Source organism: Myotis myotis, unplaced genomic scaffold (genome assembly GCF_014108235.1).
Source record: "Myotis myotis isolate mMyoMyo1 unplaced genomic scaffold, mMyoMyo1.p scaffold_m19_p_5, whole genome shotgun sequence".
Taxonomy (NCBI): domain Eukaryota; kingdom Metazoa; phylum Chordata; class Mammalia; order Chiroptera; family Vespertilionidae; genus Myotis; species Myotis myotis.
The window spans coordinates 39,655,853-39,800,031 of record NW_023416357.1 but is presented as its reverse complement, the minus strand read 5'-3'; the positions used below and the strand labels follow the sequence as shown (position 1 = coordinate 39,800,031).

The window sequence follows — 144,179 nt, the reverse complement described above, 5'->3', positions numbered from 1 at the left end:
AATTGACACCAGGTAAAGCTTTACACGGGAAGGAAAAACAGACACAAATACAATGGGAAAGTAATGATAAGATCTTTTAGATACGGAGGAGGCCAAAGCAGAAAAGACAATGAATGGTGAGTGTTCACACGAAAATCTAAAGGCTCACGTTATCAGCCCGACTGAATGCACGGGGATCTGACAAGAGAAAAGTAACCATATTTGCCAGGACCTGCTCCCTCAGGAACAGGAAGGCGTGTGACTTCCCTCTTCCCGGACATGCACAAAGGAGCACACAATGGGTTATCTCCCCGCCCCTCAGCCTTTCCTTAGGAAGCTTTGCAGGCAAGGACAGAATCTCTCTGTAAAAAATCCACTCAGGACACTGACAGCTCTGGGAGTCAGGAAGTGGCCTTTTTTGCTTTGTACCTGGTGCTAAGATTGAGGATTGCACTATATTCTTCCAGTTAACCTGTCGTTTGGCCAGGAGCCTTTCCTCCTGGGTAGCTGAATAGCTTTTCGATGATCCAGCTGGCACGTTGCAGAAACGTGCTGCTGAGTCAGGAATGATCTTCTAAGGCTCCCCCATGCCTGACATGCTCAAGGAGAGAGAATTTCCAGGGAAGCCAATGAAAGAATTATGAGACTAATCCCGGAAATATTTTCTCCCCCATCTATTGTTCTCAGCAGGGGTGCCAGAGGCAGTGGGTTTGGGGTGTGAGGGCTGGAGAAGGCAAATTAGAAGGGGACAAAGGCTAGCTAGTCCTGCCTTCACGTGAGAGCTGGAGAAAAGAGTGAGTTCAGAAAGCAGCTAATGAGGATTCTCCTGACAATGAAATATTCAAGATCCTTTTTGGAATGTGCCTGCCTGCAGGCCCCACAGAGCCTCATGGGTGAATCTGAAGAGGAAAGGAGGTGCACTGGAGGGGAAAACTCGCCCCAATCCTGTGCTGGAAGGGGTCTGATAAATTAGCTCCTCTGTCTTCACACAGATGCTGATGAGTAGGAGGAGGGAAAGGAGGAGGAGTAGGCAGAGGAGGAAGGGGTGAGGGGGCGAGGAGGAGGGGCAGGCCGCAGTGCTTTAGCTGGAGGTGTTTTCTGTCACCCACTAAAATCCCCTTTCCCCTCCCTGCTGCTCCCCATCCTGCTGCCTCTTCTTGGAGTGAGATGACCTCTCTATTACACGGGGGGGCTGGCGAGCTCTCCGGTCTTGCTTAGAGCCCAAGGCTCCTTCATGGAACACCCAGGGGATATGAGTTGAGCCACTGGGAGAATACCTACAAGAGGGTGCTGCTCTTGGGCCAAAAAATGTTCCTACATCCATTCAAAATATGAATCTTTGAAAAATATTAAATGGCAAAATAGAATAACAAGATCCAATTAGTTTGGCTCTGTTTCATCATGCAAAGGCAAAGGGAACAGATATGTCAGGCACGATTTAGATCAACGTATTATCCTAAAGGCCTTGAATCTGGCTTGACTTTAAGATTCCTTCTACAAAAATCTTTTAGTTGTAAAGATTGGGAAGCCAGGCTACTAGAATTTCACCTGTTGTCTCCCTCCAACCATAAGTAGCCTAAGAGCACCCTAACATTGGGAGAGGTGCCAGGCACCCGCGGAACCCACGGGTGAGTAATCAAGAGATGGATACGCCTTAGGGAAGGTTCTTCTCCTGATGAACAAGGACTTCCTTCAGCCCTGCCTTTCCTCCTTGTTTCACATAACCACCTGTCCAAGGCGGAGAGCCTTCTAGAAGCCCGGAGAGTGGCTGGGGAAACTTCAGTTTGGTTCCCCTCGTTGGCTATGGCCACAGAGGTCGCCTTTCCATCTACTTCTCCCTCCACCCAAAGCTTTCCAAACACGGATGTATTATTTGCAATGGACACTTTTATAATACAATTTGCTGTAACTCCTGACAGTATTGGTAGCAAAAAAGGGTGCTCACACTGTTACCCTTCCAGAAATTTCTCTGTGGTCTCCAAAGGATTCAGAAGTAAGACTCTCATTTTTGCTAATAAAAGGAGTTTGCCTGGATGAGTCCACCACTGCGTTAATGTTTAAATTTTGAGTGTGTCTTTTTCTAAATTATAAGTGGACTAGATTTGAAAGCATTCAAATACCAACTGTCTCTAAAATTTTATAGTGGCTTAAATTTTTTATATTTAAGTTTTATAAAATATGTTTGTTCTTCCCAGTAATGTGAAATTTTGGAATGGCGTGTGTGTGTGTGTGTGTGTGTGTGTGTGTGTGTTGGGGCAGGGGAACATGAATAAAGGGTTCGGGTGTAGCTAAGAAAGCTGTAAGTTAACTGCAGGCTTCGGGTCCTGGCTTCAGATTTCTGGGGCTGTTCCAATTCTGAAAATCCAGGTCTGTAGTCCTGGTATTTTATTATTTTAAAAATATATATTTTATTGGGAGAACCAAGATGGCGGCATAGGTTAACGCTGGAGTTTGCTGCTTTGAACAACTACTTCAAAAGTGAAGCCAAAAAACGGAAGGGACATCACCCAGAACCACAGGAACGCTGGCTGAGTGGAAGTCCTACAACTAGGAGGAAAGAGAAACGCATACGGACACTCAGAGGAGGCACAGTGCTGAATTCAAATTTTGAGGTGCGGAGTGCACGGAGCGGGCTGGCGGCGGAAGGCGCGGTTGGCGTTTTCAATCAGGAGGGAGTCGCAGACTCTGAGCTCCAGATACAGGCGAGTCTTTAGGGACCCAGACTCAAACGGGAGAAGCGGGACTGTCTGGCTTCGGTCAGAGCGAGCGCAGCTTTCTCTCTGAGCTTTGCAGCGGGTGCTGGGACTCAGAGAGGCAGAGCCCCTGGGGACAGGACTGAGAGCCGCCATAACTGCTCTCTCCGGCCCACCCTGTTGATCCTGTGCGACCCGCCCCGCCCAAACCCTGCATAGAGGCATTTGCCGGATAGCCTCAGGCAAAGGCTACATTAGCACCTCCCTAGAGGACAGAAGTTCTCTCACTGCTGACACAGCTGATTCTCATAGCCACTTGGCCTGGAGGTCAAACCCTCCCTGGAATTAGCTACAACAATCAAGATTTAACTATAAGACTGCGAACAAAGACCACTAGGGGGTGCACCAAGGAAGCATAACAAAATGCGGAGACAAAGAAACAGGACAAAATTGTCAATGGAAGATATAGAGTTCAGAACCACACTTTTAAGGTCTCTCAAGAACTGTTTAGAAGCCGCCGATAAACTTAATGAGATCTACAAGAAAAGTAATAAGACCCTCGATCTTATATTGGGGAACCAACTAGAAATTAAGCATACACGGACTGAAATAACGAATATTGTACAGACTCCCGACAGCAGACCAGAGGAGCGCAAGAATCAAGTCAATGATTTGAAATGCGAGGAAGCAAAAAACACCCTACCGGAAAAGCAAAATGAAAAAAGAATCCAAAAATGTGAGGATAGTGTAAGGAGCCTCTGGGACAGCTTCAAGCGTACCAACATCAGAATTATAGGGGTGCCAGAAGATGAGAGAGAGCAAGATATTGAAAACCTATTTGAAGAAATAATGACAGAAAACTTCCCCCACCTGGTGAAAGAAATGGACTTACAGGTCCAAGAAGCGCGGAGAACCCCAAACAAAAGGAATCCAAAGAGGACCACACCAAGACACATCATAATTAAAATGCCAAGAGCAAAAGATAAAGAGAGGATCTTAAAAACAGCAAGAGAAAGAAAGTCAGTTACCTACAAGGGAATACCCATACGACTGTCAGCTGATTTCTCAACAGAAACTTTGCAGGCCAGAAGGGAGTGGCAAGAAATATTCAAAGTGATGAATACCAACAACCTACAACCAAGATTACTTTATCCAGCAAAGCTATCATTCAGAATTGAAGGTCAGATAAAGAGCTTCACAGATAAGGAAAAGCTAAAGGAGTTCATCACCACCAAACCAGGATTATATGAAATGCTGAAAGGTATCCTTTAAGAAGAGGAAGAGGAAGAAAAAGGTAAAGATACAAATTATGAACAACAAATATGCATCTATCAACAAGTGAATCTAAGAATCAAGTGAATAAATAATCTGATGAACAGAATGAACTGTTGATTATAATAGAATCAGGGACATAGAAAGGGAATGGACTGACTATTCCTGGGGGGGAAAGGGGTGTGGGAGATGCGGGAAGAGACTGGACAAAAATCGTGCACCTATGGATGAGGACAGTGGGTGGGGAGTGAGGGCGGAGGGTGGGGCGGGAACTGGGAGGAGGGGAGTTATGGGGGGAAAAAAAAGAGGAACAAATGTAATAATCTGAACAATAAAGATTTAATTAAAAAAAAATCTGTTTTTTTATTGAACATGCATTGCTTTTGTTTGTTAATAAGAAAAAATAAAACTTTTTTAAATGCTATAAAAGTAGTGAAAAATTGAAGCATAATGCAGTATTGAAAATAAAAAAAAAAAAAAAATATATATATATTTTATTGATTTTTTTACAGAGAGGAAGGTAGAGGGATAGAGAGTTAGAAACATCGATGAGAGAGAAACATCGATCAGCTGCCTCCTGCACACCCCCTACTGGGGATGTGCCCGCAACCAAGGTACATGCCCTTGACTGGAATCGAACCTGGGACCCTTGATTCCACAGGCCGACGCTCTATCCACTGAGTCCAACCAGTTAGGGCATGTAGTCCTGGTATTTTAGTTTAGAAAACATAAAGTCTGCTCAGGGACATAAGCAGGTGGTTCGTCAAAGCCCTAATTTGCATTTTATAGTTTCCATATATGTAGAGCAGCTTTGGGCAGCCTTCCAAAACAACAGGATACGAATTATCTGTTTAAAATGATAAAAACAATACCAAGTCACCCAGAGTCAGATCCAGTTCCAGTTGCTTGTCATTGGATTCAACCTGAGCCTAAACCTAATCTATTTAATAAGCCACCTCTGTTTATTTAGCTAGCCCTAGAGATGGACAATTTTGATTAATTCAGAAAAAATGTAATATAACATGTGTGCATTGACTGCCAGGTATGTCCCGGATCCCATGTTAGGGGCTGGGCAGACAGGTATGCCTCAGACAGTCTCTGAAGCAAATTACATTTCCTTTCAAATCAGAAATAATAGTCCGTAATCTTCTCATAATGCTTCCTCCCACACACCGTCAACTTCTCTTTTAAAGGAAGATCGAAACGAGTTACTATATGAGAAGTGGAGCCAGAGGGCACAGGTTCAAGATTTGATTGTGAGAACAAAACTTTTAATTAGGACTTCAGATTTTTTTCTCAGGAGATGAGCAGGATTCCAAGCCTTATCAACACTTGGGAGAACCCAGCGGAATCGTGTTTAAATAACCCCATGTTCTTTGTTAACAGGAAACAGAAAAAGATTGACTTAAAAAACAAAATTTGGAACCGGGTCTGCTGTGAATTAGAATGACAGCACCAATGCATTTCACATGGGCTACTAAACAGCCTCAGATCGAAATTACTTGCAGTGCTTCCCTCCCACCGCCCGGCCTGAACAGAAGCTCATGTTTCCTGCTGATTAAAGAAAGAAAGCCACTGCATTTCCCAACATCTCTGATCCATCCCGCCCCTCTGGCCTCTGTGTTCTGGACTAACGCGGGGTTTGTTTGAGCCTGAGGTAGGCTTGGAGGCAGAGGTTGAGACCACCCACTTTTTGGATCCATAAGGCGTTGCTAGGGTTAGGGTGGATGAGGCACTTCATGCAAGCTTGTGGGTTTGAACAGAGGCAATTTTGACTCTGTCAGAAAGTATTTTTCGAGTATCTTCTTGCTAGTGGCCTCCAGCAGAAGGGGCTAGGCCAGGGCCTCTGATTGCCCACACTGTTTGAATCGGTCTGCCTGTGTGTGAGGAGAAACTTCTAGTTCCCTGGCTTTTTAGCAAGCACAAAATGTATTTAAGCATTTTTGACTCTTAAAAAATGGGACCAAAACACCCAATGTTTTTCCGTCAATTTGCCTATTATATGTCTCTTTTAGGAAAACTCTGTTTAAATCAGAGATGCTCAGCATTTTCTGGTGAGGAGCTAGGTTTGAGTGTGCCAAGTCATAGAATTATAGATAATCATGGGTCCTTGCATAGAATTCTTCCATTTTATTGGTGCGGCAACCACAGTCTACAGAGGAAGGAGGACTACTGGTCATTTGTTTACTCACTCATTCACGTGTTAAATAATTTGTGCACATCTCCTGTGTTGGGCACTTTGCTAAGCACTGGGTACACCATCATCCTTGAGGAGCTTGCAGTCTGGTTGGGAAGATAGATAATAAGAAAATAAACATTACAAAGAGTGGTGTATTTAATGAGTTAAAGGGTTCAGGGGAGAGGGGGAAGCTCTCTTGGGTAGGGTCTTCAGGGAATGCCTCTGGGAGATGTTTTAGGCACTGGGGAGAGGGAATTGGGGTGTGTCTGGGATGCATTGCTGAAAGAGGGCAGAAGGAGAGTTATGGTAAATAAGTGAAGACAGCTGTAGTTCATTTAAAAAATTATTCATTGATTATAGAGAGAGAAAGGGAGAGAGAGAGAGAAACATTGATTTGTTGTTCCATTTATTTATGCATTCATTGATTCTTGTATATTCCCTGACTGGGGATTGAACCCACAACCTTGGTGCATTGGGATGATGCTCTCACCAACTGAGCTATCCAACAGAGCCACCGTTGCATCATTCCGCTGAGATGTGAAGCAATGTCTGAGCACTCAGTTCCCAGTCTCTGCTCCCGGATGGACCCTGCATCCTGTCTCCTGACCCTCGCTCCGCAGGCTCCCAGCCAGTCCCACCGGAGGAATGTTTTTCAGATTTTCTGTGGGTACCATGGGGTTTATTATTGGATATCATTCTAAATGATTTTAGAGCTTTCCCTCCTCCCCCTCTCTTTTTCATCTATCATAGTGGGAAGCAACATAAAGACTAGACCAGGTGAGATTTTTATGTAAAATACACAGCCTACTATATCCGGGCATGGGGATGGGATAGAGTTGACTTATAATAGCAGAGTTGAATTACTCACCCCTGAGTGTAACACACAAGGATAACTCAACACAGCCCAATCCCGACTGCCCTCCCTCAGCGAGAACTTGCCTCTGCTTCCACCAGCTCCAGTCCCTGTGATGGTATTTAGGGCGGTCTGGTTTTTATGTGCACGCCTGGCCTCTATAATGTCTTGCACATCCCTTGAGGGTAGGATGGTGTCAAATTCATCATTGAGCAGCAAATCTAACACCCAGCATACTGCCGTGCCCATAAAACTGCTCAGTGAATATTTGTTGACTGAATCATAGACAAGGACTTAAAAATAATCTTTAGGGAGATGAGTTGTTAGAAAGGTGGTGCCACTTTCCCCCCCTCTTTCTGGCTTTTGCTCAGTGATCGGTTTAAGGAGCCTATAATTATTACTGTTTACTACCAGTAACAAAATACGGTTTTAGGTAAGGATCCTTGCTTCATTCCTCTGATGAAGCCGTTGGCCTGGTGACAAGAATATCACTGAGGACCGAGAACCAAACACTGAGCTGTTTACCAGAACCCGCCGCAGAGCCACCGTTGCATCATTCCGCTGAGATGTGAAGTAATGTCTGAGGCCTCGGTTCCCAGCGCGGGGCCGGCCCAGTCTCTGCTCCCACATGGACCCTGCATCCTGTCTCCTGACCCTCGCTCCGCAGGCTCCCAGCCAGTCCCACCGGAGGCAGCTCGGCCGCCAGACCCATCAGGAAGTACACACGGTCCCAGGAGGGTCTTACAAGAACAGGCCAACACTGTCTGCTGGAGCGTTTGGGGGAAGCACCATCGCCATCACCAGTCCTTTCCTCTGACTCTGCTCTGGCCCAGCTCGCAAGCAAAGGACAGGAACTGCACTTTCTAGAAACTTCGTTGTTCCAGGGCCATCTACTCAACTGAAAATTAATAAAAAGCCCAGGTTGTTTCTGTTCGTGCTACAGCAAAGGCCTTACATAGAAGTAGTGGCAATGGGTGGTGGAACGGAGGGGAGGGGAGGGTGGGAGCGGGACCGAGAGGCAGCCATCCCTGCTGGTGGTGCTGCGAGGGCCTCCTACCCTTTGGTGGCCCCACAGCCACACGGCTTCATTTTTAGTGGCTCAGGGAGGGCTCACACGGCCCAGATTCTGAGCTGACACGGAGAAGTAGTTGCAGGTCAGAGGATGGAGATGAAAATGAAGATGATACAAAGGATTAATGTCAGCAAGTTGATGATTGGATCTGCGCCTCAGGTAAACAGCCAACAGCCAGGGAAACTGGCCCAAGTGCAATGAACTGGGCACCTGGGCCAGAGGCACTGAGAGGTGCTTATTATTTAGCGGCAGGATTCCTGAGCTCTTGATGAAGACTTCAGGAATGACACACTTCCCTCCTAATTCGGTTCTTCCAGAGGACATTGTGCAGCCCGGTTTACTTTGGGTTTAACACCCTATAATTACTGTCAGATGAAGAGAACAAGACCCATTATATTTCTCACTATGTTCATTTCCCTTTTTCCTTACCTAAAACATGAGCTGAAAGGAAGGAAAAGAAAAAAGAAACCCAGGTAAGAGGCCCAGCACTTTGGACCAGCAGTGAGGGCAGAACCTCTACAGTTGTAAAGAAACACTAAAAAGCGTTATTGTGCATGAAGTCGGAATCACCCAGAGACCAATTAACACCTTGTTTTGGGGATTAGCCGTTCTGGTGTTTGCAGGTAGTTCCTTAGACAGTGGTGTTTGGAGCCCACACGGCAGGAGCAGCTGACGTGTTGATAAAAGGGCTTCCAGCAGGAACAAGATTTCTATGGGGGACGCTGGAGGAGGTGCGGAGGGCTCCAATCTTTGGGTTAACAGCTTGGCACTACATTTATTGCTGGAAGAATCCAAGACTCACAAAAGACAGCTTTTAAAGGAAAAACTCTTTTTCTTAGAACTAGTTAACAGTCTGTTTGTCCTCCAAAGGTTGTTTTGTTAGGGCCCCTGTCGCCACCATCCATACAGTTCTTCCAGGGGCCTGCATCTCCCAGGATGGGTGGCTTGTCTGTGCCAATTGGCTTTGGGCTGAATCTGAGAGATTTAGGCTTGGGAATCAAATCGTTGTTGTTGTTCTTGGTTGCCACCATTTTTACTTGAAATTGCTTTGCATAGTTGCCAAGGTAATTTCCAATTAGAGGAGCGCTGCTGCATTTTCTCACTCGCCCTTTGCTGTATTCGTTTGGTAAGTTCCTTACTAGGGAATAACTTTAGCAACGGGGAGGGTGGAGCTCTGGTTCTGAGGGGCAGTCTGGTGCAGCGTCCAGCGCCTGTTTCTTTGCAGCCCTAGTGCTAATGAACTAGCCCAGAGCAGAAACTGCCCTGGGTGTTTTCCGCACTTTCCCACTGCCTTACACAGGGTGATAATGGGAGCTCTTCTTTCATAGAATGCCTGAAGATGAAATTAGTTGCAGGTCCACACTCCCATTCCTTGAACTCAAAGATCAGGGATTAATCCAATCTTATTTTATAGATGAGAAAACCGAGGCCTAGAAAGAAAAAATAATTCCCCGCCACACACACACTCCTCACCTCCATGGTCTTAAAATTAGTTACCAGTAGAATTGGGACAGAAACCACACCTTTTGATTCCTGGACTAGTAGTTAACTCATTAATTAGAATCGTCATAGCTTCATCCTAGATCTCTCCCAGAATGGGTGGCTCCATTTTTATGGTTTTTTTTTTCTAAAGCTTACTTAAACAACAAAAGAAAAAAATCAATAGGTGGGACTATATCAAACTTAAAAGCTTCTGCACAGAAACAAAACAAACAACCCCAAAACAAAAAGAAAACCAATCAACAAAACGAAAAGGCAACCTAAAATAGGCATTTTCCCAAAGAAGACATCCAAGTAGTCAATAGGCCTAAGAAAAAAATGCTCAACATCACTAATCATGAGGGAAATGCACATCAAAACCACGATGAGCTATCACCGCACATGGGTTAGAATGGCTATCATCAAGAAGACAAGAGGTGACAAGTGTTGGTGAAGATGTGGAGAAAAGAGAACCCTTGTGCACTGTTGGTAAGATTTTAAAATGGCTCAGTCATTATGGAGAATAGTCTTGAGGTTCCTCAAAAAATAAGAAAATATAACTGCCATATGATCTAGCTATCCACTCTGGGTATATATACACAGGAAATGAAAACAGGTTATTGAAGAGATCTATGCACTCCCATGTTTACTACGGGATTATTCACAGTAGCCAAGAAATGGAAACATCAATAGATGGATAAAGAAGATGTGGTACATATATACAATGGAATATTATTCAACTACTAGTGGCCTTGTGCACAAATTTGTGCACATTGAAAGGAAATTAATTAGAAGGAATATTTTAATATTGCTATTCATTCTTTCTCTATAATAGAAGTGTCAACCAAATTCATGATTGACAATGACAGATCAAAACACACGCATGTGATTGGTGCCAGCGAGAGCTTTATATGAATCATGCACGTGCGAGTCAACTTAGCCATATATGTGTGTGTATATATATATATATATATAACTTGCTTAATTAGATCTGCTTTCTGATCTAGCTAAACTTTTTGCAGCCCAGTGAAGCACCCCAGCTTCTCTTTCAGGTAATTGTCAGCAACACAGCAGTAAATATCAATATGAAGCAAATTATTATTGTAGATCATGCAGGGAGAACAAAGGCTAAAATATTTAACTGCAGCAGTGTTTGATTATATTCTGTGCAGTAAGAAAACCTGAAGTCATTTTCAAGATCCACCATTTCTTCTTTTCAGTTGGGTCAAGTTGCTAAGCTTTCTAAATCTCCATTTTCCAGCTAATGAAAAGAAAATTGGATTCCATCGAGTCTCCTATCTACCTACTCCAGGACTTCTGTGAGGATCAAATGAGATGAGGCACAGGAAAATGCTTCACAGACATTTGGTTAAAGTGTGAAATGTTTGCACCTGGCTATAAAGCAAGTCATGTTCCTGGGCTGAAGAAACTGCAAGGAGGCTAGTCACTAGGGGGAGAAAGCTGGGCCTTGCTATGTGACATCATTACCTGGATGGACACTTAGCATATTAGCCAGATATAAATTAAGAAGTCCCACCAAGATTTATATATATATATATATATATATATATATATATATATATATATATATAAAGGAAATTTGCCATTGGTAACTGCATGATTGGATCTTAAGTGAGATAAATCAGACTGCATGGTATCTCTTATATATGAAATTATAAAACACCTCACAAAAGCAGGAAACAAAATGGTGGTTGCCCAGAGTTGGAGGGTGGGGGAATAGGAGAGATGCTGTTTAATAAGGCTACACACTTGTAACTAGTAGATGAATAACCCTTTGTAATCAAATACACAGTGTGATGATTTTAGACAACAAAACTGTATTATAAACATTAAACTTGCTGAGAGACTAGATCTTAATTGTTTCCAATACTGCAAGAAATAATAATTCTGTGACCACAGCTAATGCTATGATGGCAACCATACTGCAATTTAAATCTCTCCAATCAATATATGTATACTTTAAATTTACACAATGTGTGTAAAACATATCTCAATAAAAATATAAATAAATGCTTGCTTAGTGTTTCTGAAATCAGGTGTGGCCTCTTATAATCAATGATTAATATAGGCAAAATGGTTTTTAAATGAATGTTGTTTTATAATCAATAACAATGCTGAGTTGAGGCTATACTAAGTTCCTATTTCAAATCCTTTAGTTACGGAAGAAGCAGTTTCATTCTTGCAGTGCTTATGTTTCTCTTTAGTAACAAAGAAGAAATGTGGAAACTTTTCTTTTCTTAGGCCACGGGCAGCCTTCAGTGAGCTGCTATCTTTGCAACCCACGTCTTTCCCTACAGATTTCTTTAGGCCACTTATTATTGTCTAAAGTGGAGGGAGTGACTTCAAAGCTTGAGCTCACAATGTCATCTTGATCCTCAGACTCTGGCTCTGGGGATGACAACAGCAACTGTTCCCATGATACTGACTTTGAGTCAGCTACCGTGACTGCTGCTGCTCGATGGACACTGTCCTTTGTTTTCCATAAAACATGTGCTACTCACCTACTATGGCTCAGTGCCTGACGAAGCCCCCTCAAAGTAGTTGAATACTCGCTTACATGACTTTATTAAACCCACCAATGGTTCATCTAGCAAGCACTTTTGCTTGCAAAATGGATCTGGAGGAGAGCCAGACTAATTTAGGAGGGAACGTGGCTTAAAAATGAATGACCCATTCTTAAAACCACACAAGATGGCTATAGAAATATAGGAACATGTTTTTATCTTTCTAGAGATTACACTAAGATCTTTGAAGATAATTAAATAAACAAAACATTCCTACAAATTAAGAAGTCCCACCAAGATTTTAGTGAGCGTATTTGCTTTAGCTTGGAGAGAATAGGCATGCTATAGCTCTGAATTTCATCAGTGAGGAACCAGGGGTGAGACTAGATTTGGTTCTGGAGTCCCCTCAGAGGTACAGCATGGAAATCATGCAGCAGCACAGATTCCCAGAGAAGCCTCCATTTCCTTCCTTAAAAATGGGTTAGTAAAGCAGTCCAAAAAAATCATTTTTGGCAGGTCAGTATTTTTAAGTAAGTTGTTTGAAACTCATCGATATTCTTCAGTAAGGTGTGGGAAGTTGGACCTCCTGCCAGTGTAAATAGGGTTTTCCACATCCCTCTCCTTTACCCTCTGGGGGACCTTGGACTTGGTAACTGTCTTATTACCTTTCCCTTACCCACAACTGTTGTCACCCAAGGGTTTTATCTCTCAGTGACTCACTCCAAGAGGGTCCTGTGATGGTGGAGAGGACAGTTTCGGTGTAGAATTGGACAGGGGCCCATGCACAAAGGTTTGTCTTCCTTGGTGACAGAAGTTGGGCTAGGAAGTAGAGCTGAGAAGTAACATCCTGTTAGTAATAGATCGATTAGTGCCAAGTTGGTCTAAGAAATCAGACTGCGTGCCCATAGTTTTCCGGCTTTTATAAAGCTCACACCCTGAGATTTCTTTACACTCTGGCAAAGTAGTTTCTGTATCACAGATTTCTGAATTTTGCAGAAGAAAGCATTCTGGAAGCAAAGGAAAGACCACAGTTGCATGAGCTCAGACTATTGGATGGGTGGGGGAGGGGGAGAAAAAAAAACCTCTCCTTTTCATCTTTCTCATTTTACCATGAAATGCTTTGATCCCAGAAAAGTTTTTCATGTCAACGTTGGCCTGGGTGCAGGAGGAACACAGGGTAGTTGTAGATAGGAAAGGGCAGGCCCCAGAAATAACTTTAAATGAGGCGAATCTGGTCTTCAATAGGTGATGTGTTTTTCCCAACCTTATTCCTCTTCTGGCTCCCCCTCGCACAGTTAACAACATGCTTATCACTTTGAATAATGTTTGTTTATCATTTATATCTTTCCCTAGAGAAGAGCTGCTTGAAGATATGACCTCAACTCTCTCCATTTTCAGTTTTCTAGAGCCTAGTCCAGAGCCCAGCGTTTTTCAGAAACTTCCCTATTCTCCATGTTCCTTCCCCACCCTTCCCTTTCAGACTGAATGACAGAAGAAGGGAGGGAGAGCATATTCAGGGATCTCATAGGTCTAATACCTTTGCATTCCTTACCTACCTCTGATCCTTCCCCCAGAGAAAGAATCTTATTCAGGAAAGCCTCTAAAACTCACTAACGTTAAGGACTCAATAACTGATCACAGCGCGCTTGCTTATTGAAATAAATTTTTGTTGTTGATAGTATAGGGCTCTAACATGATTTTTCTTTTCCTTCTCTTGTTCTCCCTGAATTCTCTCTAATCTCCCTTGCATCTCTTCCTAGTCATCTAGTCACCAAGAGATTGAATGAGTCCCAGCCCCCTTTGGTTATTAGTAAACTCTCCTTTAGCAGTTCTGTTAAGGGAGAAGCAGTGGTCTGTATCTATAAGAAAAAATCCAAGCAGATGGGATGTTCTGGAAAAGAATTCCATGTTTTAGTAGAAGAAAGAAGTGAATCTTCCAAGGGACAAAAGAGAGGAGCTGCGAGGGAAGGAATGGGCCCACACACCTGCAAGCAGGCCCAGCCAATGTGCAGCTCTACTGTCTTGGTCTTAGCATCCGTGAAGTGCACTGCACTTTGATGTTCCTTTTTTTTTTTGTATGTGCTTTATTTCCCTCTCTAATTTCTCCCTAGATTCTTAGTGAAATTCTTTTGAAACGTGCAGCATGTGTCGGCTGAACTAAAAGAGGAAGAAGAAAGGGAGTTTTGTGTACATTTAGATTTGAAAACAAGACTTAAAGTAAGAGTTTGCTATACCTCAGGGCAGGGATTCCTGATTTTGGGAAGGTGCCAGACTCCCTTGAGAATCTTATGAAAACTATGGACTCCTTTCTTAGAAGAACGTACCTATACACAAGATTTTGCATTAGTTTCAGGGAGTTTGAAGGCTACATAGATCCCAAGATCAGAATGCCTGCCTTGGCAGGAGGGGCAAACTGAGGGTGATGTCCTTATGCTGTCCAACCTGAATCAATTCCTTTGTGAGCTCATTTTTTTTATCGCTTGGATTATTTTGTTTCATCAAGATTATTATGATTAATAGTTTAGATGTATTGAAAATTTGTTAGCACACGATTGCACTTAATCCTGCCAACAACCTTAGGAGGTAACTGTATTATTTTCATTTTGTAGATGGGGAAGCTAAGACTTAGCAAGGTTTAAGCATTTGCCCAGCCTGTGTTCTTAATTCCTCTGCTCAGTACCTCCACGTGCTTTGTATTCTGTTGTGTTTGAGGGTGAGATTTCCGTATACATCTCAATTATCCAGGCAGCTTAAGGTGGCCCCCAGTTTACCTGTACAGCATGCATTTCTGTGAGCCTCATGTTCTTTTTGGATATATATATATATATATATATATATATACACACTTTCGCATGGATTTTGTTCAATTGCTTATTCTGTCTAAGTCTATTGGGAGTGCTCTTGCTAAACCTAAGAAAGATGGTCAACTGACATAACTTCAAAGATTTAAACATTTTTTTTTAAATAAGACTTTATTTCTTAAGGGAAGTTTTAAGTTCACAACAAAATTGAGAGGAATGTACAGAGATATCCCATACACCTCCTGCCCTTACACATGCATAGCCACCCTGATCAACAACATCCCCCACCAGAGTGGTACATTTGTTACAACTGATGAACCTACATTGACATACCTTTATCACCAAAGTCATAATTAACGTTAGGGTTCATTCTTGGTGTTGAACAGTCTATGGGTCTGGACACATGTATATGACATGTATTGATCATTATAGTATCATATAGAGTGTTTTCACTGTGGCAAAAACCCTCTGTTCTCCACCTATTCACCCCCCACCAGCACCCGGAAGCTGCTCTTTTCATGGTCTCCATAGTTTTGCCTTTTCCAGAATGTCATATAGTTGGAATCATGTAGCACATAGCCTTTTCAGATTGGCTCCTTTCACTTAGATGCATGCATTTAAGGTTACCTCTTGTCCTTTCATGGCTTGGTATCTCATTTCTTTCTATTGCTGAATAATATTCCATTGTCTGGCTATAGCACAGTTTATCCATTCCTTACCTACTTAAGGGCATCTTGCTTCCAAGTTGTGGAAATTATAAATAAAGGTGTTATAAGCACCACATGCAGGTTTTTGCGTAGCATAACCTTTGGGTAAATACCAAGGAACACTATTGCTGAACCATATGGCAAGAGTGTATTTAATTGTGTAATTGCCAAACTATCTTCTAAAGTGGCTGCACCATTTGCATCACCATGAGCAATGAATGAGAGTTCCTGTAGCTCCGCATCCTTGCTAGTATCTGGGGTTGTTAGTGTTCTGGATTTTAGCTATTCTACTATTTGTGTAGTGGTATCTTATTGTCATTTAAAAATACGTTTTTATTGATTTTTAGAGAGAGAGGAAGGGAAAGGAGAGAGTGATAGAAACATCAAGTAAAGAGAAACATCATCCATCGATTGCCTCCTGCATGCCCTCTACCCTGGATCAAGCCAGCAACCCAGCAGGCGTGTGCCCTGATTAGGAATCGAACCGGTGACCTCTTGGTTCCTGGGTCAATACTCCACCCCTGAGCCACACCAGCCGGGCTCACCATCATTTTAATTTGTACTTCCCTGATGACATTTGATGTGTTCATTCACTTTTTCAGGCCAAGAAGGTGCTCACCAGGTAGGATCCCTCCCCCAACCCTCCTCCCCATCCATTTCCAAATCATAAAAGTGGGATTAGGAGTCCTATACAGCGTGTCCTCTTTCAGAACATACAGCACATCCCTCGCACGGTGGAGAACAGGCCTGCCCACATCGTTCTTTTGAAACAAGTAATCTTATGAGACTTTGTGTCATGCGAAATGTAAACATGAGGATTGCCCCAGTGTGTTGAGCCCTCAAAGCACATCTGAGGAAGCGGCTTCAGTAAGTTGTTTCAGTTCCACAAGTTAATCCACATTTCCCAGGGAGAGCACAGCTACGCCAAACGGGACGTTTTCTTTTTCTTTTCATTCATACATGGTCCCCAAACTCAGCAAAATTCTCGGTTTGGGTGATGTTTGTGCTGTGACAAAAAAACGCAGGAGAGGCAGGAAACTCCCCCCTCCCCCCACTGGCCTTTGTTGTTTCAGGACGGCGCTGCCACTTTACCTGTGGACATCCTCCCCTGCGGCCTGGGCTGGGGAGCTTGTGCTATTTGCTAGTCAATATGCGTCCTGTGGGTAGTGTGTCCGCCCGCAGACTGAAGGGTCCTGGGTTCGATTCCGGTCAAGGCCATGTACCTTGGTTGCGGGCTCGATCCCCAGTGGGGGTGTGCAGGAGGCAGCTGATGGATGTTTCTAACTCTCTATCCCTCTCCCTTCCTCTCTGTAAAAATCAATAAAATATATTAAAACAAAAAAGGCAAAAACCTCCCTGGGAACCTCCCATCAGCCTCCTAAACAAACAAACAAACAAACAAATAAATAAAAAGAGAGCTGGGGCTGGCAGGTGTCTTTGGGTGCAGCCATTTCCTACCCAGCCCCACAAAAGCCAGCGCAAACCTTTTCATAAGGGCTGAGTGGAGCTTTTGGAGATGCAAATGTGTCTATGGGCCTGGAACAGAGGAGGGCTTATAATTAATGATCTTTTGTGTATTGCTCATTAAGGGGGTCGACTCAATAAAAAGCACATCGCCTCCTCTTTGTCAGTGACAGATACTCTTATCAGAAACAAGGCTCCCATTGTGGGGGTGATGCTGATGGGGAAGGAGGGAGCGGGAGGGGTGGCGAACGGGGAGGCTCCCCCTCAGCACCGTTGAAAAGCATTAGCACATTTGTTGGATAATAATTACTAAATGTCACTTAATACTGTGGTTTGAGGTCCAGTGTGAAAATGTGACTTTCTCTCCGTGGTCTGTGGTTTTTAAGAGGTAAATTTACCAATTTACCAACCTTTTAGAAGAGACTACAGACCTATCACCTTTTTTTGTAGATGGTAGGTGTTTGTTTTTTGTTTTTTTTTTAGAACTGAAGGTATAGGAATATTGAAGCTCCCTGAAATGGGTTTAAATAAGTAATTGCTGATGTGCTGAGCAGTTCACCAATTTCTCATTTGTAATGAAACCTACCTAGTTGTCTGACTTGGCCAAGCAACCTATACTTCTTCCTACCCCCCTTATTTGTAAAATGGAGGTACTAATAGTGTCTGCTTCCCGGAGCTGTGAGGGCTCAATGAGTTAGTGGCTCTGAAGTGTATGGCACATAGAAGATACACAGCAAACACAGTGCTAGCCTTTCTCCTCCGTTCCCTCGTTCTTCCTCCCCTTTCTCTTTCTCCTCCTCCCACTGCCCTCACCCCCTCCTTCCCCTCTCTTCCTCCTTCTCCCTATTTATCTGCTCTCCCCTCTCCCCACTCTAGGCAATTCTTGTTGCCAGACCTTTGAAAACACCAGTGACCTGCCAGCCTCAATATTCTCATACTTTCCCAAAGAAGTAAAATTCCCTTGAAAACCGATCACCAAAAGAAGACAGAAAAACTTGACATGTAACATTGGTCTTTAGGCTTGTTGCCTGCTTTTCTCAGCCCTTGGTGCAATCCAGTGAGCCTAAGGGGTACCGCTAGCTTTCCTTGCTTCTGCAAATGAGGTTACGCTGGCCCTGGGAGCAGGAGCACTGGGCTGGGGCTCTGCCCTAACTGCAGTCCTGGGCAAGTCATCCCTCCTCCCTGGGACTTGTTTTTTTTTCCCTGTAAATGAGAGGTTTGCACTAATTGAACCTTAGGCCTCCTGGCAGCCCAGGTGGCCTCTGGGTTCAAACTGCCTGAGAACCTGGGAATTGCTTGTATAATTAAATAACTTCTGCCTGGAAACTTCCTCCTGGCTCGGGGTGGGCAGGGCAGGGAGCCACCCTCTCAGTGCCCGCCTAGAGATCTGGCTGTCAGCAGCATTAATGCCTGTGTGTAGGGTGGGCGCTTGTCTGCCCCAGGGCTGTGGCCCTCACTCACCACTGGGGATTTGCAGGGACGGTGGACGACTCCACTCTCTCCCCTCCCCACCCCGGCTTCTTAGGACTTTTCCCGTATGAGCAAAGTAAGAAACGTGCAGAGAAAGGAGCTGTGAGCAGGGCTGCGAAGCCCCACATGGTTGTGTGTGGCTGCCTCTGCTTGGTGGATATGGGGCTGAAAAAAAAAAGAAGAATATTTTCTCTTCCACCTTTTAAGTTCTTCTTACTGGGCTAATGATCAAATCAACGAAGAGAATTAACAGGAGAAAATAAAAATTTCAATATACGAGCATGAGAAGTTCATGTAAGCAGGTGAGGCAACATTGGGTATATATAACACTTTTGGACAATGAAGTAAGGGGAGGATGGGGTCTTAGATTTCAGAAGTGAGAATGGGTGACTTACAGGTAGTTGAGGAAGAGGGGAAGACACGGGGCAGGAAAATCCTTGCTAGGCAACTCAGAAACGGGGGACCCACAGGGTTCCCGGCTAACAGGCTCATGTCCGAAGTGCTCTGATTTACCACACTTAATTGAAATTAGGCTAAAGTGAACATTCCTTCCTGAAGCAGGTTTTTCTATTGAATCTCTAGGACAGGAAAGGGGAAAGGTCAAAGGTTCTTTCTGAGTCTAGTTTCTAAATAAACAGCTTAAAATCAATATCCCAGGAGGCAGCTTCCTGGTGGCAAAATTTGGGTTCCGTCCCAGGCCTCCCAGGGATGGCTGTGGGAGGGGTTGCTGAGGGAGGTGGTCATTAGCTCTCTTTTCAGCAGGCTCATGATTTTATCATGCTGGGGGCGGGCAGGCCTTTAGGAGGAGTCCTCACTGGCCTTACCCCTTGTGATTGACTCCAAAAACCACAAACAGGCCCCCTGTGGCTCAGGGCTAGCTCCTGGAGCAGTGCCCGAGACCATGGGTCAGACCTGGGCTGTTTTCAGTTAGTCCCACCGTGGAGTGACAGGGTCCACTGAGCTCAGTCGTTCTCTAGTGTCCTCAGGGTGCTCAAGGAGTGGATTCAAGGGCAAGCGAGGTGGGCATTTTATTAAGGCGCCGGTTTTCACGTTGGAGTAATAGGTGCCAGTCTTGTCCTTAGAGAGCAGGTGGCCTGGAGTGGGTTCGCTCATGTGACTGTTCTTGCTCGTTCACACTCTGCCTTCCTGACCCAGCTCCTGGCTCTCGGTACGTGCTCCCTCCCCCCAACAATCAGGTCAGAGTGTTAGATTCTAAGTTGTTTTTAGAAACAGTTTGATTTCATCTCTTCTTATGGGCAAGGAACCTGAGGTTCAGAGATATGAAGAGATGGCCAAGGTCACACAGCAGGGTAAAGACTAGAAACCACATCTTTGACCTCTGGCTCAGTGGCAAAGGGAGGGAAGGGTGAAGGGAATTCAAATTTGTTTAGAACTTCTCTGTTCTCAACATGGTGCTCTAATTCCAGGTACACCAGCTATTTTATTAGATTTTATTCTTTGAGGTAGGTATTACCTCACTTTACAGATGAGGGAGTTGAGATGTTGGAGAAGTTAATTAATTTGTGCTGATCATTGTGAGCTTTTTTCAGTCAGATTCCAAGCCAGGTCCCCTGGACCTTCACACTCATGTTTGTTCCTCTCTACCTTGCAATACAGCTGTCAAACATGACCATTCCTCATGCCACGGGCGAATCAAACCAACCTCCAGTCTCTCCCTGGCTCCTTCCATCAGAGCGTTGCTGATCTATGCCCCATTCTTGGGAGGCCATGGGTTTTAACCAAATGTGGTTTACACAGGATCAGAGCTAAAATCTTGCCTTGTCCCTCCCAGGTATTCTAAGCAGGGGTGTCCTGCATTCCCAGGGGGATATTTGTCAATATTTTTGGCTGTTCAATGACTATGTGGTAGACTTGGCAATTCATGTCCTGGGACTAAGGATGCTGAACATCTTTGAATAGTCTGATAGTCCTGAACAATGAAGAAATGTCCTATCAGAATATCAGTGGCATCCTCTTTGAAAAAATTGTGCTTACTTAAAACACACGTACCTTCCTGAAGACTGATTTTTGTGTTAGAAATTTTGAATAAAAGTCCTCAGGAGAATGACTTTTGGCCTGGCGGTGACTGAATAATCCACATAGAAGTCTTGCCCTGCATAAATATACTCTGTTACTACTTTTTCTAAGCTTCATTTTCTCTATGTGTGAAATGAAGATAATTGTAGCACCTACCATATAGGGATGTAGTTTTGTTTTCGTAAGTCAGTATAGGGGAGGGCAAACGTAGGTTTACAGTTGTTCGGATGGAAAAGAATACAATAATAATAAATAATAATACAAGAATAAACTGTTCATGTGCTCACTACTGTAAACCTACTTTTGCTCCCAACAGTGTCTGGCACAGTTAATTCAACAGGTGTTAGCTTTAATTCTGAGTATAATGTGATGCATTATGTGGAAGCATTAGGATATTTTTGTAAAATGCTCAATGATGTGGACTAAAACTTTGAAACATCCCATGGTCCTATTGTTCACCTAAATTTAAAGTAAACACAAATCAGAACAAAGTATTTTGATAGCCTTAAAATATACACCTGTTACTGGAGAATAAGAATTCCAGTAGAAGTTAAAGAGTTACAACCAAGTAAAATAAAAAGCAGATATAAGGCTTTCTCCAGATTTTAGTGGTGCCTCTGGTCTGGGCTGTCTGTTCCCCTCTTGTCATCTGGAGCCTGGGATGGACACTGGTGTTTCTGGGGTAACCCACCTGCATCACTTCACATCCCATGGCCAGGAGTAGCCGGGAAACTCTGCAGTGAGAATTCCCATGAGTTTGTTCACTCCTTTAGGGCGTTGGGGAATGGTACTTACAATCCCTCAGCTGGAGAGCTAGGTTTGGGGCTGGGCCACTGTGCTTTAAAGAGCCAGGTCATCCTAAAGGAATGTGAGAAGTGCATTTTTGGGGACAGAGATTAAACAATGGGAAAGTAGGTACGTGATCTGCGATCTCTCAACTAATGGCTTGCTAAAAGTTAACGTGTCACTAACTCCAGCAGAGAAGCTAATGACCAGGCTACACACACAGTTTTTCTTAGGTGAAGAGTCACCGGCAACTGGGGAAAGATGCATTTATCATCACCGCACATGTAACTCCTCCATACACACCAGTAGTTTTTTTTTGTTTTTGTTTTTGTTTTTTAAACAGCTTCTTGTTTGTCAGTCTTACAACAGGCACAAGAATATTGGAGGGTCAATGCAACATACTCTATGTGATATGAAGTACTAAACCTCGATGTAATGACAGTTTTCAGTGTTGTTCAGTCTATCGAGGGCCCATTGTATGATGGAAACAGTACTAAAGCCTATGGGAGAGGCAAAGAAGAACCAGGAGTGATCCTTGGCCTCAAGAGAGTTACAATGTAGTAAAACAACCTAAGACACATGTAGGAGTGTTTCTCAAAGAGCCCTTCTCAGAATCACAGGTCTGTTACAAACGAAGATTCCTAGAATCCAAAGCACATGGGACCCAGGAATCTACATTCAAGAAAAGTCCCCCAGATGATTCTGATGTACACGGAGGTGTGAGTAGCATTGGTCTGGAGTAAATGTAGACTCTAAGCCTGGGGGATAAAGACGTCATATCTGTGTCTACACACCAGTGCAGCCATATGTCGTAGGGTTGTCAAGGGCATTGAAACAAGTGTGCAGCCTATAGGCCTGGAGACGAGAAGTACATGGCAGGTGTGTTTGAAAAGTGGAGGAATAAGCATTGCGGGGTAAGGGGTATCATGACCTTAGTGGTAACCAGAGGAATAATGAACATAATCCCAGTGTTTATGGAATGCCCTGTTGAGTTACTGATCTATCCATCATCAGGGCTTAGTCTTAATGCTTTTTAGCATGCTGTCAGGTCAGGGGGGGAAATCCAGAGCTTTGCTTCTCCACCGATATTTATCAATGGATATTTTTGGAATTTAAACATACTACAAGGAAATAGGCTTACGTTACACATGTCTGTCTTTGTGTGGGTGGGTTGGTAGATTGGATATTTACTGGATAGAATAGATAGTGACTCTGGGTTGCTTTGAAGTGCTCCTGTTGGGGATGTTGAATGCTTATTCCCAGGGGAAGAAACTGAGAAAGTCAGAAAGTTGGAAAGGGTAACTTACAGAGGGATGGAAGGAAGGATGCATGGTTGGGAGGAGGTGGGAGTTCAGGGAGGCTCAGCAGTTGCTCTGTTCCCAGCACTCTCTCTGGGGGAGTTCCTGGGGCAGAGCCGGGCCTTGCTGTCCAGTCTGGGCTCAGAGGCTGAGCAGGAGCTGCAGGAGGAAAAACCTAGGAGTGGGCCTGTGCCTTGCTTCCTGTAACATGGAAACCACAGAGAGTTCAGCTCAGGCCTCGAGTAGAACTTGCTGGAAAGGAGTGCCATCCTCTGGGTGGAGGTAGAAAAGGGAACAAGTGGAAGGAAACTGGTGTGTGTTGGATGCCGGGGTCCAGTTAACTGAATGGTGGAAGACAGTGTGATTAGCTTAGCCTTGAGCTGCTTTCCCGCTGCACCCAAAAGGGATACATTTTACATGACATATGGGATGGGGGAGACAGAGTCCTTAAATGGGGGAGTGATAGACTGGGGTGGACGTCTTTGGAAGAAACCCTTTTCTGATTCTCCAGGTAGTGATGGGTGAGGAGCGGAGGCCTCAGCAGTGAGGACCTGGTGGGGGAAGACTTTGGTGCAGGCTTGGTCTTTGGGATTCTGCCTTTAGGATTCCTTTACCCTGAGATGAAGAACAGTTTTGTGTGGAGGCAGGGTTTGTGCTGTGAACGGAGCCTGCTTATCCAGCCTTTGGGACAGTTGTAAATTAAGTGCTACCGGGGCTTGGAAACAATAGAAACGAATTTTGCCACTTTCCTGACCCCTGATGTGACACTTTGGCTCAAGCTTAAACAAGTTGTTCCTATTCAGTAGCTCCTCTAGGTGTTTTTTTTTGTTGCCGTAATGGGAGGTTGAGAAACATGGTCTCCAGCCTATGAAAACTCCATCTGCCGGGCACTGGGCACTGGGCACTGGGTCACCTCATTCTTTCATTGGACCTGGGTTCCCTTTGGGCCCCCAGCATGTGGAGAGGGGATACTGGGCTCCATTATGCGGGGGCTCTATGCATAATGAGTAAACAGGCAGAAAAATCCTGGGACTTTGCAGGGAACACCCCACAGACTCTACTGAAGCAGGTGCAGGCCCCAGGAAGCTGCATCTTAGCTCCACAGAGGCAGGGTCTCTGGCAGGAAGCCCTCTGCTCCCAGTAGTTCTGTGGTCCCACCCTCCTGAGAAAGGGACCGTAGATGACTCCACTCTGCGGGGAGAGGGCCCACATTCTCGGCATGGAGATGAGGGACCTCATTTACTGGCCAACACGCCCAGCACACTGGACATAGTCCTCTTTTCAAAGTAGCTGCGAAGCATAGCGTACGTCCTCTTGCCACGCTGGCATTTTCTCTGTGTATACTCAGTGGTGGTGAATGTCTGTACTTAGACGGTAAAATGATTCTTGCAAAATCCTTAGCAATCAGACTCAGTGAATAAAGTAGGTGATTAAACAAGACTCCATTATAATATCCTGATGTTCTTTTCTTGGTGTAAAGTGGCCCTAAAAGCAATTATGACAGGAATTCCAATATAGTACCAAGCAATGGCAGACCCATTAGGACCATTGTCCAAGGGAAGCACTTTCATGACAATGCTGTACTCTATGCATGAGATCCATTGGTTTACAAAATAGATAAGTCTCACCACTATTTTTCACATATATAAAATTCGTGTTCACTATCATTAACCAATTAGTACTAAATTTAGTTCCAGTGAGAGTTGTTGTTTGTCTAAAACAAGTCTCTCTCCCTCTGTAATGTTCTTTACACACACATATGGTGATTGAAAGAGTGGCTTTGAGCAAACAAAATTGCATTATGATTTTACCAGAATTAATGATTCAGCACTAGTTAGATGGACTCACCTCTCTTCCTCACTACATGCAGACATAGTGAGAAGATTTAAAGCAAACAATCTACATTAGCCGGGGCACTAACTTTCTGTTTGAACTGGCCCAAACTTAACTGGAAAAATTATTCTTGTGTTTAAATGGTACTTTGAGTTGCCTAAGCATATGAGTAGTTTACAAAGATAGCCCTTACTCATATCAAGAACATTCTCAATTTTTTGCCGTGGCATTTGAAAATTTCAAGCTCAAGATGTCTGTCCTTGCTCAAGTTGCACACTTTTCAACTTGCGCCGTTCAGCAAAATCCAAAAGATAAGATTTGAACGGTTCTATCTATTCATGTCATCACACAGAGAAGCGAAATTGTGGAGCCTTCTGCTGAGAGGAGAGCTCAGCTCTCACCAGCCTGCAAGGGGCTGGGCGGGTCCTGAGCTGGAAACCAAGGCGGTGCATTTCTGAGCATTGCGTCTTGAAGACCAGTTAACTGTTTCTTCCACTTACAATGCAGATATTTTTTTTTTTTTAAGTTCTAAGAGTTGGGAAGTTCCAAGTCCCACTTTAAAGCTCTGTCTCTTTTGCAAAACTGATTCATAGTATAAATAGAAATGTGAGAGATTAAAGGGGATCATTGCTGAGAGTTATTGGCATTCTGGAAAACTGTTCAGTACGTAATAAATACACACACACACACACACACACACACACACACACACTGCCAAAGTATTAGTTCTTGGCTTAGTAGGTTGTATAAATAGAAAAATTCTACTAAAGACACACACAAGTTATTTCAATTTTTAAATATTATCTTGAGATTTCAAATGAGATTTTATAAGTAGGAAGAAAATTAATGCATTACTAACCAGGTGATATTCAGTAGCTACTTTCAAGTAAGTGCAAACAACATAGCGAAATGTATTGCTTAAAAATTGTGTTATAAAATATGTAAATTACCTGTGGTTAAAGCCTTTTCTTAGGGAAATAAATGAGGTAGGGACCATACATTTGTCTAAGTGTTCAGTTCACTTCACAGATTCCTTAAACCTAGGTAGGTTTTGCAGCTAGATACTTATTATCTGAATTCTTAGTAAAAAAAGAAGTACTTTATAATATATATGGAATGTTTGCCTATTTAAAAATGATGCTATTGAAAATATGTAAACATATTAAAGTTTTAAAACAAAAATTACTCATGATATCACTATCCTAGCCTGTTTTTTTTTCATTTTTACATATTATTTCCAATTGCTATCCATGTAAATTCATATTCTTATCTACTTACAATCATTTTATGTATACCATTTTATAATCTACATTTATATTTAGGATATCCATAATGGATGTTGATGAAGTTATTTGAGAATATTCAAATAATACAGGAAAGACAAATGGAATGTTTGAAACTTATATGTTAAACATACATTACTATGCAAGCAAGCTAGTAGCTTATGAGATACAGGCAACACCCACATATGTGTTAGGCATGAGGACAGTGAGGAAACAAGCAACATAGGCAGAATTCAAAAGCTATGTTAAATATGGGCAGAAAGTAAATTACTTACCTGCTATAAACAAGTTAAAAATGCAACAGAATACATAATGGAGTAAGAGTGTCACTTTTATTTTTTAATATATTTTAAAATTGGTTTTAGAGAGGAAGGGAGAGGGAGAGAGAGAGAAACATCAATGCTGTTGATGTTTGAATCATTGATTGGCTGCCTCCTGCATGCCCCACACTGGGGCTTGAGCCCACAACCCAGGCATGTACCCTGACCCGGAATTGAACCATGACCTCCTGGTTCATAGGTCGACGCTCAACCACTGACCTACACTGGCCAGGCAAGAGTGTTACTTTTAGATTAAAGAAGGAAAAAAAAGATTAAGTCATAGGTATGAAAGGGGTCTTAGAACTGTAGTGTACAGGGAATGAACACAAGCGGGTGGAGTAGGTGGGAGAAGGAGGTTGCCAAGAAACTAACAAGCAAGACACAACCCTTGTCTAATCTTATGAATTCTCACGTCCCCAGCAAAGGTGCCGACGGAACTATCAGTGCTGCAAAAGATAGCAGCCCTTCTGGTAAGCCGGGTGTTGCTGCATGTTCGTATTGTTTGAGGCTTGCTGCAGATATCTGCCTCCTTGAGGACTGGGTCCTTGGAAGACACAAACTGGGCATTCATTGAAGCTATCAGTTTCTAGATATTCAATACCTGGCCTGATAGGAGCAGGTGGGAGAGGAACATTCCATCAGAACAGGACTGAGATGAAAGCCTAGAGACTGGTAGAGTAACAGATCAGTGTTAACACACCCAGTCAAGGGGAAACAAAGGGCTTCTCTACCTGCCCCATTAACCCGAAATCCCGGGGCCAACCCAGGGGCAAACAGCAGGAGGGACGGCTCCCTGGAACACCACTCAGCAGCTGCAAATGGAACCATTAATCTCCTGATAGTCTTAGCGGCAAAGCAGTTCTCCAGCTGATGGAAATGCTGATAGGCTCCCTGCTGGGGAAGCTTTTCCTCTTGGAAGGGTGGCGCTCCCTTGGGGGAGGTCCAGGGACTGGTGTGGAGGAGGGCAAATCCCCCAGCAGCACCCGAACATTTTATTATGATCACATAGGGGAGTGGATGGTTCCCTGGGATTTGTAAATTTCAGCCTCAGCGACTTGATAGTTTTTTCTTAGAAGCAGCAGATGAGAAGGGACCCACTTGCACCAGGAGAGTGTTCTTAGTGCTGAACCCCAGGGAAGGGACGGGGTCCTGTCACGGGAAATGTTGGATGGCACACAGTCTTCAAGCTGCTGCTCATGGATCCCGGTCTGCCTGGGTTGTAAAGCAGATGTTACCCCCTCCCCGCACCTCAGAACGAAGACCACTGAATAGTCTGCGGGAGGGGCTGCTGAATATGGGGCTGTTGTTATACTTGGAGGGGGGACTCCAAGGCCTCCCCAGAAGTCTCTGCCTCTTTGGAGTTAAGAGACCTTTCTGGGGTCTCAGATCTGCTACAGAAAATACTTGATGCCTGATGTCTAACCATTTTCTCCCACTCCCTATGTCCTAGGTATTGTTCCAAGTGCTTGTCAAAAATTAAATAATTTCAACCCTTGAAAGCTCTTAGTTTGGTATTGGACACTGAAGCAGAGAGTTTAAGTCATTTGGTCAAGGCCAACCAGTCAATGAAGAGTAGAATTAGCCTTTGAACTGAGCACACAGTGGTCTTGTCACCTGGGGATGCACCACTTCTCATGGTTCACAATCCATAGTGTCTTCTTCGAAGAGATGGCGCCGCTGCCTCTGGCCTGACTACGTGGATTTCTGCCAGTGCCTGCTCCAGGCCTCCAGCCTGGGCCCTGCTTGCCAGTGAGGACACCCTGTTGCTCTGTCTAGCTGCTTTCCTGGAATGTTCTGAATGCCACAGCCTCCAGTCCTGTATTCCGTTTTGGGGGCTGGACTCCTCCCAGGGGGCGGAGAAGACAAGTTATGAGCTCCCGTGCTCCACATCAGCCCTTCCCTTACAGTTAGCTGTGTCGGCTGCTCAGCTTCTGAGCCTGCTTCTGGCTCATGAAGCGTCAGAACCCCACTGTGATGGAGTGGAAAGAGGAGGCTCTGGGGCCTGCCGAGGTGGTAGTGAACCCCGTCTCTACCGCAGGTCAGCTGTGTGACCTGTGGGAAGCCAGTCATCTTTAAGCTGGGACTTACTTTGGGAAGACAAGATGAACCAACCCTTGTGAAAGCACTTCGCATAGAACTGAGCACACAGTAGGCTGTCAACCAATCTGTTCTCTCTCCCTCCTGTTTCCACATAAAATGCTCAGAATAAAGAAGTGCCTCTTTCAGCCAGAGCCCTAGGGATTTCATGTGTTTGCTTAGTTCCCCAAGGAGGAACCGTGGGTGAATGTGGGTTAGATGTGTGAGTGGGTAGGACCCTGCAGTGTGCACACCAGACCATTCATAGCCATGTGGCTCAAATGTTTGAAAGCCAAAGGTATGTTCATACAGGGCCCCGGTATGTTTTTATAGCTCCTCAAACCATTTACCCACCTCAGCAGGACGTTTTTAGTGCCAGCGTTAGAATTTCTCTTTTCTCCTAAAAGAGTGACTTACATTGCAAAGTAGTTTCTGGGCTCAGTAAGCTGCAGGGTTGGTGCCTGGACATTTTTAAAGATAGTTTATTAAAGATGGAGGATCCAGCTTGGTGAAATCCTGAATCCTACAAATTTTATTTAAAAGCTCAGCTCCAACTACATTTTGAGCAAAAAAAAAAAAGAAAATAGTTGGTTTTAAAATATGTACATACATTTATTTGTTGGGATCTCTGCCGAGACCTGGAAGTAATTGCGGGAATACAGGAGCCTGGAGAATTCCCAGGAAGGCTGGCAAGAGGAGGTCCTGAAACTCTTCAGGGAGGACTGGTCCAGCTGGGAGCTTGGGCCCTGGTTGGCTCAAGAGTTCCAGGAAGTGAAGGCTCTTATTTCTGTGTTTGGCTGCCCAGAAAAAGATAAATTTCATAACTAACTTCTATCTGAACATGAATACACCAGGAGAGAAAATTATGGCTCTATGGTATTTTTTTGTTTGTTTTTCAAAGCTATTTGAATTCCATCCAGTTCTGTTATAATGAAGACTATTCTCTTTAATTTGATGGGGGGTATATTTAACATGCTCTCCACTTCTAGAATCAGGAGCTGCCAAATTCAAGTCAGATCACTGTGCTGTTGGTCACTATTAAAACCCCAAATGAACAAATAGGAAAAATATTTTGAACCATGCCTTGAGCTATCTGCAAATAAGAGGCTGACCTGGGATGTAGAGCTTTTGACTTCTTGATAGTTTGCTTGTGAGTTTATTTATTTCATTACTTTCCTCTCTCTGGCCCATTTGCTGCTTATTTGGACACAGAGGCCAGTGACTTTACCACCGATAGCTGGCAGGACCAGCTAGGGCACTGCCTCTAGAAGGGCCCCATGCTTGGCTTATGCGCTGCTGTGACTGTCTTGAAATTTTTCATACTTTTGGGAAAAGGGACCTATATTTTCATTTTGTATTGGGCTCTGCAAATTATGTAGCCAGTCCTACAGGCCAGACGTAATCCTGTTCATATGCCTGGCTGGGTAACAGGCCTTTCTTCCTTTCCTCCCTCCTTTTCCATACACGTCAATCTGGCGCCGCTCTGATGACCTGGATGGCAGCTCCACCCCTCACAGCCTGACCCTGAAGGTTTGGCCAACGTGGGAAGATTGAGAGCTGTGCCTGTACAATCCAGATCCGACCAGGCGCCACATGCTCTGGTGCTCAGGCTCAGGACCCAGGAAACCCCTGAGGAGGACCCATGTGCCGAGCACTAACAGTGCCAGCGTCACCTACAGCCATGAGCTTCTGTATGGCCACTCAGGAGGTGTCAGTGCTGACCTGGGGTGAGTTGGTGAGAGGCATTGTGTCAAAAATAAAAAGAAATACAACTGGATGCTGAGGTGATGAAGACCCAAAGCTGCAGCGAGTAAAGAGTAAAGATCTGTCTTTACTAAGTGACACGTGCAGAAAGAGGACATGGAAACAGGTGTTTTCTGCTATTTGTCCGCATTGGCATGCCCTCTGTTCACTTGGTGAAGCCCCTCCTGGTATTCCTTTATGCTGAAATGTAAAGGGAATTGCTCTGCTTCTTAAGACCTAGCTGCCTGGGTGCCTTCTTTAGACAGGATTTTGGAGTGAAATGTCAGGGTCAGGAACCACATTCCTGGTCAGTGTGTGAAGACTGAGCACCCTGGTCACAGGGGCCAACGGACACAAGCAAAACGTGATGTACTAGGAATCTGGATCACAGAATCAGCAAGCAGGACCGAGTGCAGGATTGCCCAGTGTGTGGTGCTTGTCGCCGAGGGTGAGGTGGGCGGCATCCGTGGGGCCCGTGTCTGCCCTGTTGCCTGTTTCTAATTCACCCAACGGCAGGGAATGGGCCAGCTCAGAGTCTTCAGGTCATTCTTCACCTTAGAGCAGTGGTTCTCAACCTTCCTAATGCCACGACCCTTTACAGTTCCTCATGTTGTGGTGACCCCCAATTTCATTGTTACAAATTGAACATAATTAAAGCATAGTGATTAGTCACAAAAACAATATGTAATTATATATGTGTTTTCCGATGGTCTTAGGCGACCCCTGTGAAAGGGTCATTCGACCCCCAAAGGGGTCGCGACCCACAGGTTGAGAACCACTGCCTTAGAGTCTACCACAGGCTTTCTTAAATTTAGAAAATCATTTTTTTTTTTTCTAATTTTAAAGGTAAAAACCGGGCTTTGTGTAAAAACTTGGAAAACATGAAAAAGAATAAAGAAAAAGTATTCACAATCCTATAGCTCACTGTCCTCTTTATTAAAAGGATTTTTTTTCCTTATAAAGGAGTAAGTCCTCTGTTGCATTTAAAGGATGAGTTTATATACAAATTACATGTGTCCATTAGTCTCCTTTAAGAGATGAGCGCCTTCCTGAGGGGCACCTTTTAAAATCTACTTGGTGTCTCTTCCCACTAGATTATTATGAGTACTCATGGATTTTCTTTTTCATTTTCTTCATTGTGGTGGAAGAAGATGCTTATGCATTAGGTTTGGTCTAATTGAAACGGAGAACTGACTTAACTAAACATCCACTATTCTCTTTTTAGGATTGAAATTATTTATTATTCAAATGTATCAGGTTTGAATTGTGTAATCGGAACCTCTCAAGCTAGTACCCTTCCTGTGTTTGTCAAACTTAAATTTGTCTGGGCTGCTGAGAGTTTCCTGTGCTCCTCTTGTGAATGGGCCTGTGGCTCCAGGTCCCGCAGGCCCATCTTGGAGTGGCCAGGGTAGCGGTGTCAGCCGGAGAAGCAATTGTCACATGGCTTGTTTCTTCTCGCTTTCGTTAAAAGATCATTAAAGCCCTTTGTGTTTGTGGGACTTGAAAGACAAGGGGACCTATAGTTAACTTGAGAGTTAAATTATAACTTGGTACCCCTCTGCAAAGACTTCTTTTTAAAAAAAGAGAGAAAATCAATGTCTACATTGGGTGGCGGAGCCCCTTTCTCATACATCTGCTCTTTCTACTGTCATCCGATATCCCTTTCAACCTTTAAAGAAAATGATTTGTTGTGTGAACTTGGGTACAATCACTATTTGCTTTTTTTGTTTTTGTGTTGAAGCTTTAAAAGTTCCACCGAATGTATTCCATTTAATTCAACCAGCGTTTCAGCATGATAGGCACCTTCCAAATAGGGGTGGGAGAGGAGTAAAAAGAAAAGCAGAGGGCCTTGGGGTGTACCTCGGAGTGTACCCCAACTAGCTGTGTAAGAGGACTCACATTCCTAGACACACACGGAGCACTCATTACTGTAATCACAAAACCCTTTTAATCTCCACGACAGGGATGCTGGTAATATTGGGGCAGCTGACTTCACTGGCAGTTTTCTCCAAAGCCGAGACAGAGGCCCCTGTTCATTGGCTTCGGTGTATGACAGCATCACCCCCGGCTCGTCAGGGCAGCACCATTAAGTCCTCTTTGTCCTCCTGAGGTTTCAGAAGCCATCCCAAGGGCCTTGGTCAGGATGGGGCCCAGGAGCCTTGGTTTCCTTCCTTCCCCGGGAATTTCTCTGGGCTGTCAGGAACTTGCAGGCCGTGGTTGTGGGGACCCTCTGGGACTGATGGGTCTCTAGTTCTATCCTGTGGATGCAGGTAGAGTGGACAGAGTGGACTAGGGCCAAGTCTCCTGCTGGGCTCCCGAGACGTCCGCGAGGAAGGGCCCGGAGGCCCTGGCCAGGGTCTAGGTTTCTGGGGGTTTGGACCCTGTAGGCTTCTGTGTCTGATGAATGACCACTAACTTGTCGTAATGCAGAAGCTAGACCTCCTTTGGAAGTGCTACTTTATGTTGCTGAACATCCCTTTGGCGTAATAGCGTTCAATTCCAGGCCGGAGTGAAATACAGATTAGATAACCTGCCCCCAGGTAGCTGTGTAAAGTTCATATGGCTTAGTTGCCTCGGCCTTTCTTGCTAGAGACCTTTATCCTTAGGCCATGGAGCTTAGTAGCTGTCTTAGCTCCTAAGTCTTCCTTAACACAATCGATGCATTTCAGAAATGTTGCAGGGGAGACCATATTTGTCCAAAGCAGTTTTAATTTTATAGGCAGCAGAGTTGCTTTTTAAAGAATCAAGTCAGGCATTATTTTCTAAAGAAAGCTGTCAATCTCCACTCCGTTTATCTTCCAGATCAGATCTTTTAGAGAACTTATATATTCATTAAACATTAAGCTAACAATTATCCATTAAAATGATCCTGTGCATCTGCTAATTACACGTCCTTCTACCACCGAACCGGAAGAGTACTTTTAACTGCCACATTTGCATTTTGAAAAGAAGCTATTATTTATATGCATTTTTGGGAGACTATTTTACTATGATGGGTAGCATTTTCCTCTCTCTCTTGTTCCATTTTCAGATGTTAATCATTAGTCATTCCTTCTGACCTCTCCATGCAGTAGCCCAGAACAGAGTTCTTAAGGGCTGCCCACTGGAACAATGGTGGGGAGGGGCGTTGAGGGTTACAAATGACCTGGGGTCAGGTCTTGGGTCAAAAAAGAGGAAAGGTTAGTCTAATGGTCAGCCTCCAGGTCCTGGAAAGGCAGGCCCCTCCAGGCTATGGACTTGGAGGAGGAAGACTGTCCCCAAGCCATCCTGGCTGTGCTCGGGAAGACAGGCCGTGCAGGTTCCCAGAAACCCCTTTGATTCGCTGCCACTTCCACATGATGTTTAGTAATAAACAGAGTTCAATGACCAGTCTAGACAAACAAATCATGGTCCTGGCAAACCCTGCCTTCTGATGACATGTTGTGTCTTCGCCATGGGGAGAGGAGGAAGCCAGCTTTGAAACTGTAACGCAGTGCCTTTGTGAACGGCGCAGCAAACAGAGGCGGAGCTGGGATGCAGACAATAGACCCCCTCCACATCAGATTAGAAGGTATCCCCCCTCTTTGTGGCTTGTGATTTTCCTGTTCTGTCTTCCTCCAGGCGTTAGGAAGTGGCCCTGACCTTGAGTGAAATGTGAAAGGTTTAAATATTAATATTTCTGAAACCCTCAGGGTAGACTCAAGCACCTGCTTCCCCTGTAGCAGCTGTCCTAAACGGTTTTCACCAGAGGGACACCATTTTTCTCTTGAAACAAAATATTTCATCAAAGTCGGATTTTAATTGAGCCAGGAAGCCTTCCAAGTTATTTCATGTTCACTGGGTAGCTTTCTCTGTCCTTTGGAGGCGAAGAGGAACCTCAGAATGTCCTCATTTCCTGGCTCTTTCCTCCTCCACCCTGTCAATGCAAGTACAGTATCAAACCTTGGCAAGTGGTGTGTTATCAGCACACAGGACAAAGGTAAAATCCCATGTCTCTTGGGACTGAAACAGGAAAAATGCTAAGAAAGGGCTGAACTCACTGAATTCCCTGTAAAATAATCCCTGAGTGAAAACAGCAGCTTTTTTTTTTCTTTTATTTTTTTGGAACATGTGCTTCTTATAAATACAGTCCAGAATGATAAACTGTGTATACAACAAAGAAAGCTTAGAAAATGTGGTTGGTAGTATTCTTCGGTGAATGTATTTAGGCTCTTTTCATTTCAAAATAATTCCTTTTCAGCATTTATCAAAGAAGATTCTTTCACAATTATTTAAATGCATTTTTCTTTGCAGGCATTGAATTGTTTACTCAATGTTAATGGTTCCTCACAAATATTTACTGAATCGCTCTGTAAACTGTCCTCTAAATTGGACCAGAAGGTTCAAAACTCTAACTCCCCTTTGGTATCTAGCCTTTTAAGGTAATCTCTCTGCTGGTATCTGTGCAATTAACCGAGAGCATTTTAATAACAGGGAATAATAATTGCTGTTTGCTTATCATTGAGAGGAATTTCCCCCTGTGCATTTATTTTTAGGAATACTAGGTTGTTATGTAGTTCATGGTGATACTGATAAAGACTTTAAAATTACCACATGGGAGATTTTGGCAGGCGAGGAAGCAGAATTTGCAGTATTTTTGCTCATATTTTGTAGAGAATTGAGAATCTTAAATTCCTCCAATTGCTGATAATGTGAGAACTGCTGGAGTAAAAGGTGTTTACATAGATAGTCATAAATCTATCAAAATGTTTCTGTGCAACAAAATATATGGAGATGACCAAATGGTCAGGCGATAAAAACCCAAAGCATATGCTTTTGCTACTCTTTTCAGGGAAAAGGTTTTGTCATGGACATAAATTAATTCCTCTGCAGATCAATCTGGGGGGGAAAAAAAAGGAAGTGTGTTCATTTGCATTCAACTATTTTAGTGGGATGTTCTTTCCATATGTATTTTTCCTTAGGAACAAAACACAGCCAGTTCTATAAATTTTAATTGCAACATGAAGGAATTATACCTGTTCCTACTCTAGCATTTACCTCAGTTCTAAGTTCAAACTTTCAAGCCTATTAATTAGATTCCAGAGATCAAGAACTGTATTAAATAACCTCGGTATATATATATATATATATATATTTGTGAGAGTATAACTGCAATTAATAGAACAGAAACATTAAATCATTTCTTAGTTACTGCAAAGATTCATCAGTTTAAACACTGAAACTCAAGGGGTTCTTTGTCATCCTTCATCTGGGAAAGTAAATGTGACTCCTTTGGTTACAGAGGTTCAAAGCCAGAATGAGAGAGTTAGTTCACCAATGTCATTGTTGCTGGAGGATTGGGCGGGTGGAATTCCTCTGCCATTAGTGGGAGTGGGGTTCTTGCAATATCTTCAGACAAGGAATTTTCTAAGGCTCACATGGGAGACTAAGTTTGTGTGTATGTGTGTGTGTGTGTGTGTTTGTGTGTAAACTTACACCCCTTGTTTGCAAAGCCCCATTGTCTTTAAACCAGTACAGTGGGGCCTTGACTTACGAGTTTAATTCGTTCCATGACGGAGCTTGTAACTCAAATTACTCGTATGTCAAATCAAAAAGTGAACGAGTGAGACACGTGATGCTGGGCTGATGTTGTGGCGTTCACTGTGATGTTCGCTGGTTCGCTGCGCCAACTAGCAGTGGGGTATCTGAAGCTGGCTCGTAACCCGAATTTTAGCTCGCAACTCAAAGCAGAAAATCGGCCGAGAGATGGCTCGTATCTCAAAAAACTCGTTAGTCGGGACACTCGTAAGTCAAGGCCCCACTGTACTAGAAAATGGGCAGCTGGGGGTTCAGTAGAGCCAAAAGCAAAGCCAGTGTCCAGAGCATGTGTTCTATGGTGGAGCTGGGTCCAATCTAGCATCACGCTAATCACCGTCCATGTATGGGTCCCACATGGCTGTGAGCTACATGGGAAAACCCAGGGGAGCACGCCCCCTGCAACAGGAATCCCAAGAGAGCAAGAGGGCCAGGAGCACAAGAGAGAGCAAGACAGGGAATTCTCTTTGCTCAGGAGTTAAGTATCTCAGATTTCATGTCCTTGCAGTGGCCACACCTATTCTGGCCAAATAAACCACTCCCAGGTGTGACTGACAGGTCAGCATCTTCTCACATCACCCGGACCTTACTGGGCATGTGTCTATTGTCCAGTCCATTCTACCAGTGATCTGCAGGGAACAGACTTGGAGAATGTGAACTGCAGCTTCCTGGCAAAGTTGTACAAATGGCAGGCCTATGTCATCTAGTCTCCCCTTTACTCCTTTCCTGTTAGGCAATAACCAGGTTATTATAATAGTATCATCATCACATCAATTCATTTACTTTCATTTTCATTCAACAAAAGAGGGGTGAGCCAGCTTCCCTGATGGGTGCTGGGATTACTCTGGTGAGCAAAAGCAGGTCAGCTCCCTCTCTCATGAGTTGCATGTTGGAGAGAATTGACACAATCAGATTTGCATTTTGAAATGCTTCACCTCATTTATTTTGAAGATTTAAAGATAATTCTAATATTCAAGTCAGCTCTTGGAATAGAACCTTTTAATACCAGCAAAATGAAAAAAATGACATGTATTCAGAGACGGGATTATTGCTTAAATTTCCAAGTGTTCTAATGCTACTACAGTTTATATTATTTTGTGTTGTAGAAATTAAAAAGCAGTGATATCACAGATTTCCCCCTTCACTCCTTTTCTGGATTTATTTACTGTTCTGGTGAAAGCTAACATTTTTGCTGGCTTAATTAATAATAGTTCTTTATGATGGATACTAGAGGCCCAGTGCATGAAATTTGTGCACTCGGAGTGGGTGGGGGTCCCTCCGCCCGGCCTGCACCCTCTCGCAATCCATGAGCCCTCGGACATCCTTAACAATGCCGCAGAGGTGGGAGAGGCTCCCACCACCACTGTTGCACTTGCCAGCTGTAAGCCTGGCTCAGGGCTTCTGGCTGAGCGGTGCTCCCCCTGTGTGAGCGCACTGACCACCAGGGGGGAGCTCCTGCATTGAGCTTCTGCCCCCTGGTGGTCAGTGCGTGTCATAGTGACCGGTTGTTTTGCTGTTCGGTCGATTTGCATTTTAGCCTTTTATTACATAGGATAATGGGTAAGGATTCACAAGCAGTTGGAACTTACTCTCCTTGGTCATTGAAAATTTATTCTTGTTGATTCAAGGGAAACAGTCTAGTTAGCAAGGACCCAGTCATTTCCTGCCAAATCCAGTCATCGACAGAGTTCTGCCCCCTCCTCATCCTGCAGGTGACATCTAAGTTCACCGACAGGAAAGGTCTGGCAGCATTTACAGGATGGGTTGGGGGAATCCTCTGGCTGGGGTGGGTGAGCACTTAATGAGATGTCCTTGGCACTCTGGTCTTTAAAGGCTATTGGCTTCAATCCTTCCTAAATTCTGCTGCTGTGTTCACATGGCCTCTCTCCACCAGCTCTCCACCCCTAGTCTCACTCCACATACTGTGTCCTTCTTGCTCCAACCAAGAGACGCCTTCAGGTCAGTTGGCCCTCTCTTTGCCCTTCTACACCAGGCTGTGGGGGTGGGACTGTCACAGGCTCTTTCACGTTAACTCCTAGAGCATTGGCCGGTGAACGGTCTCTAGGAACACTTGCTGCATGGGCTTTCAAGCACAGGCCCCTCTGCTCAGGGATCGCTTCATAGAATGTAACTGAGGCAGGGTGTGGGGCGGAGGGTTGGGAGAGAGCATGCATATAAGGCATGGGGTGAGGCGGTGGGGGCAGAGTCAGGGGCAGCTGGGGCTGTTGTAGGGCAGGGCTGAGGAGTCTGATAATAAACACTATTGCTCTCCTCTCTCATTTCTCAGCACTCCACTCCCATCCAGAAAGATTTTTAATCTCCTCTCTTCCCAGCGGAGAAAATTTTTCCCCCCAGACCATTATTTATGAATACATTTATATGTTGATTACTTAGGACTTTGGCACTTGAACCTCAGCAAAATCTTTTATCTGCTAAAGAGCCTGCCCGGTTCCCATCTGGCTCCTCTCTTTCCCTCCCTTCTCCCTCTTTTCTCTTTCCCCTCGCCCCTCCCTTTCTCCCATTTCACTGCTCTAAAAAAAAAAAAAAAAAAAAAAGAAAAGAAAAGAAAAAAAGAGCCTGCCCTTTGCAAATCAGAAGAGTCTTGGTTGTCAAGACTATTGTCTCCATTAGGAGTTTTAAAAATTGTGATTTAGAAATGCAGGTGCTTTACTTGTTCTGACTGTATTTTGCCCACTCTTTAGCCAGTGGGTTGTGACCCCTTTGGCGGTCAAGCGACCCTTCCACAGGGGTCGCCTAAGACCATCCTGCATATCAGATATTTACATTATGATTCATAACAGTAGCAACATTACAGTTATGAAGTAGCAAAAAAAATAATTTTATGGTTGGGTCACAACATGAGGAACTGTATTTAAAGGGCCAGAAGGTTGAGAACCACTGCTGAGTTTAGGTTTAGGCCATAAATCTCAGCCTCAAATTCAGTTTTAAAAGAGGAAAAATGGGGTTGGGTAGGGAAGGTGGAAAGAGAAGGAAAGTGAAAGGGGGTAATGATTAGAAGAATTTTTTAAGAACAAAACCTGTCGGGGAATGTTTCAAAAATGTCCTCCTGCCCCAGTTGGGACTGCTGCTACCTGATGGAGCCTCGGGCTGTCGTCATTCCGGGCTCGGCATACTCTGGGGGACCTCTGTGATGTGCACTTTCTTTTGTTTCCAACGTCCGTAGCAAGGGCTCTCTGAGGCCAGTTCCACATCTGAACAAAATTCATGACCTAATTTGCCCTGAAAACTATTTTTGTTTCTGCTTTCTATGCCTCCACGGTGGTGTTTAAATTTGCCAAGTGTGAAATCTCACCCCAAAGCTTTTTCTTGAAAGCGATTCTGAACATCGAGGAGTGGATGATGTAAGCCGCTCTTCAAAAATCATTGCACAAAATGGAGTGTGAAACGAGACGTTGAATTGCAAGTCACGAAGGGGAGCACACGGTGCCAGGATATATTTGTAAAAATGAGATTTTATTGATTCAGTGGAATTGCCATTACCAGATGGGACTCAGATAACCTGTTAATTACCACTCTATTTCAACAAGCTCCACTCAGCTCTCTGATGACCTCACTGTAATGAGAAACTAGCAACATTGTCTGGAGTAGGCCTGCCATGTAGGGGCTGCTCAAAAGTACAGCAGGTCTTCGGATAACCTCGCTGCCTTCAATCTTGTTTTGTAATAACATTGATGAGAAAAAAACATGCATTGCGGGCCACCGTCTGTGTGGAGTTTGCAGGTTTTCCCAGGTCTGCGTGGGTTTTCTCCGGGGACTCTGGTTTCCTCCCACATCCCAAAGACGTGCTTGTGAGGTGAGCTGGCGTGTCTACATTGTCCCAGTCTGAGTGAGCGTGGGTGTGAGTGGCGCTAGTGGGACAGCACCCTGTCTGGGGTGGGTGCCTGCCTTTGTGCCCTGAGCTGCCGGGAGAGGCTAGGCCACCCAGGACCCTGAACTGGAATAAGCAGGTTAGAAAAGAATGATCTTACTTGTTTTTTTAAAAATATATTTTATTGATTTTTTTACAGAGAGGAAGGGAGAGAGATAGAGAGTTAGAAACATCAATGAGAGAGAAACATTGATCAGCTGCCTCCTGCACATCTCCTACTGGGGATGTGCCCATAACCCAGGTACATGCCCTTGACCGGAATCGAACCTGGGACCTTTCAGTCCGCAAGCCGACGCTCTATCCACTGAGCCAAACCGGTTTCGGCAATCTTACTTGTTTTTATTAACACATTTATTTCAATGTTTAATGTTAAAAGTGTTTTGGGTCTCTAGGAGTTTGGGGATGTTTTATGACCAGAAATGTGCCATAGGAACTTAACTCTTGTTTATATCAATTAGGTATAAATTGGTTTCGTTATGTCATTTCGCTTAAAGTCACAGTTTCCAAAAACGGAGAGGACATTAGGTGAGGACCGACTGCATAGACTGTCCAGCTTCTCAGAGGCCAGTGAGCAGAGCCGAGAGACCAGGAGAGCTGCCAGGGCACCCAACCGCTTTGTTTTCTGGGCAGGAGCCAGGAGGCATGTAGGCTCTTCAGCATAAGGAAGGAGGTGGGTGTTGGGATTTGTTCTGTGAGACTGGGTGTTAGTCGCACCCTAGCCCCTAGAGAATTTATTATTATTTTTTTACTATTAGAGAAAGAGTCTTTCTCACCCCATTTTATGAGACAAAAAAAGTTTTTTTTCTGAAATTGCAAGGTCCTTCCCCATTGAGATCAAGGAGGGAGGGAGAATGACGGAGTGCAAATCCCGGAAGGCTGGGCCTGCCACACGGCTGCCTCTTTCTTTGCGAAGCAGTGTGGTGGAATGAAGAGCAGCCCTGAGTTCAAGTCTTCCCTGCTGTGTCCTAGCTGTTTGGCCCTGGGGAAGTAACTTAACTTCTTTGAACTTTAGTAGCCGTATCTGAAATCAAAGGGTGTCGTGAAGGTAAGAAAAGATCCACACTATAGGAAGTATCCATGAATGGAAGTATAGTTTGTTTTAAATAAGTTAATTTTGTTTGACATTTTCCAAATGTATAACATTATATGATTATATTGACTATGTTCTTTCAAACTACTAGCCCTGCCACCTCCTATACATTTGTTGGCTGCCTTCTCCTATTGAGACTCACCGAATTATACATTTTAAATTGAACTTTGTGCTCATCTGGATTTGGAGCATATACTGCAGAATAACATAATCAGTCTGAATGTCATTACCATTCATTATCCTTAAAAACATTTATGAGACAGCTATATGCTTGGGGCAATGTGTAGATGGAACCATAGCCTTTGATTTTTAGCACTTTGCAAGCCAAGATGGTTTTGCAGTAGTCAGGCATGAAGCCTTAAAAATGGAAAGACTTAAGCCAGGCTTGCATGACTCAGTGGTTGAGTGTTGACCTATGAACCAGAAGGTCACCGTTCGATTCCCGGTCAGAGGACATGCCTGGATTGCAGGCTCGAACTCCACTGTAGGGCGTGCAAGAGGCAGCCAATCAATGATTCTCTGTCATCATCGGTGTTTCTATATCTCTCTTCCTCCCTCTTTGAAATCAATAAAAATATAAACGAACAAACATAAAGAAAACCCTGAAAGACTGGCAAGATCAGGCCTCACGTCAGGCATTTTTAACACACATGAGCAATAGAAGGAGTACTTAGGATCATATGGAACATAGTAACACAGAGGAATGGGAATTGGATGTGGAGATGGGTAGAAGTTAGTCCAGAAAATCTCAAAGGTGGAGACTGGGTTTGGGGAGCTGCTCCAGAGAAGAGAAGGATACAGAAGGGGTTGGTCCAGCCAGGCAAGGATAAATCTGGGTAGAATGATAATATAAATCACGTGACTTCAAAGATTAATGGAGATCTTCTAATCCTACCAGTGAATGGAATATTCTGTACCCATTGTGTCCTACACAAAGAAATAGAGAATCCTTATTCTCCAAGAGCTACCACTCTAGTATCTGGTCAGGGTAAGTGCCATACAGCATGTTGTGAGTATTTGGGAGGAAGTGACTAGTTTGATGAAGAAGGAGAAGGTAGTTGGGGAAAGTTTCATAGAGGAAGTGACATTCTACAGATGAGGTGAAATAAATTGTTCAAGACACACAACAGAAGAGTAAGGGAGCTGAGATTATAACCAAGCTCTCTGCCCCTGAGCTCTGACTCCTTCTAGACCATTTTGCTCAGACCTCTTTGTCTGTTGGGGGAAAATGAGGAATCCCTTAGTTTATTATGCAAATGACCTGTATCTTGCGGATCCCGAAGATGAAGGTAAGAATGAAACCCACACAATGGAGAGTTGAAATGCTGATGACATCATTTGACCTCTGAACTCACTTCTACCCATGGATTTTTGCTTCATCCAGTTTGAGTTATGACATGCTACCCAAGAATCTTCCCTCGTGCAATTAAGGAGATATGGCTGCTTTGACAGTGGCTCTTCCTAGTCTTTTTTGTGTGCTTATTGAAAGGACATTGTGGTAAATCAGCAGGATCCCTATTAAAACTGTAGATGTAGAAATGGGCAAGGATGGTTGGCAAGATGTTGAGGAGTACAAGAAGTGGGGAAATTTGATGGATAGATTGAAGGATGAATCTTCTGTCACTGTAAGGCTCTCTTGTATAGTTGCTGGATACAGAGCTAATGTCTAGTGTGATGGGATGTCAGGGAGCCAGCATTTTGGGGAGACTACAGAAACCCTATAATTTCCTGTCAAGTTTTCTCTTCTCAACCATGTTTAATTTGAGTGGCTCTATCTGGAGCCATTGAAGATGAAAATCTTGGAATGCTCAAAGTAGGCAGGACAACAGTAGTCATTTGAATGCGGTTTTTGAAGACTTTCTGGCTACCCGGGGTTAGCCTTAAAGCAGTCTGCTGGCAGAACATGGTTTAGGGAAAAGAATATATCACCAGAGCAGTGGAAAATACCCACCCTGTGGTTTTAGGGTTTGATGTTCAAATTGTATGATAGCTAAAGATTCAGAGAGTGAATTAGCTGGAGTTAGGCTGCCCATAAATGCTATTCATATAATTAGATGATGAGAAGGGAATTTTAAAAGCTTCCAGTTCAATTTCCTTCATTTAGAATATTCTCATTTAATTAGCCATGACCGTAACGGAGCAGTCTGAGACAGTGTTGAAAATATGGGGGAACAAAAGAAAACAAGAAAATCTGAGACTGACGGTAGTTAACCTAATGCATGTACTTTGGGATTCTCGTCAAAAGATTCACAGCTCATTGGGTTCCCTCACATTTCCTTGGTACACTAATACAATCTACTTTCCTAGTTTCAGAATGGCAAACCCAGTGAAGTATCAGAAACACATACTGTGTGTTTGGAGAAGAGGGAATGTGTCAGAGTATAAGCTGGCTGCCCAGCTGACAGCTGGGACGATGAACTGATGTGAGTGTTGAGCCACGGGTTTGCTATGAAAGAGTTGGAAGAGCCAGATTGAAGAACATGGTTTCGGAAGGCAGCCTCACTAGATGTTATGGGAGAAAACAAATTGCTCTGCTGCTTCTTTCTGAAAGACCCAAGCAGCTTTAATTGTTTTGTAAAACAGATTAATTTCAGTAGTTTAATGATCTCATATCCTGGGTGACCAAACTGAACAGCGGAGTGTGAGTAAGCAGAACAGGATGCCATTTCTGCGAAAAGCATTATTCATGTCATCGGAGAGGTGAGCTTTAGGGAAAGGAACACCTGGAACCACAGTCCTGAGACCATAATCTTTATCAGTTGGAGAAAGAAGTCATCAAGTCTCCCCGGGGATTTCTCCTTTCGTCTGAGAGGTAGCTAATTTCCTGTTTTGCCGCTTGCTATCACATTGGGTGGGAAGAGGGAGTGATTCCAGCACCAGTGAGTTTCTTCTTTGAACCCGAGTTGGAAATTCCATTCTACTGACGAGTTTGGGAGCACACAACTCCTGAATAATTATTAACTTGGCACTCTCCTCTTCTAATAAATTGAGCTATATGAAAGTAAAGATAGTCAACCTTTTTTATAAATTACAAGAATGGCAACTTCACATGGTTCAATCTAATATTTCAGCAAAACACAGCAATTGAGGTGTATGAGTGCTTTATTCTCAGTGAGACTTTATATTGCCTATTAATTTTACTTCCCGTGGCGCTCTCTGAACGAAGCCAGTAGTGAAGCTGACCATGCTCACTCCCTCTTGATTTCACTCAGATAGCACTGCCCGCCTCCCTGTCTGCCACGGCCCAGGCTTCCTCGCTTGATTTTCTGCTCCTCTGTGTAGGTAGACGACCTCAGGTTCAGAAATCATGGACTTGTTAACATGTCCACTGTTGTTGACATGGAAAACTGTCCACTGTTGTTGACATGGAAAACTGTCCAGACACTAGGCGCTGTTTTTGAAGTAATCACTCTGGTTTTATCTCTTTTTTTGGGGGGTGGGGAGGGCAAGAAATTTCTTTTACAAAGCTTTTGCTCATATTTTATCAAAAAGTTACATTTAAGAAACGAATGTGGCTGAAGATTTTGCTTCCCAGCAGATATTTTCTGGCCCTTTAGAACGTATTTTGGGTATCCTATCGCAGCAACTCATTATTTACTCACTACCCTGTAGTCCATTAACTTTGTTTCCACATCTTTGCCTCTAGGATAAAAAAGAAAAAAAGATGTATATCTTTCACTAGTATAAAAATAAAGCCCAAGTGGATTAAAGAGCTCAATATGAAAGTCAAAACTTAGAAAATTTAGGGGAAAAGAAAGGGAGATTAAACTTTTAACACATTGGAATAGAAAGGGATTTCTTAAAATATATAAAGTAAAAGATCTATACATTTGACTACATTAAAATTACTAAACTTGAGTGTGACAAAACACTATAATTGAGCTAAAAAATAAATGTCAGATTGTTTTTTTTCCAATTTCTAAAATTCAACAAAGAATATGTATCCAGAATTTATAAAATGACACCACATCAATAATGTTGAAAATGGGCGAAGGTATGAAGAGGCATTTCAGAGGAGGGAAAAGGCAAATGGTCAACTGAAGAGATGTCAACCTCAGGAATGATCAGGGGAATGCAAATTAAAACAGCAGGTACCATTTCACATCCAGCAGATGGGCAAACATCAAAAGGCCTGCTAATACCAAGTGTTCCCAAGGACCTACGAAAACAGCAATTCACATTCATTGGTGGAAGACAGCTTTTGTACCATTACTTTGTAGAGCAAGTCTCAGTAAATTTGGAGATGTACAGTATCTCTTCTATGATTTAGTTATTTTACTTCTAACATTTACTCTAAGACTCTCCATCAGATGTTCCGGGAGTGCTGCTTGTAATTGCAAAAAGTAGATTCACCCTCAATTGACTAGGGGAGGGGCTTGACCAATTGTAGTCCCAGGTCAAACCAGCTGTCTGTTTCTGAGTAGCTTGTAAATAGTTGTTACTTTTTTAAATGCTTAAAAATAATAAAGACAAATAATGTTTATATCATGTAAAAATTATATGGAATTCAAATGTTGATGTCATAGTAAGGTTTTATTGGAATACAGCCATGCTCATTTATTTAAGTACTAGATGCCTGGTGCACGAATTTGTGCACAGGTGGGGTCCAGCTGGCCTGCCCTGATGGGGGCCGATCAGGGGCAGGGCTGTCCAGGAGGAGGGCCCGCGGGTGGTTGGCCAGCTGGCCCTGCCCCCGATTGGGGTGGGGGTGGGTGATCGGGGGCAGGGCTGACCGGGGGGAGGGACCATGGATGGTTTGGGGGTGCCAATCAGGGTTTGGATTGGGCCAGTTGACCACTGCAGTGAGCGTCATAGCGACCTGTCATTCTGGTCATTCCGCTGTTTGGTCACTGGGCTTTTATATATAATAGGTCCTCAGGTTACGTCGGAGATCCTTCCCTACAGTGCGATGTAATGCGATTTTCACTGTAAGTCAGAACCCACCTACATAAGCACCTAAGTCACTCACATGGAGCACATACACAGCAGTAATGAAATGAAACAGTAAAGAAAATTTAAAAGAAAAATAACAATTCCTGAACTTTACTTGTGGTAAATAAATAATAAAAAACATAAAGCACATATGTACATATGTCGAAATGATGGAACTTTTTTTTTTAATAAATAAATGGGGGATGGCGATGTAACTACAAAATGACGTACATTGAGTCCGATGTAGCCCGAGGACGTCTGTATATAGATTATACAGTGGGGCCCTCCAGGTGATTCTGATGCATGCTGAAGTTTGAGGAACAGTGGAACAGAGTAATGGGTAGAGTACCAGATATTCAGACAATAGAATAGTATATAGCAGTGAAAATCTATGAATTAGATCTACACATATTAACATCTTAAAGTGAAAAAAATGACAAAAGAATATGTATAGTATATTACTCTGCATATTAAAAATAAGATATGTGGTTTATAAAACATGTAAGTAGCATAAATTCTAAAACATGCATATACATAATAATAGTAATTACAGAATAAGAGTTAACTCTAAAAAAGGGGAGGAGACGGAAGGAGGGGTAGGATTTTAACTGTACTTAGGTTTTATTCCTTAAAAATAGAGAAACCTGAGTTAAATTTGACACATGTAAATCCTATTAAATATGAGTGGTGAGTAGTTTTTATGTTCTTGCAAAGTTAAAGCCATATTTTCTCATAAAAAGTTAAGAGTATAAGGAATAATATTCAATAATTCAAATTTTAATATTAACAGTGATCCATAATTCCACCACATGAAGATAATTACTTGATAATATTATTGTATTTTTTTTTCTCTTGTAGTCTTCTTTTCTATGAATGGGAAAAATACTTTTAATTATATGATATTTACAATTTTATATTCTTTTACTTTTAATTTAATATTGGTTCTTAGGAAATTTTCATGTAGTTATTCTAATTTTTATAATAACTCATTCATATTTACTCCATATATGAATAACACTTTTTCTGATTTTTAACATAATATATGTTTGCTATTAAACTTTGGAGAAGTATAAAGATGATGGAAATTGTCATTGCAGCACTTTGATGCAATGTTTTATGTGTATCTCTCCAGTCATGCCTGTTCTGAATCTTTGTTTTATTTACTAATGTATCATGAGAATTTCCCCACAATACTCTTATTCTAAGACATGATTTTAAATGGCTCCATATTATCCTATCATATATGGATTAAGAAATGCAAATGCTCATTTAACTCATCTTTCTCTCGTACTTCCTGTCCACACTTGTTAACATGAGATAGAAAACTGAATAGTCTGTTATTAATCTCAGTGGGACAGGGATGGTGGAACAGGTAATGGGGGATGTTGAGCTCTGAGGAGTGGGGTGGAGGGGGGGGTTCCCCCTGAATATAAAATCATCAAATCACAAAGCCTTATGTACAAAAGGTGCCTTAGAGATCATTTTATTCTAACTTCTCTGTTTTATGTAATCGAGGAGCCCAATATCATGTCTCACTTTTCTTCACCTTATATGGCAAATTCTCTCTCTTTTTAAACAATTCTGAAATGTACATTTGTTCATATTTTAACATCCCTGAAACTAGGATGGGACTTACAATCTCTGACTTCATATTATTTTTAACTGTTGTTCCCATTTTAATGTCTCTGAAATCAGGTTGTGACTTGCAATCAATGACTTCTTAGATTCAAAAAAAATATAGTATTTTAAAGCTGTGGTTTTCAGTCCTAGCTACACATTTCAACTATGTGGTGTACTTTAAAACTATATATAGGATGCCCGTTCTCACCCCAGAGGGTGGGAGCCTATGCATCTGTGTTAAAAAAGCTCCCCTACCCTGGCCGGGTAGCTCAGTTTGTTAGAGCAGTCTTCCCAATCCGCTAAGGTTGTGGGCTCGATCCCTGGTCAGGGCACATACAAGAATCAACCAATGAATGCATAAATAAGAAGAACAACAAATCTCTCTCTCTCTTAAATCAATTTAAAAAAAGCTTCTCAGAGTTGGAACCATTGACATAGACTTTTGTGGAAGAAAAAATAATGTATCATCATGGCAATCAAAGATAAGTAAGGGTGACTCTTTGAAAAATATATATATATTTATTGATTTCAGAGAGGAAGGGAGAGGGAGAGAGAGAGAGAAACATCTATGAGAGAGAATCATTGATTGGCTGCCTCCTGCACACCCGCTACTGAGGACCAAGCCCACAACCTGGGTATGTGCCCTTGACCAGAATTGAATCTGGGACCCTTCAGTCCACAGGCCAACACTCTATCCACTGAGCCAAACTGGCTAGGGCAATAACGGTGACTCTTAATCAAGTTTACTGGAAAACTTGGCTTCTGACTTTTGGATAAGTTCAATTAGATGTCCTGGTGGAAGAATGAGCACTGGAATTGAAATCAAAAGATCTATCCTGGCTCAATCAATTCTAGTTTTATGCCCTTAGGCAAGTAACTTACTAGCTCTCCTAGCCTTGGTTTCTTTCATTGTAAAATAGCAACGTATGTACTTCACGGTATTGTTGTGAGGATTTAACAAGAAAATGTAATAAAATGCTTACCACATTTTAGGACACGTTGTAGATTCCTATAAACAGAGGTTTTTCTTGCAAATACTGTTAATTTAAATCGAAAGATTAAAAAAAATGGAGCTAAGTGTGATTTATTTAAACCTTTTAAATGAATTCTTCAACTCATTTAACATGATAAAAATAAGGGCAGCAGAAGTGTGAGGGTCAGAGTCAGCTTATTTTCTCATTTTTGGTAAAATAATTAAAGAAGTTGAGTAGGAAGGAATTACATTAACAAACTTAAGTTTACATATCCAAAAAAATGTCTAAATTCACCCAGCTACACTTGTAGAAAAGGGAGCAGTTTTCACTATAGCCAGTAATCACAAATGACAATGCGAATTGTGGGTAAATTCATGCCATAGCTCCAACATGGATGTTTTTCCTGTTTGGGGTTTGGTGAATTGTGTGCTTTACATTGCATTACAATCGATTTCTATACGTATCATCATGGTTTCCTGTGGTTACTGAAGAGATAGTAACAGTGTAGGTTTTTCCCCCGGAGGAGAAATATTTTCCAGCTGCCTTGCATTTCTGGAAATGGAATCAACTGTAACCACTGGCACCAAATATTTAGCAGTCTGGATGCTGGTGGAGAGGAGGGAGGAGTGTGCACGACTCTCAAAACGCCTTTGCCACAGGGCAGATGTTATAATGTGATATTTCTGTGCTCTGGATAGTTGAGCTTGTGGGCATGAGCATTGCCAGTGCTCAGTGTCAAACCACAACCTGGAATTATTGTGTCCACCAGGGCCTTTATCTTGGATGGGTGGGGGAAGCTCTTTTCCATGGATAGTCAGTATTTGATCATATGGATAACCCACTTTATGGATTATTCACAGCAGTTTTTAGACCAGACTTGGATCCTGTTCTCTCAACTGTCTTGCCACCCACTACGATCCTCTAATCGGTCTCCGCCATTCACTTGGTGTGTGCTGAGGGAATCAGCTGCAATGCCACCGTGCTAGTTGGCGTTTATTCAATGCCAATCATGTGCCAAACTTTTTATTAGATCATAAGTGGTGTCATCTTATTTTCCAGAGGAGGGAACAAAAATGTAGAGTTTAAGATGGTTTTCAAAGGTCACACACATTTCAAAGCTGTGTATAATGACTTCTAGGTTCACTACTACTTTTGATTACTTGAGCCAGGGAAACTTCTCCATGAATGTGAAGAATCTAAAATGATTTTTACCAATTTAGCATGGCAAATTTTAAACCGATCTCTTTTTATATGAGATAAGCTAAAGGCTTTAACACTTGAGAGGGCAAGTAAATAAAATTCAAGCTGTATAACATGATTGCTATTCAGGTTTAAAAAATAAGATCAGTTCAACAAAGATGGTGAAAGTATCTTTATTGCTAGGTAATTATTTGTTTAGGGCAGATTATAAATGTTGGTAATTTTTCTCAATATATTTTGCCTGATGGAAAGCAATTTTCATGTTCTCTCCAGATGATTCCTTCGTTAATATTTTTGTTTAAAGCTTTGTTGCCTTTGCTCCTTGTCCTACATGGTTTCCATAGCAACAAGGATGCGGAGGTGGTACCAACAGTCTCTTGAGAGAATGGAAATGCAATGGAAAGTTCCACCTGAAATAACAATATGCAAATCACTTGAGCATATGATAAACAACCAAGAAAGTGATGCTTTTTTGGGAGACAGCTTATTTGGTTTTTGGAATGTGCTCATTTTTCTGACAGCTTCCCTTTCTTGTGTTCGTTCTTGCCTTAATTTTTTGGGGGGACCAAAATAAAATCATTAAAAAACAAAAATTCAACCTGACATTGCATGTGATTCAATGACAGATGTAGTGATTTGTGCTTCCAGAGATAGCTCTTGAGCAGAACATTTTTAAAGGCTTTTAATTGGGAAATGAATTTAACTCTGATTAAGCCACCTTTAGTTGCCAGGATACAGCTGAAGAGTGAGCTGCTCCTCTGCAGGGAGGCTTCCCCCACGGCTTGCTATCAAGGACCTCTGTATCTTTTAAAAAGATTGTTAACATACTCAAGTAACTGCAAGTATTCAATATTGGTCCATATAGTCTTAACTCAGAGAAAAGTACGATTTCCTTTTTTGAATACTAGAAATGTCTTTTTGGAATATTGAAAAATAGCTTTCAAAACAGAGTTCCCAGAAAAGAAATCCATGCTAAAGCACTCTGTTTTGAGATGGTCAACAGAATAGAGTAGGCAACATAGATATTTACTATATTTTATTAAAAAAATTGTAGGGCTGCTTTAAGTGTCCCTTCCTTGTATAACACAAAGCACAGTGTCAACTCTGCTTACTAGTATATCTATGGGACTAAATAAAAATACAGAAATGGTGTTTCTGCAAGGGTGGAAATGCCTATATCAACTCACTTTGAGGCAAGATAAAGTCATTCTTTACAGCTGTTCATTGCTATTACTTATGGGCATTGGTCTTAGACAATTTTTTTGTCCTAAGTCCAAATTTTTAAGTAGGCAGGGATCAAAGAATACATCTTTAAGACCTTCTGAAAATAATGGTTGAGCATCGTAGCATCTCCTTTTATGCAGACACGAAGTGTAGCTATCACGTCAGCTGATTTTCTCAAGTCACACCCTTCTCTTTGAGCATCTTCACACACACCTTCCCCTGGGATCATGCCGGCATGAGAGTCCCATTCTTAAAGCCCAGCATCTTCACTTCCAAGCCACTCACTGCAGGTTTTGCTCAATGTCCTGAAGTCAATGGCCAGAAAATCGTAAGGTGAGCTTCTCTGGTCACCTGCTTCAGAAAAACCTGTGGTACCCGTTAAAAATGCAAAGTCCCAAATCCAGACCTATTGATCCATTCCTCGGGACTGGAGATATAAAATTCTAAAATTTTAATATGCTTCCAGCCACTTTATTTTTTTAATGCTCAGTAAAGCCCTCAGCTGGGTTAAGAAGTACAAAATAATGGTTATAAAATAGTCACAAGATGTAAAGTATAGCACAGGGAATATGAGCAATAACATTGCACTAACTACGTATGGTGCCAGATGGGTACTCAACTTCCTGTGGTGATCACTTGGTAAGGTATATAAATGTCTAATCACTATGTATACCTGAAAATAATAGGATATTGTATGTCAACTATTATTTAAAAATAAGCAAAAAACAAAAACAAAACCCCTTGGCTAAGGAAGATTGAGGGTAGGGAGCTGTGTCTGCTGCTAAAAAAGCCTTCAGGTCCTTATATGCAAGAGGAGCCCTAACGCCTCCTCTTCTCTTCTTGACCCCTGCACCACCCCTCCCCAGCCCTGAACCTGAACCTGCCCTTGGCTTCCTCACCAGGCTTTAAACCATTATTTGGGTTGCTCCTTGTGATTTTTTTCCCTTAATGTCTTCTGAGAAATGATCTCATTTGTGAAACCTGGATTAGCAGTGGGTATATGTTTGGGGTGGGTAGGGCTGAGGTGAGGGAGTTGGAGAGTTTTTTACTTTTGTCCCAAGAGCTTTGCCCCCATAGGATGACCTTGAGTGCATTGTTCTTTCTGGGGGCAAAGGAGGGGGTGGGAAGTGCAGCAGCTGGGGCATTCCATGCAGGGCCTTATATAAAAACATTTCCGTTCAGTGAGATAGACACTTACCTTAATATGATTTGGGGGCAGCATGAGTGCTTCTCTAAAAGTTTGGTTCAGGACCATATTAATTCTCGTTTGAATTTCCTGAGAATAAGCCAAATTGTGGCTGAAGAAAAGTGCCTCAAAAGCATTGAGGGATATGTGAAGAAATCTCTTTGTTGTTTTTTTTTTTTTGAATTATATTTATCAAGAAGCCACAAGGGGATAATTTTGAGCTAGCTTAAAAGAGTCTTTGGTTCCAATTTAACCGATCGATGTATCTGCAGTAATATGAGAGGAGTAAAGGGAATAGCAATCCACTTGGCAATGGTAGAAAGTTCCAAGTTGAGGCCAATCTCTTATGATCACAGGTGAGACATATCGTCTACAGAGTTTCCTGTGGTTTGGGGATGTAGACAACTCACAGGAGTTTGGGATATGGATGTATGGAAGTCATCTTTATTTCTCCCAGGACTGGGCTGGCCCTGGATTTCTAGGCCTGGGCCCAGAGTGGTATGAAGTCATCAGGCCCACTTCTGGTTTTGAAAATTGCCAAAGGTTGTCCCTTCATTTCTGTGAGTTCCTAGTCCTTCTGTGCCAATACTGAAGTTGCTTTGGAAAATGTAGGGTCTCCAATAAGTGCTTGGCACGGCAGCGCTTGCTCTGAAGCACAGGGGGAGCAGGTTCTCAGCTTGACACCTAGCATCTTGTGGGAAGGGGAACTCAACAGGGAAATATCACTGGGATGCAGCAGGCAGGAAAGGCCCGTGGTGTACGATTAATAACAGCCTGGACTTGGGTAAGAGCAGAGGTAATCAGAGGACACTGGGTCTCTGTAAATGGGGAGACACATATGGAAAATGTAGAATGTAGAACGGAGGGCCCCCCAAAAATAGTGGTTGTCATTTACAAATGATTTATAGCTTTCATAGCCATGAGAGCCCTTTTGATCCTTCTAAGAACCCTCAAGATGTAAGGGTGGTTTTTAGCCCCATTTTACAGATGATGATCCTGAGCCGCAGAGACTTAGTGACTTGCTTAAGGCTAACTGGGATGAGGACCCAGGTCTTTTGTCTCTTGCTCCATTCCTCGGTCTGTTTCCGTTCTACACCATTGACTAATAGACTGAGAGTAACCCCATACTAACTGCCTACTTTATAATTCTGCCCAGGGTCATCCAGAGCAGGGAATAAGTGATCAGAGAAGGAGGCATGTCTCGGAAACTGGACTTTTCCCTAAGGTTGGCTTATACTAATGGATGCCCATGACCAATGGTGCTTTGTGAGGCAAAACTGCATAATGGGTCTTTAATGTGGGTAAGACAAGGCCACCCAACTCAGTTTTAACTGATGAAGCTGAAACCAGATCTGTAGAGATGAAAGGTTTGTGCATTAGTCCAGTGATAATAGATTTCCAGATGGCTGGAACCTGACCTCTGTCTCTGCCTTTGGCCACTGATATTGACCAATAAACTGCTTTATGTCAATAGATCATAAGATATAGTGCAAATGAATGTCACATGTAGATAATAGTATTTATTCAGTGTTTTTTATAAAACCATTGAGTGTACAATCTTTTTTAAAATTATATTTTTATTGATTTCAGAGAGGAAGGGAGAGGGAGAGAGAGATAGAAATATCAATGATGAGAGAAAATTACTGATAGGCTGCCTCCTGCATGCCCCCTACTGGGAATCAAGCCCACAACCTGGGCATGTGCTCTTGACGGGAATCAAACCTGGGACCCTTCAGTCTGCAGGCCGATGCTCCATCCACTGAGCCAAACCAGCTAGGGCTAAATGTTCAATCTTTACTTAAGACTTTCAGAGGGGAAATGTTCTGAGGAAACCTTTTAAGATGAAAGTTTTGCCACATGATACTTTTTTTCTTTTTGGGGGGCAACATATACCAAACTTAAGCAAGGTGTACTTGTAAGAAGGGAAAAGGTGAAAGCCCTTGTGAATGGCTCAAACAGCGCTGGCAATAAACAGCGTTGCCTTTCCAGGCATCCTCTCCACAGATGTAAGCAGGGTTATGAGTGACCCATAAAAAGGTAGAAGACGCCTTGATGCAATTGTCATTTTTCTCTCAGAGAAGCACGATTATTTTCCACTCCACCTTATATAAATGTAAATGTGTCTCTGAGAAGGTTATGCTCCCCGGCGAATTGATATAGTTCATCCGAAAGGGGCGATGAGTGGGCTACATGTAAATGACTTCCCAGGACGTTTCTTTGACATTCAATTTAAGGAGATTGATCTGGCAGAGGCTGGTAATTGCGCCTCTTTCCAGGGGATCTGTACGCGTATCTGCACAGGAGGGAAATGAATGCGAGGCCTCTGCAAGAGTGCCCTCCGCACCTGGCGCTGACAGCTGACCTCCTTTAGATTGTTGTTTTTTAAAATTGCTTTTTAAAGTGATCTGAGGAGTAAATTATTTAAAAATTATGGGTGGGGTTTAGACACTGACTTTATTGTCTCCTTCATATTTAGAGTATGGTTCTATTGTGAGACTAAAACCTCAAGGTGAGCAGGGTTGAAGGTGAAGGTAGTGCACTCAGGAAGAAGCCACCTGGGTTGAATGGTTGTGCGAATGGCCTGAGAGGCGGGACAAGGCACTATCCCAGATATCTGCGTGTCTGTCACATCGGTGCTGGTGAGGTTGCAGAGATGTAAGAGATTTTGTGCCAGCTACGTTTGCAGTAAGAGTCAGAACTGAGGCAATGTGAGAAATCAGACAGCCCTTAGGTTTCCTGAAAGACGTCTATACTAATAAAAGAGTAATATGCAAATTAGACCAGGAGACCTTCCGGAGACCTTCCAGACATCCTTCCGGACAAAGCCATGGTGGCGGGGCCGAGGCACAGGTGTTTAGGGGCGATCAGGCAGGCAGGCAGGTGAGTGGTTAGGAGCCAGCGGTCCCGGATTGCGAGAGGGATGTTCGACTGCTGGCAGTCAGACATCCCCCAAGGGGTCCCAGATTGGAGAGGGTGCAGGCCAGACTGAGGGACACCCCTCTGCCCCCTGCACGAATTTCATGTACTGAGCCACTAGTAGGGTGATAAAATCGCTTGTCTCTCTTATCTCAATATGTGTCACACTGATCTGAAGGAATAACATAATTGATATAAAATAAGGACAAAATAAAAGATTTCACTATGTATAGTCTTTGATTTCATAGTTTTTCCTCTTGCACAGTTGGCAGTTAGAAGCACACACAATAGGATTTTTCTTGTTATAAGAAGAAATGGCATTAAATACCTAAGTTTGCTTTCTTTTGAATTTTGTTTTCAATATAATTTAGAAAAATAAGTTTATGCAGTTATGGATGTTCTCCTAACTTCTCTTCTTTTATATTTTTATTTACAAAATGGACAAAGCATCATCCAACTCAACAAATGCGCATGGACTTGCTTACTGCGTGCCATGCTCTATTCTGCGGGCTTCCCAAGGCTCACCTCCTTGAATCCCCACAAGCCTTAGTCGGGTTCTCCAGGAGTCCGACTCTGGGAAGGAGCTGTGTGTGCAGGAGGTTTATGGGGGAATGCTTTTGAGGTCAACACCTGGGGTCAAGGGCGGTGTGGGCAGCAGGACTGGGAGGGCAGAGGCAGAGGGAGGGTGGTGCTGCCATGTGGCTGCAGCAGCAGTCTCTGCAGTGAGCTGGGGGCTGGGAAGGCCCTTCAGAGGTGTCCCATCTTGATTCAGGGGGGCTTTTACATCTTCCTATGCCCCTCAGTGGTCAGTGGGTGTCCGATGCCCCCAGGAAGGGTGTGACCCTGGGCAAAGCCATCAGCTGTCCATTCTCCTGGCAGCTAGGGACAGATTCATTAGTGCTGCAGTGGGGCTGCCTGGACAGCCCACAATAACAGGCAATGCAGGTGTTATGCCCATCTTTACACGAGGAAACAGAGGCTCTGAGAGTTTAGCAGTGAAGTGGAGGGCCAGGATGAGCACTGTGCAGCCCAGTGCCCACACACCGGGGACCACCACTCTGACGCCTCATAACTGCTGTGTGTCCTTGGTCAACATACTCTTTTTTCCCAATTCCCTTTGTCAAGTGTGTACCTGTCACTAGGGGCTGTTGGAAAGACCACATGAGCTAATGCCTGTGACATTTAGTACAGTGACTAAGTAAGTGCTGAGAGGTAGTGCTAATAAATATTATTATTAATGAGCAGTGCTGCATAATAGAGATTTTCAGATAAGTGAAGATTATTTTTTAAGCATTGTTACAAAAAGCATCATTATAAAGAGTTTTGATAGATATGTTTCTTACTAGTAATTATCTTTTTAATAAATACAGTGAATATTGAGAGGACAATACAATCAGTTGTTAAGTGTTGTCAATCAAGTGTGGGGGGCGGATAGCTATAACTCAGCTCTTTGAATTATCCTGGACACAGTCTCAAGTGGTTTCAGAGATGTTACCATGGGCTCTGGGACCTGAATATTCTGTGTGCAGCGAAGTTCTAGAAATATTGGCCTATTCGTCTGCTCAGGCTGCCATAAGAGAATACACAGACTGGGTGATGCAAATGACAGAAATTTATCTTCCCACCGTTCTGGAGGATGGCAGTTCAAGATCAAAGTGCTGGCAGCGATGGTTTCTGGTGAGGCCTCAATCCTCCTGGTTTGTAGAGGTGTTTCTTGTATGTCCTCACATGATGTTTCCTCTGTGAGGGTCCTCTTAGTATCACTTCTTCTGATAAGGACACCAATCCTATTGGATTAGGACCTCACCCTTATGACCTCATTTAACCTTAACTACCTCCTTAAAGTCTCTGTTTCCAAATACAGTCAAGCCGGGGGTTAGGGACACAATTCAGTCCATAAGAATTGAGTATAAAACAAAGTTAACTATTTTTCTTTGGTATCAGACTTTATTATCTCAAGGAGACCCTATAAGAGGACATATATTAGTGTTTCCAATACATATTTCTCTGTGATATTCTATTTTAATTTTTTAGAGATCACTTACTAAGAACTTGGGAAGAGCTACTCAAAATCAGCTATTGTGCCAATCTTGTATGTTCATTGGTGTATACTCAGAGAAAAGCTGAGGTGGGCAGGGCTGTTGGCTTTTCTATGAAATATTCTAGTTTGTTCTCACCGTCTCTTACTGGTTTCGATGCTGGTTTTATAAACTCCTTCAACCGGGCCAGTGAGCTGGCCCCTTTCTTTGCCACAGTGAGCTTGTTGTTGACAGTGTACCTTCTGACATATCAGCTATGTTGGTTGCTGCTCGTGCTCAGATACCCTGTCGTACTTTCCCTGTAAAGCCGAGGCTGTACAGCATCTGAATCTTAATAAGTGGCATGTATTTAGAGAGCAGTTCTCTCTCTCCCTGAAAAGCATGGAAATACTAAAATACTCTGCTCTTGGGTTGACATTGCTGTGATGTGACGAGCTCATTTGTATTCATGGAGAGCTTCAAAATAAGCGTCCTCGTCTGCAGATTTTTCTAATTAAATAGCCAGGCAAACCATCTACCATCATCCCCTTTGAACTTTCTGTAATTGCTTATTTCTTCTTCTTCTCTTCAATGTATAAATAAAGCCTTCAGATTTTCATTTCCCCACGACTTTTCTTTATTCATAAACACTACCTTTCTTGACATTTTTAATCAGTTCGCTTAAAATAAAACTTTATTACATTGTTTTTTAATGCCATGTTAAAAGGCAAATTGCTGTGATTTCCCATTCGTAAGGAATTATTATTAATAAAGTTTGTGATTCACTGCTAGATAATATTAAGCATATAATTTTCTCTGTGTCAAGCTCATTATTTAACAAATGAGAAGCTTCATTATCATTTGGTGGTTGTTTCAGGAGCCACATTCTTGGGAGGCAGGGTTGTGAGTGGAAACATGGCCTCTGGAATCATAGACACTGCTTATTAGCTGTCTGACCCTGGAGGGGTCTCACTTTTAAAATCTGTAAAATGAGGCTGTGTTTTGGGGGGAGGCAATTCATGTGGTTACAAGGATAATAAACCCACTCCAGGGAGCTGAAAAAAGGGGGAGTTTTCTTTAAGAATGTAGTATTAATGGACCGTTAATTGACATATTGATTGAATCAAAAATCGTGAGCACCCAAACCTAAGCAGGCATGCATGCAAACACACACACACAGACACACACAGACACACACACACACACACACACACACACACACACACACCTTACTGCTATTCTGAACTTCATTTAGCTATTCCTTTCTTTTGGGTGTTTAAATTGTTTCCAGTTTTTGCAATTATACATAATGTTACAATAAACTTTTTTGTATATAAATCTTCCCAAACCTGATCTTTTAATTTGAGAAGATTACCAGAAATAGAATTACTGGGTCAAAGTGTATGTACTTAAATATTTTATACATATATTTCAAAGTTGCTTTTCTGAAAGATAACCCAATGTACCTTCCTAACTAGGCGTTTATGAGAGCAGCCATCTCTCCACACTCTTACCAGTACTTAATAGTGGTATCTCATTGCAATCTGAATTTGCATATTTGTGGTTATTACTAGTTAATAAGGATAAACATTTTCTAATGTGTTTTTAATGGTTCCAATTTCCTGAGAATTTGTCTAATTGCACGAGTATCTTTATTTAAAAGATATTTTTATTGATTTCAGAGTGGAAGGAAGAGGGAGAAAGAGGTAGAAACATCAATGATGAGAGAGAATCATTGATAGGCTGCCTCCTGCATGTCCCCCACTGAGGATTAAGCCCATAACCCGGGCATGTGCCCTGACTGGGTATCAAACTGTGACCTCCTGGTTCATGGGTCAATGTTCAACCACTGAGCCATGCCGGCCAGGCTACATGTGTATCTTTATGTTAGATGTTACTATTTTGCTTAGTAATTTATAGCAACTCTTCACATATTGAAATTATTAAACCTTTATTATATTGCTTGCAAATAGATCTTTCTATTTATCACTTGCTTTTAATTTTGTTTATACCATTTTATGGTGGAAAGATATTTAAATTATTGTATGTGGACAAACAGACTATAAAATATGAGTGGTAGATGCGTGGGTGTTTATTATATAATTTTTTTCTAGTTTAAAATGATTCATAGATAAAACAAATTTAAAGCCATATCTGCTCATTAGGGATTTTTCCATTTTATGTATACCTAGAAAACCCTCCCACTTTTCCTAGCACTATTGCAGGCAGGATTCACATCTTCCCCCTGGGGTGGTTTACGCAGAGTGCTGCAACTGTTGACTTGTCTATCTTCCTTCTAGACTGTGAACTAAAACCTTGAATCTCTGAGTCCACAATATCTGTTAGGACTCATTAAATGTTTATTGAATAGAGGGCCCTGAGAGGGATACTAGTATGTGAGGTTGCAACCTGAAGGGTGGCTGCCTCCTCAGCCTGAGGCTGTGGGAAGGATGCCTTCACAATCGGAAGCTCTCAGTAGACATGACCTGCCACAGATTTCATGGAATAGACTTAGACTCAGTCAGAGCCACTGTGGATACATGTCAATCCTCCCTGCCCCGCCCCTACCCCCCATCAGCACAGCTCTTTCTCAAGGTTTAAATAGAAGGTACACCTTCCTCAGCGATGTTGCACAGCCAGGCCAATACTAAGGAAGGGGCGTACTGTGGCAGACACTCCCATCACCAAGCTCCTACAGCACTGAAGGACAGGAGCTAAACTGTATGGCGTGGCATAGTATCTTGCATCAGTAAAGGCTGTGGGATTAGTCTGCTTTTCTACAAAGAAAGCAGACTTCTTATGGGACCTGGTCATTTACCTACACCTATTTCCCACAGCACTGAGAAATTGCTGATCGTATAGTAGGTGCTCAGTGAGTACCGAGGGGCTATAATTTCCTTTTCTACACTTGATCTTAGCCAAAAGGCCGAGAAGCGATTATAATTTCCTTTTCTTTGCAGATTGCTCGTCTGAGCAATTTTAGGTCCAACAGGAGGACCTTATTTATTTATCATTTTAGTCTTCCAGGTTTTTTAATTTTTAACAAAATGCTCTTCCATATTTAGGGCTGAGAATAAATATTCTAAATACAATGTTAAATCTCAATAGGATACACAGGCTATTTTTCAAAGCCTCCGTTGGGGTTCTTGTTCCAGCTCCCGGTGACCTTGTTACTTTGTGCCACTTTCAGGCAGGAGTTATCCAGAAGATCCTCCGCTCATCAAAACGCAGCCCTGTTTCTCCCTCCAATCTGTAACGCAACTCGCTGGGAAGTATGCGTCTCCTTATCTTTCTGCTCAAGGCTGGGGGCAGATGGTAGAACATCTACAGCAGACTAGAAAAAACTGGACATCCCAGAGTGAGGAAGGCAATTTGGTAAAGAGAAGTAACTTTCAAAGGGAAGTTCTGGGGTCTGACGGTGGTCACCCTCAGTACAAGGTCTGAGTTACCTGGGTCAGAAGTTCCGGTCAGCACAAGGTAATTGTTTGAAAAGCAGCTTTTACTGGGAAGTCAACCACTGCCTATGTGGGCTGCTTATGTGAATAAAGAAAGGCAGAAAGTAATAGGCTAGAACCCTAGGTCCCGTGGGGACCTCTGCGATAGTACTGTTTCACGCCCTAGGCAGCAATTTACTTCTCACCTCTGTTGCTTTTTTATTTAAAAATTAAATGTACTGGGGTGACATTGGTTAATGAGATTATATAGGTGTCAAGCGTACAACTCTAGGATACATCACCTGTACATTGCACTGCGTGCCCAGCACCAAGAGTGAAATCCTTCTCGTCACCCCTTTACCTTTTATCCTTCCCGCCCCCCCCTGTTGTTGATCTTTTCTTTTTTCAGCCTCAGTTTTGCTGGAATGGTTTTCCCTTTTTTTTTTTTATTGTGGTAAAATACACCTCACATGAAATTTACCACCCTTACCATTTTTTAAAAAATATATTTTTATTGATTTCAGAGAGGAAGGGAGAGGGAGAGAGAGATAGAAACATCATTGATGGGAGAGAATCATTGATCGGCTGCCTCCTGCACGCCCCACCCTGGGGATAGAACCTGCAACGCAGGCATGTGCCCTGACAGGGAATCGAACCATGACCTTCTGATTTATAGGACAATGCTTAACCACTGAGCTGCACAGGTTGGCAATCCTTAGCATTTTTAAGTGTGTATTAAGTGCATTCACTCATGGTTTCCCTGGATTTGTTTAAAATTTAATTTTCTTTTATTCTTACCTGAGGATATTTTTTCCATTGTTTTTAAGGAGTGGGAGGGAGGGAAGGAGAGGGGGAGAGAGAGAGAGAGAGAGAAACATTGATGTGAGAGAGACACATCAACTGGTTGCCTCCTACACATGCCCAGACAGAGGGGAAGGGGATGGAGTGAACCGCAACCCAGGCCTGGGCCCTTGACGAGAAATTGAACCCGTGATCCTTTGGTGAGTGAGCTGATTCTCTAACCACTTGGCACACTGGCCAGCACGTTTCTCTGCATTTTTGATGCTAAAGTTTTCTCCTCAAGATTTCCTGCCTCAGGCCTATGAGGCAACTGGAAGGCAAATACATGGGCACTTGGCATTGTATGAATTAGCCTGAAATTTTTATTTGTGCTTTAAAAATTCAGACTGACTTAATATGGGTTTTATTTTTAACGGGTACTATTTTTGTTGTTAGTGGTGGTGGTTAAATGTGAAACCATAATAAAACCTGGCTTTGTTGTCAAATTGACATTACGGGAACTTCACTGGTGTGATAATTCAGATAGAAATTTCTTTGGAACCTCAGGAATCAAATATCCATCACACACCAGAGCTGGTTTCCCAGACTGGCATTCGTTCCTGTGCAAGGTTCAAATTGCAGCTCATGTGAAGTGTCTCCTAGAGGCAATGACTAAAACACATTGTTTCTGAGCACCTTCCAGGTGGTCCTAGGGACCAGCCATGGGATGTTAGGGAAGTCGCTTCAGTGTTCTGTGCGTGGTTCATTCTGCAGGTAATGGCAGTCTTCTGCACATCATTCCTCTCAGCTCTGCATTCCATTGCAGAGCAGAGAGGAGAGATGAGGTCCGTGTGAGGGGCACAATGGAATCATGCTGTCTTCAGTGGTACTGTCCTATGAGCGAACCCTGCTTTGTTCTTATAAATACTATGTGTACCAGGAGTTGTCAGTACTTTGTGGATGGTGTGTGTGTGTGTGTGTGTGTGTGTGTGTGTGTGTGTGTCTGTGTCATTGTGAATCTATGCTGTTGCTTTAATTAGCCATTTCCCCCCCTATTTACTCAACTCATAATACCAACACAGGTAGTAAGACAAATGCCACTCACATTCTTCACTGCTCTCTGGGCGAGAATTCTGCCTGCCCCCTGTGAATGATCATTTGCAAATCGAGAAATAAAGCAAAGAGCCAGCTAAAGGCCTGGACAGAGTTGTATATTGTTTCAATGAAATATTTTAGCAGCAGTAGATTTCTTTTTTTCTGAAATATATTTTTATTGATTCCTGAGAGGAAGGTAGAGGGAGAGAGAGACAGAAACATCAACAATGAGATAGAGTCATTGATTGGCTGCTTCCTGAATACCCCCCACTGGGGATCGAGCCAACAACCCAGGCATATGCCCTTGGCCAGTATTGAACCCAGGACCCCTCAGTACATATGCTGACACTATCCACTGAGCCAAACCAGCTAGGGCTGGGAGCAGATTTCCAGTTTCATCTTCCTATTCCTGTTACATTCCCTCTTCCTTCTTCCCTCCTTTCTTTCTCTTGCTTAGAACATGCTACCTAGTCAGCTTTGTCTTTCTTTGGTAAATGCCTTACTTTGGGTCACACCAGTCACACACATAACTGTTTCTCTGCTGGCCCATTTATTGATAAGATCTGCTGAGAGCTCCTCTGCTGTTGCTCTGTTGATTATATCTAATGCACTGTAGCTAGGACAGGGAATTCTAACAATTTTTATTTTTAAAAAATACTGCAGTTTGTTCTTTATAATATCCTTCATTTAAAGAACATGATTACTGCTAATTATCATTTAGAAAATTGTTTTTTTTTTTTTGCTTGATTAGAGAGTTTAGCTCTGTGTACTCATGTCTAGTGGGTCTTCATTATGTGCATTACTTTCTATTCTATACTGGCTTAAATATTAATATATGGAAATTTAGCTTCATCTGCCATATCTTTTGATGTCAGAAGCATAATCAGGGTAATTGGCTTAGATGGTTTTTTCTGCTGTTTGTGTTTCATATTATCTAATGCCATTAGTGAGCTGACTACTGAGTGGGTAATCTGCATTTCAGAACTGCTCCTGGAGCACGCTATTACCAGTGGTTTTGATTATTTTAATTCCCATTCACCCCAGGCGGGCCCCGAAGCTGTGCCACATTGTTCAAAGACTGGCTTTCTTCCTTTTGGTGAGCACGTCTCTCTGTTTCTGAAGACCCAGCAGTATTCTGATAAATGCTGATGTTTTACTGGGTCTGGGGGGCAACTTGATATTTGTAGCATGGGGTGAGGGTGGCAGCTCCAGACTGGAATGGCAGGGAGCCTCCGGTGCCCCGAGGGAAGCTGGGCGCCGGGTCCGGGCCACTCTCAGGGACTGTGCTGGGAAATGGACTGGCCCCTCGGAGCCTGTGGCCAGGGCCCGGGACAGGGACTCCTGTGCAGTTGACTGCAGGCACGCAGCAGCCGCGCCCTTCCCTGCTCTCTCCAGGCTGCAGGTTTTGTCTTTTGCCCTTGGAAAACGATTGCTGGACTGACTTAGGGATTGGAATCCAATTTCCTTTTGGTTTTTGAGTGCGTTCCAAAACTCACTGTAAAAAGAACCTCACATTAAAGTCTAAGTTTGGCTACGGTCAGCCACAGATTCTGCTAACCCTCTGGCTGGGTGCGTGTTCCCTGTTTAGCTGCCGGTGGTTATTAAGTCATTTGTAGCAGCCCAGAACCTTGAACGGCAAGGCGGCGAGGGAAGTGACCAGCGCCAGTCTCCCGCTTCCGTCTTTTTATAGACGAGAAAACAGAGGCCTGGAGAGGTAAATGACTGGCTTGAGGTCACCCAGCTCCTGAGTGGCAGTGCTGAGTGGCAGGGCCCCCGTTTCCAGGCAGTGCTCTTTGCTTCTTAATGGCACCTTGTCACTGGGTGATCTCGTGTAGCAACGTGTTGCACACGCCTGCTGACCACCAGAGTCCGTGCGGGTGACTGACAGCTATGCATGTGTCATGCAGCTCAGTGTGTATTTCGGGGGCAGAGGCTTTTCTAAGGGAAATGAGGGTACAAAAATCATGTAATGAAAAGCACGTATTCGTGTGTCTACACACACGTGTGTGTGTGTGTGTGTGTAGAGGGCTAGCAGGTGATTCTGCCTGAATGTGACTCGGTCAGCTTGGGTTCAAGGATTATTTTTGTCCTTTTGCCCATGAGGGCACGCTCTTTGCTCCTGCAGTGCCGGGAGAATACAGTAGTTTGGTGCTAAGAGGTCTAAACTCCTTGGAAGGCACTACCTGAGTGAGGCCCCAACCGCTGCTTAGCGCTTTCTTCATCGTCTGGTTTGAACTGAGGATCTGGAAGTTGGGAGCGGGGAGAGGGTGGAGAACTTGAGTAGGACTTTCCTGTTTGAAGTTTCTATAATAATTAGTTTAGGACCGACCAAGGTGTGATTCCAAATGAATTCAATTGTTGGAGGAATTCTTAATTATCAAAGGGGCTCTTAAATGTTTTCACCAAGAAGCCTTCAGGGTGGACATTTTAGACCAGTATCCACAACTGGCAGTTCTTCTAACAATTGGTTTAAGTTAATTTGGCTTCCTCAAAGGAGCCAAATAAAATTGATCCAAGCAATATTTTACCGCACATGTCTAGGAACAAGAACCTTAATCCTAACTAATCAGTTCCTGCTGTGTCCTCTGCGGGCCAGGCCTCTCCTTATTGTAATTTGTTGGTGTCTGACACAGGGATGTGAGTTAACGTCCTCCCTTCTCAACTTTGTGTGAGAACTCGGTCTTCTGATATTCCCAGAATACGCCTGCATCATGCCACCTTCCTTTTCCAGTCAGTTAAAATATCAGGCAAGTGGGCCGCATGGCACTGAGCAAGCCCCGGACCAGCCACAGCATATTGAGGCTGAATTTTTGTCTGAGTTGTCAGGGAACTTCCAAATGCAATGGACCTGGATGCTGAGACCCACTTACTTAGTGAAAAGGACAAAAGGATGGGCTAGGCCAGTGACTTCTAGACTTTCGGATTTTACTGACCAATACAATTTCTAAAATGATTTTGAAGACGGGCAGAATTACTAACAATTCTTTTTGGTAAGTAAGGGCCCTGAAAAAGTATCAGCGCATCACCCACTCTGACCACCACATAAATGAGAGGAAGAGAGAGAGAGAGGAAGAGAGAGTTCACAATAAAGGATAGCCTTTGCATTCTATTAAAAAAAAACACTATATATAGTATCCTTATTTTATTTTTCATTGCACCAAAGATTGATGCAAGGGGCCTTTCAGAGTCCCTTCTAGGTATATAACATTGATTTGTTTTCAACTTATACCTCACTATGACCCAAAGATCCTTTTCATCCTACTCATTTTTTTCTTCCTCAGTAACTCTCCTTGCTGGCATTATCCTCCCTTTACCCAACCCTGCCCCCCCCCTCCCCCCCGAACCTCCCGACCCCAACACTCCCACATCCTCTTCCTCCTGCTCCTCTCCTATAATCCAGTGTCCAGGTAATCTCTCAAGGGCAGAAGGGCTGTGTGTGTCATCACTCCGGGGACCCCTGTCCAAGGGACGGGTTTTTCTATTGAATGGAGTGGCGTTCTCAAACCTAGTGAGAGCGCTATCACACAAAATACTCATGCCACAGATTACAATGTAAAAGCTCTTTGTTTTGCTGAGTTGCCTATTCATAGCTACTTCTTGGCTCTAATACACCAATCCTCCAGCTAGCTATATAGGTAAAAAACCTACCAAGTAGTTTTGTGTTCTGAATATTTTTCTAATTAGTTAATCTCTGCTGTATGAGACTAAATAAAAAAGCCTTTCTTAAATTAAGACATAGTATGCTGTTTGCTTCTCTTCAGTTTACTGGATCTATTACTCTGTCATAAAAATAAATTAGTGGGCTGAAAATTTCTCCTGAGTTTGTTTTCGCTTGAGTTTTGCTGATCTGACTGCTTTTATTTGGGCCAGGATTTACAGTAACTATAGGTCTGGTTGTTTTTCAATATTTGGCTTTCTAGTTTCAATAAGCTATTTCCAAAGTATGCAAGAGTGATGGGCAATTAAAATACTTTTATAAATTATACAAATAAACCTGTTTTTGATACCCACTAAATCAGCTGGTTTGGCTTTTTGACAAAGATTAGGTTAGAGTGTTCCACATTCAAATGACTTGTAGGGAACTATTTTATCAGTTAATATGAAACAAAAAACTTTGCTTTAATGAGTTATAGTCTTGGATTCTAATGATCATGAAATATGAGATGCAGTGGATGAATAGGGGCATCTCAATGTAATTTATTGGCCCAGGTTTGAATTCAAGGATGAGATAATATCTTCTTACTAGTGAAAGAGAATACTATATGAATTCTCTAAAACTTCATATAGTTACTTCTTTTTGCTCATCTTTAAAAAGAACACAAAAAAGTGTCAGTTAATCGGGTAACATGATTCTTTAAAACATCTCGGCAGATATTTTGTCAGAGATGGCTTTGATATCTATGGGGGTATTTGGGATCTTCTACAGTGGAAAATAGACTTAAATGTTCAGAATATTCTGTTTTTCACATAAAAACACTGAGGTCCATATAGTTTAAGAATTAAAACACTAAAGAAGTCATGATGGTGGGGAGATGCTGGCTTAGCTGTTTGAATCTGAGCAGCAGAGCTCAGGAGAGCATGAGGTCTTCCAAAGCTGATGTAAGTTCTGTGTGTAAGGCATTGGGCATGCGTGAGGGTGACCTAGCAGCTCTGGGTTTTTCTGAATGGCTCCGCTCTGCCTCAGCGGCGGATGGTGGACAGGGCACTAACCGTGCGCCGGGAATCCCTGGACTCAAGTCCTGAGCGCCTCACTACCCACTGACCTGAGCAGGTTTTTTCTCTGAGTTACTGGTATGGCCTCATCTGAGAGTGGCCATACTTCATGTGAGGGTTATTGTGAAGATTTGAAGACATAATGTGGAGACAAATCTTTTATAACTTGTGGAGCTCTCTACAAATATCGAGTATCTGCAGTTGTGCTGACCCTGTGAGAAGCGAGTGGGGTTAAGGGTCGGTAGGGCCAACTACACGCGTGCCTGTCCTCTACATGTTCGCCTGACGCTGTGCGTGGCAGGTCTGCAGCCCCCGTCCTTGTCTGCCCTGGCCTGTTGATTGGATAGCAGTGCTGGGGCTTCGGTCTTATCACATCATTATATTCAGTTTTGTCACTGAAGGGACTCCAGGTCAGGATAGGTACAAGCCTAAAGTTCTAGGCTTGATGAGTCATTTCAATCTCAAAGGGGCGGGGGGTGGGGTTGAAATGCCCTTCAAGAACTAGTGGTAAGAAGATAAGGATTAAAAGCAAGTGAGACTTCTGCTTGAACATGTCCCCTGGTTGGAGGTGGAGGAGATAAAATTCTGCCCTGGTAGCATCTGAACACGGGGCCCTGACAGAATGGGAGGCATGTGGAGACCCATGCTTTGTTCTTGGCACTAAGGGGCCAGCCCACCGGGCCCCTTGGCAGGAATGAACTGTAGCATCGGGTGAGAGCAGAGAGTTTATTTAAATGGACTGAGTTTCAATTTCTCAGTTTCTTGTCACCAGGGATGAGCATGCCTAGTAGTGCTCTATGTTTTCAGAGAATCTGACTTATTTTTCAAGCGTTTTGTGTTTGGCTAAGCTCTGCATGTGTTTTGCCATCTTTTCTTTTTTAATTATTAGTATTAAATCCATGTGTATGCATTTGAATGGAAATTTAATAGCCATTTTAATATTTATTTACACTTAATTCATCCAAATGTTGTGTTGAGTAAGGGCTGTTATATCTTGTAAGGAGTCTTTGAAGATAGTTTATAAACATTTCTTGTTATAAGATGTAACAGCGAATTTCATCTCTTCTCACCCACAAAGAAATTTGGATTCGAGTATGGTTAGGATAGGATCCCAATTCCAAAGTTGTGATGCTTATGATAGGGTTTGAACAACACAAAGTGAGTTCTCACTGTTTTTTTTTAAATAAAAAAAATTGTTGACAGTATTACAGATGTCTCCCATTTCCCCCACTTTGCCCCCTCCACCCAGCCCCATCCCACAGGCCTTCACCAAGTTCTCACTGTCTTCATTGCAGTTGACTTGGAGGCAGTTGTTCTGCTAAAATCCCCAAGTGCATTTTTTGAGAAAGCCCATGCCCTTTTAGAAAACACAATTTTCCACCTCTAAGGTCTTGCGTACAGTTGCCAGAGCCATGGAAAAACAATTTCCGTGGCCCATCATTTTTTTTTTTTCTTCCAAGAACGACACACAGATTGGTTCTGGGCAGTAGGAAATGAGTAAAAAGAGGAATGGTAATTTCCAAACAATTCTGACCTTCTCATTGCCCAGTAACCCATCTGTGTTACTCAGGCTTTGTGCAGCACTAACCACCTCAGTAATATTGATTTAAAGGGACAGACATTACCTGCTAATGACAAAATAATGGTGTTATTTTTCTCTGGTCACAAGGTACTATTCTATTAATAACAGTTTGTTCTAAGATGACTGTGGGAGTGGGATCTGGAGTTATAAATGTTAGAGCTGAGGGTGGGAGGAGGGGAGAGTTAGTGATTGTCCAGTCAAACTGTCTTGTTATTAAAGAGTTGAAATATTAAATGAAGCAAATATAAACCTAGGCAAATGGTAGGACATATAATAAATGCTTTTGAATTAATGCATTACTTAATAAATCTTTTTGTGCCTAAGGAATTATAAGTATTATTGGGTGCCCAGAAAAGAAGTGCAGTTCATTATTCTTAGGTCTCCTTCTGTCCTTTGTCTGCAAAACAGAGCTGTGTTTCCTTGGATGGAGAATGAATTTTGTACTCAATTGTCAGTAAAGCAATTTCATATCAGTGGGTATTGTACTTTAATGAGTATTAGATTGGAGGGTGGGAAATGAATCCTAAATCACTAGATATTTGATCATAATTAATGAAATTGTCTATCTTAGAAGCTGTGCTGTTTCTGCTTTTAAAAATTAACCTTTTTTCTTTTCAGATAATTATACATTTATATGCAGTTGTAAGAAATAACATAGAGATATCCCATGTACTCCTTACCCAGTTTCCCCTAATGGTTACAGCTTGCAACACCAAGGTACAACATCAAAACTAGGAAATTGGCATTAATACCATCAACCTATACAACATTTTTAAAAAATTGAGGTATAATTGGCATGTAACATTATATTAGTTTCAGGTGTACATTATTTGTATACATTGTGAAATGATCACCACAATAATTCTAATTAACATTTGTAGCTATACATAGTTACAAAATTTTTCCCTTCTGACGAGAACATCTAAGATTTACTCTCTTAGGAACTTTCAAATATGCAATATGATATTATTAAATATAGTCGCCATGCTGTACATGACATCCCCATGACGTATTTACTTTATTGCACCCACCCCTGACACTCCACTTCTGGCAACCACCAGTCTGTTCTCTGTATCTATGAGCTTGATTTTTTGTTTATATATATATTTTTTTAGATTCCATATATAAGTGAGATCATATGATATTTGTCTGACTTATTTTACTTAGCAAATACCCTCAAAGTTCATGATATGGTTGCAAATGGCAAGATTTCATTCTTTTTAATGATTGGATAGTATTACCAGGTATGTATTTTTTTGTGTGTATGTGTATATATATATATACACATGTGTATATATAATACCTTCTTGATTCATTTATTGATGGACACGTAAGTTGTTTTCATATCTTAACTATTGTAAACATGCTGCAATGAATATGGGGGTGGATATATCTTTTTGAATTAGTAATTTAATTTTCTTTGCATAAATATCCAGAAGTGGAATTGCTGAATCATATGGCAGTATTATTTCTAATTTTTTGGAGGAACCTCCATATTGTTTTCCATAGTGGCTACACCAATTTACATTTTTACTAACAGTATACAAGCATTCCGTTTTCTCCACATCTTCACCAGCACTTATTATTTCTTGTTTTTGATAATTACCATTCTAACATATTTGGGTGGTATGTCATTGTGGTTTTGATTTGAATTTCCCTGATGATTAGTGATGTTGAACATCTTTTCACATACCTGTTGGCCATCTGTATATCTTCTTTGGAAAAATGTCTATTCAGATCCTCTGACCATTTTAAAATTAGATTTTTTTTTTTGCTGTTGAGCTGTATTAGTTCATTATATATTTTGGATATTAACCCCTTATAAGATATATCATTTACAAATATTTTCTTTCATTCAGTCGGTTGCCTTTTTATTTTGTTGATTGTTTCCTTTACTGTGCAGAAGCTTTTTAGTTTGGTGTAGTCCTGCTTGTTTATTTTCGCCTTTGCTTCTATTTTTTTAATTTTTTTAAATCTTTATTGTTGAAAGTATTGCACATGTCCTTGTTTTCCCCTCAATGACCTATTCTGATCCACCCCCACTTCCCACCCCAGGCCTTCACCACCCTATTGTCTGTGTCCATTATATGCATACATGTAGACAAGCTCCCCAGTTGCTCTCTTCCCACCCACCCACCCTTCCCCGTCTTCCCTCTGAGATTCAATAGTCTGTTCCATGTTTTTATGCCTCTGGATCTATTTTCTTCATCAGTTTATTTTGTTCATTAGATCCCATATATGAGTGAGATCAAGTGATACTTACCTTTCTCTGACTGGCTTATTTTGCTTATAGTCAGATCCAAAAAACCATTGCCAAGACTGATGTCAAAGAACTTATCACCCATGTTTTCTTCTATGAGTTTTATGTTCTCAGGTCTTAATTTATTTGGAATTAATTTTTGCATATAGTATAAGATAGTAGTCTAGTTTAAAGATATGGAACATTTGTATCCCCGCAAGGATCCCTCAACTTGCCCTTTTATAGCCACATCCACGTCCCTCTCATTCTCACCCCGTCCTTAACTCTTGGCAACTACTGATCTGTCTGCATTCTCATTTCCAGAATGTTATATACATGGAATTCTAGTGTATGTAACTTTTTGGGATTGTCTTTTTTCATTCAGCATTATTCTCTGGATATTCATCCAGGTTGCTGCATGTATCAAAAACATACTCCTTTTTATTGCTAAGTAATATTCCACATTGTGGATATAACAAAATTTGAAGGACATCCAGGACTCTAAAATTTTCATTTGGTTTTTCTTAATTTTTTAAAAAATTTCTTTAATGAGTCTTTCTATTTCTTTGCTGAGACTTTCTACTCTTCTTTTTTCAGGCATGTTCATAATTGCTTGCCGAAGTACTTTATGATAGCTGCCCAAATCTTGTCAGATAGTTCAAACACCTTTGTCACTTAGTACTGGTCTCTGTTGATTGTCTTTTTTCATTCAGTTTGAGATCTTCCTGGTTCTTGGTATTTTGAATATTTTTGATTAAAACGTGGACATTTTGGGTATTGTGTTGTAATGTTCTAAATCTTATTTAAACCTTCTGTTTCAGCCAGCTTCCTCTGTCACCCCTCTATCAAGGAGAGGTGAGGAAGCACCTCATTATCAGCAGGTAGAATCCCATGTCTCCACATGCCTCTGTTGGCACTCCAGCACGTTCCCTGTACTGTGTGGGGGCGCTGACACCCCACCAGGCCTTTGCTGATACCTCCCTGGCTGGGAGGGCTAGCAGGAATGCCTTGTTACTGCTCCCCACATGGTCCCCATGGACAGCACTGCTAGTGCCAAGGGTAACGATGAACATCCTGGCTGTCTACTAGTCTCCCCTGCCACAACTCCAGCAGGGGAGGGAGAGACGCCTCACTACTTACTGCTGGGTCGGGGTGGAAGTCCAGGCTTTCCACATGGTCTCTCTGTCTGGGAGTGAGGGTTTGGCGCCACATTACACCCTCCAGAGGGTGAAAGTCCAGGCTCCCATTAGCACAGGTTTGAGGTTGAGCCATACTACTTTCCATGGTGTTGATTGGTTTAAGGCAATTAAACTTTCATTGTCTAAAAGTTTTGTCTTGCTTTCCTGGTCCTTTGGCCAAAGAGAGCAGGCCTTTGTTGTTACTGTTGTCGGCCTACATTCGCTGGCGTTTTCAGCAGCTCTTTCAGCTCCCAGTCTGAGACACATGAGGTAAAAAGACAACCCAGGAAATTCCCACCATTTTATTCCTGGGGTCTTGAGCTCCCTGACAGTTTTGTTTTATCTCCACCTTTCAGAGTCTCCCACATTTGTTCTATAAAATGTCTAGGCTCTGTTGTTGTTTGTAGTTAGTGGGAGGAATAGGGAAAAGTAAGTCTCCACTTTCCCATGTTTACATTTTAAACAGGAAGGGAAGAGATAAAATTGGTGTCAGAGAGTGAAAGTGTATTGTATGATCTTGTTGATTGGGAAAAGCAAGTTTTGTGTGTGTGTGTGTGTGTGTGTGTTTTAAACTGTCGAGCTTATCTTGAGTCAAACATTTAATATAACCATTATTGCTTTCTAACCCCCCTCCTCAGCTCCAAAGCTTGCCATGTTTCACTTTTCATTAAGTCAGTCATTTGCGTCTTGGCACGTTTCCGCCAGCCCTTCCTGAGGAAAACACTGGGAGATGATGTCACATCTTTGGGAAGGTTCCTATTTTCTGACAATTCCAATCTCTTCTGCTGTCCGTGGCTTCACTCTTCTCAGACATGGTGGTGGTTTATCAGCAATTCTATTTTATCACTCAACTCAGGAAAGGATTTTGTGTGACAACACATTTTATCACGAATATAACATTTTGGGCCCATTAGAAATGATCATTATCACTGAAGCTTTATTTGGAAGACCAGTTTTTGACTCTGTCTTGAAAAACATTATGCATACATTCATACAAACACATACACATTTGTGAAGGCTCCAACCTAAAAATTTGCTGTTCACATTTTATTCAACCAATAAAATGTGAGTTGAACATTTTAGTTAAATCAAATGCCAAGTGTTTCATTTCAGGCCCTAGTGTCCATATTGACAGCACTTTAAATCCACTACTTGTGCATCTGGATCTTGTTAGATGTTTATAGTTTGAAGGGAGCCAAATGTCAATGGCACCCTTAGTCTACGGAAAGCAAGCAGTTCCTCTGCCTCTGTGAGGAAAGAGCGGGCACAAGAGGGCCAGGTCCCCACCGATCTGCACTGGGCAAGAAAGGCCTTGGCTGGGGAAATTGGTTGGGCGTATAGCTACATGTTTTCTCATGGACTGTGTTCACAGAGACATGCATAAGAAGTTCTGTGATGGGAGGACTAGCACAGCTCTCTGGAGTAGCACTGGCCAACAGAACTTTCTGTGATGATGGAATTCTACTACGCTGTTCATCATGTAGCCACTCACTGCATGTAGCTACTGAGCATTCAGAATGTGGCTAGTACAATGGGAAAGTGATATTTTTTGAGACTGAATTTAATTTAATTTAATTTAATTTTAATGAACAAGGCATTTTAATAGGCATATGTGACTGATAGTTACTATTTGAACAGCCTTGTTAATCTTACAAAAGGATGATGTCTGAAGGCATCTCCTCATGGCCTGAGTGTGCTTGTGCAACTGAGTAGTCCGGCCAGCCTTCACCTGGGTCATTAAAATGACTCAGATGACCTCTTCTGCCAAGAATCTCCCCGTTCTCACGGCCACTCCCCCTTTTGTCTCACCATCCTCCTTCAACTTCTCTCCCATTCCCCACCAGCCCTCCCTCTGTGCCTCCTTGGCTTCCCCGGCTCTTCTGAGGACATTTACACGCTTGTGGGCACAGGTCTGTGTCCCATCTGTGCCTGCCTGCCTCCTTCCTACCAACTTTTGACAAAAAATTTTTATGTTTATTGAATCTAATGATAAAAAATTTGGACTTTTATTATGTAGGCCTTTATTGTATCATTTTTTCCCCTAGAAATTAATTTTATTTATTTTGCAATAGTATCAGTCTGTGAAGGATTGTTTCCCATTTTAACAATTAAGGTAAAATCTATACACAATAAAAGTCACCCCTTTTAGTGTGAGTTTTGGCACTTATGTTCAGTTTTGTAGCCAAACCACAGTGAAGTTATAGAAAGTTCTATCACCCCTAACATTTCCTCCTGCCCCTTTGTAGTCAATCAATCTCTCCCACCATTTCCAGCCCCTGGCAACCATTGGTTTGTTATTTTCTTCGTATAGTTTGCCTTTGCAAAAATAGCACATAGATGGAGTTATCCATTATGCAGCCTTTAAAAATTATTTTATTAAAATTTATTTATTTTTAAAAAGTTGAGCCACAATTGATAATGTAACGTTATATTATTTTCTGGTGTACAATATAATGATTCAATATTTGTATACCTTATGTAGCCGTTGAGTCTGGCTTCTCTTACTTGGCATAATGCATTTGAGATTCATCCATGTTGTGCATATTACCAGTTTGTTTCTTTTTATTGCGGAGTAGTATTCCATGGATATCCCACAATTTATCTGTTCTCCAGTTAAGATATATTCAGGTTGTTTCTAGTTTTTGGCAATTTCAAATAAGGCCACTATAAACATTTGTGCATAGATTTTTGCATGTACACAGGTTTTTATTCCACTTGAGTAAATACCTAGGAGGGGATTGCTGGGTCATATGAAAAGTTCATGTTTAAGTTTATAAAAAACTGCAAACCTGTTTGTCAAGGGGGCTGTGCCATCTTACAGCCCAATCAGCAAGGTGTCAGAGTTCCAGTGGCCCCATATCCCTGCAAGCACTAGGTATTGTCAGTTTTTCAAATTCCAGCCTTTGTCTTAGGATCTCATGGTTTTAATTTGTATTGACTAATGATGTTGAATATCTTTTTATTTGCCATGTTTATATCTTCGTTGGTAAAGTGTCTGTTCAAATCCTCTGCCAAATTAAAAAAAAATAGATTTGTTTTCCTCTTAGTGAGTTATGAAAGTTCTTTATGTATTCTGGATACAAGTCCTTTATCAGATATGTGCTTTGCAAACATTTTCTCTCAGACGGTTTTGCCTTTTTATTCTCTTGATAGTTCAGTGTCTTTTGAAGAGCAGAGAAGTTCTTAATTTTGATATGTTTCAATTTGTCAATTTTTTCTTTATGCGTCATGCTTTTGGTGTCATAGTGAATCTTCTAGAAATTGTTTAGTTGTAGATTTTGCATTTAGGTCTATAATTCATTTTGAGTTAATTTTTGTGAAGGGTGGGAAGTGTGGAACTCTCTCTCTCTCTCTTTCTCTCTCTCTCTCTCTTTCTCTCTCTCTCTCTCTCTCTCTCTCTCTCTCTCTCTCTCTCTCTCTCTCTCTCTCTCTCTCTTTTTGCCTATGGGGATCCAATTGAGCACTACTTGTTGAAAAGATTCTGTGAAAGATTTTAAATTAGCAAACAAACAAAAAGAATGGCCCTTCAGCAAGGATAGTTGGAGGAGCTTTGGCTGACAAAGCAGCTTCATTTAGCAGCTGCCCTGAGACCTGTTCTCATATCATTGTTAAACTGTCCCAACGCCCTGCCCTTTGTGTTAGCCATCGCTGCTCACCTTTCACTAAAATTACTTCCAGGCTGAATTAGGAAGGCAGCATGAGCTCATACCTGATTAATCAAAGAATAGCTTTTTAGCCCTCTCTGTTTGGTAAATAAAAGGCATTCTCAGAAATTTAATACAAAGCTTTCTTTCTTCTCCTTTTGAAAAATCTTTGAACAACTGAGCTTGCAATTTTTCTTCCCAATGTGTTCCAAATCTCTCTGACTGCTGGAGAAATTGGATAAAGGTTTCCTCTATCTTCATTTTATCACATATTGCTCTGTTCCAAAGAGTTGGAAACAGCTGGATTTTTCATTAATCTGTGGGAAACTTGGAAATTGCCAAAGGCTGGCGAACAATTCAAATGTACGTGTAAAACGCTACATCCAAATTCAGAGGAGAAAGCCCTGCAGCTCGGCGCAGGTGGCACTGGTTAGCAGCCTCCTGCGGAGGGTGTTTGGCAGCAGGAGCTATCGTGTTCATCAGGGTGGTCATGCTCTCACTCCTGGAAGAGAAACTGAGGACTGAGCTCTCATGTTGGCACTTGAGTAACGAGGCCAATCCTCATGTTGGCACGAGAATAACCCAGTCATGTTGACATCGTAACCCAGTACTGGTGGGAAGGGCTCACTATTGCTGGAAAGTGCATTTCATCACAGGGAGAACAATCCGTTATTCTTGGCACTACTGAGTTTCTTCTGAAATTGATCCCGACTTAGAAGGGATATGAGCCTATTTCTCCACGCCTTCTCTCATCTGCAATGTTTTATGAGACGGTATGAATTTATCAATTCATAATTCAGTAACAGTTACTAGATATGATAATTTGAAAGTCTAGATGACCCTGTTGAATTCTCTGGAAAATCAGGAATTCTATTATCTAATTCAAAAATATTTCCCAGAATGACAAGGGGCTACATTATCTATTTTAAATGTAGATGCACTTTGTCCTGATCAACACAGAAAGGAGAATAGTATAATGCTGAGAAGTCAGAAATCACTGGTTAATTGAATAGTCCCCTGTCTCTGTGGTGGTATTTAAACAAACTAAAACCAAGGTCCCATACCTTCCTGTTCCTATCTTAGACAGGGATTCCCCCCCAACTTCCTTTCTGGAATTCAATCTATTCAAATTCACTTAAACAAAGAGGGGAATTTGTTAGAAAAATCTGGAATATGTCATGGAACCCAAGGTCAGGTATTTTAGCCAGGCATCTGGAGGTACCGGTATAGCTGGCTAATTGCTTTGTCTTATTGGGGCTGCGTACTTGCCCGTCGCTTTCTCTCTCTGCATGACTGTTGCCCATCTCTCTCACTAGCATGTTCCCTTTCATTTTCTTTTGAACTAGCATGGTTGCCCCCGCCTCAGCTTTATATCATTTCTTAGTTCAAGTACCCAACAGAGATTGGCTAGACCCATGGTCGTCAAACTGCGGCTCGCGAGCCACATGCGACTCTTTGGCCCCTTGAGTGTGGCTCTTCCTAAGCCTTAGGAGTACCCTAATTAAGTTAATAACAATGTACCTACCTATATAGTTTAAGTTTAAAAAATTTGGCTCTCAAAAGAAATTTCAGTTGTACTGTTGATATTTGGCTCTGTTGACTAATGAGTTTGCCGACCACTGGACTAGACTCCTGAGACCCCCTGAATCCCCCGGTATTTCCAAGTCCTGTTTCCTGGTCTAAGCCTGTCTTGATTTGGGTGCTCACTTCTGATTTAATCAACACAGCCTCGAGCCAGAGTCCTGGGACCTGCTATCTAGTCAGAGGTGTGTGTGTGTGTAATGGGGGGTAGAGGGGGTCATACTCTCTAAAAATTGACATGGCAGGGATGGGAAATTGACCAAAAGGCCAACTGGCTGCACTTCCCTGTAAATATTACCATTAGAAATATAAAGTGAAGGAAGTTCTAAATGATGAACATTGAACACTGTTCAGAAAGAAACATAGATTCCAACACCACTTGGCTTTCTAACTTTGGAACCAAAACAGACTGAGAGGATTAGGAAAGATCTGCATGACTGTATCAGGTGACCCCAGAAAGAATGGATCCTCTAGCCTGTTTCTATTCTTGTTGACTTTGCAGTGACCTACAAAGCTGAATTAATCAAGTAACCTTTTAAGCCAGTGTAGTGGGGCCACCATCTTTCTGGAGATCAGGACTTATACCGATTAGGTGAAATTATTATTATCCAAGTTCAGGTGACTAAAAGGCAGCCATGGTGTTGCCTTCACCATAGCATGGACTCAATAGGAGAGGTTCCTTGTAGAGAAAGAGGATGGGGGCAGACAAAGAAAGTCATTTTGTAATTTAGAATCTGTCTGAGTGGAGATGCTTCTCTCAGTAAGAGTTGAAATGGCCTCATTACACATTCTCCTTCTATAACATTAGCCTCTCCATTTGTACCTTTTCTTTCCTATTTTTACCTTTCCCCTGTTTAGAATCTGCCTCTCCTTAACAGGTGCCCTATTTGTCTGATGTCTGCTCATGTGGGCAGGTGTGCCATCCACGAGGTACAGTGGATTCTCCCATGTTGCTCTAGAGACAGAATCGGGTAAATGCTCAGCCCATCTGAGTGGCTGGGTCCATCAAATGAGCCACAGAGGTTTGATGGTGGCAGGAAAGAATATTACGGGCAGCAGGAGAAGTCAAAGTTCAAGGGTGGCGATATGTATGTAGGAAGCAGCAAGTGGTGGGTTTAGGGGGGAATGAGTAGAAATGGAAACTGGGTGGGTCTTGGGAGATCTGGTAGAGAGCGGTTAGCAGGACTGGTGTTCACTGATGAGGGAAAGGGGAAGAGGGAGCTGGGGAATGGGACAGCGTGTGCATGGGGCGCCTAACTTGAATCCATCCTTCTATCCTAACTTGCTTCGCCCCATGAGTTACTGATTTATTAAGGGAGTGTTCCCAGGAGAACCTGGTGTGGGAGTGAGAGAAGCATAATGGAGAAGAGGCAGACAGGAAGGGTGTGATTTCCAGAAAGTCCCTCAGACAATAGCTTTAGCCTGATCCAGCAAGGAGCTCTGGAGGTAAGTTCTGTCCTCAGAGTGTGTCTCCACTCAAGGCAGGAAATTTGAACCTCCCCACTCCTAAGCCCCTCTGTCATTGCCTAAGGCCTCTGAGCCCCATGGGATTCTAGCTGGTTTTTAATTTAGTCCTGGAATTACAGAGTCCTTTTAGCCTGTGTATGAAAAGACCACCCTGTACAAGTAAGTGTTTAGGCCTCCAAAAATGTTGACCCACGTTACATGGTTATTTCCCAGGATACAGCAATCCAAACGATCATCGAATGCCTACCATGCAGGAGAATTGGGCCAGGCACTGGGGATGCAAAACAACCCAACATAGTCCTGTTTTCTAAGCAGTTGAGGAGACAGAGAATTCATCAATTGTTATAATAACGGACTGTCAGAGGACGATGCCCATCTTATTATAGCAGTAATGGCTGTTGGTGCCCCTTGGTCAAATTACCACACAGAACTGTCAGAGAATGTCTCTTTCTTACACCCTTTTCACAACCTATTGTATCTTTATAGCTTTTGTAATATTCTTACTAGTGAATTAGCCCCAGACTTGAAGTTCTCCAGAAAATCAACCTGTGGGGGAAGAAGAAGACATTAACTCTATTCATTCAGTGCACCAGTTCTCCTAAAGGAATGTTCTCTTTTCAATTTTTTTTTTTTTTTACAAATGGCATTTTTTCTGCTGGATGCCTCTTAATTGTCCTGGTGTGTTATTTAAACATACACATAGGTAGATAAAGACATAGATACTTAATGAGCCCTTATTATGTCAGGTACTATGCTAGATACTAGGAATGTAATTAAGCCCCCAGGAGACCACCTGGAGGGTTTTTATTAAAGTTAGATTTGGACAAAGCTTGTGAAAACTTCTCAGGCTGAATGAAAGAAATGAAGTGTGTGTGTGTGTGTGTGTGTGTGTGTGTGTGTGTGTGTAAACCTATCAGTAAAGCTGCTTTTGATGCACGGGAGTGCTTCTCCTGCAGAGGGCTGTGGGCGGTGAGAACGATGTACTGGCAAGAGTCTGTATCTTATCAGCACCAAGGCACAGGGAATACCAGTGTTCCTCCCAGCAGGACTTCAAATCCTCACGAAGCAGAGAGGATTCATGGAGTTAGCAAATGGTGACTGCTGAGAGGGCACTCTACCCCCCGCTGCTGGGGCTCTAGAGGAATATTTGGGTAATAGTGTATGAAGCACTAGGGTGGTGAAGGGAGATGATTGCTGAAAATACTGACAGGTTCTTTCCATACCCAATGTCAAAAATAAAAAAAAAAAAACGAAAGAAAAAGGAAAAGAAAAAGCAAGAGCAAAAACTTAAGACAGCGGGCAGAAAGTAGGTCACTAAAAGCTAGTCTGCACCCCGTCCCCCATGGTGTTCTGGAGGACAAGAGAGATGGTGAAAAACTGGCACTAAGTGATTTTAATCTTTATGACTGTGATCAGCCCTTTAATCTTTAAACAAATTTTAATGGTCACAGAAATGCCAAGAACAACCATAAAAAAAAAAAAAAGCTGATCAATAGGTACATATCTTTGGGTTCCTTTCAAACCAAGTCTTGAGGGAATTGGATAGGGTCGAGGAAGGGGCACTTGTAACTGTTATCCTGGACTTGTGCACTCAGACAAATCAAGATGAGTACAGCGAGGGAATAAACAATCGGATTAGTCATGCAGCCTAAATAAGGTCTTTGCCTCTATCTATGAGACACGGGAGCCTCCACGTATTGTGGGTGAAATAAATCAGAGTCTGGTGGCATTGTCCAGTGGAGTCAGCTCTGTGTCCACACATTGACTGCATGTCTAGAATCTGTGTCTTAATGTAAATTGGCTTATGGTTATGTCTTCCCTGGGGCATCAGCTTCCATCGTCCAGATGGCAGGGTGACCCTGGTGGAAATAAACATATGGTAGGTTAGGTCTGCTGTGCACAGAAGAAGAGTAAGGACACCGTTATAAGAGCCAATTGAACAAAAGGGCCGATGCCACAACAGTGGGCATCTCTGACAACAGATTGCCAGGAAAGTAAATCTTTTGGGTAAGGGCTATTGAGAACTAGGGAAGAAGAAACCTATCACTGACATGCTGCACGCTGGTAGAAGGCAGGGGAAAGGGGAGTGATTTAAGAGGAAGTGGAGAAACATTAAGGTCTGGATACGAATTGTGCTTTGAAGTTCTACTGTGGGGGAATTGTCAGCAACAGAGACAGCAGGACAGCTGTTGTCCAGTGGCTTTTGATCAACGTCCATATTCTTTGGTGAGTGACTGCCTTGGTTTGGGTTTCCCCAGGAGTAGATGCCAAGGCACGGATGAAAGTGCACTAGTTAATTGAGGGAACACCATGGGGATGGGGAAGTGAGAAGACCACCAAAAAAGGGTGTGTTATCAAGCCAGATACCACTATGAGTGATTGGAATTCAGTCCCTCTGGGGAAGCTCTGGCATCATATGGAAAACACTTTCTCAAAGTCCTCCTACCTGAGGACTCATTGTACTTTGCTCCAACTTGTTTCAGTCATGGGTTGAGGACTCTTCCTGGGGACATTCATTTCACAAAACTTTACCTGTCTCCAAGCAGCACAGTGGCTTCAGGCAATAAGAATACACCTTTAGTCAGAGAAAGGCTAATGTTGCAGTTGGAAGCTGGGCAGGTGTGCACTGAGTGATAATGATGAAGGTATGTGGGTGGTGCACTGATACCATTGCAACTGTGGTTTTGCAATGGGGATAAGATAGAGGAGGGACACATACACTCACACTCACATATAGATTTTATTCGTTGAGTAAACTGTGCCTGTTGATGTTTGGAAATAGGCACAGAGAAGTACAGGAAAAGATTACAGTTCTATTTCATAAAAGGAAATAGCACCTATGATGGAATGAAAGCTTTCCTCCTTCCTGTGTTATCCCTGGTGCTTGCACCCCTCTAGAAATGGGCACAGCAAATGGAATATCTTGTTCCAATAACTAAACATTATTTGAAGATAAAAACACAATTTGGCAACACGGAACTTTCTCTAAGCCTACCTGAAACTTGTGATACATTCCTGTGATAATATCATAGGCGACAAGAATTGTCAAGCCATTCACATGAAATAGAACTCATTGTGTCATGCCTATTATAGTTTTATGAAGTAACTTGCTATGCTGAATTATAAAGAAAGGTATTTATTTATTGGATTTACTTTTTAACCATTTGCTATAAAGAGGAGTCTAATGGAGAAGCATCCTTAGTGTTGACAGAGCTCCCTCCCCAAGAAGAACATAAATGGACAGAAGACCTATTTTCATGGGAGGGAGAAAGTAAGGCGGAGGAGGCTATATAAGGCAGAGTATCTTCAATTTTTTTTTTTTTTGGTAAGGACTATAGATACATCCATTCCATTAGGAGGCACATTTGATTCAATGCCTAAAGGGCAATATGACAGTGAGGTGTCATAATGTAAGACCTTGACCAGTGGCTCATGGGACTTTCTTTGTCGTATGGAAAACTAGCTGTACCATGATATGCCAAGGATATATCTACTCCCGGTTAAAATCCTAGTGCCAATAGAAGAACGGGAAGTGCATAGCAGGTAAAAATCTAAAAAATTGGAGCCACATAAACAGTGGTTGGTATAATTAAGAACCAAAGATTTTCTTGAGTGATTAAGACTTATGTGAAGACCAAAGCTGGTGGACAAGACATGCCTGCAAAGCTCTGGAATGAGTTTCTCTTGGGCTGATTCTATACATTATAAAATAAAGGCTATGGCATTATTTTGTAAATTTAGAATATACAAAAAAATACACTTGGAGAGTTGAGAATGGAATATTTTGAATGGCAAAGATCTTAAATTTTCTGCTGGTGGGATCTTAACGAGGCATCATCAAAATGTGTCTAAGAGCATGGACTTTTGAGCCCCACTGCTTGGGCTCAACGCATAGTTCTACTGTTCATGGGCTGTGTGCCTTTGCGCAGGCCATGTAACTTCTCTGTCCTTCAGTTCTTTTCTCTGTAAAATGTGGATATTCTTAGTACTATTTTATAGGGCTATTTGTAAATTATTTACAATAATGTCTGGCACATAATAAACCCTGTCAGTGTTTTAAAAGTAAATACATAAGCCTGAATGGAAACGCTTTTATTGTGTTCCTTCTGTATCTCAGAGAGTTTTCAAACATTTAAATTCAGCAAATATTTACTGAGCACTCACTTAGACTGGGCATATGCCAGGTGCTGGGTAAGAATAAATTTCTGTGGTCTCTGCCCTTTCAGGTGCTTAGGAGTGAGCACTTTTAAAAATTAAATTTTAAAAGTACTTTGAAACAATGATAAACTTACAAAAAAGTTGGAAGTGCAATATAAATAATCTTTACCTCTGACTTATGTGAGAATGAGTTGTCACATAATGCCCATCACCCTGATCACTTTACAGGTCTTTCCTACAAATTAAGACATTCTCCTCCTTAACCACAACACAACCACCCACACCAGGGAAGTAACAGTGACTCATTACTACCATCTAATCCTCAGACCACCACTTGTTCTAGTCATATTCTCTATAACAAAAGGTTCCACGTAGGTTGAAATGACATATTGAATTATGTTGTCACATTTCTTTGGGCTCCTTTAGTCTCAAACGTGTCCTCAGTCTTTCCTTATCTTTAATAACCTTGACACCTCTGAACATTATTGACCAGTAACAATGTAGAATTTCCTTAACTTTGGATTTGTCTGATGTTACTTTATGATTAGATTTAGGCTGTGCCTTCTGAGAGCAATGATATAGAAACGATTCTGTGTTCTTTCCATTGGGTCTTCCCAGGTAGTACAGAATTTTAAATTATTCCATACTGATAATGTCCATTGTGATCACTTGATTATGATGGAGTCTGCTAGGCTTCCCCAGTGTAAACTTATCCTTTGCTCCTCTGTAATTCTTAAGCTTTTTGTGGGAAGGTACTTTGAAACAATATAAATATTTTGTCCCTCATCAAGTTTTCAACTTATTTGTTTATTTCAGAATGGACTTCTAGTTTCCCATTTTATTCAGTGGGTTATAATCTGTTGCTATTATAATTTTTTGATGCTCAGATTGTCCCTGATTTGGCCAATGGGAGCCTATTCAAGTTGGCTTCTCTGTCCTTTTGATAGTTCTACCTTGCTCATTGAACTCTTCCTTGCTTTCTGGCATGGCAAGATATCCCACTTACCTTGTACTTTCCTTGTTCCAGCTTTGGAATCAGCTGTTTCTACAAAGATCCCTGGTTTCTTTTAGTGGAAGATGGTATTTAGAAGTGAATATCTAGGCACTAGATATGCTCATTGTCATTGCTCCCAGGCCCTTGCTGTGGACAGAGCTATATTTATTTTTGGTTATTTCTATGTATATTGAAAACCACTTATTCACATCAATATATTCAATTCCAATTCAGCAACACCCAGGGTTCCTTCTAGTTTCTCCCTTTCTGCTAGGCTAAAATGCCTCCAGTATGTAACCAATCTCCCATCTCTGTGCTGTCCTGTCCTCTTGGCAGGCTCCCTCCTCTAGATTCACAGGCTCTGTCCCCCATTCTGGGGTCACTTCTACTCACCACATGAAGCCCCTCCCCAGACTACTTGGGCTCTGACACCCCAAACATCCAGAAGAGGATGCCTTTCTAGCCTTATGTGGGTTCTTACTTCCCAATGCCTGGCTGTCCCTTCCATGCTCCGTGTGGACATCAACCTTACCTGGTCTGGGGTCCAACATCCCTTGCCAGGCTTCCCCTCCCATGTGAGTATCTTCCTCACCTGCCCAGGCTGTGAGTCTTTTCACTGTAACTCAGAGCAAATTTAAAAGGTTCCTCTTCAGTATATACAAAATTGAGCTTAAGAAGCCAAACCCAGAAAAACAAACAAATCTAATTTACTAACACATATTACATTTTAAAATATGTAGCTTAGAGTACTAAGATGAAATTTGTCAAGTCTCCTGATCGCTTCCATTTTTAGCTTTAAATTAAAGCAAATGATGGGACTTGGCTGTGAGCTGAGATGGAAATGAAGGCCTGTCTAGGTTTGTACGGTGTAAATCATATGCAGGCCTAGGGGGTAAGGAGGCAACGTAGACAAGGGCGAAAGGGAAGACTCTTTTCTGCCTTCTTTTTATGATTTCCCATCCTGACTCCAGAGCCAGATGTCCTGATTAAGGAATAAATGAAGATTGGGAAATAGCCAAGGGTTCAGAAAGAGAGAAGATGCTTCTGGTAGACCAGGAGGCTTCAGAGAAAAAAATATTAATCCAATTTTATGTAAGTGAATTTCCTCTCAGTACAGCAGAAAATGTAATCTCCCAGGAAAGAGAGTTGAAGATTTCATTTTCTAGTTATCACTTTTCCTTTGTTAGAGAAACAATTCTACTTCAAAGACATAAGTCTGGGGGTGTTTCCTGTGAGAATGAAAATTGAAGGACTGGCTGGTGCTCTGGCCTCTTCGGGAGGCACCCCCTCAGGGGCAGCCCTTCCAGGGAGGGAAGTGGTCCCTGGGCCCATGCCTGGCTGGAAGGCCTTGTGATGGGGGAGGGAGAGAGCACTTCATGCTAACCTACCTGAATGAGAGCACAGAACTGGGTTGTCCCAAGCTTCCTTTAATGACATGTCAATGGAGGAAAAAGAAGATTCCTGGAAGAAGCAAAACAGTCAAATTGTTCTTGCTATGTCCTCCCCCTAAGTGTGTGTGCCCCTGGGCAGGAAGATAAAGGAAGTAAAGCACCCCTCCCCCCACCATCCCACCATTCGGCACTCCTTCTAAGGTATTCCCTCTGACCATGTCATATCCCAAGTATGTGAGTCCTAATTAAGGAGGCAACAGATCCCTCAGCCCTTGTCAGCCCAACCGGCTCTTCACATTCCACATGGAACCAGGGAAATGCTGTTCTGAGGAGAAGAAGGCTAATTTTTAATGGGCATGACTTAACTCAACCTGCATCCCTCTTTTTCCTTTTAAGAATAATCACTTCAAAATGATTAATGATGCCTGAAGCCACCAGTCTTGCTTCCTGTGGTGAGATGCGGAACTCTGTGCATGTCTGGGTTTGTAGGAGGGTGTGCTCCACACTCCAGCGAGAGGTGGTTTCCCATACCGGACACAGTTGGGTCTTTGTTCAGAGAAGCCGTCTCTCTGGGGGAAAGGTGCTACAGAACGCGACCATCTCCCCTGCAGGGAGGGAAGGCTTCGCTCCTCTTGCTTCGCTCCTCTTACGGAAGGGAAGGGAAACCCTTTACTTACTAAGGTGCCAGAACAAGAGAGTTGCTGGGTTAGTGGGAGCCTAATCCTTTCTTTTTTGTGGGACTTGAGAACAATGAGGATGGTGTTTTTGAAAGCAGGTGGGATTACTGAAGGATTACAAAGGGAATCGGTAAAACCAAGGGTCAGCGCCCTGCTGGGAGGAAGCCGTGGTGCTGGACCTCTGGGGACCTGATCCCCAGGGGAGCATCCTGTTCCTCCAGCCCATTCCAAGGAGCTGCTTTAGCTGTCTCTGAACCTGTCTTCACTGAGAATCCAGAAGGGGAAACACAGGGCAGGTTTGCAGGAGCCACATTGGATATTTTTGTGAATCCTATTTGGAAAAGAGTATGGATTACCCTTGTCTAGAAATGCTATCCATAAAGATAGAATACTATGGAGGTTCACTGTAAAGGCTCTAATGCAGGAACAGCCAGAGGGCAGAGATGCACAGGCCAGGCATGGGGAAGGGCGCGGACCTTCCAAGCCCTCTCTGAGCGCCCGCTCTCCCAGGACCTCCATGTGCTCACCAACCCGGAAGCTCCACTGGTAGGTTCTTCCACAAGAATGTGAGATGTCTAGTGTTTTGTCATGTAAATGTCCCCCCCGCCCCCAATATTATCCTTTATATTATTGCTCTGAGGAGGGTGATTTGGTGAAATAGAAAAACAGACCATGAGTTTCCCTTTTCTGGAGCTCTGAGCAAACTTTCCCATGGCCCCTTTTCTCAGTAAAGTGATTTCTAGAGAAGCTGAACTTGGTATTCAGAAGGGCAGGCTGTATGGGCTTAAAGACCAGCTTAGGAGATACAGGAAAGGAGAGGGGAAGGAATCATAGTGAGGCTCTGAATGCTAAGGAAGGTGCCAAGGAATGAGGAGTATGTGCACATGTGAATCTATACCACCTATACACTCGTGTGCAAACCTTCTCCCTTCTGAGCCAATTAATTCCTGTAGGTCTCTGTTTCCTCAGGCTCCTTAACAGTACTCACTTACAGAGGGAATATGAAGAACAATGGATGACTGTGACATGGAAATTTGAAAGCATGAAGTGTTACTGCATGATTATCTTCTACTAGAAAAGTCAGATGTAAGAAAACAAACAAACAAAAAATAATACCCCTCCCCGCAGAGAGCTCCTTCTGGCTCCTCCTGAGCTGACTGTTCTTAGGTTTCCTCGTGTAAACCAGGCTCCCATTTTGCAAAACTATCTTAGAATCAACCGTGTTAGAGATGGGAAGTGTTTGTGGGCAGTGTGCCCAAGAGGTTGGAGCCAGGGCTGATCTTTATATTAACAGGCAGAGCACCTGCTTGAGAAATCTGGGAACACAGGTTTTCTTCCCACGACGCCTTCTCCATGCGAACTAATCTATTAGCTGGGATGTGTGTCAGTTTATTTAAGAGCATGTGTGCTCACAATTGTCTTCTGACGGTAAAATATGGTTTTGGGGGAGAAAATGATTATTTTCCTGCTTTAAAAAGGGTCTCTGTGTTCAGCGACAGTCGCTATTTGTGTATCTACAAAACTAAAGGCAAACCATCACTAAGAAATTGGTGGTGTGCATAAACAAAAAGGGCCCTAGAATCATCTAGACATGTGTGCCCTCTTCATAGACATGAGAATCAAAGGTATCTCCTTTCCAGCTGAATGCATTATTCCCAAATATAAAACAGGAGACAATTCATGACAGAGCATATATCTAACATGAGTATTTAATATTAGGGTGGAACATACCTTCTTAAAGAGAAACTGAAGGCTGTCAAAATCTTAACTAGGTCTTTACTATAACAAAAATAAATTTTTTTTGGTCTCTGCCTATATTTTACTTTTAAAAAGCTATAAGTGGTAGTAAAGTCTTCATCCAATGTGATAAGAATGTAGAGGCTACTTGGTAGAAATCCAAAATAACAGGCTAAATAATATAATTTCCAATATCCTTAACCCTCACCCTAACCTTAACCCCAACTCTAATCCTAACATTCATTAAGCGTCTAAAGCCTTGTGCTAAGAGCAGACACACATCTCCTCATTTAGATACTGTCTTGTTTCTAGGGTCTGGTGTTGAGGAGGCTTGTTTCAATTCACAAATGCTCACAGGCCATGTACTCTGAGGTTCTGGAGAGACCCAGGAGGCTAGAGCCTTTATGAAATCGGCAGTGGGAGAGTTGGGGTAGGAGGATGTGGCTGAGACAAAGAGAGTGAATGGGAAGCTGGGAAGGCAGAGAAGCCAACTAAAGACTTCAGCTAGAAGAAGGCAGTGACCCAAAATATAGGAATGTAAAAGTCATCAGACGCCCCGCAGAGGGACAAGAACAATGGGAATGAGAAACAGCCCTAGAGGAGGTGAGTAGGACATAATCCAGCATCAGTAAAGCAGACCCAAGGGCGAGTTGGCAACAGAAATCAGCTTGCAAAGGGGTGAGGACTGGGTTATGGCAAGTCTAGTGAGAAAGGGAAGCAGTGATACAGAATGAGGTAGCAGTTCCAGAAGGTAGCAGAGCTGCAGGTTGTTTTCCTTTCTTCTTCTTCTTCTTCTTCTTCTTCTTCTTCTTCTTCTTCTTCTTCTTCTTCTTCTTCTTCTTTTTTTTACTGGAAAACCATGAATATTCTTCTAATCATTCAACAAACATTTATTGGGTGTCTACAAGTGCCAAGGATTGTGGTATCTGCTGGGGATTTAGAGAGAACGTTGCAGTCTCTGCCCTTGAAGAGCTCTCCATCGGGGGACTTTCTGAGGGAGACAGAGAGGTGGACAGAAGATGCTACTGTTGGGTGTAAGAGCTCCGTGGGAGGAGAGCCTGGGGCTCTTTCCCCACAAGGCAAGGAGTATTATATTAACCTTTCCTGGGAAGGGCAGTGGTTGGAGCACCATTTCAGGGGTCAATGCTGAGCTGGGCTTGAAGGCAGAGAAAACAGTGGCTGCGATAGAGAGCACTATGCAAACAGCACTGAGGCAGGAGACAGTTTATGAGTTGCATCCATGCCGAGATCTGGATCTTTGTCAGAAGATCAAGGGGAGGCAGCCAGTTGAACAGAGATGAAGGGATGAGAACTGAGGGGGAAGGAAGAGAAGCTGAGGGAAGGTAAGTGAATGATTTCGAGGTGGTGAGGGGGAACATGAAGGGAGCTGGTGGGTCTGGCCTGGATTTCCTCTGTACAGTAGTTGCTGAGGCCATCTGGCTGGGAGGGAGAGGTGGGGAGGGGGAGGGTGTCTGGAGGAGCTGCTCTGGGGAATTCCAGAGAGAAATAAAAGGATTGCCATATTGTCATTATTTGAGATTCACAAAGACTTTCATCAGATATGTAACTGACTCTCCCTGACACCATTGCCCCTACATCTGTTGTTCTGCTTTTAAATGAAGTGTGATCTTTCTTTCCAATATCCATTTTCTGCAAAGAGATCAAGTGCCAGAGGTCTGGCCGTTCTGAACGGGAGCCAAGGTATATTGATTACATATTCTCTGTCCTCTTGTTGAAACTTGTTTATATTTCACAGAGTCAAACATCAACCAACAGGATGGACTTTTTATGGAACCCAATTATTGCTATCGGTGGGAGGATTTTTAAGGAAAAGAAAAATCAGGACAAGTATTTAAACTCAGTGTCTGTCTAAAAGTGAATTTCTTCCCCCCACCCCATTTTTTTTCTCAAAGAGAAGAATGACATGGAAAATATTGCTTGGCTAGTGCAAAGAGCACTGGATCTGGAGTCCAGAGCTGAGGTTTTTGCTCAGGTTATACCATTATTCCAAGTTTATTCTTGGTTCCGGTTGGATTACAATTTTTCTGTTTTCCCCTTCTCATGTCACAATTATGGAAATACAATAATAAATGTATTAGAAAACGTATGACTTTCAATTTGTGCTTTTATACATAGAGAAATAAATAATTTCAGGTAATAGTTCTAAATTCTATTTTGATGCCTAGTTTATAAGATCAAGTTGATTAATGTATGTTTTAATAGTTCATGAAAAGTCAAGTCTGCTCAGGGGAGCAGCTTCTACCACTAGTTTCTACCAACAGGGAAACGGAGCGATGAGGCCAGAATACGAGGAAGTCAGCATGGGGATCCTCACTGTGACTTGTAGGAACACTTTGGAGAAACTGTAAATGATGAAAGAGTATAGGCTTTGCAGAAGTTGCCTGATGTTTGCTGATTTTATCCACAATGATTTTAACATACGATTTAGATGACTTGTGGCAAGTTTTCAAATAGAAGAAAACTTGTGTGACTTCTTCCTTTCTCCCAGAAAAAAAGATGAAGAAAAAAATGAGGATTTTTTTTTTTCATTCACAAGGATAATAATGACATGATCTACTCATGTAAAATATTTTTAGTTTTTAGGAGTCAATTTCATAGTAGAATAATGCCTCTCCCCCTCCCTACCCCCCACATATCCATATCCATATCCATATCTGGATCCTATGAATATGTTACTTTACATGGCAAAGGGATTTTGCAGGTGTGATTAAATTAAGGGTCTTAGGATCAGAGATGATCCTGGATTATCCATGTAGACTCAATGTAATCACAAGGTGCTTATAAGAGGAAGGCAGGAGCATCAGAGTTGAGAGATGTGACTAAGGAAGCAGAGGTTAGAGTGATGTTATTGTTGAAAGGGGACCATGGCCAGAGAAGCAGATTGAAAAAGGCAGGAATGGATTCTCTGCTGGAGCCTCCAGAAGGATTGCAGCCCTGCCCGACACCTTGATTTTAGTCGCCTAAGACCCATTTTTGGATTTCTGATCTCCAGAACTCTAAGATGATAAAGCTGTGTTGTTTTAAGCCACTAAATTTGTGGTAACTTGTTACAGCAGCAAAAGCAAACTAATACAAACTTGTTGAGTGATTTTGCTTTGGGTTATACATTCCTCTTGGTTATAAATTTTCCTATGTGCCCTTAATTCACTCCAAATTTCTTTCTTTCATAGCCCTGGTCACTTTCTTCTATAATTCCCTCTAAAGTTATTTGTCTCCTTGTTAAATGTGAACTCCTGAAGGCAGGGAATTGTCTTATTCTCATTTGCATCTCAGCTGTGGTGCCCTGCCTCACATGTAGTGAGAGCATCACTACTGGTTGAGTGAACTAATGAAATCAATGCCAGATGGGGATTTTCAGATGGATCAGAAGGAACTGTGTCTGCCATTTCTGTCTTGGGAAGATCTGGTGTCATCCTCTGATGATACCATCTGAAGGTGAAACTGGGTTTTGAGGGAATGTGAGAAAGTGTCCTTTTATCCACAATCTCCTTGGGTCCAGCCACTTTCTCCTCCCACCCCTTCTTCCCTGACACTGTGATCTGCAGAGGCCTCACATAAACAGTTGGCTCATGTGGATGGTTGAACCTGAGTGAGCTGTGAGGCCTGAGGTGACCCATCCAAGAAGGATGATTGCCAAGTCTTGTTCAACTCGCACAGCATGGCTAGCTGTTGGAAGCAGTGCATAAATCCCCACATGTTCTCATTCCTCTTTCATGCCTGTGCTGGATGGATCTCTTGGGACTGCAGGCCTTCCTGAGACGCCACCTGACTTCTGTTCTCTAGCCTGCAGCCTTGACACAGCCTGGAGACCTTTGACTTGGAACAAGAAGTCTTTTCTGCTTGGACACCAGTTGCACTCCTCCTGAGCTTTTTTGGCTGAGCTCCTGTGAGAATTGTCATTTCCACTGTGGGGTTCTCTCTAAGGATTATGCTTCCTGACTTCTCTTGCCGGACTCAGACAGCTCTTCTCTTGAAGCTGCACTATAAACACCATACTTTTGGCTATTTTATATCTGCAACTCTTAGGAGCCACACTAATCCTGTTTCTCCTCCATCCAGGAGCCACTATCTTTGCTCCTCTCTGATCTTGAACTCTCTATTCTGGGTGACTTTGTTTATCAAAGAAACATCATTCAGTTTTACTTTGAGCATCAACCACCCAGGTGGCCCCCTGAGACTTGCTTCACTACCCAGTCCAGCCATCTTTTCTCCTGCTACCGGATTGCTGTTCGGGAAGTCACACCCTGCATGTTAATGGTGAAAACACTTTTTCAAAAGAGTCTCTAGGAATTAAAAAAAAATTGTAACATTAAAAGTATCAAAGTAAGAACATGGCAGTGTCTTGGCTGCAACTTGTGTCACTTTACTGGTTGTCAGGGTTAAAGTTAGCTGGGGTGAAGAGGAGCTTTCTACTTCCTCTCTCACCAGGCTCATGACAGCTCTTTCAAAGACATACACTAGGTTCAAAAAATGGTCTTCTCTGATAGGGGAAAGCTTTTGGTCAAGATAATTAAATCACACAGAAGGCATATATCCAAAAGAATGTAAGATAAGGACTTGAACAGATATTTGTACCTCCAAGTTCATAGCAGCATTATTCACAATAGCCAAAACATGAAAACAAACCAAATGTCAATCAGGCAGATGACTAGGTCAACTAAATGTGGAATATACATGCAATGGAATATAATTCAGTCTTAAAAATCAATGAAATTCTGATACATGCTACAAATGTGGTTCAACCTTGAAGACATGCTAAGTGAAATAAGCCAGCCACAAAAGGATACCTGTTATATGATTCCATTTATATGAGATAACCAGAAGATCTAATTCATATATAGAAAGTACAATGGTGGTTACCAGGGCTGGGGGTAGAGGGAAATGGGGAGTTATTGTTTTATATGTGCAGAGTTTCCGTTTGGGAAAATGAAAAATTCTGGAGATGAAGGGTGGTGATGATTGCACAACAATGTGAATTTACTTAATGCCAGTGAACCATGCACTTAAACATGATTAAAATAGTAAAATTGACTCACTTATATTTACCACAATAAAGAATACCATGAAACTCGTGGTCTGGTGATTTCCCTACAATTCACCTTAATGTTTTGGTTAAGGCTACACACAAAAAAAATCAAAAGATGTAAAAAACAAAACAAAACAAAAAACTGTTGAAGGAAACAACCTATCAGTGTGGTTCCCATTTTGTGTACCTTCCTTCCTCTTTCTGGAGTAATTGTGAGAAAACCTTCTTTAAGCAGCACTCAAGTGCACCCTCCCACTAAGTAATTTTTTCCTGTGACTTTTGCACACTAATGTAGGAAAGAAAACATGCTTAATGAGTCAAATGTGTTTGCAAAAGTTCCCAAATAAACTTGGTGCCTGTGGCAACTCCTTGGAGCTGTGCTGAGAAACCCGGATTTTGCAATTTCTGCACACACATGGAATAACACTTTTCGTCCAGGTTTTCCTTACTTCACATAGGAAGTATGTGACCTGGTATGGCACACTCTGAAAGAGAGCTTTGATTGAAACAAAGCAAGCAGTATGATTCCTCTGGGTTCAGGTAATTTTTGTGGCTGATAAGTGTTGAACTTTTGAAAAAGAAATACCACCTGCCTACCTGGGAACGAGAGTTTGTTGTTTGGGTGGAATAAACACAGATATGATGGCCGGATGCCCTGAGCACTTGGCGGGCTTGGAGGGTGATTTCTACTGAGTCATTTTGCCATTGTGTTCGGCATGCCATAGGGCCATCAGGGTTTGTTGTGGTCTACATCAGACCTGCCCAGCCTTCGCATGGCAACCTAGGTCACAGTTCTTTTTATAATTTGGGGTACAAGCACAATGAGAATGGAAGCGTCTTCTCTGATATATGTTAGAATAAAAATAATTTTAACTCATAAAATATGTATAAGAAATACAATGATTTTCAGTATTTTGTCCTGATGACTACTTCAGCACTGTTTAGAAATATCAAACTGCAACTTTGCCATACTATTCTTCCTTTTTTCCTTCCTCCATTTCTTCCTTTTTCTCTTTCCTTGTTCCTGTTGCTTTGCCTTGCATTGCAGGCTCTCAGAGTACTGCTTTGTGTGCCCTTGTGTACCCATTGCTGTTAAAACAAAGTGCCCAATGAAACTCGACTTTGCTGTCTGTCTTCAGGCTGGGATTATTGGTGGCTATAAGAGTAAATAATGGGAGATGTAGAGAGAGGTATAAGGAGTTGGCAAATAAATAGTTGGTAAGCATTATTTGAAAACAAAAAAGACAGGGACCATGTGGAGGGAACTTCCACCCCTAGCATTTTCTTTCCTGTCAGTGCCCCTCCTCAACACCCCTCACAAAAGCCTCTCCTAGGAGAAAATGGACAATAACTCAAAAGATAATGGGAAGTGATACAGTGCTTACTCTTTCTACTTGAGATTGTTAGGCAGCCTAGGTGAGGACTGGGGTGCTGTGGTTCTACCTGGGCAGCCTAGGTGAGGACTGGGGTGCTGTGGTTCTACCTGGGCAGCCTAGGTGAGGACTGGGGTGCTGTGGTTCTACCTGAGCAGCCTAGGTGAGGACTGGGGTGCTGTGGTTCTACCTGGGCAGCCTAGGTGAGGACTGGGGTGGTGTGGTTCTACCTGGGCAGCCTAGGTGAGGACTGGGGTGCTGTGGTTCTACTCGGAAGACACCTTGCCTCTGAAGAGCCGCGGATCCGATGAGGCCAGAAGGCTAGGAGAAGGAGCTCCCTCCCCAGGCTTGTTGTTGTCAGACCCACAAGGGAGAGGAAGAGGGCCTTTTGTTTTTTCTAGGTTGCCCACGTGACTCAGACTGGCCTGATAGGAAAAGGGCAGACACTCTGTCCCCCAGTAAAGATTGCATGTCTGACTGGCCCTTTCCCAATGACCCAGAGGTGGAAGTTGGGTTTGAATGATGAAAACCTCTCTAGTAGCATCTGAAATGTTGCTCAGTATCTGCCACAGTAATAATAATTACAGCTAATAGGCCATTCAAATGCTTTCTCTGCCTCATCTCATTTGAACTCTATGAGATACTGCATCATAGTATCTCCCTTTTATGTATTGAAGCTGAAATAAGTGATTTGCCTAGGACAGGTGACGATGATGAGGACTCTTCATTACATGTCTATTTGTTCCTTCCTTCTTTTACTCTTTTCAACACTATTGATTCTTATATTTTGCTAAGAAATAACTTGGTCCAAAAAATAAATAAATAAATAAATAAATAAATAAATAAATAAATAAATAAATAACTTGGTCCACTGTGTACATTAGGAAACAATGTGAAGTCTGGTTTGAAAACTATCTCTGAGAATTTGCTGCAGGTAGAAGAAAGAAGGAGGCCAGCTTTTCTGAGCCACACTTATTGCCAGCTAACGTCCTCCCCACAGTCTGGGTTGTTTAATGGTATAAAAAAGGTGTGTTATAATGTTGTTGGGATGTGGAGATGACAGTAAGAAAGAAACAATTTGAGGTGTGCTTTTCTTGAGGTGGCATGGAGATACATATGTTTTTTTTTTAGTGGTGTTTTAGTTTGGGCAATGATAGAAGTTGAGGAATTTTGAATTCTGAATAAAAGAGAAAGCCAACATCACAGTGTTAACCAAGGACATTGAGCTACCAGTGAGGAGAAATGGCAGATGGTAGCCACCAGCTGGTGGGACACCAAATTAGAGCCGCAGGAGAACTGAACCCAGCTGGAAGCACTCTCTAGCTGTGCTGGCCATTCTCTGAAGCCTTCCCTCATTCTCAGCTCTGTGCCCTGGGAGCCTGGCTCTTGAGGGTGCCCCCCACAGCTCCCTTGCACTGTCTTCTGGTTGGGTTTGGACAATGGGAGGCACCATCAGAAATGTGGGTGTAGGAGGAAAGAGGCCGGGGTATTTTTACTCTGTTTGATCCCTGCTTTGGTGATGTGTCTCCAGAAGTTGCTATTTCCTCTTTGATAACAGCTCCACCAGGCAGCCTCTCCTCGATGGTCCCAGTGCTCAGCTATCACTTTTTAAAATAAATATGTTTTTATTTTTCTTTTAGAGAGAGAGAGGGAAGAAAAGGGAGAGAGAGATAGAAACTCAATGTGAGAGAGAAACATCAATTAGCTACCTCCTGCATACCCCCTACTTGGGATTGAGCCCACAACCTGGGCATGTGCCCTGACCAGGAATTGAACCAGTAACCTCTTGGTCTATGGATGACACTCAATCTACTGAGCCACACTGGCTGGGAAAACTATCACTTTTTAAAAATGGGCTCAGCTATCACTTTTTCTCCTTCCTGTCCCCTCAGCCCCAGGGGTTGTAATGGCTATAGGTGTTGCTTAATCCAAAGGTTTCTTTCCATTCCTGTGTGTGTTTATGTTACTCTGGCCACACCCTCTTAAGAAGTCCCTTCATCACAACTCTCCTTTTGCTCCACCTGTGGTTGACATCTGTTTCTTGCTAGGACCTTGGCTTATATTTGCAAACAGCAATGCTTCTCAAATAGAATGTTCATACAAGCCATCTGAAGATCTGGTTCAAATTCAGATTCTGATCCAGTAGGTTTGGGGTAGGGCCAAGATCTGGCTTCTCTAACAAGGTCCCTGGTGGTGTTGAAGCTCAAGGTCCATGGGCCATGGTTTGAGTGTAAGAAACTATAGCACTTCATTCATTAACTCTATGTTCATGGCCCAAAAATTACAAAAGTGAGTCTCATTGAAAAGCATAGAAAGCAAAAATGTAGGCCTCCACTCATCCTGAAAACCAAGAGTGAGTTGATGTAAAAACAAAACAAAAGACATTCTGCTTTTCAAGTTTGGCTCTCCATGCCCATGCACATCCTTGTGTGTGCTTGGATGTGTGCTATATATCTAGGAATCCCAGGTCTACCAATTGCTGAATGGTTGTGGGCCATTTCAGAAAATCTGAGCCTGGATATAGTCATGGGAAGGGTGGCATTGAGGTATAAAATAAGAGCTTGTTTTTTTCCTTAGATCAGAGTCAGGCCAAATCCAGATGTATACTTGTAGTTGTAAATAAAACGTATATAGTTATTGTCTACTAGAAGCCCGGTGCACGAAATTCATGCATGGCGGCGTGGGGGGTTGGGGGGGTGCGTCCATTAGCCTGGCCTGTACCCTCTCGCAGTCTGGGAGTCCTTAGGGGATGTCTGACTGACGGCTTGGGCCCGTGGGGAGTGGGCCTAAGCCATCAGTCGGACATCCTTAGCGCTGCCTGTGGAGATGGGAGAGGCTCCCGCCACTGTGCTCACCAGCCATGAGCCTGGCTCAGGGCTTCAGGTTGAGCGGCACTCCCCCTATGGGAGAGCACACTGACCACCAGGGACTAGCTCCTGTGTTGAGAGTGTGTCCCCTGGTGGTCAGTGAGCATCATAGCGACCAGTCATTCTGCTGTTCTGTCGATTTGCACATTGCCCTTTTATTATATAAGATGGCTGCTTTTGCCCTACGATGGCATTGTGAGTTGTAACCACAGAGACCCTATGAACACAATGCCTAAAACCTTTACTATCTGACTATATACAGAAAGTTTGCCAATCCCTGCTTTAGACTTTTGTGCAGAGCTTCTCAGGGATTAAGATCCTTGAGCAAAAGGAACCTCAGGAATCATCTTGTCTCATTTTACAGATGAAGAAATGGATATTCATTTTCTCCTAGCTCACTTAAATCTGTATTCTTAAAAAGGTGCTCAGAAAAACTGGAAGAAATTTTGAAAGAAAAGCACTCGTTTTTAGATTTCTTTTGAGGAAAGCCAAGCTCCGATGATAGAGGTTGGAAAGTTAAAGGCATGTCAACAGTTCTCTTTAGGTTGTTAGAAAACATGTTGACCAATTACTCTATTTCCATATAGGAAAGGTGCTCCCAACTTCAATGGGTCAGATTGTTGGGACTAGGTTTCCAAGGGAGGTCAGGGCCCAGTGATTTTTACGACAGAGTAGGGGGGTAACTAACTGCTTCAAATGACTTAGGCTGGGATTAATGAGCTTCCTGAGGCAGCACCTGAACTTGTCATTCATTTATTCTTCACCAAATAGGAGAAATACAGGGACCAAGGCAAAAGTAGGGCAATTAAGCCTGCTGTCCCTGGTGTGTGTGTGTGTATATATATATATACATATATATATATATATATATATATATATATATATATATAGAGAGAGAGAGAGAGAGAGAGAGAGAGAGAGAGAGAGAGAGGATGAGAGAAAGAGAGAGAGAGAGAGAGAGAGAGAGAGAGAGAGAGAGAGAGAGAAAGAGAAGTATTCTTTTCTCCATACCCTGGCAATACTGAACATCAACTTGAGCCTAGCCAGCTGTCAAAAATTTGGTCTAAGTATGTCATCTGGGATGAAGGACCCCTCGAGCTTACTGATCTTACTGATTCAGAGCACAGAGTGATGGGACTATAATGTTAGGCCCTTTTAAACATACCTTCAGTAATAATTTGGATTCAAGTATCACTAATAGCTTTTTGATTTGGGAACATAAAAAATGTGTGAAACTCAGATTTGTCACAGTAAATGTCATGACCTAATACAATCATTGCTGATGGAAGTCAGCTACACAGTTATTGGGTAGTTATTTTGGGGTGGGTCTTGCTTTGGGATGATCTAAGTTCTGGGCAGACTTACCTTTCTCTATACTATATAGGGAATGCACAGTTCTCTTATTTTGACTCTGAGCTCTGAAGAGGTAAGAACCATGCATTATTATTCCTATATTTCCAGCCCTTCGCACAGCCTTGCACATTGTAGGTGCACAAATGTTCATCTTTTGGGGGGAGGGAGTAGAGTAGCAGGTATGCATTAAATTGCAGAATTCAGTCTTTATGGTGAGCTACCCAGTATGGACAATTAAGTGGTATTACAAAAAGAATTGGCCCTGAGATAATGTGCTTCCCAGTCCAAGGCACTCCTGCCCTTCCCTCCGCATATCAAGGTCATCCTAGTTCAGATCAGCCGGCAGGTAAGAGTTGCTTAAGCAGCACATTTCTATCAGTTCACACTGCCCTCTTGACAATAATGCTGGAATTTATATTGAACCTTTCATCTTTGAAGTTTAATGTTCTAACTCTAATCTTTACGACTTCCTTGTAAGGTATAAAAGAGTTGTTTTAGTTTCATTTTTATAGGTAGAGGCCAAGAATGTGATGGAGATATAGGTTCAAGGCTCTGTGCAGAAACCCTGAATCAGTCAAGGCCATGGTGGGAATAAAGCTGGCCTCTGTAGCCCAATATGAAAGTAGTCTTTAATTTCTTGTTCTCAATGAAAAGTTGGGTACATGTAGCAGGCCTTTTTTTCTCCTTAGGACAGAGATATTTGAAATGCTTTTTTTCTAGCTTACTCCAAATACGTTTAGAGTCAGGAAGCTAGAAATCAAAGTAATTGCAAAGTCCATAATTTCTTAAGTCTTTTCTAAAGTACTTAAAGGTCTTCGGTCCAACTGCTGGATTTAATTTGCAGCTTAAAATATAGTCATCATGCCTACGTTTCCCTCTCAGCCTGGCTTTTCTTCCTAGTTCCCCAGCTGATCTTCTTTCCTAAAGTAACTATTAAAATGTCTCTGTTACAACTCACAGGCTTATGATGCCTTGGTGATTCCCAGCCAAACCCAAGGCTTTAAGCAGATTACCTTCTCTCTGATCATAATGCAGACCCTAAAGATTGACTCAGCAGTTATGGTTGAAAATTCAAGACTTTATAATTAAAACATGATGATTACTGTATATGGAGGACATTGTTGAGTTGTAATACAACTTAAAAACTGGTCCCTCTAAATCATGAGAGCTAAGGTGGTTCTACAGAGCAGATAGAATAATATTTTTTAAAGTGAATAAATAATACCAGCTTCCTTGACATGTCTCATGAGCACGTATCAAGTAGTTAACACTATCAAAACACTTAACAGTTAATCCATAAAACATCTTACGTAGATAATTAAATGTTCTGACCTGAGCTATTGTGCTGCTCCACTAGACTCTCCTTCACAGTTACAAATAAAAACATAAGAAAGAAGACAACTTTTTAAAAACTTTCACAAGTTTATATTTACTGCAAAGTACAAATGCAGTTAATTGACATCTGAATTAATCCTTGCCCACAGCCAGCCTTATTTGCAAAGACCATGCAGGATGCACTCCTACTGGATGACATTAGAGGCACAACCTGCCTATTCCCCTTACAAATCCTTATGATTCCTTTAACATCCAAATGCATTTGTTTGAGTGCATCTTGTTAAATTTTCTAAGGTGACAATATGATCTTGAAAATATAGGACGTGGCTTGCCAAAGCCAAAAAACATTGTTTAATAGACATGTTTTCCTTCTTTGGTGGCCAATGTGCCATGCTGTAAAAATTATTTTAAGGTGAACTCAATTATTTTACCCTTTTCTAAGTTATTAAACGGCATTTCTTCTTCTCAAGAAACTTCCTATTCAAAGCATTTTAAAATTGATAATCGAGAGAGATTGAAACAGATTTTGTAGAAAGTAAGGCATATATTGAATGAAGATAAACTGAATGTATTAAGGTTTTAGATCAGTAGCAACAGATGATTATTGCCTCTATTGGAAAAAGATGAACATTTAAGACACTTTCTTGTCCTACATGTATTTCTACCCGAAAATTCTTTAAAATACTATACATTTTTAACATTACCAAGATAGTCTTATATAATATAAAATGATCATGGAGACAGAATTCTGTCAAAAGATGCTGACCTTCAGAAATAAAAGATTTCTTAAATTATTATTTTTTGCTGAGCTAGTTGCTTTCAAAATGTTATTTCTTTAATTTCAAGAAAAATATGTTCACAATAATTTATGACTGTACAATGAAAGTAATAATACAAACCAATCTTCAAGTGTCAGCCATTGTCCCAATAACTACCATTTACCACAGTTAATCTTCACAATAATCCTATGAAGAAGGTAGTGTTGTTATTATTCTCACTTTGCAAATGAGCAAACTGAGGCAATGACAAGGTCATATACAACTAGCAAGTGGGGAAGTCAGAATTTGAACCTGGGCAATCCAGCGCCAGAGTGTTACCGCTGCTTACACCAATGACCTATGCGAACCCCAAGAAGAAGGCATTTGGTTCAGCGGGGCAGAGGGGAGTATTGCAGACATGTCATAGTAATAGGAAGTTTTAAGGAAGAAATTCTCTGAGGAAAATCAAATGGAATTGTCTTTGAGTATTTACAATAAACATAATGACTTGCAGCCCTAACTGGTTTGGCTTAATGGATAGAGCGTCGGCCTGCGGACTGAAAGGTCCCAGGTTCGATTCCAGTTAAGGGCATGTACCTTGGTTGCAGGCACATACCCCGTGAGGAGTGTGCAGGAGGCAGCTGATTGATGTTTCTCTCTCATCAATGTTTCTAACTCTCTATCCTTCTCCCTTCCTCTCTGTGAAAAATCAATAAGATATATTAAAAAAAAAGAATAGTGACTTGCAGTCGGAGATAATGCTTTGATTTATGTTTATTATGAAGTGTGAATGATTGGTTTTAGATTCTGTCATTCAAGCTGGGTTTGAGGAGGGGAAAGGGAAGAGGGAGGAACAGTGGGCACTGGTAGAATGATGAAGGTAATGCAGTCATGGTTTCCAAACACTTAGAAGTTTTTCTTGAACCTGGGCCTGATGCTCTGCTTGAATATACTTAAGATCCACCTAGGTCAGTGTTTCTACCTTCAATATATGTGCACTATGCATGCATGTGCAATACTTGTGTTGAATTGATTTCAAATTCTCACATACTATACAGCTCTGGTGTGATAATGATTATAGCATTTGAAATGAGTTGGAACAATTATTAAGAGCTTATTTTAATATCCTTTTTTAAAAATGTAGAAATTGACTTTTCAAAGGGAAAAACTACCTTGGAATAGAAGCCGAGTAGAATTTGAAACTGAGCCCAGCTGATGTCCTCTGTTTAAGTCTTATCTAGCAGAGCCGGGGATGAAAGGCAGAAAAATCAGTCTCCTTCCTGTTTGTTTATTTCTTGGCTTTCTTTTCCTGTCTGTAGCTTTGCCCCCAGAACTCCTCAACTGTATTTATTTTCCATCTGCTTCCTGCTCTCTAGACAGTCCGAGACAGCCTACTCACCAGCCCACAATCACGGACAGAGAGAAATAAATATTGTAGTTTGCATAAAGCCTGTGGGTAGCAGGCAGAGATGATGAGCAGAATAAAGACCCTGGCATCACAAAGGGACTGGTTTTGGGTGGGATTAAAAAATAATGTTCTTTGGAGTGAGCCAGGGCTGGATATTCAAGAGGAGTTTTTTGATTAGGTCTATTCAGATATTAATTAAGAGTCTTTTACAATAGGTTGTGTCATCTGAACCATCTCTGAAGGTTACCCCTCCCTCTCCCAGTTTTAACTAGTGCTTACAGATTGCTGGATATCACAGTCTAATAAACAAAAAATAAATAAGTAAAAGGAAATACATGTGTGTGCAGAGGAAGGGGGTGAATCACTTTAGGATTGCCAGTTTTTATTTTTGTCAAGTAAGGACATTGAAAACAGATTATCATCTCCTCTCATCATTATTTCAGACATAAAAGGACAGGAAGTAGCACCATCCTTCCTGAGAAACATGGTCAATAGCTTTCAAATCAAATATGTATTTAGAAAGATAGTTAAATTTTTTGAATGTGGAATGATAAAGTAAAATTAGAGTAAATCTCTCATCTGTCAGATGCTTGCTTAGCTGTTGCAAGTTTGTTGACTGGAGGGTTTATGTTCAATAATATGAAATGGAGCCCAGATGTCCATCTTCTAGAAGGTACATTTAAAAATCATATTCAGTGCTAAAAATCCAGTATTCCCTGACTGTGTCAATGCAAAGGGAAACATCATTCCTGGTGTCATTTCATTGACTTTTGAATACCCTGGGCAGGGTGTACTCGTGGGTGCCTGAGGCTATGACATACTTTGTATCTACATTCACACTGGTAATATGTATACCCACCTTTGTTAAGGGTGATGGTGGTTGTCATTGAGTAGAGGAAGGACAGAGAATGACCACTGGTGGCAGAACTCAGCCTTGATTTGATTGATCTGACCAATAAAATGCTTCCCCCACCTTGAAAACTATACTCAGCAAAACCACAATCCTTTAGTGAGATCTGTTCTCCTATGAAGACAATCAGGGCAATATCTGCTACTTCAACATGCCCTCAGAGGGCTGCACAATCTCACCCATCCTGGTAAATACTGTTTCCTTTATATTATTTCATTTTCAGTGATTTTAAGAGCTCCTATGGTATAATAGGAATAGCTACCCCCCCCCCCCCATCCCCACCAGCTTCTTCTTCTGTCCTCTCTTTGGGTTGGAGAAGAGCAGGCAGTGGTAGACCAGGTGTCTGGCCAGTGCAAAGTATGTGAAGGGATGCAGGGAACTCTCTATAAGAGGCAGGGTCACATGGTGAGGTCTACAACACAACAGAAGAAACTTGATCTGGGAGAAATTGATCTGACATGGCCATTGCACTTTCCATCTGCCTCAGCCCTGGAGCAGGATTTGGGAATCACTGACTTACTTATTCTTAGGGGTTGAATTGCATCCCCCTAAATGTTATATGTTGAAGTCCTCACCCAAGGCACCTTAGCATGTGACTTTATTTGGAAATAGTCATTGCAAGTGTAATTTGTTGAGATGCGATCATGACCTTGTTTTCTGGATAATCTGTGGGCATGCTGCTCTTCATTCTCAATTACTTCTAGCTGCTCTGTAGGCACAGCTGTAAAACGCCTCTAGGACAGAGGGATACTCTGGGAATTAGCATGAGGAATGAGCACATTTCTACTTTCCATTATAATTCCCCTAACCCACACAGCTGTGCCAAGAGGCACTTTTGATTAGATGAAAGGCTAGAAAGGCCAAATGTGGAAATGGACTTTGAGGTCTCTTGGTAGTAGATCCTGGGAGAACATTTCAGGCGTGCCATGATTGACTGGAGTAAAGTTCTCATGAGTCTAACAACAGAGATTTGAATGAAGGGGGAGAGAAAGCCACACCCAGAGTTGCACCTTTCTCCTAGAAAAAGGTTACCTATGAGTGTAGTAACTAGACTTAACCCAGATGTAGAGCTTATAAACTTCAAAGAGTTGGGCAAACATTTGTTGATTTCCTGAACAGGGTGGGAGAGGTGTCCTCGTTACCCTGGCTCTCCAGAAGCGCACCTCGGGCAGAAAGGTGGATGTTTTATAACCACAGTGTGGGATGCTGCCAGAGTCAAGTTTCCTAAGCAGGTTTTCTTTCATTCTTCAGGCTTTCAATTGTTCTGACTGCTTATGGTGGAAGGCCCAGCAAACACAGAGCAATGAGGAGTAATGAGTAAAGAGGAGGATGAAGTTAGACAGTAGATTATCAGACCAAGATGCAGGCTTCTGAAATGTCAAGGGGTTACCAACAATGTCCCTCTGTCTTTCTCTGAGGTTAGCATCTTTAATTATTAAATACAGAAGCTTCATCAACATTTGGACTCCTTGGAGACAACCAGCAATTATCTTAAATTTGGTTCCCACTGCCACCCCTCCCCAACTTCAAAGGAAACTCATTACCAGGCTCCGAATTCTTCAAATTACTTTCCCATCATCTCAAATGATGTATATAAGTAGTTCATAATGAGGGTCTAATCTCACCCTTTAGATTACTAAAGAGGCTCACAGAAGATGGACTGTGATAAAATTATTCCAAGGAAGAGTGGTTATCTTTGGATATTCTTCCCAAGAAGATTTTATTAACTGGTTGGTTAAAATTTTAAAAGATATTTTATGTACATATATTTACAAAAATAATTTATACAAACTTTTTCCTGACTTTTATTTGCAAATTAACATCCAAATGAAACCTCTTATCATAATGAACTATTTTAATGTCTTGCAGATGAATAATTAAGAAACACGTACTAAACAGGAATAAATTTGATGGGCATGTCTCTGAGGTTGCCAGGAAAATTGAGTTGCCTTTGTTTTTTAGAAGAGTGTATTTCATATACGAGAGACCAAGATGTGCCTGAGACCTCAAGGCTGTATTAAAGAGCCAGACAGCCTAGATCATTAATCTGAACAGTGTACCTATTTAGGTTTACCCTTGACATCAACCAAAGAGAAGAAAGAAGTAAACAGAGAAGAGCCATGTAGAAACAGGTACAAATTGTCAGGTATCCTATGTTTTTTATTTATTTTTATTTTTATTTTTTTTTTTAACTAGGATGTTTTTTTTTTAATGATTATTTACATTATTTTTTCTTAAAAATGTAAAGAGAAAACTAGATGAGTAAAGTAGATGGTAAGATTTTTTTCTGGAAGTCATCTTAATATTGATAAGAAAAACCCCAGTGCATCAGACTGTCTCTGCCCTCCGGAAGTCTTTCTTCACCTTCATCCCTTATTTCACATCATCAGTTGCCTGCATTCTCGAACAGGCTCCCCCCTTGTTGTGGCGGGGTATCTGTCGGCCTCTACTCATTGTGTTCTTCCAGGTTACAAAGGTGGGAGCAGAGGCTGGAGTATAGGGGTGTGGGGGAAAGAGCAAGAGTTTGTCTTTAAGAATTTCAGGCCCTGGCTGGGTAGCTCAGTTGGTTAGAGCATCATCCTGATACAACAAGGTTGCAGGTTTGATCTCCCTTCAGGGCATATACTGGAAGGAACCAACGAATGCATGAATAAGTGGGACCGCAGATCTCTCTCTCTCTCTCTCTCTCTCTCTCTCTCTCTCTCTCTCTCATCCATACATCAATCAATAAATAAAGGATTTTAAGGTCTTCCTGGGCAGCGATTACAATACAAAGTGCTAGTAATTATTATGATCCACATAGGTTGCAATGACAGCATGGAGAAGAGAAATTCAGTATGACCCAGGGTGGGAGTGAGGGGCAAGAAATTTAACCTGTGTCCATCAGGCAGAGCAATGCAATGCTTGATAACATGATTCCCACTATATGTGTAAAAAAATATAAAAAGATAGGTAGATAGGTAGACAGAGAGATGGGTCAATGGATAGATAAAATCTATAGATCAAATGTAATGAAGGGTGGGGTGGGGTGGGAACTGGGTGGAAGGGTCAATGGGAGAAAGATGGGGGACATTTTAATATTCTTAACAATAAAAACAATTTTTTTAAAAAAAGATTCTATAGATCACATCCTTAGGGGTCCCTGTTGAATCCTAACCAGATTCCCTTTTGCTCATCGTAGATCTCTCTCATGTTCTACATTAAAAATAAATTGAGATAAAATTGAACTATACCATGTTAGTTTCAGGTGTACAGCATAATGATTTGATATTTATGTTGTGAAGTGATTACCACAATAAGTCTAGCTAACCTCCATCACCATACATAGTCACAAATTTCTTTTCTTATAATGAGAACTTGTAGGAAAGATCTAGTCTCTTAGCAACTTTCAAATATATAACACAGTACTGTATTAACTATACTGTATTAACTATAGCCACCATGCTGTATATTATATCCCCATGATATTATTTATTTATATATATTATTATTATAAATTATATTATTTTATTATTATATTATTTTATAACTGGAAGTTTGTACCATTTGTCTCATGTTCTACTTCTTGCTCTAATTCTGTATGAAGGCCAGCAAAGTTATTCGGACAGACAGAAGTCAAGACAGGTTATATTTCACACAACTGTGGAAGAACTGGAATTTTAAAAAATGTTTTTAAAAGATGCCATGCTACCCATAATGTCCTTGTGCATTTCTGAACATACCTTATTTTCTGTTTAGAAACAGGCAACATAATCAAAATGGAATCTTTGCCATCTGAACATATTAATTCACTGAAGGCTAACCCTCTGGACAGAGAGAGGAATATGGGAGTGCTTTGAAAGCATAAAACACTGTTTCCTGGGAGGAAGTCAAGAGACTTGGCAAAGGGGGAAAGAGAGATTCAGCCAAGGAGTGAAAATGCAGGCTGAGGGCTCTCATCATTTCCTCCTAGTCTCTGCATGGCCGTGTGCAGGCAGCCTGCTGTGGGTCCTGGCAGCCCAGTTAAAAGGAGAACAATCATAAAAGATAAGTGAGGCCCAAACAGTGAACTAGGAAATAGAAGGAAACAGGGTAGAAAGAAAAGAGACATCTTCTTTGGCAAAACAACAACAACAACAACTGTAACATAGTAGATTTGTTTCTTTAATATTGAAGTGTGTGCATTTAATTCAAGTAACCCTGCTGTGGTTCCTGCCATGTAGGGGTCCCGATTCCCAAAGAGAGACCGGCAGCCATCCACAGACGCTGCATAGATGCTGCAAAGAGCTCAACCAGAAGAGCCCTGGCTACACCGTAGAGATGCAGGCAACAGAAAGAGTAAGGTGCATAAACAGCATCCTCATCATGAACATTACTGTTCTTAGAGGGAAACCAAACAAGACAAGAGCCTCTATGTTTTCGCTTTCCACTGAGTACTTTTGCTAGGTAGACACAACTACAGGTCCTTTTTGCTTTTAGTGGGTTCCTTTTTGTGTGATTTGCCAGAGAAACCTCTGCCATTTCCATTTGGAACACAGTATCACCTCCCTAATTGGTCTTGATGGTTAGAAAGAGCTGTTTGAATCCCCACAAAGGGTCTCAATAGCAGAAGAATTATGATCCCATTACTTTAAAGCAAGCCTACCTAGCAACTCAACTAATGGCTATGAAGTGTCAACTAAGGACCTATAGGGACTTGGAATGATCATTTTGTCAAAAAGCATCACTGGGCATCTGTATGTAGGAAATTTAAAAAAAAAAAATCTGCATGGCCAAATTCTACATAGATAAGAATTATTTATTTGTAAAAAAGCACATTGGTTGAATGGGAGAATAGATCTCATTAAATGGTTGTTTCTACATGAAATTTGAAAATCCCTCTCCTACCTCAATGTTTAAAATATTTCTATTATTTTTCTTAGCAAACCCTACTGGGGATTTTCAGGGTCTACAACTCTGCTTTCTTTCTTAATGCAGGACCTAAAACCTTAGCCTGTTACCCTTTTTCCCAACAAGTGTTCTCCGCACCCCCCCCCCCATTCCTTTGTTCTGCTCCTCATGTGCTCTGCAGACAAGTGACTAATCTCTTTGCATTTATTGGTTCTGAAACAGATAATAAAACTTGCAAATGCGGGGAAATTATAAATGTTCAGAAGTATGAAGTTATTTGAATCACCACCCAAAATACCCTATTTTCTGAAACATCTCTTCTGAGCACTCCAAAAGTCTTCCCTTTCCCCCTCCAGGTAATTCTGGGGGTCCTTAGAGAGAGGTTGATCCCTACGGCTACAGCTCCTCTGCTCTGTTCTCTGGTACTACATCTTAGGGCACAAAGCTGGGCAATGATCTATATGGCAGAATCGGGGAGAAGGCTAAGTCTCTTTTGTGTTACACTGTGCTCAGCATGAGGCCTGGGCCCCACTGAGCTAAAGCATTTATTGAAACAGCTGTTTTATGGCTTGGTCATGATGTCCTCTCTCACCAGGAGCTAAATTTGTGGCATGGCATTGGGCTGGGGTGGAGTAAAGGTGCGATTACTGCACGCTGACTCCTCCCACTGCCCTGTTTGAATGCCAAGGCTTTGTTCCTTTCTTCAGCCCTATTCCTGGCCTCTTTCCCATTTAGAATGAGTTGCCTTCTGGAGCTCCTCAGTCCTCCCTGAGAGTGGAATCTTGCCTGGTACTCTACCAGGTTGTGCAGTGCCCAGACTGTGTACCTTTCAGCAGTGGGTACAATGTGGGCTTGTACCCACAGACTTCCCTCAGGCCCAAGCCACCAGCCCAGGCACAGAGAGCTCTGAACCCTGGGAGTGAACAGCAGCTGAGACACCCACCCCGCCACCCCCTGCACATGCATGGTCCCTGGGTCCTGGTTCTGAAACAGTAATTGGAAGACTTACCTATGGGGTCTCTGTCCTCCATTTTATTTCTGAACATAGGCCTCATCAAATTTTTCCCAGGAGAAAGATGTGAGGATCTTCTCCATGAAGGTCTAGAGAGGCAGTGTGTGTCTCCAATGTCAGGGACCCCTGAATGGTTGCTGCCCATTGCCTTTGTGCTCTGCCCCATCACAGGCATGCTCCGCTTGGGGCATTACCTGATAAGCCTCGCAAACATAATCTACTGATTTCTTCCTATCTTTCCACAAATTCACAATTTAGAAAGGTCTGAATTGATGCTTTCCTGATTTTATATCTCATATCAAGATGACGTGTGGCAAATTCTATGTGATTATTGTTTAGGATGGAGCCGATTTCAACTTTGTGAATATAAAAATACAATTCAGACTATTAATATCTTGAAAAAAATTTAGAGAAATGATCTCTTGTGCAGGAAAAAACCCTAGTTTCAGACATAGCTAAGAGCCAAGTTTGAGATAAGTAAACATTTTACTCTGACTCATGAAGTATGCATTTGATTTAGAACCCAAGTTATTTGTCAGTTGTCTATGAAGTTCACTGTGGTAGTTTTCAGTTTTCCAGTTTCTCTTCTATTTGTTAGCCCCCCCCGCCTCTTTGTACTGCTTTTCTTTAAAACGTACCTACCATCTTTCATAAACCCATCCCCATTTTGGTTTCACCCTTCCTCAGAGCCCTCAGAGATTCAACAAGGCAGTCTGCATAGTGCTTGTTGGCATGGAGGTTCCATAAAACTGACTATATATTTAGAATAACATTTGCATCCTATCTGAGGTGAGCTGATTTATGAGTCAGTGTTGGGTAAGTACCCAAGATCCTCATATCAAATGCAAGATCCAAGTGTGCTGCATGATTACCTCACTTTGTCTTTTGTAAAGTACCTGGTACCATGACAATATTCACTAAGTAAATAACCAATGTGAAACACACTTCCTTGTCTATTTTAATAATGTACCAGTCATGCATTTTTTTCTTCTGGAACAAAGAATCATTGTAGTAAGTTGCTCTGCCAATATTAGGCTGATATCTTATTGCAAGCAAAACGAAGAGATAAAATGGTATGCCACAGGAAAACTGATAAAGTTTCTTTTCAAAATAAAGGAGAGGAAGGTAATAACACAAGATATGAAAATCAGGAAATAGAATTACTGTAATAGAATTAATGCAAATATGAATATAGGTTTCTTAATTTCCTAATACTTCTCAGTTATAAAATAATACCCACATGTCCAGAGTACAATTCAAGTTATAGTTTTAAAATTGATTCCATTTTTAAAATAAATCTGTTGTTCTTCTCTGGATGCTCCTGTCCATAAGAAAGGCTGACAGATGTTTAACAAAGCAGAAGCATGGCCAGCCATTTCTAGGGGGAATTGAGCTACCAAATATTTTCCTCAAATTATAGAAAATTACCATTTGTAGAATCTATGTTATATTTAGCTTCTTGATTTAGGATTACACATCTGTAACTTATTGTTAGGATATCCGGAGAGTTTGCAAAACTCTATAATATGAATATTGTCTCTCTCTTGGTATTCCCAAAGAAAGTTGTTTTGGTCCCATTTGTAAAGATTTGCTGATGACCAAAAGAGCCAGTATGTAATTTTAGAGTGAAAACATTGAGATCTTCTACAATGTACTGTTGACATATTTTCACCCAAATTTGCTACCAGTTGACCAAGGATCCAGATGGTGGTTACCCTTCAGACTACCTCACAAACCCCAATGATCCAGTGGAACAGAGAGAAAGGGAAACTTGATCTCTTCCTCTTCTGGCTTTGGCTGAAGATCAAGATATTGTAATAATACAAGTCTTGGAAGGATTTAGAAATGGCTATGATTTCCTCCCCCACCCCGCCTCCCCACCCCCGGCTGCCCCAGTAACACTTGTATTGTACAGTGTGGACATAGTGCTCTTTTAATGACTAAATATCGCTGAGGGGCTTAGGGTTTATGAAAGATCAGGGAAATATAATAGAACTTGAATCTTGTGTTTATAATCTTTTCAAGTTAGTTTTAGTTCCGTTTCTTAAAATAAGATCAAAGAAGACTCTCTAGAAAAGGCAAAGACTGAGCCTTGAAGGATGAGAAAGAGGATATTGGAATTAATTCATGAGCAGGTATTCTGGCTAAAGAAATAATGTGGGTAAAGCAAAGAAGTGGGAAAGGGCATGGTGTGCTTGGATGTTGGTCAGGGTTCCCCAGTGGCCCTAGAGTTACAGATGAGGCTAGAAACGTTTTGCAAAATTCTATTCTCCCAAATAATTGGCATTGAAGTTATTCCTTCTGGAAAGCCTTCTCTGACCTCCAGTCCTAGGTGGAGTGTCCTTTCTCTGTGCTTTTGGGACCCTCTGCCCTTATCCCAGTGAAGTTCTTCATGCAACATATGCATTTACCTGTTCTTATTCGACTTCCTCTTTCATTTTTACACTCTTTACAGAAGGGACATTGTCTTGACCACTTTTGTCTTTTTAATGCCCTGGACAGTGCGTGCTTGGTAGGCACTCAATAAATATTTCTTGAACTGAATGAATAATGAAAACTTTTCCTTAAATAATTTCTTTCAAATGTTTAAGTTTTTTTTTTAATAGGCTATTAGACTAGACTGGAATATTGTTCTAAAGGCATAAAGCAACATATTAATAATAAATGTGGATATATTTTGTAATTAAATTACTAAAAATAAAGCTTACTCTAGATCAGCAGTTCTCAACCTGTGGGTTGCGACCCCTTTGGGGGTCGAATGACCCTTTCACAGGGGTCGCCTAAGACCATCGGAAAACACATATATAATTACATATTGTTTACAGTAGCAAAATTACAGTTATGAAGTAGCAACAAAAATAATTTTATGGTTGGGGGTCACTACAACATGAAGAACTGTATTAAAGGGTCACGGCATTAGGAAGGTTGAGAACCACTGCTCTAGATCATTATCCACTTAAAGAATTTATCTATCAAATTGCTAAGAAGTCCTCTTTATAAAGGGGTTTCATTTATAAGACAACTGGCCAGAATAAGGGACCATTTGAGTAACAGTAAAAGAGAGGGCAGAGCCTTGACAATCTGCTAGTGCAGTGGTTCTCAACCTTCTGGCCTTTTAATACAGTTCCTCATGTTGTGACCCAGCCATAAAATTATTTTCGTTGCTACTTCATAACTGTAATGTTGCTACTGTTATGAATCATAATGTAAATATCTGATATGCAGAACGGTCTTAGGCGACCCCTGTGAAAGGGTCGTTCGACCGCCAAAGGGGTCGCGACCCACAGGTTGAGAACCGCTGTCTAGTGGAAGACTATGTCTGAGAGAACCCTGGACTTGGAGTCACAGAACATGGGACCTTGCTCCAGAAATTGCTATGTGAACCTGGGCAAGCTACTCAGAGTCTCTGATCTTTAATGTCATATCAGACACTAGGAACCATAATACCTGTTCTGCTTACTTCTCAGAGTTGTGAAGATAAGATAATGTAGAAATGAGATAAACTACAAAGAATTCTCCTTCTTCTTCTTATCATAATGCTGTAAGAAATAAGTTGAATTGACGTCCCGAAACCTCTGTTGTCTTTTGTTCACCAGTTAAAAACACATACCAGACCTTAGGACTTTTGATTTGATATTCAATCCATTGATTGTAGGCTGTCGCCTCTTTCCAATCTGACAAGGAAAAGAATACACATCGCTCGTAGAGGAATGCAGGGTTGTAAAAGTGTGTCCTTGGCAGGACACTATATCCTCTGGTATTTAACACCAAACCCTAGAGTCGAGTCTGCTTCCAGGTAGTTTTCATGCTCAGCTTATCGATAGCTGCATGGACATGTCCAGTGACAGATTCTGGCCATGGCGAGGCTGAGTGCTGGCAGGACAGATGAGCACTGTTCTCCAGCACATTGCTTCCATTCTCTGCTCTTTTCCAGGCTGTCAGGGGTTGGCTCTTGCCAACATGTTGAAAGGCCTGGCCAGGATTCCTTCCAGGCTGTGCAGTCTAGGTAGGAGGGGCGATTGGCATGTTTATCCCTCCTGTGTCTACCTTGACCATTCTGACAACATTTTAATCTGAGAGGGGAGTGTCACTCCCTGGTGGCCCTTTATCTTGGTTTATGACAAGCTTATTATCTTTGATCTACCAGACCCAGAGAGTAGAGGGTGGGTGTTTTATTTCATGTGCCAGGTACCATTGACTTTAATTATCTTCTTGAAATCAGTCCAGCACTGAGGGATGTGGGACTGACATCTCAAACCACCTCATAGTTTGGACAATCTCTAAAACCACAATGTGCATATATAACTTGGCTACCCAGTATTTGTCAAAAAATATTGTATTTTGTTGAGTTGTGATTTTCTGATATGCTCCATTTAAAATTAGGGTGTTTTTTTTTTGTTGTTTTTTTTTTGGTAGACTTAAAATTCTGACATGGAAATAGCTATTAAATGTAAGATGTGTAGTCAGCCAGTGATGGAGCTCATGCTATATAATTTCTTTATATGCTCTGCTGAATTTGGTGATATGTGAGCCCCCTGTTTTGTTTGGTGATAGGGTAGATAGGTGAGAAGACTGGAAGAACAATTACGAGTATGAGTCAGTCACATCACACTTAATAACATTGAGAGTCAAGATTTTTCTCTCAATTTCAAATATTTCTCCCTAAAATTCTGTCCCACTAATTGGGTCCTGTCTAGTGCATCATTCAGTTTGCATAATAGTTCAGTCAATTGTGGAATTAGAGCTTGACAGAAAAACACAGAGTCATCCATTCATCCATCCATCCACCCATCCATCCATCCATCCATCCATCCATCCATCCATCCAGGCAGTCAGCACTTTTTATATGAAAGGCACTGTGGTAGGCTTTGTAGATACCAAGTTTGATGAGTTTACAGAGCAGAGCAGTGATTTTTAATCTCTTACATTTCTTTGAGTATCTGATGAAAATTATATAATTTCTCTCTGAGGAAAAAAAACCATTCAATTAGAAGGGATCATCAGTTAAACCCATGGACATAGGTTTAAGAACTTCTACTCTCTTATGGGAGGTACAGATAAGAACAGTCCAGCATGTGCTCTGAGTTCTGTTCATCAGTGGTGATGGACTTTCCCTGTCTCATCAGTTTTTGTGGTGGGTGTGGGAGAGGGCAACAAAATCACAGGCCCACTGGCAAGAGGGCTGGATTTGGGTTTAGAAGTTTAGGATTTAGTATTTCCTAGTCCAACACTTACTAGTTGTGTTAAATGGGAACATTACCATGTACTTAGCCTTTCCAGGCTCCCTGTTTTAATCTATACAATTAAAATAGTGAGATCTGCCTCATCCTCACGGCCAGGGAGGGAACCTTGTGGTGAGAGGGAGTAGGGGGTAGGGCCTCTGAAACAGTAAAGCTCTTCATAAACTGTAAAGTCCCATAAACATAATGTATTGCCATCACTATACTCACAGACACAGATATTTGAGAAAGTGATAAAACTTGGTCAAAAAGGAGACATCCAGTTGCATTCAGAGGCTCCCCGTGGCTCCTGTGGATGGAGAGCAATCATGGACTGCCTCACAGAACTGATCTCACAGTCCCCAAAGAGACAGCAACTATGACCTGGATTTGAGAGAATAATCAGTGAAGGAACCACATTCAAAAGTCTTGAGTGTATTGGCAACAGAGCCAGAGTCATACATTCAGAGGAAATGATGATAGAAAAGTTGTAAGCCAGTGGTTTGATTATTTTGGACATGCATTTATTTACTCTAATGTGGGGTTTTAAAAAACCAGGAGACTATAAAAACATTGTCAACATGCCTACCCCTGCCCAAACCATCCATCTCCTCTTTCTTTATCACTTGTGCTCCAATGGAGAAGCAGCCTGTGGTTTAGCTGGCAGTCAGGCACGGCGTGAGGTGGTGGGTGTAGGGACGGGACGAGAGCACCAATCTTGGAAACTGAAGTCCTGGGTATGAGTCTTGACTCTGCCTCCACCAAGTAGCTCTGGGACAATAGACTATCTCGTCAATGGCCTCAGAGTCCTCATCAGAAAACAAGGTGGTAATATCCAGTTTGCATATCTCACTGGGTTGTTGTGACGCCCTAAGGGACATTTCTTTCTTTTTTTAAAAAAAAATATTTTTATTGATTTCAAAGAGGAAGGGAGAGCGAGAGAGAGAGAGAGAAACATCAGTGATGAGAGAATCATTGATCGGCTGCCTCCTGCATGCCCCACACTGAGGATAGAGCCTGCAACCTGGGCATGTGCCCTGACCAGGAATCGAACTGTGACCTCCTGGTTCATAGGTTGACGCTCAACCACTGAGCCACACCGGCCTGGCAGGAACATTTCTTTATAAACTAAAAAGTACTAGCCATATAAAGTGCTATTGTTTTTATTGCATGCATCAATGTCCATGTTTCTCAAAGAAATGACCAAAAGGGAGAAAAAGACACCATGTTATATTTTTGCAGATTGGCTGCCTGATTTTGCTTCTTCGTTAAGCCCATGTCAGGATGACAGGCTGTCTAATCATGTTTGTGGAGGATGTGTCTAGAAATGTCTGATCAAAATATACCCAGGAATTTTGGCCATGGCTGCAGAAAGGAAGGCAAGCTTCCACTCATGATTTTCACATTTTATATTTAGCAAAAGGAACTTTAAAAACCGTTAGCGTTTCGAGAAGCTATCAAATACATTCTATCTTCTGTAGGAGCAAATACCAAACCCTCCTCCCTCCGCTCTTCTGCCCATATGCCTTCTCTCAATTCTTTCTTGCCCTCCCCCACTTTCCCATCCTATCCCCTCCTCCCCCGCCTGCTGTTCATTGTGTGTTTACAGTCCAGAAGTGGCAGCTGCCCACGCAGATGCATCCCAGCGGATCAATGGTGGCACTGTATCCATAGGAACCTGAAAAGAACCAGGCAGTCCCTTCTTCCCAACTCATCTGTTTGTGGTGTGGCCAGACTGGCTGATGAAGGAGTTTTGCTCTAGTTATGACACATAGGAACAAACAGGGCAGAAACTGCTAACTTTGATCCAGACAATGGGATGTAAAACTATGCCCAGCAGGGGCCATTATGGGCAGTTGTAGCTCACCTCCCGTTAACCTGCTCCTGGGGTCCTGACTCTTGTTCCAATCCAAGCTGAACACTGTCAGGCTGGATGTGTTAGGTAAACTAAAAAGAGAATCTTTGAACTGGGAGCTTATCCTTTCATTCAACAATTATCAAACCTTTACAATATACCAGACACTGTGCTAAGTATTAGAGAAAAAACCAAATGAACAGGATACGATTCTTCCTTTTAAGAAGTTGTCGATATAGTAAGAAAGACAAAAATGTACACAAAAAATTATAATATGTGACACTTACCATTTCAGAGCCAAGCGATGTGGGGACCACAGGAGGAAGTGATGAGTTCTGCCTAGGTTTGGGAAGGCCAAAGAGAGGAGATGATTGACCTGGGCCATAAGAGATGACCCTGATTTCACCACATGGAGGAGACAAGAATGCATTCCAGGCCTAGGAATTAGCAAGAAGAGAGGCAGGGCAGCATGCAGATGTTCAAGGAATTGTGAGCATCTGATATGGCTGGAGCGGAGTGGGGGCAGGTGAGGGCCGATGAAGGGAGAGGTGGGTATGGCCAGGTTGTAAAGGGGCTTTGAGAACAATGCTAAGGAGATGGGATGCAAAAAGGAGCTAAGGCAGATTTAAAAAAAAATACTACGTATTTTGAAAATCTCTAAACCTGCAGAAAGTCCATTGCAGGTGTTTAAGCTGGTTGATCGATAGGTACCCTTGGATTTATATTTTGGGTGGGAGCTTTGGGCAGTATGAAAAGTGGGCTGGAGGGTGAGGATGGGGAAGCTACAGGAGTCCTGTTAGAAAGTTGTTACAAAGCTACAGGCAAGAAGTAAAGAGGATCCCAAACGGGGCAGAGGGAGAAGGTCAGCAGAGCAGGTTAGTGGGCATTAGACTTGGCAGGACCCAGGGGATTGGTTGGGTAGAGGGGTTTGGGGAGTTAGCCATAATGCTAACTTAATGGACAGGGTGGGAAGATAGTGCAGTGAGTAATCAATATGGGGATCCCAGGAGAAAGTAGGTGGGAAGATAGTGAAGTGGGTAACCAATGTGGGGATCCGTGGATGGGAGAACAGATGACTCTATTTCCCACTTAAAATAACAGCTCTCAGCCAGAATTTGAGTTCAAGTGTTCTGAGCTGGGAAGAGGTGCATTCAGCAGGCCTGTGTCCTGAGACTAATGTTTAAGATATTTGAAAATTAGCCCTTTCTTGGCTTTCTCATCACAGAATAAAATCATATCAACTTCTTTAATCTTCCCTCAAGGGCCTTAGATAACTTGGGTTGATTCTGTTTTCCCACATCCCACTTAAAATGCAAAGCCCAGGATGAAGACAACATACGAATCTTTTTCAAGTTATACATATAATTATATATTTTATGAGTGCTGTGCATACTTTATTAAAGATGACTGTAATTCCCACATTTAATACTTTATAGTTATTAAATATCTGCTTTTGCTGAAAAACAAACAAACAAACAAACAAACACAACCAAAAACCTGGAAAATTTAACTTCATTCTTTTTCATCTCCCCACCAAATATTTACTTCTTTCCAACAATGGATTTGCCAGCCCTGCTCACAGGTAATGGTGCCCCTTTCAGGAGTCTATAGCAAGACTCCTCTTGTTCTGACCATTAGTGCAAAATTGCTGTTTGGGTAAAGTTCCGGAGGCTGATTACATCAGGAAGGAGATACCGCTGACAAAACATAAAATGAGGGAAAAACCACAATCTGTCCCCAGTACCCTGGCGGTCCAGCAAGATCTTCCAGGAGGTCCAAAGACTGGGTTTGCGCTTGAAGAAGTGCTGTACTAGTACCTTGGAGGAGTCCTCTGTCAACTCCAAGAAAAAAACAGCCTGGGGAAGAGCTGTTAACTCTCAAGACTTTGCTGGCAGGTAGCATTGGCGAACAGTACCTCACTTAGTCATTTGAGGTCTTCTGAATACCTTGCCTAAAGTGATTGAAAAAGATGTTGGAATTTTAGGAAGCCCTTGAGTTGAAGTCAAAGGTATTCAATTCATTCATTGCCCCAAAGAATCCTTAATTGCGAATTGGTTCCTGCAGGTTCCAGGTTGGAGAACCCTCCTTCAGCCAGCCTCAGTCCTCCCGGAAGGGTGCCTCAGGAAGAGCCTGGGTAGCCAGAATCTCTGTGAAGGTGCCTGTGACTTGTCATGCTGCCTCTTCTTTGCTGGCTCTTGCTGCCACCCTGAGCCTCACCCGCTCAGCATGCCCAGGCTCCTTGGCCACATCTCCCTGGCATTCTGCTGACTCCCCGGTGCCTTTCTCTTTGCTCTCTAGGATCCTTCGATGCCTTCACTCTCCTCACTCTCTCCTCTCCCTCCCTCCAACCAGCCTTTCCTAAGTGGAGTTGCTCATCTAAACCATAGTAGTCAGAAATGATCTTTAAAGTTCTCCCAAGGATGTTAAATAACACGTGTCATTCTAGATGTGTAGGAGAAAAGTAAATGCATTAGATGCAATGGATCTCGTAGGACAGTGAGGCTTAACTCTGAATAGAACTCTGGTTGAGAAAGGCTGTTTGGGCTTGGGTAATATTTTTCCAGCTTGGGGGTAGAGAAACTCTAGTCTCTTCAAACATCCTTCTGTCCCAATGACATTTCTTCCAAATATACTGATTATATTGGAAACCCATTCTGATCTACCAAGAGCTTAGGTTTTTGGAAATTTTTGCCAGATAAAAACTCCCAATGACTTCTTTGATGCAAACCCCTGTCCTGATCCAATGTGTTCAGGATAGCATGTGGAGGAGTTGCATGGATCAGAGAAAGTAAAAAAGAGGAAAATATTAAGGGAGAAGATAGAATTGTCATCTTGTCACCTTTCGAGATCCTCAAATATTTCATGGTCTGGCAAGTAGACAGGAGTATCCTTGTCTGGTACTTCAAAGGATGCATGTATCAAAGTAAATAATGCCAAAACCCATAGCTCCCAAGTCCCAATGACTAATCAGAATGAAAATGTATTTCTTGCTCACATTGAAGACCAGTGAGGATGAGGGTAGGAGTGCAACTCTGTTCCATGTGGTCATTCAGGGACCTAGACCTTGTTCTCTTCTGTGTCTCTAGAGTCCTTTCCATCCTTCTGACAGAGGAAGGAGCCAGAACTACATGTGGAAGAGTCTCACAGACCAGGCCTAGGAGAGATGCATGACGCCTGGCCCACATTCCATTGGCCAGAACTCAGTCTCTGGCTACAGTTAATTGCAGGGGGGTGGGGAATGTAAGCCTGCTCTAAGTCTGAGAACAGGAAGAGAACATGGGTGTTGGTGGTTACCAAAGTTTGGATGTTTGGGGTCATAAGTTTTGGCTCGAAATGAGATACTAATAACTAAATGAGAATTTGCATGGTCCATGACAGGCAACCTCATGAAGTAATACGTTTGTTGTCACTGGAATGTTGGTTGGAGAGCAATTATAGAACTTTGGAGTTCTGTAATTACAGTTCCCAAGTAGCACAGCAATCCTTCCCACCCTCCTGCTTCCACTTTCCCTGTGGTGCCGAATTCTTGGTTCCCATCACCGAGATGAGAGTGGGTCACATGGTGCTACTTCTGTAGAATGTCTTTTTCAACTTTGTTTTTTTCCTTTCTATTATAGCAAGCTAGAGTAGCGCTCTTGAGGTGGACTTGTGCTCAGCAGACACAGGACTCAGTGTGGAAGGGTGAGCCTGTCCATTACTGGATCCTTTACCTCTGGGGCAAGAAGTTATCATGAAATCCTTTTGTGCCAATAGATGAAAAGTGAAGAGGAGCAGCATCACTGTCAGTGTAACATTCTGGAGTCCTAGCATTTTGACATAGGAAGGGACATGAAAGCCCATGGACTCTAGTCCTAGTGTGCTGTTCCTGAAGAGGAGCAGAGGGGTCAAGCCTTTGTCCTTGGGGTTGTGCAGCCAGTCCTGGCAAAGCACAGTTTTGGGTTTCCTGACTCCCAGACCTAGGCTTCAGGCTACAACTTCCACCAATAAAATAGCAGGATTTCTCTTTCTTAGAGACATTATTCAATGGTCTGATGCCATGACCTTGCTTGAGTTGCACAGAGAGAAGGAACCATGGAAGTCAGGAGGCATGGCATCTGGTCCTACTTGGTACTCAGATCTCTGTGGTCTTGGGCATGTGGATGGGCCTCGGGTTTCTCATACATAAACTGGAAATTTGAATTAGATCAGCAGTGTTCAAGTCACGTGTCACACAGGGAGGCCTAGTATCTCTGGAGCTCCCTCAGGAGCCATTTTGGAGAATAGGAACAAAGCATAGCTATTTTATATATCGGCTCCTTGTTCACTAGGGTTGTTAGAAGGTTCTGTAACTTGTTTGAAAACTGGTGTAAATCATCACTGAGGCCCTTTCTGGATTTTAAGTACTTTATGGATTTTATTATTAATGTACTTTATATGGGGGTTGTGTAATTGACATAAAGCTGTGCAAAGTTAAAAAGCAAGCCAAAGTTTGCCACTGCTTGTCACAGCTGCAGATTCCAGTGCCTTGGGGGCCAAGCAGGTCATCTAAAAGGAGGGAAGAATATGTTATGGGTTGAGGTGAGGCCCCCTCACCAATTCATATTGAAATACTAACCCCTAGCACCTCAGGATGTGACTGGATTTGGAGACAGGGTCTTTAAAGAGGAAACTGAGTTAATATGAGGTCATTAGGGTGGGACCTAATCCAAAAACAGAGGGATTAGAAGAAACCAACCCTGCTGATACCTTGATCTTGGACTCCCAGAATTGTGAGAAAATAAATTTGTGTTGTTTAAGCCACCCAGTCTGTGATACTTTGCTATGGCAGCCCTAGCAGCTAATACGGAATGTGTGTGCTTGTGTGGACAGGTGTGTGTGTGTGTGTGTGTGTGTGTGTGTGTGTGTGTGTGTAAGATGATAGGCCGGGGAGTGGAGGAGGGAGAGAGCCTGTGGCAGTTTTGGATGAGCTTGTCCTGGCTGAAAGGGGAAGGTATTCTTCAGCTTAGCTGTTGCCATATGTGGATATTAGCTCTGTGTTGCCAGATGTTCTGAATTTTCAAGTGAAGCTAGAAATAATTTTTAATGTGAAAATTTCCAATTTTTAAGGTCCTACATGGGCAAACAAAACATGGCTGTGGCCTGAATTTGACCTACAGACCCCACGTTTAAGGAAACAATTTGGAAGTGACCTCATAAGGCAGGGCATGACTACCGAGTAAACACTAAGAGACAGAATGCTGGGTGAGGAGCCAGGACACCTGGCTGGCTTTCATGGCCAGAGCATCTTGCTGTTAGACCTTGAGCCAGACCTCAATTCCCATTCTTGTCAGCGGAGGAGACCGAACTGGGCCCTGCCAGCAAGGGTGATGGGAGATTTCAGGTCTGAGTGCCATACTCTGTAAACATCAGAGATTTGTGGCCAAGATAATTACTCCCCACTTGGCTGTTTCTCTCTAAGAATTAGTGCGCAATCTTCTAAAGTCTCAAAGAAAAAGATTGAAAATAATTAAGGATTTAAGTACACAGAAGTGGATAAAATAGCCCCATTCTTCGAAAAAGCTGCTTAAACTAGAAATAGAAAAACAAAAAGAAATCAGAAGGATTGCTCCAATGAATCATTGCTCCAAACGAATGTCATTAAAACTATTGGCCAGAGAGGGTAGAATGTCACCCTTTCATTATCAGAATTCTCACGGGCTCCTTTGCATTGGAATTGTCACTGTCGGGTTTTCTTGGCTCCGTTGTCAGCATTTCAAGGACAAAGTATGGTAGACCTGGACTAGTACGAAGGATTATTAAGGTTTTACTGTGTGCCAGGGACTTCACATATACAGGCTTTTTTTTTTTTTTTTTTTGCTGTAACACAAAACAACACTTCCCAGAAAATCTTGCTGTCTGCAAAACGTGGTATAAAACAATAATAGGATATAAGGGGAAAATACGGCCCAAATAGAGCATTCAAATGTCATGCAACTCTGATCAACCACAATAATCACAGTTACCTGGGGAGGTCACTTAGACGATGCTGGCAGCAGCTGAAGCTGCTATAGGGGGTATTAGTGTGCACAAAAGCAATAGAGCTGAGAAGCTGGTAACTGTTTAATCAGCCCCAGGCTGGCAGGGGCGGAAATGGAGCTCTGAGTCAGTGGGCACAGGAGGCAGGGAGGGCAACCTTACACAAGCTGGGAGCTCACGAGGCTGGAGTGCACCTATTGGCGGAGGGAGCCAGCGGATACAGGTGCTCATTTTAACGTTTTCTGGATTATACAGCGAAAGGCTTCCTGCTGATGGTGCAGCGGCTGAGCCTCAGGCCTTTTCCATTTCCAATGAAGGTTAGGATTCCAGTCCTGCCATTCTTGCTCCCCTTGCTTAGGAAAACCCACCCATGATATGATAAAAATCTAGGTGCAATTTTCACATCACAATGTGAAATTTTAATGTGCAATTATGTGCAGTCTAATGTGCCATTTTCACATCACACTGACATCATTCCTCTGGTACCCATCAGTGATGGAGTAATCCATGCTACGGAAACACACATGGTGACAGAACAGAACCTAGCATGCTATTTAGTTCTCACAGCTCTGGGAGGTACTGGAGCAGAGCCCTTCGCATTAGTGTGCATCAGAATGACCAGGACTTGGTAAAACATGGCTGGGCTCCATCCCCGGAGTTTCTGATTCAGTGGGCCTGGGGTAAAGCTGAAAAATGTGCATTCCTAAGAAATTCCTAGATGATACTGATGCTGCTGGCCAGGGGACCACTTTGGGAACTACTGTTCTAGAGGAAATGGATTATTGGCAAGATTTTGTGACTTGCCCAAGATTGCTGCGGAAATGGCCTCAAGGCAGGCCTAAATCTTGGGCCTAATAAGGCTACTATGCCTGAGATATTGACCTTTGATAATTGATAAACACTTAGGTATGTGCGGGGTTAGTTTCAGTAATTACTTGCACTCAGTTATCAGTCAGGCATGTAGCTCTGGCAGTCAGCAGGAATGGGTTTGTGGTCAGTAGGAGCTGTACATTGTTGTGGAGACCTGGGGGCATGAGGGCATAGGGGCATGGGGGCATACTGCTTTGTTTACCATTTGCTCTTTAAAACTTACCAGCTGTACTGCCCCTTAAGGACCTATCTGACAGGAGCCAGGGTGGAAGTCTAACTATGACTTGCTTATGTCCTCTTTAGTGTGGCCTTGCTTCAGGGAGATGTGGGACAAGTTTGGCAGACTAGAGAGTCCCCGTTTGAGATGTCCCCATACCCTGAGAGCATGGCATGCCAGAAAGAGCTCTGGAGTCAGGCGCTGTCGCTTACAGATTTGTGACTTTGGGGAAGTTATTCATCTAGCCTCTTCCGCAGAGTGGGTTAACAACACCTCCTTCTCTGGGTTATTTGAAGATGAAATGACCGTCAGTCATCCAGATATGTTTCTGACACCCAGAGCTTCCTGAGACACAGACCAGCTGTCTCTTTGATTTCCCTGAGGTTTCACAATAAACCCAGGGAGCTTCCTATCCAATGTGTTGCATTCACCCTTCACCTTGCTCCCCAAACACCCAGAAATCAGGCAGCAGCAGCATCTCAAGAACACAGAGTGGAAGCCTGCTGGGAACTGGCTTGGTTAAGATTTCTGGTTCAAAGCATCATGAAACTAGCAGTTTCCCCTGCCTTCTTGCTAGCATAGATACAAAAACATAAAAAATTATGACATTGAAGAGTAACTAACCAATGCCCTGCCAGTGTGGCTCAGTGGTTGAGCATTGACCCATGAACCAGGAGGTCACGGTTCGATTCCCAGTCAGGGTACATGCCTGAGTTGTGGACTGGATCCCTGTTGTGGGGTATGCAAGAGGCAGCCAATCAGTGATTCTCTCTTATCACTGATGTTTCTATTTCTCCCTCCCTCTCCCTTCCTCCTGAAAGCAATACACATATATATTAAAAAAAAAGAAAAAAGAAAAGTAACTAACCACCTAATTCCAGAATTATGAAGGAACTGACAATTGCAAAGCAGGTGAAGAGGACCAAGAATAACCAATGTAGCTTTTAGCTTCTGTCATACTTCTACTTTGCCTTCACGATTTGGAGACCTGGAGCATGTATCAAACAGAAAACTTTAGTGCTGTATGGGGAGTGGAGTGCCTCTCTTTCTATTTCCCCCTCTCCTTCCTCCCTGTCCCTCTGTCTCTTATCCCCACTCAGGCTTCCATCTTATTTTATGTATTTACTAGAGGCCTGATGCACGAAATTCGTGCAAGGGTAGGCCTTCCTTCCCCTGGCCGCCAGCTTCATGGCCCCAGCTTCGCGGACCTGTCCCCCACCTGCACCCGCCTTGGCCTGGTGCTGCCTGTGTCCTCCGCCACACATCCTCGGTTCCCCAGTTTCATGGAGCCCCCCGATTGATCACCCCACAGAGGGTGGCCTGAGCCCTCTCTTTCCCCCCCACATTGATCAGCCCACTGGCCACTGGCCTGGGCCTCCCTCTGTGGGGAGGGACCAATCGCATCGCATCTGCCTTGGCTGGCCTGGTGCCAGTATGAGTCATAGCGTGGTGGTCCAGATGGTTGTTCTGCTGTTTGGCCATTTGGTCAATTTGCATATTATGCTTTTATTATTATAGATTTATTTATTTATTTATTTATTTATTTATTTATTTATTTATTTATTTATTTATTTATTTCCATCTTGTTATATTTAGGTCAACAGCCCAAATCTCAGGAAAGAAGTGCCTGGAAAGCAGTGGGGTGCTGGCAATGCTCAAAGACCTGTGAGTGTGGCAGACACATCCTAAAGCAACCCCAAAGAGTCAAACCCTTGAATAATCCTCTCCCCTTTGAGGTGCAGGTGGTAGCGTGATTGGCTTCTAGCCAACAGAGAATGGCAAAGGTGATGGATGTCACCCCTGTGATTATATTTCAGGGGGAGAGAGAGTCCTTTGCTGGCCTTGAGGTGGGAAGTCCCCATGTGGTGAGAGGGCCTGAGAGGGGCCACATGCAAGGAACTGCGGAGCAGCACCCAGGTGACAGCAAGAGAGTGGGGCCCTCTATCCTACAGCTACAAGGAACTAAATCCTGCTGACAACTCTCTGAGCTTGTTAGAGGATCCAAGATCCAGACAGAAATGCAACCCACCGACTGACTCCCTGTGGCGGCCTTGTGAGACCCAGGTAAGTCATCCCCAGATTCCTGACCCATGGGAACTGTGAGATAACAAATGTGTGTTGTTTTAAGTTGGTGGTAATTTGTTGTGCAGAAAAAGAAAAGTAATACAAAAAAGTAATGTTAGTTACAGTCTCTATGAAGTAAGCATTGTGTAGAAAATAAATAAGAGCCCTGGGAGCAGTGTGCTGGGAATCAGAAGGACTGAATACGTTCTCTGAAACCAGAAACCAGATAGTGGAGGTCAGAGGAAGGTGCCACTTCAAGAAGACAGGAGTAAAGGCTGTGGGAAGAGGAACTTTGCCTGGGAGCTGCAGATACAAACCTGTCGGACAACTGTGAGTCTGATAAGGACATTCCATACCTGTGACCAGACTTGGGAAGTAGGTGGGAGGGGAAAGAAGAAGAAGGAGAGAACAAAGAAAATCAACTATTCATAAGTTTCTCAAGAAATATCCAGGAACAATATGAAGAAATCTTTATGGAGACTAAAGGAAGGCTCCCATTGCAAATATTACTTCTTTTTCTACAGATTAATCTATAAATTTAATGTAATTCTGATAAAATCTTACTGGAGTATTTGGAATTTGACAAAAATGAAATTATTCAGAAGAATGATCACTAAGAGCAGCTAATATATTTTTTGAAAAAGAAGAGTAATGAGGGAGACTCTCTTATCAGGAAATAAAAACACATCTTAAAGCTGTAATCATTGTAACTGAATGGCATTGTTCAGGGGTAGGCAGGCAGCTGATCTCACAGAAAAGTAGGAGTCCAAACCAGACCCAAGGACTCATATGTGTATACCCTTGTGCATTTGTTGTGTTTTGGTATATGATAAAGATTTTATTTCTAATCATAAGGGAAAGGCTGGATAGTTAAATGAATTGGGACAAACTATTTATATCACTACCTCATACAGGCCACACAAAAAAATAAATCTTGATTCATTTCATATTTAATTGTAAAAGATGAAAATGTGTACGTTAAACAAAATTTGGTGTCTTTGGTGTTAGAAAAGGCATTTCTAAGTGTGATACGAAAGCCAAGAATCATAAAAGAAGGGTTGTTACAGTAGATCACATAAACATGAGAACCTCTGTGTGGTATACAATTCTACCAGATGCCTGAAAGACAAACAAATAGAGAAAAAATATGTAACACGAATGCCTAAGTGTTCTTAAGCTCTGAGCTCCTACAAATCAACTAGAAAAAGAGAAGCAACCATTTGGAAAAATGAAGCAAAGCTGAAAAGAGCTCGTGTGCTTGCTTTGCTCCATGTGTCCTTTAGAGCCTTCCAGAAATCTCAGTTTCTCAGGCTTCCAGGAGCAGCAAGGTTGGGGGTATTGCACTGCCGGTCAGGGTCACAGTACATTTCTGGAGATGTCCGGTTCTAATCATCTTTCTGTCAAGACTCATTTTCTTCCACATTACCCAGCAGCTTCTTCCACATTACTAAGCAAATGTTCAGAGCTTTCTTTTATTAAATAATCTCACTAAATGGAGGTTTTATACCCGTCCACACTTTCACCCTAATGAGTGCATCCATTGCTAAAGGCTATTTCATTAAAATAATTATTTTGCAAAATGAATATGGCTTTATCTTTTTATGGTTGTGGAAATAATTCATGTTTCTTGTAAAAACATTCATGCTGTGCAAGAAAGAGGTAAGGAAGTCAGTAAAAATACCCTTATCTTGACACACAAAGATAATTCCTATTTTCTTTGTGTGTATACACACATTAATGCACATACATTCACACAAGCACCTGTTTATATTTTTACAAAAATGATATCATACTTTTTCTCACTTCATGAATAGCTCCCTATTTTAATAAATATAGATCTACCTCATCGTTTTAAATGGATGCATATTACTCTTCCAAATGAATGTGCTATAATTAATTTACCCAGTCTCATACAGATAAAATTTAAGATATTTTTATCATTATAAAGAGCTCCGTAAATCATTTCTTACACATATTTTTGGCTATGGGTCTGGTTATTTCCTAAGAATTAGTTTCTAGAACAGATTAGTCAGTTGTCCTAAGGGAAGAAAGAGCCAGACAAGACGATCTGATGCAATAGCCAGCTGTAATATTTGAGGAAGGGAAGAGATAGTGAGTTTATCAGTCATTATCACTTGAATCTGTGCCCGGCCAACCCCTATGAACACATGTTTGTGTTTCAGACACAGAGAACTTAACAGCAGCACTACTTCCAGACCCTTCTAACAGTGAAGGCAAGGAATGGGAGGAGAGGAAAGAGAGCTGCATCCTTTGCTTTGCTCCAGGCCATTATGTAGTACTTGGAAGTCCCAGAGTTGGTAATCTGAGCAGGGGACAGCCCAAGGGATTGGATTTGTCTCTATGCATATGTGTGAACCCCATGGGAACCCCCACAAACACAGAGCAGGGGTGTTTTCAGGGGACTTTTAGGGGCAGGTGCCAGTGAAATCTGAGTCATTACTCTTGCCTGATCCTATCCATATTCAGTGCCAAGTGAGACTTGGAGACATTCAGATAATACCATAATTATGTATGGGTATAAACCAACTCTGTGTGCTGAATGCCTCCAAAATACTGAATACACACACTAGTCTATTTTTAAGCACATACCTACCTATCAGCTTGTCCTGTCTGTCATTTTATGGTCTAAAGATGGTACGTTGGGACATGTTCTCTCTTACCTGCTGTGTACTCATAGTGAATGTAAGGCCTCTTGGATTCTCTTGACAGCCTCTTGCCAACTTAGCCATATATATGATATAAATTCTTTCATGTCTTTATCTAAAATCGGGTATGAGATTGATTCTCTCAAATGAAGACTTCAGTGACTACCAATTATATAGAGATTGTCTTTTATCTTTCTTCCCACTTCCTAGCACAATGCCTTCCCAGAAGCTGGGTAATGTACAAGGAAGAGCAACCTAAACACCAAAGTAGGAGAGAATGGTGGGCACTGCTTATTGCCACCCAAAGTCATCCCCCTTTCAGCACACTCTTCTTCCCAACTAAAAGAAGTCCAATTTATTCAGGAGCTAGGTAGGACCTACTGATTCAGGCCCTTTCCTAGTCCCAAAATATAAATCATGATTAGTCAGAACCAGACATAATAACCTTCTGCTTGGCCTTTGGTTGATTGAAGGATGGCATGTGATCTTGCTTTGGCTGGCGAGATGTAAGGGAAACACTATGGAAGTAGGCTTAGTTTCCCAAATGAAAAGACAAAGTCTCTCAAGACTTTGAGCTCCCTGTAGTGGGGAGGTGATGCCTGGAAGAGCAATGACCATGAGATAAGCATGAGGATGCTAAGATCAGGAACATGGAGAGAACAGCCTTGGTCCTGAGGACATTGTGAGCAACTGAACCCCTCCAGCAATTGCTTATTCCCAGAGTTGTTGCTGAGCAAAAGGAATTCCTATTTTTTAAGGCCACTCTAAGTTGGTGTTTTGGTTACACCACCAAAGCATTTCTAAGTGGTGCAGGGAGTAAATAAACAAGAGTGACTTCGTTATCTAAGAGCATGAACTCTGAAGCCAGGGATTCAAGTCTCAGCTGTTTCATGTACTAGTTTTATAATTTTGGCTGGGTTAATCTTTCTGTGCCTCAGTTTCTCTGTCTGTAAGATAGAGATGATAGTAGCACCTGCTTCATAGATTGTACTGTGTAGTCCAGAAGAAATATCAAAATGTCAGCCTGACTTATTTATGAGGTCACAACAATACACAGGTGTCCAGAATTGTAAAATTGTACCTAGATTACTTTTCATGAAAGAATGTAAAATCTCTGCTAACACATCATTTTAACTAGACTTGGATAAGGAAGTGGCTTGTAAAATTTTTTCAACCCTTCTCATATTTATTATGGACAAATGTAAAATTGTTAGTCTCTGGGATGGTCTAGAATAAATGTTTGGGATTTTTCATTCTCATAAAACAAAGGAGCAGAGTTATTCCACATGTAAGTCTTAGGCTGACTCCACCCTAGAAAGTGGAACCTGTAGTGTAACTGTAGTTCCAAGCAAGTTCATGCTTCTTTATGTGGTCACATTTACTCTCAATATAGAAATGGTTCCTTTCAAAGTTTTTATTTTTTTTTTTTCAGAAAATTTTTTTAACTCTGAAAGAGTTTGCATTTCTATCTGTATGTTTCTTATAGTTTTATCTTTAAAAAGAGATTAATTAACAAACAGCAATTTATGTTAATGAGTTGTCATGAGAAATACAAAGGAAGTACAGACACCAGTCTTTGCTCTCCTGCTGGTAATAGTCTTCTAGATCAGGGCATGTGGTCACCCCATGTTCTACTTTTAGAGGCGAGTTTATTAAGCATGATGCATTGGACATGTGTATATCATGGCTGACCAAAAAACTCAGGGGGTCTTCCTCTATTATTTCTGACCAGTGGATGGTCACTTAATGAGGACAAGGCAAAGGCCCATTTAAATTTGATGCTCATGAGTACACTTGGAATTGTCTCTTGTGGGGCATCCAGGCTTCCGACTCCAAGTGAGTTGTGTTTTTCTGCCAAATAACCCTATGGCAATGGAGTACTAAGAGGTAAATCCAACATTCTCTCTGGGGTTGCCTTCCCCTTGACTTAGAGGAGAAAGGTTGGTTTGGATTTTGGTGCTGTTGGGGATATGGGAGCAACCATAGGCCATGTAGATTGCTAATCAGCGTGGATGTCATTGCCTGAGGCAGCAACAAGGGTTCACTAAGCCCCATGTGGTGCATGGCATTGGATTAAGAACTCAGATATGGTGAGGCTCTGACTCTAGACTTCAATCTTATACTTCTGCTCAAAGAAAGAAAACATTCATAATGACATCGTTCTATTTAGAATCACGACTCCCTTCTGCCTTCTATTCCACAATGCTATGATGAGGTCTAAGAAACAATAATCCCTGTCAGCCAACAATAGGTATCCTGTCCATTGGCAATGGAGGCCCAAGTGTCTGATGAATCAGGGAAGAAGAATTTAAATATTCTAAAATCACCTCAGTTTGAATCCAGTGACATTAATAGATAGAACTACAGTATGTGAGAATCAGAAGGTAATTTAGTGATCACTTTGGCCAGTTGTTCCCTAACCTTGGATCTACCAGATTCACTTGGAGGGCTTGTTGAACACAGATGAATGCCCAGTTTCTGATTCCTTAGGTCTGGGGTGGGGTTCAAGCTGAGTGGATAAAAAAGCTGTGCTACATTTACACAGTAGAATACTAATCGGCCATAAAAAAGAAGAAAATCTTACCCTTTTTGACTACATGGATGGACCTGCAGAGTATTATGCTAAGTGATACTCAGAGAAAGACAACGACCATATGATTTTGCTTAAGTGTGGAATCTAATGAACAAAATAAACTAACGAACAAAGTAAAAACAGACTCACAGATAACAGAGAACAGGCTGACAGCTGTCAGAGGAGAGGGCTGGGGAATAAAGGTGAAGGGATTAAGTAACCCCACCTCAAAACTTATAGGTAAAGACAACAATATGGTGATTACCAGAGGGAAAGGGGGTAAGGGGAGGTGAAAGAGGATAAAGGGGGCATAAATGGTGATGGAAGGAGACTTGACTTGGGTGGTGAACACACAATACAATATACAGACGATGCATTATAGAATTGTACACCCGAAGCCTATATAATTTTGTTAAACAATGTCACCCCAATAAATTCAATAAATAAAAATAAAAAAGAAAAGCATTTGCATTGCTTTCAAGTTACCAGGTGAGGTTGATGCTACTGATCCAGGTACCACACTTTGAGAATCTTGAATTTAGACAACTTCTGTACTTTACAATTAAGGAAATTGAAATGGAGAAATTGGTGGATTGTCCAGGGTATTTGAGAAAATCAAAGAGCTAAAACTAAATTCAATTTTTTTGAGTTAGGGTCATTGTTCTTTCTATTTCAACATTAATGCTGTGAATTGACTATGTCCACAATATTATGTATTTGCTTGGGAACAATAGGATATTTAGAGCTCCCAAATCTTTGCTTTTTCATGAGGTGACTGTTGACTCTGGGAAATCATGTAACCTCTTTATTGTCTCAGTTTCTGTAAAAAGGGTAATAGTAGCAACCTACCATATAGAGGCATTAAGTAGATTAACATATAATAATTTATAAAGTTCTTAGAATCATGCCTTGGAAACTGCTATAATTGATTTAATGATTATTATTAAATATTAGTTATTTCTAATGAATTTGAAAATATTTCATATTACCAAAGTTTTACTTTATCTGGTCAAACTGGTTGGCACAAGGATAGTAAAGGTGACTAAGAGAAAAAAGACTTTAGAATGTGACTAATCCTAGAGCAGGTGATTTAATATAATTAGATTTTAGATCTTCTAAATTATCTACTCCATCCCTCTCTTCCTATCTGAGGAACAGAGAAGTCATCGAGAAATTGAAACTGGTCTAAGCTTTTGTAGCAAATTAGTACCACTACCAGCTCTTGAACTTGGTTTAATTCATTACTTTCTTAATCTATGCAGTATTTTGAATGTAGTAACATAGTACCGTATTCACTTATAGATTCATCTCTATGTCCTTTGCTAGGAATTATTAAATATCATTTTTTTCTTTGCTTAGCATGCCTTTTTCCAGAACTTCTTTGTGTGTGTGTGTGTGTGTGTGTGTGTGTGTGTGTGTGTGTGTGTGTGATTGTTTCCGTATAGGGATAAATGAAATGACTTTATTTCCATTAAGTTCTAAGAATACTTAGAAGAGTATTTGGACCTACCCCAGTTATTCTACTCTTTCTCCCCCAAGTCTTCCTTGTCTTGAGGTGAGTCAAAGCCATTGAAAGAAATTATTATTCAACTTAAAAATAAGGATTCATTTAAAGTATCTAAATTCCAGGTTGGACAGCAGAAGGTTAATAGTGCATAGAAAAAAATTCCAGCAGCCCACAAATCTAAGCATAATTATGTATGAACATGAGGCTTTTATTGCTGTCAAAATTAATCACTTTTCAACTTCCAGCTGTTAAAACCCTTCTGGCAGTTTTCCAAGCAATTCCCCTACAGTTACTTTTCCTTCAATTAAATTCTGGTGTAGTTCTCAGGCTCCTGTTACATAAGCAGCAATTTAAAAATGGACTTCTTGGGTTTTCTTTTCTTCTCTTTTCCTTTTTTTTTCTTTTGTCTTGCTTAAACCTAGAAAATGACAGAATACGAAGTTTGCTTCTCTTACTCTTTCAGCTCAACTTTTACTTAAGCTTCAAGCCTACCAAACAAGCAATGTGGGATTAAAGTATTAGTGTTTATTATAAAGCACTTTATGTGTGTGTAGTGATTTGTAATAATTTTTATTAGTCCTTTCTCTCAACTGTCTTCCAAGGTAAGTGAATATTGTTATGTTTTCTGTCTACAATCCCACACACTTTTCTCCGCCAGAAACTTTGCAGGATGTGTAGTTTACAAATCTCCAGCACTGGGGTTAGTACTCATGTTATGCGGTTCCTTATTTCTAGGGTAATAGTTACCCTCATCACTCCTTTAATTAAGTGTATATGTTTGTCACAGTGGCAATAATCTTGGCCAGCTTCCTAGACGTTCCCATGGTGGCCTGAACCTCCCTGACTACAAAAACAACTGCAGAGAGGTTAGCGGAGCTGTGAAGGGCAGAGGCCCATGGCAAACTATGTTGAGTACCATTATGTTTAGTACTAGTCCTCAATGAGATTTAGAAATGGTCCCAGCACACCATCTCAGTTTATGAATGGAAGTGTGTTCACGTCTTTGCATTTGCTTGAGTGTCTGCACACGGATATTGTGTTGGAAGTGCTATCTTTCCATTCTTCATGCTGAGATTCCAAAGGATCAGTCCTAACATCCTTTCTCAGAGCTCTCCAGGGATAAAAGAGGGATGGAGCTTTGCTCTACTGGGACTGGGAATTCTGATCCCTCTCACCTTCTCTTCCACATTTGAGTTAGTGCAGCCAGTTTCATTTCCCTGGTTTGTCTCTCTCGAGTCTTCTGGTGGTGCCTGCCCTCTTTGATTCTGGGTGGAGATCTTTGCACGTTCCTCGTCACTTTATGCTATTGCTGTGTATTAAATTCTATAATGAACAGATGTCCTCCGTTTGCAATCTCTGTAATTTCTGCTATCATCCTCTACTTTCATGCAAAATTAACATATTTCCAGATGCTGATTCCTCCCTGAGCCTTTCTACCTGCTAGTAGCAGCTGGTGTGAGACCTGACACAGGGCAGGGGGTATGAAAATGTCTGTGTGGTAGAGATAAAAGAGTATAGAGGTCTTGTATGTCAAAGAAAAAGTAAGAATGCAGCAAACACCTTGTCGCACCTCTCCATTTTATCATGAATATGCAGTTCTGTGCGCCCCTCTATGATGCAGCTGGGAAGAGAGACTGCAGATGCAGGGAAATCATCATTCCATTCTCCTCATCCATACTTCAAGATGGCTCGTTGTTAAAAACTTGGGCTTTGGCAATCAGAGCCAGTCAAGACTTAGGACACTGAGCAAGATCCCATGTCCAAACAGGAGTCTAGCTGGTCCGTGGGCTGGGGAGCCATCTGGTGAATTTACTGTAGCAACAGTCCCCTGAGGCTGCCTTGGTTGACAACAGCCTGCTGGTGAAATCCTATCCATGCTCATATCCAGCCCAAGAAAATGGCTCAAGGCCTGAGCATCTTGGCAGGAATATGGAAAAGGGACAGATTCTCCAAGAAGTAATCAGATTATCTGTTTCTTTCCTGTAGTTTGCACTGCAGTAAAAAATCTGTGTTGGGTATACCCGTAGACCTTGCCTGACTGTGTTCATGGCCAGGCAGGGGGACAGTGTATGCAAGAGTAATTTGGAGTTTGTGCCAGTTCTAGCCAGCCTGCTCAGTGGCTGGATAAGTTGCATTACTTCAACATTTACCAAAAAATAAAAATTAAAAAAAAAAAATCTGTGTCAACCTCTCCCTCCTCTTTCATAAATGAGTTGGCCAGTTTGCTCTGATATGAGTGGGTTTACTCCAGGCAGTGTAATTTGCACAAATCCTCCAGAGCCTGGATGGCCTAGAGTGGACCGGCCAGGATAAGACTTTGTTGGACTTTGACAACCAGAGAAGCTGCCAAGACATCCAAGAGACGGGTCATGTTGAGAGGGCCAGGCCAGGAAGGACTGCTCATGAAATTTTGCCCTTCTATTTAGTATTTAATATACTTTTTTCAGTGTAAGGCATTTCTTACAAACTGCCACATGCATAGTTTTGTTAATTGGTTTATATAACATATGCATGAATATTGTTTTCCAATGTAAATAGCTTGCTTGTATTTTCTGTGTTTGTTTCCTTAGTTTGATATTCCATGGGTGGTTTGGCCAGATTTGGTGTTCTCTAGATCTTTAGATTCTATAATTCTAACTCCAAACATCTCACCAAATTCTACCCAGTGGTAATTAAAAACAAATACACATGCAATCAACAGGTTGGGAAGAGCTCTGTTTGGAGTTAGAGTCACTTTGCAGTTGGCAAAATACAGTTACACTAATTTATATTGCTCTCATTCCATCTGCTTTCTGGTTTAAAATGTCCTGGATTGCCTCAGACTCTGTATATGCAATATTTTCCATTTACAAAATTTTCCTGCATAATCCATTTTATTTTTCTGAGAGCTTTGGAAAAACTATATTGGTTAGTTTCAAATTTGCAAAGTCCAGTTTTATGTGATATGATTCCCGAGCTTATACATGGATGATAAATCCCAAAGAGATAACCAAGGGAAATTTTTAGAGCTAAATTGTCTGTGCCAGGCACTCAGTGCAAATTATGCCAGCGAATGGAGAGCTTGGAGCAGCTGGTCTTTGTACAGGCAGAGCCCATGTATTCTCAAGTCCTTCCAAGGCCCACAGCTTTCTATCCCCACCCCATTTGTGCTTAAATGTGTGCTGTCTACAGGCCTTCATGGAACTGCTTGTTGTTGTTTTTTTTGAGCCATGGAGGCATGAATATTTATAAATTTTTTCTTCACTACTCAATTATGGAAAGGGAATATATGTGAGTAAAAATGTTGAAGATTACAGGAAAACAATACTGCATTAAAAAAAACAAAAACCTGTGTTTGATGTCTTGACACAGGTTTACCATGCAAGTTACAGGAATTTCTCCGATTCTGGGCTTGATCAGCGGTGAGAGGGTGGTAGCTGCCCTCCAGGATCTAGCATTCCCCTAATTGTTCATTTGCCAGCGGTTACACTCACCCTCTTCTGTGTCCAGCATTCAGGAGGGGAAGGAGAGATGAGAACCTCAGAGTAAAGGGAGTGGAAATCCCAGTTCCAGCCGCGTTGCCTGATCAAGCATCAGAAGGGTTATAGGAAGACCAATTGGCTGGCTCTGCTCATGGTGATAGGCATTGTTTAGAAGACAAAGAATTTGAAACTGTTTTCTTTGTCTGGAGACATTAGCAAGGATTTTCGGTTTTGCTTCTTTGAGCCTATGACACTATTATTTAGTTTAGTTCTTATCCTACAAAATTATCTTCAATTAAGTTATAACAATACCTTACATTTGAATTCCACTTTCTAGTTTCCACATAATTTTCATAGAAGTTCAATACTCCAGTGAGCAAAACTTAATTGGAGCCTGAGGGGAAGACATATTTACTTGGTTGTTGTGGGCATGTAAATGAACTTGTCAAAAGGCCAGTTGGTGGCTGGGTGGGAACTAGATCCTAACCCCTAGTGCAGAACTCTTTCTGCCCGAGAAGGCACATTTAATGAAGGCCATTACCTGTTGGTGTCTTTCATGAAGTTCCATCTGCAGTTAAACAGGGGGCACACTGAGCTTTCCTAAGTAGACACGCAGGTGTGGGTTGTCTTTCAGTTTGTCAGAACAGCATCTGTTTGCATCATCATTTGTCATCACAGGCCATTCCTACTTGGCCTGTTGGATTTTCTGGATAATCCTCAGTTTTTGCTGAAAAGGAGCCTGCACATGACCTATTTCTGGAGCCTCACTTGTCTGCCAGTGGCACTCAGGTTCCAGTGGTAGCTGGCTACTTTGCGTGGCTTGAAGCTGTGTTTCCAGGCGCCTGGGAAGTGCATCTCTGGCTTCGCAGCATGCACCTGCCCTTGCACTGCTTTCCAAACCTGCCCAGTGACTGCTGTCCCCTCTGCCTCAGCTCAGCTCAGCTACTGGGGAGGCTCCAGGGGTGGGCACTGCTCCTCTGAGGCTTCATTCTAGGAACATCTGGTGTTGCTGTCTTACTGGCTGACATTCTGGAAGCTACAGAGGTGAACTGGTTTAACAGGTCAAAGGCGACCGTGGAACAGCTCAGTTTTGCCCACCTGTGCTGGGTTAATGCTACAAACACCCAAAGGATGTGCAAGCTTTCGTAAAGGTGCAAAGAGTAGAAGATACCGTCATTAGTTTTTAGGCAACTTGCATGTTTTCTTTTTTCCCTGCTTCCCAATTGCCAGAGTTTGGTAAGAATGTCCAAGGATATGTATAATTTCTTTGCAAGTTAAGTGGATCGTTAATTAATTGATGCACAAGCCTCTCTGGAAAGAGCTCTTCCTCGTGGCTATTGGAAATATGCCCCGGTTCTGTGCTTCAGGAAGAATTCCTAATCACGCGTGATTTACCTTAAGCTCTGCTCAGTCTCCATTTCAGAGGCTCTTCTCCATTTTCTATATCCTGCTCCACTCCCATCAAGGCTCCATTCCTTCTGGCTGCTCCCTGTTAACTGCTGTGCAGCCGCAGCTTGCTCTGCCCGTGATGGCAACTCCGGGTCCTTATGGGGCTTATTTCCCTCCCAAAATGTACCTGACTCCTTCTCTTGGCTTTTCTTCCCTTTCTGTGTAGGGTAAACAGTAAGTTCTCTTTAAAAAGTAACCATTATAATCATTACTATCATCACTACCACATCACCACCATTTCCCCCTACCATGTATCAAACACCCACTCTTCGCCAACCCCCGAGGACACACAAAAAGATAAAAAGAAATTCTGCCTTGGGAGAGGTTATAGTCTGACTTTAGGACTGATAACTAATAGATTCCTGTCTTCCAGAATAATACCCTTAAATGCATTCCCATGGGGAAATTATGGGAATATGGGACCTTAGCCCAATGGTGCTTTTGATAGGTCAATGGGAAGATGTTCAGAAGAGGCAAGAACCCTTAACATCATATCACATCAATGGATGTTTACAAAAGCCTATCTTTTACATCTTCTCTCTCACCCTGTCCTAGCTGATGGCCCTGTAGTCATGAGAGACCACAAAATCATGTGGAATCAGCTCACGGGCTTGTCTGTTGCTGGGGAGAGTCTGTGAATGTTGCTGGAGCTCATTCTAAATTACGTCTGTTGAGCCCAGAGCACAGTGGAAGTGATGTACATGACTGTCAGACCAGATCCTCTGCCAAGCAGAGGCAGGATACGACAAGACACACAAAAGCCGAAATCTTCCTGCTTCTGTAACATTTCCAGCTGGAAAACCAATCAGAGCCACACATTCCAGCTATGCTTAGGAAGCACTGAGATATCCAAGTAGTAATCACCCAGGTATGCTAACTGCAGCTCAAAATAATTCTGGGGTTGCCAGTGCCATATGCCTTGTAGGCTTCCAATTAACTCAGCTCACTCCTCTCTTTTCTCCAGGGGCCAATTATTGGGGAAATTCAGCATGTCTACCCACATTCCCATCCCCAGCCATTCAGAGAAAGATTGTTACACCTCAGAATGTCTGACTATTACATTAATCCACTAAACCAATAAAACGTGGGCATGGAAGGGTTTAGCCCTTGAAGCATGAATGAAAGACTTAAGGTTTATGCATGTAGGATTTTCGTTAGTGCCTAAGAGTTAGAAGAGACCCTAGAGAAGGATGACCACAAATTTTAATTTAACTAGGTTGGCCCTATTGTCCCTGTGTAGCTATTAATGTTGCTTCTTTTCTCTCAAAAGTGCTCCGTTTGGAACATAAGTTATAGGGTTATTTTGCCTTAAAGATTATCCAGTCCATCTTTTAGTTTGGTTCAAATTTAACACAGAAATTACTTTTCAGCTATTTCCGCTTTCTAAACAAGTGGCCTTATGTTTGCTATTCACATTATTGGTGATGGAGGGATCTCTACTTTGCAAGGAATCTCTAATTGCTAAGGAATCCTTGTTCTGTATTAAAATTTTCCTTCCCCTAGCCTCCTCCTCTGATTCTAGTCCCACCCTCTGAAATAATACAGAACAAGTTTGTTCTCTCACAAAATGTTTTCCATGTTGGTGTCCTTATGGTGTATTTTTGAAGAACATACTCATGCTTACTTAGATTACTTTTTCCAACATTTGAAATTTCAAAGAGCCTTATGTAATTTTGGACTGACATTTCTTAAAGAGAAAAGCAAGAATTTTGCTAGGCTCTATCACAGAACCCTTAAGTGGAAACCATGCATATGTGTTTGGGGATTGTCAGTAAAAGATAATTTAGGAGCCTGACTGGTTTGACTCAGTGGACGGAGCGTCGGCTTGCGGACTGAAGGGTCCCAGGTTCGATTCCGGTCAAGGGCATGTACCTTGGTCGCGGGCACATACCCAGTGGGGAGTGTGCAGGAGGCAGCTGATCGATGTTTCTCTCTCATCAATGTTTCTAACTCTCTATCCCTCTCCCTTCCTCTCTGTAAAAAAATCAATAAAATATATTAAAAAAGATAATTTAGGAGTCACTAACAGAGTAACAATGCCAGCATCCTTAGTGTCAATTTCTTTATTTTTAAAATTTAAATTCTTTATTATTTGAATTATTTCATAGTTCTCCCTTTTCCCCCATTGACCTCTCCCGGCCATTCCCACCTCCCCAACATATGCCCTCTCTCCACTAGTGTCTGTGTCCATGGTTATGCTTATATGCATGCATACAAGTCCTTTGGTTGATCTCCCCCCACCCCCACTCTCCCCCCCACCCCCCGCCCCCGCCTTCCCTCTAAGGTTGGATGGTCTGTTGGATGTTTCTATGTCTCTGGATCTATTTTTGTTCATCAGTTTATGTTGTTCATAGTGTCAATTTCTTTATAACACTTATTATTTTATGAATGCAGGTCAATTATAGTATCTCTAGAACTTTACAGGAAGGAAACGAGCTAACATGAAGAAATGAGGTTCTCTTTAAAGACTGTTCTAAGCTAATGGCAGAAGTAGTATTTACATGTCTTTTTTTTTAATAATTTAACTTTTTATGATTTTAAAAACAATACAGAATGATTACTGGATATTTAGAACATCTCAAAAAAAAAATCCCTGTTTGTAATTCCACAATCAGAGATAATATTTCTGTTAATATATTTGGTGTACAGTAATCCCCCCTTATCCACTGTTTTGTTTTCTGTAGTTTTAGTTACCCACAGTCAACCGAGGTCCAAAAATATCAAGTCGAAAATTCCAGAAACAATTTGTAAGTTTTAATTGTGTGACATTCTGAGTAATGTGATAAAATCTCGAGCTGTTCTGCTCCATCCTGTTCGGAATGTGAATCATCCCTTTGTCCGGAGTCTCCACAGGTGATACACTTCCCACCCTTTAGTCACTTAGTAGCCATCTTGATTATCAGCTTGACCATCACAGTTTCAAAGTGCTTGTCTTCAAATAACCCTTATTTCAGTTAGTAATGGCCCCAAAGTGCAAGAATGGTGATGCTGGCAATTCAGATATGCCAAAGAGAAGCCATAAAGTGCTTCTTTTAAATAAAAAGGTATGTGTGTATAGGAAGAAACATAGCATTACATAGGTTTTGGTTCTCTCTGTGGTTTCAGGCATCCACTAGGGGTCTTGGAATGTCCCCCATGGATATGGGGACTACTGTATATCTTTTCATTCCCTTTTCCCATGCGTATATACTTAATAAATACATAATTTGACAAAATGAGGATCATATTGATTGATATCATTTTTGCTATTACTTTTATATCAATACTATATAATAATTATTTGTCAACATTAAATCAGCTTTAAAATTTGGTTTTAATGGTTGCAAAATACTCTATCATGTGCATTTTGCATTTTCCTAAAGATTCTTCTCTTGTTAGACATTGAGGTTATTTTTAACTTCACTGATGCTGTAGGACTCATCCATAAATTCTTGTCAATCTCACTGATTATTCCCTCAGGATAGAATCCCCTAAGTGGAAATTCTGCTTAAAGAATTATATTTGTCTGTTTGGGCTGCCATAATAAAATACCATAGATGGGATGGCATGCACAACATACATTCATTTTCTCACAGTTCTGGAGGCTGGGAGTCCCAGATCAAGGAGTTGGCTGATTCATTTCCTGGTGAGCGCTCTCTTCCTGGCCGTGTCCTCACAAAGGCAGAGAGGGCTCTGGTTTCTCTTCCTTTTCTTATAAGGGCACCAGCCCTATAGGATTAGATCTCCTTCTTTATGACCTCACTGAACTCTTATCTCCTCATGGGCCCTCCCTATTTCAAAATACAGTTACATTAGGGATTAGGGCTTCAAACCTTCAGCCCATAGCAAGAATATGAACCCTTTTATCCTCCTGCTCTACACATATCAACTGAAAGGTTGAACCCATTTGGAGTTCCACGAGCAAGGTAGAGAGAGAGCCTTTTCACCACACTCTTCTCACAGTTGAGCATTATCATTAAAAAAAGAAAAAAAAATCTACAATAACCTGTTCTTAGAAAAGTTGCAGCTCATTGTTCTAATTTGAGTTTCTTTGATTCCTTAATAAAGTGAACGTTTTTTATGTTTATATCCTGTTCATAGTTCTTATTTTATGAATTAAATTGTTAAGCTTTTCATTATTTATCTATTTACTTATTTAATTTGCTGTCATTTGTATGAGCTATTAATAGAGTAAAAAACAATAATGATGTTACTTAGAATTTACCATGTTCCAGTATTAAAGCCAAGCTCATTACGTATAAAATCTCCTTTACTACTTATAAAAACTCTCTACATATTGTTTAAAACCCCATTTTAGAGACAAAACCCTGAGACACAGAGAAATGATGCATATTTTCTATATGAGAAAGTTATACTATGGCATCAAATTACACTTGTGCTCACTGTGGCTCTGCTGTGTTTTGGTCTTGTCTTTGGTAGCACCTATCATTTGTAGATAGAATATTCTTTCTTTGTCTTCTACACACATCATCTATTTTTGTCTGAAAAAGTTTATTAAAAACAACACAAACAAAACATTTGTTTTGCCCCCCCCTCCCCCCATATTCTGGGAGAGCTTTTCAAGTTTACTCAACTTGTTACTAATTCGATTTTCCATTGTCTACTTTACTGTCTTCAGTGACGACTTCATTTCTCAGACTGTAATTTCAGCCTCCTTATCTCACCTAGTAACCTTCTAATCTGGGCTTATTGTCCTCCTGTTGTCTTTTCATCTCATGTTCTTTCAGTTCAGCTTTTTTGTTTTCTGCTCCCGTTTCAGACAGACTATATATCCCCAGATCCTGCTGAAGATGCCCAAACGTTCCCTAATATTTTCTCTTTTTTCCAATAGTAAATCATTTTCGAAGGTGTATTCATCTTCTTGATCGTTAGGAGATGGTTCCCTTTCTTTTGAGCTTTGGCACGTTTGCACAGGGCGCTTGTTTAGTTTATTGTTCACTAATCTGTGGATTAGGCAGGTTCCCTCTGGATTCAGGGTTTGCCAGCAGACAGATTTTGTGAGTCCGTTGTACAGAACGACGATCATTCACCCCACTGCTTGATTCTCTGGCGCTCTGAAACCAGGAGATTTCCTGGAAATTTACAACCCCAGTACACAGGGCTGTTAGATTTGTTAGTCTTTTTTTCTTGCTAAGATAGCTTCAATGTGAGGGCTGACACCCCCTAGGATGCCAACGTATCATGATAGATTCATTCAGTTTCCTGCTCTTTGTTTTCAGACCAGAGAAGGAGACAGGATAGACAATTTGGGTGGATGGGAGTAGGGGGAGAGGACAAGATGGAGAACACGTGATTGTCATTTCACTTGGCGCCTTAGAAACACTCGTACAATAGAGGGGCAGTTACCCACTTTTTCATTTGGCCTTGACCTGGGCTTTGAGAAAGGGCAGACAGTGGGGAAGGGCCAGGAGCCCTGTTCCTTTCTATGTCTTGGATGGGCTTCTCCGCTTCAGGGCAGCAAGCAGCCTGGCCGCTCACTGCTTCTCTGAATCGCTTTCACCATCTTGCAGTGGATGAAAATTCTTTCCATATTTTGGCAATCCAGTTCTTGTTTTTGTGCTATTTTTTTTAATGTGTAGTTTTATATATATTTAGTGGGAAATTGGGGAGGTTGAGACCATTTTGAACCAGAAGTTCTTCACATTATTATTATTTTGCTCAACATTTCCTCCCAGACACTGCACCTGCCTGAATGTGTGTTGATGACACTCAGCATCAGAATCATTCTTGACTCTTCACTCCTCCCCTGAACAATTGACAGTTTGTGTGTGTGTATTTTGCCACTTTTCTCGCCTGTGTCATTGCCTTGACATTCTAGGTCCTCCAGGACCCTTGCCCAACCTACCCAACCAGCCCTCACACCTTTACACCCATGTCCTTTGTTCCTGCTAAACTGGATGACTCACCATTTCTAAATGTGTTCTATATATTCCTGCCTTTACACCTTTACTTAAGTCATTTTTTTCTCCTGGCATTTTCCTTTCTTCCTTTCTTCCTGCAATCTTATCTATCTTCTAGACCTTCCACTAAAATTCAGCCTTCCTTATGAGGCCTGAATGCAGTCTCTTCTTTAGCTAAGCCCTGACATCTGGATCATTTAATTAATATATTCTGCTTTATGTTGGAATTTGCATGTGCAGAAATGTGCACATATTACCAGCTGTTTTTTTCTAAATTATAAGTTCTTCTATCTTGCTGAGCCTTAGTTTCCAGGTCAATAAAATGAGTAAAATACTAGTGCTCAACGCATACATTCAAGTCCTTGTTAAATGGGATCATGAGTCTAGAGTGCTAAGAATAGAGCTCCACACACAGTAAGTGCTCAATAAATATTGGTGGGATAAACGAACACATGATTCTTCTGATTTCCTACCTTTGTCCCACATTATTTTAAGTGTAAGACATGGACTTTGCTAAATTTGCAAGGCTCTCAGCACCAGTTGCAGTCTGCATTTCTCGTGAGCACTGCCAGAAAGTTTAGGGGCAAGGCGGGAATGATCAAATATAACGACCATTAGTAAAAACCACAGGCACAGAACAGCTGGATAATGTGAACAGACAAGTTCAGCTGAATCTCCAGAAGTGCATCAATCATAAGATGCTGGCAGTTTTTTGGGAAAGTTAAGAGATGCTTGAAAAGAAGCCAGAGTGCAGAATGAAATGATTCTTGGACCCGGGTTTTCAAAACCAAAGTCTCCATATGCCCAACACCCTTTGGAAAGATGGCAAATTTATGTGTAAACAGAACTCTTTGCTTTCTTGAGATCCTTCGGAAATTGTTTTGTTTTATTTAGTTTTTCTTTTTTTTTTTTTTTAGCAGCTTAATAATATAAATTGCCTTGGGGATGGGGTCTGCCATTGCTTTTCCTTGCAATACTGTTCTCCCTAAGGGGCTGTGCCTCAGGCTTCCAGAGTGAGTATTGCAAAAGCCACTAATAACGGTCCTTCTCAGGTAACATTTTCTGGTGTAAGATATCTTGGCTTAATATAGTCTAAATACATCGGAGTGTAATATGGTCACCATGATAACTTTCCGACATACAATGCTATTGTCTTCACTTCTGTCTTGGTTTCTGTGGCATCAGTGGTCTGGGATGAGTCAGGATGATAAATCCTGAGCTAAGGCAATGCACAGGCCACCACCTTACCGTTCGGGAGTTGTGGCTCCTGTTTTTCTCAGGAGAGGAAGGAAAAGCATAAAGCAACGTGAAGAACCCTGCGTGGCCCATCAGGATTCAGCCCTAATGCTTTAGGAGGGTGGAGCCATTCGGACCTGGGCCCAGCCTTTAACCACTTATCAATTAATTAAAAGGATTTGGCCACAGAGTCCTGAAGGGTCCTTCCAAATATGGACTTTCCAATTCTAAGATTTCTTCTGACTGGAGAGGAGTATGTCAGGATGGTTAGGTCTCTGGAATCCGCAGGCTTGGTTTTGAATTTTGACTAAGCCCTTCTGTGGCTGAGATCTTAGACAGTGGCTACTACTCACTCTGGACCTCAGTTTCCTTATCTGTAAGATGGGAGTAGTAATAATCCTTCTTGTATTAGTTTGAGATATGCAGCTGGTGTTGATTCAGCGGTCAACAGTCTTACTAGGTCCCTTCTAACAAGTTCACCATATTTAATTTTCATATTTGTTGCCTCATTTCACAAGTCAGCTGCAGCCTCTCCTTATATTGTCTTCATTCACAGTAGGAAGCAGGGAATGGAAATGGGAGATGAGAGCAGGATTTTTTTAAAAAGGGGGTAAAAAAAAAAAAAAAGTATACATAGGGGGAAGGTCCATGTTTTAGGATTGCTTCCTTTTCTCCCAAAAGGGAAAACTTTCCCTAAAGCTCCCAGATAATTTCCCTTATGTTTCATTGGCCAGAACAAGGCCACAGCTCCCTCGCCTGTGAGGGAAGTTGGCAGTCTTTTTTCAGCTTCTGCACTAGCGGTTAAAGGAGAAGGGATTGGAATACTTTGGGGTCATCAGCAAATATGTGTGCCATCCTGCCCCATAGTGATGCCAGGATGTCACTGGGGATAGTTGAGCGCTTAGCACAGAACCTGACCCAGAGCCAGAACTTGTTAACTGTTAGCTGTTATTCTTAAAATCCTATTTTGCTTCCCTTTGTACCTGATTCAACCTCACCACAACTCTATATAATAGGTGAATCCAGAATCATTGCTGTTTGGTATTAGACAGTGATTGATGGCTTTATTTAAAAAATATATATTTTTATTGATTT

At 42.0% G+C, this 144,179-nt stretch overlaps 1 long non-coding RNA gene, 1 other non-coding gene and 1 pseudogene across 2 annotated transcripts; 2 read left to right on the top strand and 1 right to left on the bottom strand.

Annotated features, from left to right (window-relative positions):
• The first annotated feature begins 33,272 nt into the window (after positions 1-33,272).
• Positions 33,273-124,287, top strand: LOC118655782. The gene is made up of 3 exons (XR_004967391.1): positions 33,273-33,420; positions 123,826-123,894; positions 124,047-124,287. It is a non-coding gene; the product is annotated as an uncharacterized LOC118655782 (long non-coding RNA).
• Positions 59,231-59,410, bottom strand: LOC118657260 (annotated as a pseudogene).
• Positions 124,288-133,051: 8,764 nt separating the features above from the next.
• Positions 133,052-133,186, top strand: LOC118657200. Its single transcript, XR_004967924.1, has one exon. It is a non-coding gene; the product is annotated as a small nucleolar RNA SNORA58 (small nucleolar RNA).
• Positions 133,187-144,179: the final 10,993 nt, after the last annotated feature.